This window comes from Simochromis diagramma, unplaced genomic scaffold (assembly GCF_900408965.1).
Source record: "Simochromis diagramma unplaced genomic scaffold, fSimDia1.1 OVJJ01000365.1, whole genome shotgun sequence".
NCBI classification, from domain to species: Eukaryota; Metazoa; Chordata; class Actinopteri; order Cichliformes; family Cichlidae; genus Simochromis; species Simochromis diagramma.
The window spans coordinates 91,331-224,134 of record NW_024387230.1 but is presented as its reverse complement, the minus strand read 5'-3'; the positions used below and the strand labels follow the sequence as shown (position 1 = coordinate 224,134).

The 132,804-nt window shown below is 40.0% G+C and overlaps 13 protein-coding genes across 19 annotated transcripts in view; 9 read left to right on the top strand and 4 right to left on the bottom strand.

Annotated features, from left to right (window-relative positions):
* LOC120746822 (ladderlectin-like) overlaps nt 1-31,663 on the top strand; it is a 34,487-nt gene extending 2,824 nt beyond the window's left edge. Inside the window, exons 3-5 of the mRNA XM_040052321.1 lie at nt 30,836-30,970; nt 31,156-31,267; nt 31,341-31,663. Coding sequence (XP_039908255.1) covers nt 30,836-30,970; nt 31,156-31,267; nt 31,341-31,408 — 315 coding nt within the window. The 3' untranslated portion in view covers nt 31,409-31,663. The remainder of the gene's footprint in view (nt 1-30,835; nt 30,971-31,155; nt 31,268-31,340) is intronic.
* LOC120746816 lies at nt 15,095-20,530 on the bottom strand. The gene is made up of 2 exons (XM_040052311.1): nt 18,869-20,530; nt 15,095-18,705 (listed from the first exon to the last, which is right to left on the bottom strand). The coding sequence occupies exon 2, from the start codon at nt 18,644-18,646 to the stop codon at nt 16,298-16,300; it is 2,349 nt and encodes a 782-aa protein (XP_039908245.1). The 5' UTR covers nt 18,647-18,705; nt 18,869-20,530; the 3' UTR covers nt 15,095-16,297.
* Nucleotides 31,664-40,308: 8,645 nt separating the features above from the next.
* LOC120746820 lies at nt 40,309-42,546 on the top strand. Its single transcript, XM_040052318.1, has 2 exons — nt 40,309-40,704; nt 41,194-42,546. The coding sequence occupies exons 1-2, from the start codon at nt 40,533-40,535 to the stop codon at nt 41,844-41,846; spliced, it is 825 nt and encodes a 274-aa protein (XP_039908252.1). The 5' UTR covers nt 40,309-40,532; the 3' UTR covers nt 41,847-42,546.
* A 120-nt stretch (nt 42,547-42,666) lies between these two features.
* Nucleotides 42,667-45,337, bottom strand: LOC120746819. Of its 3 annotated transcripts, none has more exons than XM_040052316.1 (5): nt 45,294-45,337; nt 44,551-44,671; nt 43,756-44,303; nt 43,323-43,506; nt 42,667-43,058 (listed from the first exon to the last, which is right to left on the bottom strand). In XM_040052316.1, the coding sequence occupies exons 1-5, from the start codon at nt 45,317-45,319 to the stop codon at nt 42,744-42,746; spliced, it is 1,194 nt and encodes a 397-aa protein (XP_039908250.1). In that variant the 5' UTR covers nt 45,320-45,337; the 3' UTR covers nt 42,667-42,743. The 3 variants fall into 3 exon arrangements, with proteins under 3 accessions (XP_039908250.1, XP_039908251.1, XP_039908249.1); XM_040052317.1 differs by lacking the exon at nt 45,294-45,337 and adding an exon at nt 45,070-45,263; XM_040052315.1 differs by lacking the exon at nt 45,294-45,337 and having other exon boundaries at nt 44,551-45,054.
* A 2,149-nt stretch (nt 45,338-47,486) lies between these two features.
* Nucleotides 47,487-54,005, top strand: LOC120746818 (carcinoembryonic antigen-related cell adhesion molecule 5-like). Its single transcript, XM_040052314.1, has 9 exons — nt 47,487-49,962; nt 50,077-50,301; nt 50,496-50,849; nt 50,975-51,205; nt 51,328-51,576; nt 52,088-52,345; nt 52,527-52,614; nt 52,704-52,761; nt 53,076-54,005. Exons 1-9 carry the CDS (start codon nt 49,761-49,763, stop codon nt 53,121-53,123), a joined length of 1,713 nt encoding a protein of 570 aa, XP_039908248.1. The 5' UTR covers nt 47,487-49,760; the 3' UTR covers nt 53,124-54,005.
* A 7,348-nt stretch (nt 54,006-61,353) lies between these two features.
* LOC120746817 (B-cell receptor CD22-like) lies at nt 61,354-67,371 on the top strand. 2 transcript variants are annotated; one of them, XM_040052313.1, is made up of 11 exons: nt 61,354-61,740; nt 62,602-62,955; nt 63,078-63,302; nt 63,497-63,850; nt 63,976-64,206; nt 64,329-64,577; nt 64,695-64,958; nt 65,237-65,318; nt 66,216-66,270; nt 66,593-66,735; nt 66,831-67,371. In XM_040052313.1, the coding sequence occupies exons 1-11, from the start codon at nt 61,689-61,691 to the stop codon at nt 66,901-66,903; spliced, it is 2,082 nt and encodes a 693-aa protein (XP_039908247.1). In that variant the 5' UTR covers nt 61,354-61,688; the 3' UTR covers nt 66,904-67,371. The 2 variants fall into 2 exon arrangements, with proteins under 2 accessions (XP_039908247.1, XP_039908246.1); XM_040052312.1 differs by having other exon boundaries at nt 62,599-62,955.
* Nucleotides 67,372-68,114: 743 nt separating this feature from the next.
* On the top strand, nt 68,115-69,211 carry LOC120746825 (ladderlectin-like). Its single transcript, XM_040052324.1, has 4 exons — nt 68,115-68,224; nt 68,311-68,439; nt 68,612-68,720; nt 68,869-69,211. The coding sequence occupies exons 1-4, from the start codon at nt 68,204-68,206 to the stop codon at nt 68,949-68,951; spliced, it is 342 nt and encodes a 113-aa protein (XP_039908258.1). The 5' UTR covers nt 68,115-68,203; the 3' UTR covers nt 68,952-69,211.
* Nucleotides 69,212-72,819: 3,608 nt separating this feature from the next.
* On the bottom strand, nt 72,820-74,933 carry LOC120746821 (galactose-specific lectin nattectin-like). Its single transcript, XM_040052320.1, has 6 exons — nt 74,807-74,933; nt 74,636-74,712; nt 74,135-74,244; nt 73,900-74,034; nt 73,502-73,613; nt 72,820-73,162 (listed from the first exon to the last, which is right to left on the bottom strand). Exons 1-6 carry the CDS (start codon nt 74,827-74,829, stop codon nt 73,092-73,094), a joined length of 528 nt encoding a protein of 175 aa, XP_039908254.1. The 5' UTR covers nt 74,830-74,933; the 3' UTR covers nt 72,820-73,091.
* Nucleotides 74,934-83,800: 8,867 nt separating this feature from the next.
* Nucleotides 83,801-89,499, bottom strand: LOC120746863 (butyrophilin subfamily 2 member A2-like). The gene is made up of 6 exons (XM_040052361.1): nt 89,341-89,499; nt 88,347-88,446; nt 87,313-87,648; nt 86,030-86,311; nt 85,859-85,949; nt 83,801-85,543 (listed from the first exon to the last, which is right to left on the bottom strand). Exons 2-5 carry the CDS (start codon nt 88,435-88,437, stop codon nt 85,867-85,869), a joined length of 792 nt encoding a protein of 263 aa, XP_039908295.1. The 5' UTR covers nt 88,438-88,446; nt 89,341-89,499; the 3' UTR covers nt 83,801-85,543; nt 85,859-85,866.
* A 721-nt stretch (nt 89,500-90,220) lies between these two features.
* LOC120746862 (selection and upkeep of intraepithelial T-cells protein 1-like) lies at nt 90,221-99,993 on the top strand. 2 transcript variants are annotated; one of them, XM_040052360.1, is made up of 6 exons: nt 90,222-90,432; nt 92,544-92,894; nt 95,726-95,939; nt 96,525-96,589; nt 97,587-97,703; nt 98,850-99,993. In XM_040052360.1, the coding sequence occupies exons 1-6, from the start codon at nt 90,384-90,386 to the stop codon at nt 99,512-99,514; spliced, it is 1,461 nt and encodes a 486-aa protein (XP_039908294.1). In that variant the 5' UTR covers nt 90,222-90,383; the 3' UTR covers nt 99,515-99,993. The 2 variants fall into 2 exon arrangements, 1 of the variants encoding a protein (XP_039908294.1); XR_005698957.1 differs by lacking the exon at nt 98,850-99,993 and having other exon boundaries at nt 90,221-90,432; nt 96,099-96,589; nt 97,587-97,645.
* Nucleotides 99,994-100,091: 98 nt separating this feature from the next.
* Nucleotides 100,092-112,351, top strand: LOC120746867 (butyrophilin subfamily 3 member A2-like). Of its 2 annotated transcripts, none has more exons than XM_040052369.1 (6): nt 100,092-101,548; nt 105,789-106,139; nt 107,196-107,409; nt 108,838-108,902; nt 109,500-109,610; nt 110,873-112,351. In XM_040052369.1, the coding sequence occupies exons 1-6, from the start codon at nt 101,500-101,502 to the stop codon at nt 111,535-111,537; spliced, it is 1,455 nt and encodes a 484-aa protein (XP_039908303.1). In that variant the 5' UTR covers nt 100,092-101,499; the 3' UTR covers nt 111,538-112,351. The 2 variants fall into 2 exon arrangements, with proteins under 2 accessions (XP_039908303.1, XP_039908304.1); XM_040052370.1 differs by lacking the exon at nt 100,092-101,548 and adding an exon at nt 103,746-104,502.
* Nucleotides 112,352-115,336: 2,985 nt separating this feature from the next.
* Nucleotides 115,337-121,588, top strand: LOC120746868. Its single transcript, XM_040052371.1, has 5 exons — nt 115,337-115,681; nt 118,453-118,666; nt 119,010-119,074; nt 119,232-119,348; nt 120,606-121,588. Exons 1-5 carry the CDS (start codon nt 115,510-115,512, stop codon nt 121,283-121,285), a joined length of 1,248 nt encoding a protein of 415 aa, XP_039908305.1. The 5' UTR covers nt 115,337-115,509; the 3' UTR covers nt 121,286-121,588.
* Nucleotides 121,589-126,390: 4,802 nt separating this feature from the next.
* LOC120746866 (Fc receptor-like protein 5) lies at nt 126,391-131,243 on the top strand. 2 transcript variants are annotated; one of them, XM_040052368.1, is made up of 6 exons: nt 126,391-126,493; nt 126,726-126,992; nt 127,129-127,374; nt 127,624-127,779; nt 130,013-130,115; nt 130,476-131,243. In XM_040052368.1, the coding sequence occupies exons 1-5, from the start codon at nt 126,463-126,465 to the stop codon at nt 130,072-130,074; spliced, it is 762 nt and encodes a 253-aa protein (XP_039908302.1). In that variant the 5' UTR covers nt 126,391-126,462; the 3' UTR covers nt 130,075-130,115; nt 130,476-131,243. The 2 variants fall into 2 exon arrangements, with proteins under 2 accessions (XP_039908302.1, XP_039908301.1); XM_040052367.1 differs by lacking the exon at nt 130,476-131,243 and having other exon boundaries at nt 130,013-130,213.
* Nucleotides 131,244-132,804: the final 1,561 nt, after the last annotated feature.

The following is a 132,804-nucleotide window of genomic DNA, read 5'->3' as shown; positions in this document are numbered from 1 at the left end:
TCACCTTTATGGGAAAATAGTTAGTTGTAGATGGCAAGTTGTCATGAGAGAAGTATCATTATAATATTTGCTGTAATGTGAGAGTGTTTACAAAGTCACTGTATCAGCCACAGACTCACTTCCTCATGTGCTACTGTACCAACTCCCATTAAAAAAACACTGTTGGCACCATCAGTCACACATGAAACTGTTGTTTCTTTAGAGATGGGTGGATGTTCAGTCAACACCCTCATCAAATACCACTAAAATTCAACAGGGTTTTTTTTTTTTTTTCAGTTTTCTTATGCTTATTGTTGTTTGTAGCATTTTCAAGTTTTTATTTGATTTGTCTCTTTTTTGTTTTGTCTGCAATAATGAATGAAGTGATGCTTCCATAAATAATGGAGAGCAGAAAAAAGTTTCACTAGGTAGCTACAGCTTCTGTCCTTTTGTGATAGGTTTCACTCTCTCAAAACAAGTGTAATGTTTGTGAAATGCTGACTGTTCCTTATTGAAATATCAGATTTTTTTTTCTGTTACTAGGTCATACTTTGTATTTATTGAGGGTGTAAAATCATATTGGATATATATGGACTACGTAATGTTAGGAAATAATGGATGTCACGTAGTTTGAAGAAAACCGACGATTTTTGGGAAAAGCCTAAAAATCATTGTCAAAAAATGATGCAACAGGAAAGTCCATTTTGGAAAATTTCCATTTTATCTTATCCCTTAGCATTTAATTACTTCAGTTATACCAAATAATAAATGACCATCTTATTGGTCTCTTTTTAAGGTTAGTGTTGGAATACAAACATTCTGGGTTAACTGTAATGAAAACACATTTAATGCATAAACCTAAATTGAATTTATTATGAATATAGGACTATAGATATGTCGAAATAAGTACACAATAGTTAGTTGAATTTTCAAGTCAAGAAATGAAATCAAAAAGATCATGACATTTCTAAACGTATTATTTTTTAAAGAATATTCATGTATTAGTGCATTGAACAAGAAAAAATAAAACAAGTAATCATTGTTCTAATTATGATTTTTACGGTAATTCCTACTTTCTACTGCAATCATATATTCTTACAGAATTTATCATGAAAGAAAGCACTAAGCATTCATTTGAGAGTTAATCTTGGACAGCCAGAGCACACTTAGATTTTGGCATGGATGGACATGTCAAATAGTGCACAGTTAGTGAATAAGGCCAATTTCAAATGTCTGCTGTAATCCACTAGGCTAATGCTCTTACACTGAAGATTTATAATGTGATGTTTACAGGACCCATAATTCTCTCCTTCTTCTCTTTTCAAGGAAATCCCAGACACCCTTCCAGAAGACAGAACTCTGCTGATGACTGATGAAGAGTGCACTGCAGGTCCTGTTCAGATAGAGGTCCCAGTGGATTCAGGTCAAACTAAAGAGCAAAACCAACTACTATTTCTGGCACTCGAGCTCAAACACAGTTTTGACCAATGACTGTCTTGAAGATATCATGAAAATCCTTAATGTTGTTGGTGGCAGTGATTCAGCATGCAGGACAAATATTCATTTTACAAAGCTTTTGATGATACAAAAGACATCATGAAAATCTGTTATGTGTGTGAACAGGGTAGTAATATAATGTCAGCTGAGCTGGACCAAGTTCATTGTGTTCAATGCAACATCACCTATGACAAAGCAAGTAGGTTTACCAATAACTTTTTCATATAACTCTCCTTGGAAGATCAAATCCAAAATGTCTTGAGAATGCCAGGAATTACAGATGAATTAATAGGAAGGCAAACAGAAACATCTACTTCTCTCAGTGACATTTGTGATGGTTTTTTGTATCAGAAAGCTTTAAGTGGTTCAGAAACGGCCCTTCAAACCCTCAGCTTAACATTTAGCTGTTATGGTGTGCCAATTTTTTTTTTTTTAAATCCCTTTTATGCACCATTAATGAATTGCCATTGAAAACAAGACAGGATAATGTACTCCTTTGTGGACTATGGTTTGGGGATGAGAAGCCTCACATGAGAAGTTTCTTAAAACCTTCCACTGATGAGTGTGTGGACCTACAGGACAGTGGTTTCACATGGGAAATGACAAAGGAGTTTCTGTCAATACAAAAGTAATCCCTCTAATTCTAATGAGTGACTCAGTTGCCAGACCTCTGATCCAGATTTTAAACAGTTTAATGGTGAACATGGATGCTCCTACTGCTTCATGAAGGAAAGGAAGTTGAAAAAGGCAGAGGATCCACTCGTGTAGATCCTTTTCAGAAGGACATTCAGCTCCGCAATCAGGAACAAACTAATGAATTTGTAGAAGCTGCGCTACAGTCTGGTAAAGCTGTTATGGGTGTTAAAGGGCCACGTATGTTGTGTAGACTTCCCAGTTTTGATATTATCGAAGGGCCTGTCCCAGATTATATGCATTCAGTACTTTTGGGTGTGACAAGAACTGTAACAGGGCTGTGGTTAAACAGTGAAAACCATAAAAAACACTGGTATATAGGTAGGTCTACAAAACTGTTAGATGAAATGCTTTTAAAGATTAAACCGCCATGTAATGTACCTCGTGTGCCAAGGTCTGTCACATAAATGAATTTTTGAAAGCCCACAAGTGGTATATGTGGCTATTTTATTATAGCTTACCTGCTACTAAAAGGTGTCTTGCCAGAACCACTACTGAATCACTGGTCTAAACTAGTCAAGGGAGTATCCCTTCTGTTGGGCGAAAATATAACTAGAAAGCAGATTACTGAGTCTGAGGCACTTCTAACAGATTTTGTGAAAGACATGGAGGTATTCTATGGGGAAGCTAATCCGTTTTATAATGTCCATCTTTGCCTCCATTTACCAAGAAGTGTAGTTAACTGGGGGCCATTGTGGGGCTCGTTTCCGCCTTTGTGTTTGAGTCTTACAATGCTAAACTACTAGACATGATCAAAAGCACTCAAGGGGTTGCGCTACAGATTGTAAAAATGTTCTGGCTACAGAAGGCCTTACCATTTTATGGCCAGACTTTACTGAAAGATGCCTCAAATGAATGCAAGGAGATATTTGAATCTCTAACAAGACCTAAACAGTAAAAGATGTAACTCACACACATGGTATCACTGCACTTAATCATCCTAAAGTGCGATTAATTAGGAGGGATGACTATATGGCACTGAGTCATTATGGGGTACAAAGGAGCAGAGTAAAGTACTTTCAACGAATCATTACAGATGGTGAGGTGTTTCACTCAGAAGATTTACAGTCGTGTACTCAAACGTCATTCATTCACTGTTATGTTGAATGATAATGATCAAAATTTCTTTAACTGTAAACGATTTGTAATATGTCAAAATGAAAGTGGAGAGACGTGTTATGCCATTGGAAGATTCTATGAACGAGCAAAGCATAGTCGCTGTGCCTCAAATCCAAGTTATTTTGAACCAGTATCAAAACGTCTTGGACATCTTACAGGTATTCTTGCTGCAGAGATCAAATGCAAATGTCTGCTCATTCACACTGAAAAACTAAAAGTTAATTACATTTTTAGAAGCATTAATCAGTGTTTATTCTTTAAATGAGGTTAAACCATGAGAAAACATGATTTTCTTCAGTGCCATGTGGTATTTTTCTGAAGTGATTTTAAACCAGTTCATTAAAAAAACATACATAATTAAACATTTAAATGGCAAAAGATCAGATATACATTACATTAAGTCATTAAGTGCAATATTATATTGCATCATTAAAGGAACACTGACCATTTTGGAATCCATACAGCCGATTTGTATGGTGATAACACTTTTAACATAGCTTAGCATACAGCATTGAATCCGAAGGGACCGTGAGCATCGCGTTGAAAAATGACCAAAGACTTAATGGTCAAACTCAACTTTTTAACTCTGAGCGAGATGGAGAATGAGCCTATTCCAAAAAAAGTGGACTGTTTCTTTAAGTACTATATTGTATATATTGTCAAAAACTAAAGTGTACATAGCAGTTGTTGTATTTTGTGTACTATATCACTGAGAGTAATTTCAAAGTCAAGTGAATGCTAATATTGTGTAATGTGAAATACTGTAAGCAAATGAATAAATAACCTAATTCTTGCCAGACCTTGACGCTGTTTTGTTTGAATCCAGCTGTTTTTGCAGATGCGATGAGATGCAGATGTTGATTACTTTTATTATTATATTGCACTAAATACATTTTAAATAAGGGATACTTTGATATACATTCAAATGTAAGGTTGGAAATGTATTTTCTTCAACGTAAATATCTTTTGAAATGTATTTTGGTTTGAAAGAAATATATTTTAATTTAATTTAATTAAATTTTTTTGAGCATCACAAATACAAAATATATTTACCATATATTTGAAATATATTTTGGCCAGGAAAAATGTATTTCTTTTTACCGTATGGGTCCACTCTTGTAATACCACCTGGTAGATGTATAGGACCATGAGTCTCTTCTGCTTGGTTATTTTTTTCTCCCCACTATCACAATGTGCTGATCAACAGGAATCATTGGGGGGTCCTATTGTCAGGGTCTTCATCCAACATACTGGCCTGATATTACTCATGTTGTTTTAACTTTAATGGAATTCAAGACTCATGGATGCTCAGTTTCTTTCAGTTCATTTTTCAGACTTTTTATTTTACTTCAAAAGGTAGCTACACTTTAACCTACCTACAAAATAAAGATGAGCAAATGAGCCTAATTGAAAGCCGAGGAAAATCCAGCTCTGGTTTCATTCACATTCTGCTTCTTTCCTCAAGGAGCATTCCAGAAAGAGAACACAAATATATAAGTTAGGGGTGGGGCTCGATTAAAAAAAAAAACAATCTTATTAATTGGAGGCTTTGTAATTTATTAATTGTGATGAATTGTATTTAATGGCACAAGAAAATTTTTCCCCAGAGCACAAATGTTTTTTTTTTTATTTAAATAGCCATGAAATTCAAGCTGGGTGGAGAAAATTATGCAAGGTTGGTAAACACTGGGACAGTGAAGCATGGAATCAAAACATGCTTCAGTGTATTTTCAGTGTGTCTGTAATAAGATGTAAATACAATAAAGTGTATATAATCATTGATCTCCACTCTGGAAGTCAGAAGCTACAAGTTGATGCTTAAAAGAGGAGACAATATTCTACGACAGGTGTGTTACACATACAGGGAGTGCAGAATTATTAGGCAAATGAGTATTTTGTCCACATCATCCTATTCATGCATGTTGTCTTACTCCAAGCTGTATAGGCTCGAAAGCCTACTACCAATTAAGCATATTAGGTGATGTGCATCTCTGTAATGAGAAGGGGTGTGGTCTAATGACATCAACACCCTATATCAGGTGTGCATAATTATTAGGCAACGTCCTTTCCTTTGGCAAAATGGGTCAAAAGAAGGACTTGACAGGCTCAGAAAAGTCAAAAATAGTGAGATATCTTGCAGAGAGATGCAGCAGTCTCCAAATTGCAAAGCTTCTGAAGCGTGATCATCGAACAATCAAGCGTTTCATTCAAAATAGTCAACAGGGTCGCAAGAAGCGTGTGGAAAAACCAAGGCGCAAAATAACTGCCCATGAACTGAGAAAAGTCAAGCGTGCAGCTGCCAAGATGCCACTTGCCACCAGTTTGGCCATATTTCAGAGCTGCAACATCACTGGAGTGCCCAAAAGCACAAGGTGTGCAATACTCAGAGACATGGCCAAGGTAAGAAAGGCTGAAAGACGACCACCACTGAACAAGACACACAAGCTGAAACGTCAAGACTGGGCCAAGAAATATCTCAAGACTGGTTTTTCTAAGGTTTTATGGACTGATGAAATGAGAGTGAGTCTTGATGGGCCAGATGGATGGGCCCGTGGCTGGATTGGTAAAGGGCAGAGAACTCCAGTCCGACTCAGACGCCAGCAAGGTGGAGGTGGAGTACTGGTTTGGGCTGGTATCATCAAAGATGAGCTTGTGGGGCCTTTTCGGGTTGAGGATGGAGTCAAGCTCAACTCCCAGTCCTACTGCCAGTTTCTGGAAGACACCTTCTTCAAGCAGTGGTACAGGAGGAAGTCTGCATCCTTCAAGAAAAACATGATTTTCATGCAGGACAATGCTCCATCACACGCGTCCAAGTACTCCACAGCGTGGCTGGCAAGAAAGGGTATAAAAGAAGAAAAACTAATGACATGGCCACCTTGTTCACCTGATCTGAACCCCATTGAGAACCTGTGGTCCATCATCAAATGTGAGATTTACAAGGAGGGAAAACAATACACCTCTCTGAACAGTGTCTGGGAGGCTGTGGTTGCTGCTGCACGCAATGTTGATGGTGAACAGATCAAAACACTGACAGAATCCATGGATGGCAGGCTTTTGAGTGTCCTTGCAAAGAAAGGTGGCTATATTGGTCGCTGATTTGTTTTTGTTTTGTTTTTGAATGTCAGAAATGTATATTTGTGAATGTGGAGATGTTATATTGGTGTCACTGGCGAAAATAAATAATTGAAATGGGTATATATCAGAGGTGGGACCAAGTCATTGTTTTGCAAGTCTCAAGTAAGTCTCAAATCTTTATCCTCAAGTCTCAAGTCAAGTCTCAAGTAATGTCAGGCAAGTCAGAGTCGAGTCTCAAGTCACTGGTGTAAAAGTCCGAGTAAAGTCACAAGTCTGAAATTTTGAATTTCAAGTCCTTTCGAGTCTTTAAAAAAAAACAAAAAACGAAAAAAGCATGTTGCAGTTATGCTAAATGTAAATATTAGACCATGTAATTTTTAAATCTGTGTTTTTCTCAACACATGACAAAATAGTGAACTTAGAAAATATACACAAATTGTGAAATTGCACCTCTTTAAAATGCAGCTCAATTAAACCTAGCTCCAAGAATAATTTTCACCGACAGTTCTGAGATAAGCTGCATGTTATTCTTGGATGCGGTTGTAGGACCGGCTTTAAAATCGCATGACAAAAATATCATACATATTAAAAAAAACTGCATCACCAACGTAGCCTGGAAAACATTTGCTAGTTAGATGAAGTCAGCTATCTCATTGTAGCATATTTATATGCATATTTATAATCATACGGTTCTTGGAGTGAGTGCATACACTCATGAAGTTTAGTAACTTCCGGTCACTGCAACAAGCCCAGGTACAGTTTACCGACGGATGGGTACAGGACCTTGAAATGCACCGTGTAGAACGAAAGACCATCGTACGTATCATAAGTTTACCAGTCTCACAAATCGTCGTCATAAATACACATTCGTTAACCGTTTATTAATAGGACCTTTGAGCTCAATGGTAATTAATTAGTAGTGGAAATAATTTCTGGTACGCGTTACAGAAATGTAGCAGTGACAATAATATTGTATGCTGTAATCGTACTGGGCAATTAGTGATACAAAAAACCTGTTTTATCCTGTGAATAAAAGTATATGTTTTTGTCAATGTACCATAATAACAGAAGCGAAACACAATATTGTGTCAGGACAATTCACTATTTATGCACAATAAATAAAGGAGCATAGCGCGACAATTTCTGTTCAGCGCCAGACTTGCTTGTAACCTATATCACCAATTATGTTATGAAAATGACGCATTAACTACTAAAAAACACTGACCTTCGTGTAAATGCTTGGAGCAGACTAACCTGTGAGCTGGAGTGTTCTGGGACGTTATATTTGGTCTTTGAATGGCTGCAATCCAGGCCATCCGTCGCCTCTTTGTTACTTCGGAAACATGGCTTGAACAATTTCTCTTCAACGACGTAATCCGATAACAACCGATCTCTTTACCCGTCGGCTTCCCGTGGCTGTCATGCGACCGGCTATTGCCGTTAATAATACAACAGCTTCTTGACATTTTTGTGTTTCTTTTTATCGCTGTGTGACTGATTTCAATTGAAAGCCTGCGTGCGCTAGTACCTCTTGCCACGAGTTCCCAGAATCCGTTGCGGTTTTACCCCTGAATGACGTCACATTTTCAATCTCTATATAATATGCATGTTAAATTTTATATTTGGGGTAAAATATCAAGTCTTTTCAAGTAAACCGGTTCAAGTCCAATTCAAGTCCCAAGTCATTGGTGTAAAAGTCCAAGTCAAGTCACAAGTCTTAGAACATTTTTTCAAGTCAAGTCTAAAGTCATAAAATTAATGACTCGAGTCTGACTCGAGTCCAAGTCATGTGACTCGAGTCCACACCTCTGGTATATATATATTTTTTTTGTTAAGTTGCCTAATAATTATGCACAGTAATAGTCACCTGCACACACAGATATCCCCCTAAAATAGCTAAAGCTAAAAACAAACTAAAAACTACTTCCAAAAACATTCAGCTTTGATATTAATGAGTTTTTTGGGTTCATTGAGAACATGGTTGTTGTTCAATAATAAAATTATTCCTCAAAAATACAACTTGCCTAATAATTCTGCACTCCCTGTATGCTGAAGATCTTCTATTCTTTCAGCCAGTAACTGCCAGTTACCTATTTCATCTGTTTCTTACAGAGATACTAAATATCATCATGAAGCTGCTGACTGCGTCTTCCTTGCTCTGTGCAATGATGGCACAGAGGGTGGTATTTGATGCCACTAAAGCAAGTGAGCGAACATGGATTGGCAGATATTTTAGTTTTTACTGTACAAAGTCTGACAGTTAAAAAGAATCTTCCCATGAATATTTACTTTGAGAACATAGTTTGGACATACATCTATTTATGATCTGGGAGTAAAAATCCATTTATTGTATTATTCTGTTTTTAAGGAGGGTTACTGGTTTTGGATCGAGCTGGTATCAGAAGGAGCCTAACAACTACAGGGACAATGAGCAATGCATGGGGATGAAGTTTTCAGGTACATTTTCTAATACATTCTTTAGCCCTCAGCTGAATGTCTCTATCCCGCTTATGCAGAGAGCTAAATATTAAATGACTTGAGTAAACACTCAGGAGACTGTGTCGTATTCTTCAGAGCCTTACTGATTGGCATTTGTAAATACTTTCATTCTTTAGTAAAACTGTAATTACAGAAACAGAGTAAGGTGTGTTTAGTCTCCATGCAAATACACAAATGTTATATTCAATATTGTTGCCATGTGTAAACAACCAGTACAAGATCTCAACATCTCAATGAACTAATAAGTGAGATCAATCAATCATTTCGCCACACTTACAGATTATGTCTTTTCAAGTGCAACAGATGCAGGAATTGTTAGAGAGACGGAGAAAAAAACCTTCCCTGTCGAGCGCTGGGAGAAAACCCCTGCTTGTGCTCTTGAGTGGCGCTTCCTCTGTCTACCCACTAGGCAGGCTTTGCCATGAGAAGATCATTGAAATGTGTATCCCATTACTTAGAGAAGAAATGACTATGACCCGTCATATAACAAACTTATAAAAAACATACCTCAGAAATAACTAGTTGCTAGTATTCTTAAAGAAAACAATGTAAAATTAAAATGGTAGAATTTGCCGCTGTATTTTTAGTGCAACAAATACTATTAAAAAACAGAAATTAATAAGGAATAACTAGTATTCTGATTATGTAGTATAAATGCTATAATATTGGTATTACAGTTTTTTTGTCATATTATGTTTTTGTCATATTATGTTAATTCTTGTCAAAATTGAGAAAAATATGTCCCTCAGGTCAGGGCTGGACTGGGGCAAAAAAATCGGCCCCTAACCCTAACCCATTAGGTATTAAAGGAAAAGCCATAAAGCATTTGAATGAAAACAAACGCTGCTGTCACAGTGATGTACACTGTCTTGTTGGTATATATGTATCAGTCTAATAAACTTAAACCTAAACCATCCTCCCAATTCTGGTATTCTAAACAAAAGACTGCTTGGTCGAGTTAACCTCCTGAACTATCTACAACACATGGTGGAAACCTGAAATTAAGACAGAGAAGACTAGAAGTGAGAGATGATCATTAATGAATGTTGTGGTGTATTGGGGAGCAGCTAGTTCTCTCCCATCATGCCTTGGCACATGTGCTGCTGTTTAAATGTTCTTGTTTTATTGTTTATGGTTAAGTTACTTTTAACTGTTGTGTTTATAATGCGGTAATAATAATAATAATGGACTGCATTTTATATAGCGCTTTTCGGGGCCCTCAAAGCGCTGTACAAGTCCACTATTCATTCACTCTCACATTCACACACAAGTGGAAGCAAACTACAAGCTGCCCTGGGGCAGACTAACAGAAGCGAGGCTGCCATATTGCGCCATCGGCCGATCTGGCCTTCACCACTAGGCGGTAGGTGAAGTGTCTTGCCCAAGGACACAACGACCAAGACTGTCCAAGCCGGGGCTCGAACCGGCAACCTTCTGATTACAAGGTGAACTCCCAACTCTTGAGCCACGTTCGCCCCGAGAAAAAAAATAAATATTCTGACTTTCTTGCTAAGGAGTGTTGTCCATATTTCTTCCATGGACTGCATTTCTCACCCTAGTATGAATTATACATGTGTCTCCAAACTACTAGACCTGTCCAATATACTCATTGCTAATCCTGTGCCTTTTGGTCACTTTGATTGAATATCTTGGCATCTTTAACTCTGCTACTTCCAGCTCAGCCTCCTGTCTTTTTGCCAGTCCCACCCTATCCTAACCATGCATCGCAGCAGGACTCACTACCATCTTGTAAACCTTCCCTTTCAACTCTGCCTCACTGGCTTGTGCAAATATCAGTTACATTACATAATGAGCCACAAGACTGAGCACTTTGGAGTTGTGGTGTTTAACAACGGAGGTATGTGCTGTAATTGTGTCTAACTCCTGCCTCCTTGTGGTTACCACTATGTATCACAAATAAATTAGTGTTTAGTTTTTTTGCAAAATAATTAAATAAGATCCTTAAATTAAAATCTATTTAAAAAGTTTAAAGTTTTCTCAAAATAGTTACTGATTCAATTAAATCACATTGGACAGTAACAGTTGTGTTCAAAAATGGGAGTCATTGTTTCAGGAAAAAAAAATAAAAGACACAGTGTTTGTAGTTTTAAGATAATTTATTTTTTTACTCTTGATTCTCTCTCTCTCTCTCTCTCTCTCTCTCTCTCTCTCTCTCTCTCACACACACACACACACACACACGGTTTGTGCACGTGTGTGTGTGTGTGTGTGTGTGTGTGTGTGTGTGTGACAAAGACAAAGAAAGAGGTTCTGGGTTCACTAATATCCTTTCTAGCAGATAAAGACATTATTAATTACATAAAGAGTAATGAGTCCCTTCAGTAGCCCGATGGACTCCACCAGGTGCTCTGGTGAGAGAGTGGAGAATGATGTGATGTATACAGAGGTCAGATGGCACCAACCTCACTAAAATAAAGAGAAAAAAGGACTCCCACCTGTAAGCTATCAGGCGTGCATTGTGAAGGTATTTACAAAATGTACTAAGTTCTTCTGGGCATCAAAACATGGCAGTACGCACACGGTCTGTTTGACAGGTGGAAAGAAGGTGGAGCCAAAACACAGAGTCGACTCCTAAATCCGTGGAGACATAATCAGTCTTTATCCAATTTAAGAAGGAAAACACAAGGTAGCATTAACACCATCGTCCTCGTGGAGGGAGGAACACAAATTATATTCCCACAATGCAAATTATGACCAAGGTCATACCACCGTTTTAATAAAGTACAAGCAAGTCTTCTGCCTCGAGAAATATGTGACCAAAGAGCCTACACAGGATAAACAATCTGGCAGTCGCTTCTGAAATGTTTAATCCAGCAAAAAAAAACAAAAAACATCAGTCCCAAAAAATAAGAAAGAACTTCCTGTACACAGTTTGTCACTGTTTCACATGTAGCTGCTGTTTGGTCACAGCAATAATACCAAAAACAGATATTTCCATAGGGAACAACAAACATTTCAGAAAGTTTAGACCTGATTTTAGACACAGAAAGAAATCACAAAGTGATGTCAGCTACACTCAGTGTGACCTACTAATGGCATCCATTGCTTATGGGATCATAATTATTATTTAACACTGCAGACAATTACAAAAGAAGTATTAAAACTGATCTTTGTCTTCATAAACACAGAAATCAGGGATCTAGGCATCAGTGTCACATGAAATAAATGATGAAGACAACACTTCAGACTTTAAACTATTCTTTAATATCAGTTTTTAGTTTTATTTATTTAGGCTGTTGGTTGAGCACATAACCTTAGAGCAACATCCTGATTCAGTTTCATGTGTGGCTGATGATGCAAACACAGTTTGTTTCTTTAACAAGAGTTGGTAACACATGTGATACTTTAGCTGATACAGTGGATCTGAAAACATTCTCATATTACAGTAAATATACTAACTGCAATTCTCCCACAATAGTTTTAATGTCTAAAGGGAAGGAAGGATGTAGATTTTAAAATTCACCACAGTTTACTCTGTGAACAACCTTTGAAACCTGACAGTGTACACTTCCACCCTCAGCCTCATGCCGTCCCAAAGATCTTTACAACAGAAACACTTTTTTGAGGTTACAGAATCTACAGCTTGCAGCACAATAATGTCAGACATTATTTCACCTGTAGCTGCAGTTTCCATGTTCAATAATATTACTCAATCAAAGATCCATCATTATCAAAGAATGACTTGAAAATACTGATGAAGTGAATAACTATAATAACAAGCTTCAAACCATTGTTTAATTTCTCTGATATTTATTCAGTGTGTTGACTGAGCACCCAACATCCTTATTCAGTATCATGTGAGACTGATGGTGCCAAAAACATGTTTCTTTAATGGGAGTTGGAAGAACATTCTCATATTACAGAACAGAGTAAACATGTGTGTCTCATGCACGCCAAGCATCTTGTGAAGTGATGTGACATAAATAAAACTGAACTGAACTGAAAATTATAATGAATCATTAGTCTGTACTGTAGTTGTGTTTAACTCCTGCATCTCTGTGGTCAGTATGAAAAGCACATAAATCACTGATCAGAATATCATTAACTTCCTTTTCTCTTCAAATCTTTAGAGATACTGGTTTCCTAAAATACTTTTGTTCTGGTTTCAATCATGGTCATGATTTTTTCATTACTGTTAATCCAGACTGTCTCTCACAAATTTTTAATTTTATTAAATTTAAAGAACATCGTAAATCATCTCAGGACAATTGGTTGCGTAGCAATAGCAATTGTATTCATATATTATATTTCCTTACGTGTAAGCTTAACGTGCTTAACACAGAAGACAAAAATATAAAAATGTGTATCTTTTGTTACATTTAATTTTGTAAGGTGCTGTTTTTAAAATCTGTTTTTAAATCTAAGTGTGGAAGGACAAATATGGATTGGTTACCCAAATGGAGATGACATATAAGATGACACTGCCGCAGACTGCCATTACTTCAACCTCTGCTCATCCCAACCAGCCACACCATTACCTGTGAAGCACCTCTGTAAATACCTTTAATGGTAGTTGCTACATCAAGGGGTTTGTAGGAGTATACTGCCTTTTATTTGATCCTAGTTTCCTCCCATTTATCTTAGTTAGGAAGGTAAGTTATTGTCATCTGGTTCATTTTGAATCCAGTCTTTAAGTGATGATGTGATGAATCCTGCTTCCGGGCCCAAACTACCCTGTGTTTAATAAGGCTGTTGTGTTTTGATTTAATGCTTTGTATCCGTTTCTATTTAATCTCAACAAGCCCCTAAAAACAGTCAGTGATCACTGTCGGCCTCTCTTAGGTTTTATTACCGCTATTCATTTTAAAGCTCAGTTTTTAAAACCTTACAATGTAACTACAGCTCAGCCCATGCAGCAGTATATTAATAACTAACCTCGTATTGTGGATGGATTATCTCAGTTGTTCTCCTGGCTGTAGTTTGGTCCGTTCACCGCATCCTGCCATGCAATTGCATTTGTCGCTGACCTTCGGGAACCCTCACGTGAACTTTTATCGAGTGCAAAAAAGTTCGCGTTCATCCTCCAGCTTCACTGTTTATATTATGCTAACCATAGCTGAGTCGCTAGTGATCACGTAGAACATTTTTATATGCCAGCTACCCAAACTTCAGTAACCCTACAAATGTCACTGCTGTTTACTTTTCTGTCTTCATTTATGTCGGAAGTGATAGCACAGCTGTCCCTTTTAATTTGTTTCAGAAATCTTGATAATCATAACAGCAGGGTGCAAGATGCTAGCAGGCAAGGCATACATGGAACGCCATAACCAAGTGGCCGGTGTTACGAGTTCAAAATATTGGGGATGGACACCAGAGGAAAAACCCACAATAACAACACTGGTCCGGTCGGGTTGAGTCAAACGATGATTTAATGATCACACACGTGGGAGATGGACACTGTATGCAGACAGTCTCAGATCTCATCTCAAAAAACACATCATCATAGTTTTATGAAATCAGGGTATTAGAACGCCCCTTCATGCGTAGTGACAGGTGTAATACAATCAATGTTGACAATTTTATTTAACACAAAGAATAACATTGTCTCCTTCCCGAGGGCAGACACTGACTGCCCCCGTCTCCTGGAACCATCTGTACCCTGCTAAGACACAACATGGCAGCTACAAGGACTCTTTCATTTATTAAGACCATCAGTGTGTATTGTTCTAAATCAAGCATATAATATTAAATGAATATTGCTGGATCAGCTACTTCTACTTAAAACATATTAGAACATGACTAAGCACAAAATCACCAAGAATAACATCTTATAAGTGCTGTGTAAGCGCGTGCGGCCTTCCAAGCTCAAAGCCTTTGCCCTCCATAGATCAGCCAGACATCACGCTGGCTGTAGCTTTTAACCTTTAATTACCTTGAGCACAACTCTAGAATAAGCAACAAACTGCAATGTGTATGGAATGATCATGGTTACATCTGCAATGGAAAATCATGTTATTATTCTGGTACCTGTAAGGAAAAGATCAAACTAAAGTTATCACCATCACTGTAATGCAAAGAATAATGTAAGGTCAAAAACTTCAATTTATGTTTAATGCAAAGCTGGTTATATACTTCTGATGAACTAATAATGCCATATTAAAATATTAAATGATAATGAGAAAAACATCCCCTCCTTATTCTACAAACTTTTGTGACCTCTGGATTCTCCAGAGGTCACAAAAGTTGTTTCCCTCCTTGGCCTACACATTCAGTTCCACATGCATCATTGGCATCATGGACATTGGAGTAATGACTCCAGGGTCCACTGCCCTCACAGACATACTTTCGAACATTCTTCTGGCACAAGGGATGAGACAACAACAAATAACCATAATACCCACCACAACAGACAAAGAAAACATGACCGAAGCGATAACCCCCTTCCACCGTCCGAACACTGAGGTCAGCCAGCCTTCCAACGGACTATCAAAACGCCCCCTTTTTCCGCTAACAACATATCAAGGGCCATTCTATTCTGCACTCCCATTAACGAGGTCGGACCCACCTGCTCCGCCAACCCCTCCAAGCCGTCTCTGATAAGGTTAGAGAGTCTCAGTACATTATAGTGAACATAATTGATCCTATCTACGTTCTTGTTTGGGGTCACTGGAAAGAAAGCAGAAATTAGTGGAATATTTTCAAACCCGGCTGCTATTTGATCAACTAGTTTAAACTCATTTGGAACCCCGCGATGTTTCCACCCCCAGAACCAAATACATAGATTGTTTGCGATGCCAATTCCCCAATGATAAGGTTAACGCGTTTCCAGAGGGGCCAAAATCCCTCTGTAGTTTAAGCTCGTTTTCTGATCCTAGTTCTAACGGTTCCCAATTTTGCCCAGTGTAACCCCTTACCTGGTCCCAGTTACGGCACCAGCTGTCATAAGGACGATTTCCCCTCTCGCAGTGCGTACTCACTGAATAATCCCAACAGACCCACACATTATATCCCCTCCAAGCACTGCCGACGTCCCTGCAATTAACAACATCACACAGATCAAACGTAAAAGAAGTTGTGGAGCCAATAACATAATCTAATTCTAAACCACCATATGTGCTGAGACACTCATCCTTTTTACCAGAGACCTCGCGCTTCACTCTTGCCCGCAGCTTTAAATCACTATAGATCACGCGTGGTGTAATTGGTGTATCAAACAACGCCGGACTGGCATGGCCTCCGTGCTCAGACTGGTTTCCCGGGTCGGTCTGCAACAAACAAATCAAAAAACAAATAGCCATGATTAGCAACATAATTGACATCAAACTCATAATAATTTTGAACATTGTGATGGCTTTTGAAACTCTTCTTTCGTCACCAGTGTCTGATTGTTGTGATGGCATGGTGGCATGTGAATGTTATGGTGTAGCAAAAAGTTCAAAGCCCTTTATCAGAGCCTCTCTCTTGTTCTAGGTGTTCAGTGTGGTACCGCTCCTTTTCGTTGGCGCGGTGATCTCCTCCTCGGCTGCTCTTCTTTCTTCGACCTTCCGGGTAGACCACCGGTCGGCCCGTTGCACAGGTGTGAGGGTTTATTCTGCCTCTGAATTTCACCTGTGTGGGGTGGAGATTGATCCTTCCCCACCAAGCCCTCGTGCGCGGCTGCGCACTGCGTCCAGTGGTACCAGGTGTCGCCTTTCCCCTTCAGTTGGACCGCTGTCGCCGTCCGAGCCGATACCTCATATGGACCAGTCCAGCGGGGCTCCTTCCACTTGCGTTTGATGACTCTCAGCCACACTGTTTTCGCGTCCGGGACCTCTCCTTCTCCTGTGGGCCCTTTACAAGCCGCCTGTTTTGTGAAACTGGACACAAGCGCCTTTAACTCGTTCCAATAGTCTGCGTGGGACCGGTTCCCCTTTTTGTCCCGTTCGACCGAGCCCACCGTCCAAGGTGCCGGAAACTGTCTCCCGGTTTGCAGCTCGTATGGTGTAAAACCCGTGGATTGATTAACAGAACATCTTATGGTCATCAACGCAACCGGCAGGGCTGCGACCCAATTTAGCCCTGTTTGCGCGCAGATTTTTGCCAATTTGTTTTTCAAATTTAGGTTCATTCTTTCTACTTTTCCCTGAGACTGAGGATGATAGACTGTTCCAAATTTATGCTGGACGCCCAACATTTTTTCTATTTTTGCCAAATCTTGATTTTTAAAATGGGTTCCATTATCTGATCTAATTCTTTTGGGGAACCCATGACGGGGAATGTAATGATTGATTAAACACTTAATGACAGTCTTAGCATCCTCCTTTTTTGTAGCCCAGGCCTCTGGCCAGCCAGTCAGAGCATCTACACACACTAACAAATATCTTACACCGCCAGGCCCGGAATCAATCATATCAGTGAAATCAATAACGATCTCCTCTCCCGGCCTCTCAGGGGGCCGAAACTTACCCACTTCCGGTTTTACTGCTGGCTTAGGATTGTGTGCCCCACAGATTAAGCACATCCTGGCCTTTTCTCTTATCATTCCTCGCAGCTCCGGATGCCACCAATGACACAAATTTCTTTCCATCTGGGCAATCCCCACGTGGGCAAGTCCGTGGGCTTCATCCACCTTCTGTTCTGCCATTTTGGCTGTCAGCACGGGGCGCCCGTCTGGCCCCCTCCACAAATGTCCATCCTGCCAGGCTCCTTTGCTTTTCCACACCCCCTTTTCCTCTGGGGATGCCTCCTCCTGGGCCTGTTTGACTTCCTCAATCAGGTCAACAGATATCTCCTCTTCTGAGGTTACCTGTATCATTTGTCTCCGTCCTTTGTAGCCTGCGGCCTCCTTTGCGGCTTCATCTGCTCTCTGGTTTCCTTTTTCCACCATGCTGGTTCCTTGGGAGTGAGCTTTGCATTTTATGATGCTCACCTCCTCTGGGTCAGCCAAGGCCTTTTCCAGTTCCTCCATTTCATGTTTGTGGGAAATAGGTGCATTGGTTGCTGTTCTGAATCCTGCTCTTTTCCACTGAGGCAGCTCCACATGCGCTGCTCCAAACGCATATGCCGAATCGGTGTAGATGTTCACTCTCCTGTTCTTGGCTAGTCTCAAAGCTCGAGCTAAGGCTATCACTTCAGCTCTCTGGGCCGACTGCTTTCCCTCAATCCTTCCTGACTCTCTGACCTGATAATCTCCTTCTACTCTGCAAACCACCGCATAGCCTGCTTTCAGTCCTCCTTCGTCTCGGTGGCAACATCCATCGGTGAACCAGTCCTCAGCTCCCGGTATGGGTTCGGCCTTCAGGTCCTCTCTAATCTTTTCCTCAATCTCTGCTCTTTTAGCGCAGTCATGTGGTTCCCCTACACCCATTAAATCTGCCATGTTAATTCCTTCATGTGTAAATGTCAAATTTGGGGCCTCTAAGACTTTGCTCAGTCTCTGTTGTGCCCGTGGTGACATACAAAATGCTTGTGAATTCACGTATGCCACTATACTATGTGTAGTAAGTATTTTTAGTGGGTGTTCTCTCACTACATGTGCTGTTTTTTTGATAATTCTAGCGACCCCTGCTGCATGTTGTGTGCATGTAGGATGCTTTGCTTCTGTTGGATGTAGTTTTACACTTACATACATGAGTACCTCTCTACCCCCCCCTTTTTTCTGAAACAACACTCCATTTACAATTGAGTTTGTTTCAGAAACATCCAAATAGAATGGCTCATCATAATTGGGTGTGGCTAAATCTGAGGCCCTTGACAAATCCTGTTTTACCCTAATAAATGCGGCTTCGGCTTCAGGCGTCCAAGGCAGCTCAGCCTTAAGGTTTCGAACGCCAACTTGCTTCATTAGGCCCCTTAAAGGGGCAGTTTTGCCTGCATAATCCGGAATGAACTGCCTGCTGTAACCTGTTAAACCAAGAAAAGAAAGCATTTCTCTCACAGTGCGCGGTTTTGGGTGTGTCAGAATTTGGTCTCTGTGTGTGTTCATCAAACCCACTGATTTGTGTGCGATTACCCGGCCCAAAAAGGTCACTTCAGGGCGAACTAACTGCAGCTTGTCTTTACTTACTTTAAAGCCGCATTCTGCCAACCTATTCAACACAACGAGCGACGCCGCTGTACAATCCGCTGCTGACGGGGCTGCAATGAGAAGATCATCAACATATTGTATTAATGTACAATCATCAGGCAAATTACATGACGACAGGGCTTCTTTAAGCACCTGATTGAAAATACCTGGAGAAAGTGCAAAGCCTTGTGGCAAACGTGTGTATCTGAGTTGATGGCCTCTGTATGTGAATGAAAAAATGTCTCTGAGTGACTTATGCAGAGGAAGACAAAAGAATGCATTTGCCAGGTCAATGCACGTGAACCACTTTTGGTCACATGTGATAGCTAATAAAGCTGTGTACGGATTTGGTACTGGTGCAGTAGTAGAGAGCAATATTTCATTAATGGCTCTCAAATCATGTGCCATGCGATATTTTCCTGTTCCATGTTTCTCCACTGGTAGAATTGGTGTGTTCCACAGTGAGTGAGAGGGCTCTAACACCCCGGCCTTTAACAGGCCTTCTATTGTTTCTGTAATTCCTTCCTCTGCTTCAGGTTTGTGTTTATACTGTGGTCTATTGATTGGTGTGTGTGATTTCAGCTGGAACAAAACCGGAGGACACTTAGCTAGGCCAACATCCGTGGGCCCTTTTGACCACAGACTGTCGGGCAGATTTGACAGTCCAGCAACTGCGTGAGGATGGTCTACACACTCCTCACCATGTGTTTTTGAAATTTCTTTATGTTCCAAAATCACTGTATCCTCACAGGCACAAGTTATACGATAGGTTTTACAATTTGGAGCATAAGATAAGTTAGGAATTTGGGTTCTTTGCCACCCTGTGTCGTCCAGTGCTCGCCTGACCATTGGACCTAGATCACCTGCACCATGACCCTGGTGGACCGCCAATGTAATGTGAGGGGTTGAATTTTCTTCCACATTGTACCAAAGCAGTTGTTCATCAGCTAATTTCACAGCCGCGGCTACACCTTCTGGTCCGATGTAAATGTCATGTGTTTGCACATTCCACGTCTGACCCTCAAGATCAGACTGAAACAATTCACGATAGGTGTCGTCACTATCTTTATCATAAAACAAAGACACGTGGTAAGGTTCGTGCGGAGGGAGATAAACTGCCAAGCTCATTATCCAGGGTCTCCACAGCTGAAATTGCCTCAGAACATCCTCTTTCACTAGTCTCCCCCAGTAAATGTCGGCTTTTGCTCTTTCACAGTCTTGAAGCAGATATTGAGTCTTTGAATTTGTTCCCAGGCACGGGAAATGCTGTCCCCCTGGCAGAGTCACAGATAATCCATCTGCTGAACATGTGATTGTGGCGCCCAATTTCACGAGCAGGTCCCTGCCCATGAGATTTACTGGCGCTTGCGATGACACCACATAGTTATGTTTCAAGGTCTGCTTGCCCAGCTTTGTCAAAGCTGGGTCAGTCACTGGCAGAGTGATTGGGATCCCGGAAAAACCCACCACGTTCACTGTGTGGCAGGACAACTTTGCACTGTCTGGTGCTGCTCTCAAGGTTGAATAGGTTGCTCCAGTGTCCACTAAGAAGGGCAATTCTGTCCCTTCTACAGTCATCGACAGCATGGGATCTGCCATTTCCATGCTGTTTGGTCCCTCCGGGTCCCTTCAGTACTGGTCCTCCCTCCAGTCAGCCACTGGATACTGCGTGGCTGGTGCTGCACTCGGGTCTGTGGCCTGATATGCTCCCCTAGAGCCATCTCTTGCTCTCGGAGCTCTGCGTGCCTGGGATTGGTAGCCTCTTCTTTGATAGTTCTGACGACGTTCTGGGCAATTTCTGTTCCAATGACCCTCTGCTCCACACCTCCAACAGACATTCCAAGGCACACTGCTGAGATTCCCCGTGTCACGAGCTCTTTGTACTCCCCCCGCTGAACCACCACGCACTCTGTACGATCCACCGGTTCCCCAATTCCCTGTGGGTTGGTTCTGCCTTGGTGCATTGGCGGGCCATCCGTCATTAGTGCAGGGACGCGGGCCACTATCTGGCCATTCGGGCCCAGGACCAGGCTGGGTCGCAACTATCATTATTTTTTCTGTTTTTTCTTTCTCCTCTTTTTTCTTTTCACAGGCTTTGTTTCTGGCCTCCGCCAACTGTAGTTTGAGTAGAGACGCTTGTGCCTCCTCCAACTCTTTTTTCTGCTTGTTCGCCCTGTCCTGCTCCAGCTGCAAACGATGTGAGACGTGTCTTTCCCACTGCACCGAATCTGCTACGGCAAAATCTGGATTTTTCTGTAGATCTTCTATGACCTGGTTTGGCAGCCCTGCCAGCACCGCTGAACGAAACCACGCTCGATGTTCACCTTCTCTACCCGGATGGGTACCTGTTTCTAACAACCACTGATCTCTGGCTTTTTCTAAAAACTCTCTAGGTGTGTTTTGGGGGTCCCAAGTTATTTTAGGTATGGCACCTGTGTTAGGGGTTGGGTACTTTTCACGGACTGCGTCAGACAAAGCACATTGCACTTCATGATAAGGCAAATCATTTGCATAGCGAGTTGTGCGAGCTATGGCCTCTACATCTGCTAGCCCACCACCGAGCATACACCGCGCAGAAATGGCGCGAAAATCACCAATAGCAAGCTCTTCTCCTTCTGTTAGCCTACCTAATTCTCGCAACCACCTTGCTCCTCCTCCAGTTATAGGTGGAAGCTGTTTAACCAATGCCTCCAAATCTCTTACTTTGTATGCGCGGTACACTGGTTCGTTTTTTGCACCAGCCACTAAAGGCAAATTATAATGAGTGCCGGCAGCTTTTTCTGCTTTGGTCACAGTTTTACGCTGTCCCAATTTTCCCTTGCCTTTTGAACTCTTAAAAATAGGCCTCCTCTGTCCCTGCTCTTTTTTCACCTGTCTCGACCTAAGATTCCTGGCTATACTTGGTTCTGACGCGACTCCTCCTCTGTCGTTGTCTTCGTCATCATCTTCCTCCTCTGAGGTAGATGAATCATTGTCGCTCTCCTCTTCTACCGTACCTTTGGTCATTTTGTCCTTTACGGTCTTCAGCGTATTTAGTACTTCCAATAGCCCTTGCGGGGCCTCAAGCATTCGTCCAAATACTTCTCCTGCCCATGTGTCTGACTTGGCCGTTGCTTTGGAATGTTTTGACCTGCTGGTCTGGGCCTGCTCTTCTCTTGCTGGTGTTGGCAGCTCAATAAAAGCCGGTTGTGCCATCCTTTCCACCAGTGAAATCATTTCTTCGTTTTTTGGGGTCCGATCCACTTCTCCAGTCTGGTCTGGCAGGCTCTCTCTTGTTGGTTCGGCTTCTGGCCTGTCTCCTCTCTCATGTGAACAGGAAGGCAAAGTCAAGCCTTCATCTGCGGCTGATGTTATCACTTTCCCTCCCCCACTTAGGGGCTGACATTTAACTGTCATAGGCCCTTCATTATGAAACACCAGTGGTACCCTGGTGTATTCAACATCAGCTACTCCTCCTACAACCATTGCAGTCTGTCCATCTGGGCCATGAACTTGTCCTCCTCTAAGGGTCATTACAGGCATGACATGTTGTCGTCCTACAGCATTAGATGTTAATGTGGCCCAAGGAAGAATCTCTGCTGTGTGATACTTGTTAGCATCTCCTGGTTTTGGAATCCAGTTCTTCATTTGGTCTTCCAGCTTCTTATTTTGCTTTTTCAGTTGTTTCAAAGCCTCCACTATGCTTTCCATATCTTCTGTTTCAGCTGTGTCATCCTCCTCCATCCAGGAAGATGCTCCGTTCCACAAGAACATCCACTTGCAACACTTTGCATGAGTTTGCTGTAGTTCCTTGATTTGTTGGTTAATTCTCCAGTTAATTGAACGTTTCTCTGTCTCGGTTTGCAGTTGTTCCAGTTGCTGCTCACATCTCTCTCCTTCTATTTTGAGCACAAGACTTAGGGCTATTTTGTCATCCAGCCCTCTCTGTTGGGAAGCAATAAGCTTGCCTAGCTCAGCCTCCATTACTTTGCATTCCTTCTCAGCTAATTTTGATGATCCAGGAGAAGCCAGGCGAATGGCTCTTTTTAGCTGTTCCAGCTGCTCCTTCAGAGGCTTATAGCCTCTGTGCCCAGTAGGTGTCATGCTCGGGCCGTCAGCCATTATCCTAGAACACAGGCTTACCTCCCTTTTTGTGACGTTCTACGGCTCCTCCTCTCGGGTCAGCCCGCAGCGTCTGCCTGTTAACTTTCAGAATTACTTTCACTCCTCCAAGGGTCACTGTCTCCTTGTGATCTGCTTGGTAAGACACACAGCCAACGCAGTGTGTCAAGACTTAACCAAGCCTCTTTCAATATTCACTTTTAATGACCACTTTCCACTCTGTAATATAAATGTTATAGACTCATACACACTGCATTTTAACTTTGGGGCACAAAACAATAACACAGCTCGAATGCATTCATACAGCCTTAAATTTTTTTACAGAAAATTGCCCCAAAGCAATATCATGTTTGCTCACAAACTGACAAATACACCCTGTTATTTACCGAGCGAGGGAGCAATGGATCAATTAAATCCAATCTCCTCAATAATTAGCTGTATAGCTCGCTCTGCTTCAATGTCAAACCATAATACTGTGATTAGCTTTCTTCAAATCAAACCTATGTTTCAAAGCCTTCCAAACACACACCCAAACACACAATTTCAACCACACACTTTCAAGCACACATTTGTCTCCTTTAAATCTACTAATCACTTGGGGACATCTCCACAGATAATTACATTATTTCCCAAGCAAGCATATCAAAATCAAAACCGTCTACTACAGACTCTACCATAGCCTGAGCAAAGTGGGCGGCCTCTGTGGGCTCCCAATTTGGATCATTTTCATTCTCAGTTATCTCCTTTAAGCCTCGAAATAGAAATAGGCAACGTTGTATATAGGCATTTAATTCATGCACCTCAATCTCGGACCACACTGTCATCTCATAAGGTGAAACACCTTCCTCAGTCACTATGTGACATTTACAGGTCACCTCCAGCCGACCCTCTTCCTCTGCAATTTGTATGTTACAGGTTGCAAAATACAGCACAGGCATGTTTGCTTGTATTCTATTTAAACAACGATTTAACAGTATTAAATGGGACCGTTTAGTGCATGGGACACCGTATAATCATTTATTGTTGAAGGGACAAATGTCAAAGGGGGTTCTAACAGGTCCACTTTATTGCGTGCTCATAAATTTTTATCTGGGTCACTCACCCAATGTGCTTTATTTTGATATTATTAATTATGTCACGCTTATTAGTGGCTCATATTTATTTACGGCCTATGTTTGAACTTGACAACAAAGGCAGAGCATCATTTCATCCTTTCAGGGTGAAACACTCCACTTTCTCTGTGTCATGGCAGCTCAGAAAACTTCATGAACTTTACTTACTCAAGGTATGGCTTAAAATCAGTTGTGTTATCAGTATAAAATATTTAAGATTTAATTAAATTGTTTTCAATTGACTTACAGCAGCTTACTCTGATCTAGGAACGCTCTCTTATCCTCCTCAAAAACTGAAGTTACTCAGTCTTAAATGCTTTTTACATTACTTAAATCAACTGTGATTAACTAATAACCTTCTAATGATTCAGACTTAGTTTAAAACATTCAAAAGCCTTCTATGGACCTATTCTAATCATAACCTATGTGTGTGTAAGCTTGTTTGCATTAGCCCTCTGCACTCAAGGCATTTACTACACTTTATCAATCCGGACAGTCACGCCGAATGAAGCTTCTGACCTTCAAAGGCCGAGCGCCAACTCATTATAAGCACAGTTGCAAGGTATGTCTGAAAATTATTGAAACCACTCTTTTTCAATTAGAAGCCATTATATTGTTATAACATCAAAACCAGCAGCTTATTTACAGGATTTCAGCAGTAAAAAGCCTTCTGCTTATAAGGCTCACACACACTCTGGGCAGGAAGTGAAAAGCTCCGTTCTCCTCCCAGCCACCAGCTCATTTGCATATTCACACACCGTCTAAAAATAGCTCGCAGCGCTGCAGCTGCGCTCTCGTCAACACAGAGGGTTACACAAAGCTCAGACAAAATTCTATTATTTTATATTACAAAAGACGTCTTATATTTACAATCACTGACAGGCCTGACAGATTCAGCACCTAACAAATTTCGACAAATTTAATATAACGGGTCTCACCGAAGAAAGTTTCACTTTTTTGTAATCAATCAAACAGTATCTGTTACTTCTGGGAACAGTTTCTGACCTAACTTCTAAAGAGCGCCTACACAATTTCGACAAATTTAAAATAACGGGTCTCACCGAAGAAAGTTTCACTTTTTTGTAATCAATTAAACAGTATCTGTTACTTCTGGGAACAGTTTCTGGTCTAATTTCTAAAGTCCCTAACTCAATTTAACAGTATCCAAAAAAGCACATGACACCATTTAAAACGGTGAGGAGACTCGGTAACTCCTAGCTTGATTCCGGGATGCCCTGTACCCCACAGTTAAGCCAAACTGAACTAACCCTGTTCGCCGACAGGTCAAAGCCGCGCGTCCACGACCAGGAGGGAGCGTAAACTCCGGGCTATGCGCTTCTTAGCAGACTTCTGGGCTGCCGTCCTATAATAATTTTCACCTAACCGATTTTGACAAATTTTACCATAACGGGTCTCACCGAAGAAAGTTAACTTTTTTACGACCAATTAAACAGTCTCTGTTACTTCTGGGAACAGTTTCTGACCTAATTTGTAAAACTATTAACCAGTCTCTGTTACTTCTGGGAACAGTTTCTGTCCTAATTTCCCTACCAAACTACCTGAGCCTTCAGCTCAATATCCAGGGACTCAAACCCAACATTCTCTGTTACTTCTGGGAACAGTTTCATATTTCTTCAACTTCATTAAATACTCTTAAGCAACTTTAACTGCATAACACACGGTGATTCTCATCAAAATCAAAACAGACACCAACCAGCAACGTCAGTGAGTAGACTTTTAATTTAATGCAGCCCAATTTGGCACAATTTGGGAATCAACTCAACAGGCAGTGCCTTACCTTTTAGATGCACCCGGGAAGCTCACTCACATCAGATCCCTGGTCCGTGCCTGTCCGCTCGACCACCTCAGACCGTCCACACTTCACACTTCCACCCCAATATCCCGGACGAGCCCCCAAGCTGTTACGAGTTCAAAATATTGGGGATGGACACCAGAGGAAAAACCCACAATAACAACACTGGTCCGGTCGGGTTGAGTCAAACGATGATTTAATGATCACACACGTGGGAGATGGACACTGTATGCAGACAGTCTCAGATCTCGTCTCAAAAAACACATCATCATAGTTTTATGAAATCAGGGTATTAGAACGCCCCTTCATGCGTAGTGACAGGTGTAATACAATCAATGTTGACAATTTTATTTAACACAAAGAATAACATTGTCTCCTTCCCGAGGGCAGACACTGACTGCCCCCGTCTCCTGGAACCATCTGTACCCTGCTAAGACACAACATGGCAGCTACAAGGACTCTTTCATTTATTAAGACCATCAGTGTGTATTGTTCTAAATCAAGCATATAATATTAAATGAATATTGCTGGATCAGCTACTTCTACTTAAAACATATTAGAACATGACTAAGCACAAAATCACCAAGAATAACATCTTATAAGTGCTGTGTAAGCGCGTGCGGCCTTCCAAGCTCAAAGCCTTTGCCCTCCATAGATCAGCCAGACATCACGCTGGCTGTAGCTTTTAACCTTTAATTACCTTGAGCACAACTCTAGAATGAGCAACAAACTGCAATGTGTATGGAATGATCATGGTTACATCTGCAATGGAAAATCATGTTATTATTCTGGTACCTGTAAGGAAAAGATCTGTCACGGTCTGGCTAGGGCAGACCGTATGTTGCAGGGAAGGACTCAAGCGCAGACCGAAATGAGGTATGAATAACAAAACAAGCCGTTTATTAAGGCAAGAAACGAGGGTACAAAATAATAGGGAATCGATGAAAACTAAACAATGACCTAGACTGGGTGAACTAAAACGAAACATACAAAACTCTAAACATAACAAGCTGACAGGGATACCTGGAGCCGAGACATGGATGAGCAGTACAACAGACGAATACAACGGGTGAATTCAACGGACGACCTGACAAAGAATGGCTGAGAGCACACAGACTAAATGGACACAGGAGGATAATGAGGGAAGTGGCAGCACCTGGGGAACCCAGCTGACACATGAACATAATCACGTCACAGGGGGAGAGTAACTGAACATGATGAACACAGACACACCAGACCTCTTCACAATAAAACAGGAAACACAGACACACCAGACCTCTTCACAATAAAACAGGAAACAGTGAGATATAGACATGACAACCTGAACTGACAACATAAGCCACAGACATGAAATAGACAGACTTGACACTGATCAAAGGCTACTAAACGATAATCATAATCACAACAGTATCAAATCATAAAATAGCAAAAAAACACCAAGATAACTGAAACATCAAGTACCAGAGAAACATAAAGGAAAATCCATGATGCAAAAGTACCAAAACATAATGAACTCAAAATACTGGGTCCAACGGACCCAGAACCGTGACAGTACCCCCCCTCAAAGGGCTGACCCCCGACAGCCCCAAACAAAAAAAAGGCACAAAGCACCAGGCCAGGGCGGGCGGAGGGGGCCCAGGACGGAGGGACAGAGCCCAAACAAAAAAAAAAACAAGGAGCACCAGAGCCCAAAAAACGCGGGAGAGCATACCAAAACCAAGTTAAACCAGAGCTCACCAAGAGTCCACAAAAAGTTCAGGGGACCGACCGTGCACGCAGCGACGGCGGCGACGGGCGAACAGTTCCGGAGGCCGACCGTGCACACGGCAACGGCGGCGACGAAGCAGGTCCGGGGGCCGACCGTGCACACTGCAACGGCGGGCAAACAGTTCTGGAGGCCGACCACTTGGAAGGCAGTGGCAGCCACTGAGCAGGTCCGGAGGGCGGCCGCGATGCCAGCGGCGGCGACAAACCCTTCCCGGAGGCCGTCCCCGAAGGCCATGATGCCACCTAATAGGCCCGGAAAACGGCCAGCAGAGGCGAGGCGGAACGGGTCGAGCTGGCCCCGACGGCGGTGTGGCAACCGCAGGACCAGGCGAGGCCGGACCAGGCGACGGCGTGGATGAAGAAGCGGAGGCCGGACCAGGCGTGGATGAAGAAGCGGAGGCCGGACCAGGCGTGGATGAAGAAGCGGAGGCCGGACCAGGCGTGGATGAAGAAGCGGAGGCCGGACCAGGCGTGGATGAAGAAGCGGAGGCCGGACCAGGCGTGGATGACGGCAGCGGGACGGCTGCGGAACCTGACGGCAGCGGGACGGCTGCGGAACCTGACGGCAGCGGGACGGCTGCGGAACCTGACGGCAGCGGGACGGCTGCGGAACCTGACGGCAGCGACGCTGCAGGCGGTGATGCGAATGGTGTAGGCGGTGGCGTGGAAGTCGCGGGGGATGAGCCAGCAGGTGACGGCTGAACGGACTCCCACGGACTGTCAGCGGAGACAGGAGGCTGAACGGGCCCCTCGGACCCTCCAGCGGAGACAGGAGGCTGAACGGGCCCCTCGGACCCTCCAGCTGACGAGGCATGAGGCTGGTGTGGTTCTCCGGAACCACCAGCTGACGAGGAAGGCTGCTGGACGGGCTCCTCGGGCCCTCCAGCTGACGTGGCATGACCAGTAGGTGCAGAGACCACCGGCTGAACAGAAGGCTGAGTGGGTGATGGAACAGATGACTGAGCTGAACAATGGGGAGCTGGCTGAGCTGCACAGTGGGCTAAGGGCTGAGCTAACGGAAGCACGGGAAAGTGTACTATGGACTGGGTGGCTAACAGCGCTAATGACTGAGCTAAAGACTGAAAGGCATGCAGTAGTGATGGCGGTGTGGATTGTAGACCGAATTCCCCTGAGCCCTCAGTAGAGACAGGAATGGGTGCAGGAGCATGCCGGACACTAGCCACTCCCACCCGAGGAGTAGGTACGGGTGCGGAGACGGGCTGTATCCTGGCTGCCCTCACCCTGGGGACCGGAACAGGTACCGGCAACGGCTGGGCAACTGCCCTTCCCACCCGAGGAGCAGGTACGGGTGCAGAAAGGGTCAGAGCCTCAGCCGGCCTGGAAACCAGAGCGGGAGCCAACCGGGCCTCAGTCTCCCCCACCCGAGGAACAGACACGGGTGCAGAGGTACGCTGGGCCCGAGCTGCCCCGGGAGGAGAAACGCGAGCAGGAACGGCAGGCTCAGGGTCAACATATACGGGGTCGACAAAAACTGATCTATCAAAAATGAACCCGCCGTCCACTTCATGTTTAGCAGTCCTTGTTTTAATAGTTTTTGAAATCTTTGGGTTAACAGTTGTAGCGTGAGCTGACTTGGGGATGACTGAACCAGGCTTAACAAAACCGGAACTGACAGAACCTGAACTGAGTGTTTGAGCCCTGGTGACGTAATCAACAGTCTTTCCTTTAACCGTAAGTGCAGGCTTAGGCGAGCGGGAATTGTCTTTCAGCCCTCCCTGTGTAGAGGGAGTAAAACAAAACGGATTCTCCCAGTCCACGTCGTCATCCATAAGGGACGTTCCCCACGGATCAGAAGTGAGCTGATTACTTTTAATGTCAGACAGGACGTGAGAATAAAAGTCATTGTCACTCACCACCGTGAGTAGCTCAGCATTGTCCAGTTTATGGCGGCGGGCGCGCCGCCTCCCTCGAGCAGAGGAAGCTGGCGGAGCAAGCGACTTAGCCTCCGGTGCACAGAACGGTGACACCGAGGCTGGAGCGTGAGCGCCTGTAGCCACGCGAAAAACTCCCACCTGAAGCGGACGAGGTTTGGAAACAGGCGGGGACTTACGGCAGCTCTTGGGACCTCCGAGAGCCAGCCGAGTCCCGTGGAAAATGCGCTCATAGTCGGGGGCGCGCCACGGCTTCCAGCGGAGCTCCTCCTCCAGCTGGGCGAAGGCTGCCTCCCGACGCTCGTAAAGCTCGCGGTCTGCTGAGTCCATAGTGGTCAGGTCGTACTGTCACGGTCTGGCTAGGGCAGACCGTATGTTGCAGGGAAGGACTCAAGCGCAGACCGAAATGAGGTATGAATAACAAAACAAGCCGTTTATTAAGGCAAGAAACGAGGGTACAAAATAATAGGGAATCGATGAAAACTAAACAATGACCTAGACTGGGTGAACTAAAACGAAACATACAAAACTCTAAACATAACAAGCTGACAGGGATACCTGGAGCCGAGACATGGATGAGCAGTACAACAGACGGGTATAACCTGGAAGTCCCGAGGTCAAAATGGGAGACGCCCCCAAGGGTGGTGGAGAATGACCGAGCTAAGATCCTGTGGGACTTCCAGATACAGACGGACAAAATGGTGGTGGCTAACCAACCGGACATAGTGGTGGTAGACAAACAGAAGAAGACGGCCGTAGTGATCGATGTAGCGGTTCCGAATGACAGCAATATCAGGAAGAAGGAACACGAGAAGCTGGAGAAATACCAAGGGCTCAGAGAAGAGCTCGAGAGGATGTGGAGGGTGAAGGTAACGGTGGTCCCCGTGGTAATCGGAGCACTAGGTGCGGTGACTCCCAAGCTAGGCGAGTGGCTCCAGCAGATCCCGGGAATAACATCGGAGATCTCTGTCCAGAAGAGCGCAGTCCTGGGAACAGCTAAGATACTGCGCAGGACCCTCAAGCTCCCAGGCCTCTGGTAGAGGACCCGAGCTTGAAGGATAAACCGCCCGCAGGGGCGTGCTGGGTGTTTTATATATATATATATATATATATATATATATATATATATATATATATATATATATATATATATGTGGAGTAAAACTAATAACTACATTTTTATTAATTGTGGTTAATATAAAATGCAACATTGATTTATACGTTTACCAATGTAAAGAAAAAAAAATTTTTTTTTGGCAATTCTGCTGTTTCTTCGCTGTAGATAAACTGTCAGTCCATGAATGCAAACCTTGCATCTACGCAAAGCCTTGAGGAGTACCAGATGATTCAGAGGCTGATATCTGATACTACTCAGCAGGATGGACATGCTTGGATTGGCGCTTCGGATGCAATAAAGGTATGCTAACATACACAAAGTTATTTACCAGGAACTTAAGAAAAACAAGAATAAAAAAGAATTCCACATGCACAAAACAAAAAGGGTTTTTTTGGTGCCTAAATAGACAAAAGACGAAAGAAAACGATCAATGTATCAATGTGCCTTTTTTTAGAAAGTATAATTTATTGTTTTGTGTTTCCCAGGAAAAGTTTTGGTTTTGGAGTGACGGGACCCCTCTCAAATACACAAACTGGTGTACTGGACAGCCTGATAACTTTCAGGGCAATCAGAACTGTGCATATGTAAATTTCTCAGGTAAATCACTGTGTGGTCATGATAAAATAATCATGTGTTTACTTAGCACTAACTAGGTTTTTGGTACTTACAGACAAAAAGTGCTGGGATGACGGTGGCTGTGAATCTTTTATTCCATCTGTCTGCGCCAAGAAAATCTGATGAAAGCACAAATACTTCACACAAGATATCACCTGAAGAATCTGTGTGTCATTATACATCTTTTATCTCCTTTATTGCTGTAATGCTACGCAAGGAATGAAGCGACAAGTAACATAAACAAGAGCTGGGTTGTCTCTTAATACAAGAGAAATGAATTTGTTGTGGAAAGAATGCTTTTAGCCCAGTTTCATTTAGATGTAGACTGAACTCTTATCTCTCATCTTCTAAATCAATAAAAAAAGAGCATTGAATGAAGGTGTGTCATTAATCTGTCTTAAATTCATTAAAGCTTTGCAATATGTACTTCAGAATCTGTACAGTTCTGCAACTATCACTGTGTGGTTTAATATTCGCAACATCTGGAGCTACAAAGTCATGGAATATAATAGAAAATCTGGAAATCTTTTTTTAAGTGGCGTTTGTAGGGTTACTGAAGTTGGGCTAGCTGGTAAATAATGATGTGCTATATGGTGGCTAGCTACACAGCTATGGTTAGCATAATATAAACACAGTGAAGCTGGGGGATGAATGCTAACTTTTTTCTACTTGATAAAAGTTAACATGAGGGTTCCCGAAGGGTTAGGAGCAAATGTAACTGCATGTGAGGTTGCTGTAATCGGACCAAAATTGAGTGAGGAGAACAACTGCAATATAAGGTTAGTCATTAATATACTGCTGTATGGGCTGGGCTGTAGTTGCATCATACTCTTTTCTCTCTGCAGAACATTTCAGTGCATGTGCCAAAGAAAAGGAAACAAAATGGCTATTGTTCAAGTCATTACTACTGCAAGAGAGTGCTTGTATAAACAAGAGCTGTGCTACCCTACTATTGCCAATGTAGGGTACCAATGCAATGCTACCCTAGGAAAGACACATACAAACTCACACTTGGCCCTCTCTCTCTCTCTTTCACACACACACACACACACACACACACACACACACACACACACATTGTGCATTTCTATTTATGTTGTATCTTTTTATTACATACCCCTACACCCCTCTCTTTTTTTCTGCCTGTCCTGCCTCAGACATGTCAAACTGTATACCACAAATAATGTAGTAGCACAAAAAGAACACAAATGGAAATGAAGAAATAAACAGATAAAAGAAAAACCTGAACAAGAGGAGCCTATAGAAAATTTATCAAGCAATCTTGGAAAAGAAAAAGAGAGAAGGAACTTTCATGACTTTAGCAACATTTCTAACGGGTTGAGTTCACTTTTTAGACCACACACGTCAGAGAAACATATCTTTGCATGTTTAGATATTTTGGGCTCTGTCAGATTTCAGTGAAACAAAGCAGTGTTTATTGAATTAGGCTCCAAGTTCCATTAAATTGTTTGGTCTTATGTGTTATTTTCCTATAGTTGTTTCTTCTGTTTTTCAGCTTCCTAATAACCTTGAATACTGTTCAGGCCTTGGGGCACAATTCTCTGATCTTCTGTTGTCTTACAAGAAGATATTTTACCATTCCTGTTGGAAACTTCCAATCTGATAAGGTTGAAGTTGCTCAAAGATCAGATTTTAGCCTGCTGGGTGTGTATTTCTGGTCGACTGGTTTGGGGAAACTAAACATTAGAATGCTTGTCTGTCTAAATCGTTACATTCCAAGAAGATTCCATCTATTTAAACATCAGCTAGGGTCAAGTCTGGCGTTTTCAGGAGGAGAGTGTTGTGTACTTCAGTAAACTCAGGGGAGCTTTGAGGTGACAAGCTCTGCACACAGGAGAATTTGTGTTGGTGTGTAATTTAAAAAAAAATATTTAAAAACAACAAAACAATAATTATATGTTTTATTTTTAAGAAAATAATTCCAACTTTATTTGTCACGGCTGGGGCACCAGTCGTGTGATGGAGTGAATGAGGACCCAAGTTGCAGACAGCGATGGAGATGCGAGTGAGGTTTTATTTACAGTGTTGCAAAGTGACAAACAGGAAATGAGGAACAAGCCAAGCAAAACCTAAACTGGGAAAACTAAAAACCAAACCTGAAATCATAACACAAAGGGAGGACACGAGGCAAGGGGCAGAGAAACACCAAAATAACACAGAGTGACACAGACAAACCGACAAGGAACACTGACTGACACCCACTATATATACACACACACAAGGTAATCAGGTAATGGCACACAGGAGAGGAGAACAGCTGATCCTAATTCACAAGATGACAGGAAGACACAAGCTGACACAGTGATAACAGACACCGACCTTCAAAGTAAAACAGGAAATTCACAAAGACAAACTCAGGGACACAAACAGAGCAAAGGAGGGAGAACACTAAAGAGCTACACAGAAGAACCAAACCCTAAGCACTAATACAAAATAAGAATTAACACAAAACATAAGATGAATCCAAAATGAAACACAAAACACTGGGTAAACGACCCAGGATCATGACAGTACCACCACCCGCCGGCTGGCTCCTGACAGCCTCAAAATACACCACCAGATCCAGGTGGTTCAGGACGGAGGGCCAGGAACAGAACAAAACAAGAGCCCCCAGGAGTCCAAACAAAGCGTCCATAATACACTCACAGGAGCAGAGTCCAAAACATAGTTCAGGGGGCCAGCTCGGGGACTGATAGCACAACAGTTCACATAGTTGCTGGCTCAACAACCCAGGATCATGACATCATTGTTTACTTTCAAAAAACAAAAAATCAGCCCAATATGGTGAATGTATCTGCCACATATACCACTGTTAAGATAAATTGCAGAAATATATTTAATATACATATTATAAAAGCCCCTTGATGGAAATTTTGGATTGTTTTTAGGTCATGAGTAGGGATGGGTACTGTTTAGCTTTTATCGGATACCAGTACCAAACCGGTACTTTTGAAACGGTGCCGGTACTTAAACGGTGCTCGAACTGGTGCTTAAAGAATGAAGAACTCAAAATTGGTCCATAAACCTCTCATGTTCAGCTGTTTTTTTGTAAAAAGATAACAATGTTAGCCTTTTCTGCAGCTATGGGGCATATATGGTATCACTCTTGGCTGGAAGCAGTGCTTAAACAATGGAAAAAACACAAACTTTGTCCAAAAACCTCTCATGTTTAACTGTTTTCCACTTTTTCTTTGGTCATTTTAGCCTTTTTGGCCAGGGTGAAGGGAGTATCTGCCATCAAACAAGAAGACAGCCGCGTGTAGCTATGATGATGTTTGCTAGTTCACCTTACCTGCATTAATGTAATAACGTGGTTAGCCTTATCAACGTAAATTACACACGAACAACATTAAGCTACTCACGCAGAGAAGAACGGCTGCTGCTGCCATCATCATCCGTCATCATTTCTGCTACACTGGCAGGGCTAGGGGCCAGGACTCTCCTCTTCGGGTTTTTGGGGGATGTTGCTAACTCCGGGTCTGATAACAGGCAACCCACCCGCAGTAGATGTGCTCGGTGTGAGGTCTCGCAGCAAGCTATCAAATACAGCGCATTTCTCGGCTTTTAACAAAATGCTATACGTCGCCAGGTGTTTCATCAGATTCGAGGTGTTACCTCCTTTGCACAGTATCACGTTAAAGCACTTGTTGCAGGCTGCTGAGTTTGCATATTTTGCTGTGAAGTACAGCCAGACTTTGACCGCTTCGCCTTGGGCATTTTTAATCTGTAGCTCTGCTCTAAAAGAACGTACATACCTGGACCCGCCTACTATGCTTGCAAAGGTAAAATGATTGGCTAGAATCCGAAGTGTATGACATTTTAGGAAAAATGGTCTGGTTACTACCGTTTATGTCAGAACCGCTTCCTCTAAAGTGACAAAGTGAATCCTGTGTGCCTACTAAATAATTTGAAGAAACTTTCCATTTTATGAGTTTATATGTCATCATGACCACTGATTATTAAATGTTTGTATTGTTCCTTGTCTATCCATTAGCATTTTACATTTAAAATTTGCTGTAACACTTAACTGGAAGAGAGAACAAAACTTTCTGACATGTAAGCAACATGATGTAACTTTGGTTACCGGTACCGGTCCGTGGCCGGGGGGTTGGGGACCACTGGCGTAGTGTGTTACTGATGCTGTGGATGACACATTAGCAAATCACATAGTAAGGACAGTCAGCAGCACCATATTCTTTAACCTGTGCAGGTACATAAAGTTTTGTTGGTATGCAGATGTGAATTTAAATGAAATGTTTTTAAACAAATAAGCAAATATTTTATACTTTAAGACAATTTCCCAGGACATAAATATCTTCAACAGAGGGTTAAAGTAGGAGCTTCTCTGGGAGTCAGTCACTCAAGATACTCTTCACAGCAACAGTCTTTGACAGGACATACATCTCCCACTTTATGTCATGTGCCAGGTAATGTCTGTAAAGTCAGTTCACTGTTTGTGCATGTTCTGTGTCAGACTGAAGGTTTTGATCTGCTTTGCTACCCTGTAACCTATTACACATACACACATCTACTACTGTATGCCTCACATACATCCCAGTGTCTCTTTCTGTGTAAATGGTCTAGGTTCTAGTACTCACTGTTTGACTAACATAAACTATTATACTAATAATGTGAATGTGAATCAATGTGATTGTTAGTTTCAAGAGCAGCTGGGTGTTCTCGAACCATAACAAATGACAACCAGTTTACCCTGTTGTCTCTGGTTCAGTACCGCTTCAGTTCTTTTTGGGAGGCATCACAATGCAAAACTAATGGTTTTTCAAAATCAGGATAGCCCAAGAGTGGTGGACTTAACAGATTGTCAATAAGATGGTAGAGCACTGCCTGATGTTGGTCTGTCAATGTGATTGGCTGGCTTGAGGGAATTTGGTCTGATTTCTTCTGTCTCTTCTTGTGCATGCTTCCATTCGATCCTTTGTCTTTGTCTTATGGGCAGACAACAGACTGTAAAGTGGCCTGGGAGTGGGTGAGAAGTTTGGTATATATGGACGGTAGTAGAACAAGGAAAACCAGAATTTTTCTCAAATCTCCCACCGTCTCAGACTTGCAGGTTTTCAGTGCCTAAACGGGTGCTAACTCAGTGTGATCCATGCAGTAGCCTTTAGACACAATTCTTCCCAGAAATGTCACCTTGTCTTTGTCTTTGAATTGTCTTTGAATTTCTTTTACTGATGTATTGGTCACTTGGTTTTAATATGTATGTTTCACACTTTATTGGACACAGTTAGATGGTGGGGCCTGGTGATTGTGTCTTGGGGAGTGGAGGAACATTGAGCTTTAACTTTATTGCAGGCAGGCTGACCCCAGAGTGGGGCAGGATTCCACAGGTAGTGAAGTCTTTTGTTCACCATGTCTTTGAGAATGGGGGAAGTGGCAGAGTGGCAAAGAGCTGGGTTGACCCTGTAAAGAGGTGATTAGGGTAAACTCTTTCCTTGGAGGAAATCATAGGTGTAAACAACAGCTGTGTAATACCTTATGTTCTCTTGACTGTATTTAAACTCAGGGCTGTGCAGGGAAGGACAGAGAGAGACTGCTGTCAGTGCTGCGATGGCTTCTCTCTCACTCAAGCTTGGTTTTTATTAAAAGATGGTGGCTACTGCTCATTGTATCTCTGCAGGCTTTGTTAATTAAATGTCCATAACTTCTTTAAACACCTCGCACTTGTTTGGAGTAAGCTCCACACCATGTGCTTGATAGTTGTACATAATATCACACAGATGGTACTCAAATTATTTGCTGTGGACATAATTGTTATCCACATATGGCTGAGATATTTCATCGGCACTCCTCCATACTGCACTGGAACTCTACTGGAGGCGAGTAAAAGTCAAAGGTGTAATAAAGGATTTGAGTGATCTGCTACTCTCCTCCAGAAAACCCTAATGATACGTCCAACACTGAGAAGCAGTGCACTCCCATGCAGTCGCACACAGACTGTGGTTGATGAGTATGGGGACCATGATTTCTGAATTCATCCTCTTCTTCAGCAGGTCCTCCAAATACTTCTTTATCTCCTTGTGGAGTGGCTTGGGTAATGAGGTGTATGTGCACTTCACTAGGGTTGTGTCACTCCACGTAAACTTCCCTCCGCCTCAACTCTCTGTGATTTTAGTGTAGCTTTATTGTTTGACTGAGTTTGTTTCTTTGTATTGTTACGACCCCACGTAGAGGTCTAGGTGGGTGTGTGGGGACTGGTAACAAATGGGTCAGGAACTGAATGAAAGAAAACCATACAGACTGTTCAGTATATATTACAGCTTTATTACAAATAATCTTTACTGAAAGAGCCGGCAACACCACCAACGTTTTTCCAATAACACTAGAAAAAGAAAAATGTCGCAACAACCAAACAAAAAACTCCACACTACAAAGAGGCACTTCTGGGGGCCCACAAGCCCGCTCTGTCACTAGCAGCAGCAAGCTTCACTGCTGCTGCTGTTGAGGCCCACAAGCCCACACCACTCACATGAAGGCTACTCTTCCTACTGATCCTACAACTCCACACCACAGACAGGACAATCACATAATAGGACCGCTTTCACCACCTTCACACACAACTTGGGGACACCAGAGAAAACCACCCTCCCACATCCAGTTCATCCCCAGCTTATATGACCTCACGGAGGTGATTGCTGACTGGGCCCAGGTGGTAAACGAGGCCAGTGAACAGCAGCTGTGTCCTGGGGAGAGAGAAGACTGAGAGAGAGACAGAGGGGTGGAGCAAGAGTCGAGGAGGCGGTACGAGGGCAGTTTCAGGAGGCCCTGCTAGGGCCTGTTAAGTCATAAAAACAGTTACCTTAATGGGCTTTATATTGTAAGGTAAAGACCCTTTACCTTAAAAGTAAAATGAGGGAATTTCTAATCATATTTTTCTGACATTTAATTTTCAGTCATGATCTGAATTAAAGATGTTTTTTCTACAATTTTACTAATTTTACCAGATTTTTAATCATAACATTTGGCCAAACAAGTACAGTGGAGTATACAGTACCACGAGCTACATTTGAGGTCAGATCAGTGCATTTATTGATGTGATGGACATTATTTCTTGTATTTTATTTGCCTGCTATTGTGGTTGAACTTGTCTGCAGCCACAGCAAAGACAGGAGGACACCAACCATGAAACATGAAATCATTTATCAGCTTAATTCTACAGGAAACAATAAAGTTAATCAAACTTTTACATGTAATGGCTTTAAACACTCGTGTTTTATTCTATATCCCTTCAAGCCAATATAAGAGTGCCATTTATATAACTTTGGTTCTGCTTCGTGTTATGTATGACTTATGTGTTAATGGTCCAGGTAAAAATGTAATGTCGAATACAGACATTTAACAACTTGAAAAAACATGATTACAGCAACGTTTTGTTATCAAAATGCTTTCATCACAGTTCAGTGTTTCACATGTCAGTTCTGCATTTCTCTGCATTTTTCTCACCAAGCATGCTGTGATCTTATCTCACAGTAAATGAAGAATGATGAATGTGTTAAACAGAGGTACTATTTTTTCAGTGACTTCTCTCTCAGAAAGGCTTCTCTTATGTTTATCCTCTACAGTTCCTCTTCAGTTGGCTCTGTGAGGACATCCCGGACAGCGCGCTCAAGCTGGAGGGCTTTCATCTGCTGCGCGCTGACCGGCAGGCCTCTCTCTCTGGTAAGACCAAAGGTGGAGGTGTCTGCTTCTACATTAATAGTGGTTGGTGCACAGATGTAACAGTGATTGCTCAGCACTGCTCTTCCTCTCTGGAATACCTTTTCATTCACTGCAAACCGTTTTATTCTCCGCGGGAGTTTGCTTCATTCATCCTGGCCGCTGTTTACATCCCGCCAGACGCAGATGCGCAGGCAGCTCAGTGCGCACTCGCAGAGCAGATACTGCACATGGAGCGGACATTCCCGGACTCTCTCATCATTGCTCTTGGGGACTTTAACAAAGCCAATCTGAGCCATGAGATTCCCAAATACAAGCAGTATATTAAATGCCCGACCAGAGAGGAGAGGACATTAGACCACTGTTACAGCACGATCAGCGGGACCTATCGTGCGGTGCCCCGCGCTTCACTCGGACTTTCTGATCACGTCATGATCCACCTAATCCCCGCGTACAGACAGAGGCTGAAGCTCTCCAAACCTGTCGTGAGGACTAAAAAACTGTGGAGCAACGAGGCTGTGGAGGAGCTTCGCACGTGTTTGGAGTCTACAGACTGGGACACAATGAAGGCTGCTTCTAACAGCTTGGACGAGTTTATGGACACTGTCACCTCCTATATCCACTTCTGTGAGGACAGCATTGTGCCATCACGCACCAGGGTGAGTTATAACAATGACAAACCCTGGTTTACTCCTAAACTCAAAAAGCTGTGGCTGGAAAAGAGTAAGGCGTTCAGAAGCGGAGACAGGGACTGCTACAGAGAGGCCAAGTACAGGTTCACTAAAGAAGTGGACATTGCTAAACATCAGCACTCTGAGAAGATGCAGCAGCAGATCTCAGAGAATGACTCGGCCTCTGTGTGGAAAGGTTTTAGGAATATCACCAACTACAAGCCTAAAACCCCCCACTCCACTGACGACTTGCTCTTGGCCAACACCCTCAACGACTTCTACTGCCGTTTTGACGAGCCATCAGGCAGCCTTCACACCTCCAACGGCCCCAACAATAGCTGGGTTTCATTTGACGTAGACGTGACGTCGACGTAAAGCGCGAAATTTGACTGGAGGGCGGAAGTGAAAAAGATCAGCGCAAAATCACAGACAGACAGTACGCAAAATGCCTTTGTCCTGTTGTGTTTACGGATGCTCCAGTAGGTCGACCCGAGAAACTGATAAACGGTATTTTAGGGTACCAAAAATAGCCCAACGAAGAGGAGAAAAATGGAAAATTCTAACCGAAAAACGTAGGAAAAAATGGATTTTAAATTTACGTTTACAGTCGGGAGGAGCAGAGTCTGCCAATGCCCGTGTCTGCAGCGACCACTTCGTCAGAGGTAATGTTATGTTTGCAAACGAACTTATTAGCATTATGTTGTCGTTAAATTCTCGTTTACTTAGTGCTTTTAAGTTAGTAGTCTAATATTGACTTGATTGGGACTATAGGCTGCCCAAGTGCTTTGGATGACGAAGAGTCGGAGGACTGGGCTCCGACGGTCAATCTCGGCTACGAACGAAAACCCAGATCGGAATCAGTTCTCAAACGAGATAAAAGAATGAAGCTTAAGGCAGAACAGCATCGATGTGCAGAGGCAATTTTGGATATGCAACAGACGGCTGAGAGCCCGGATTTGAGCCTAGTGACAGTGGAGAACCCCGAACTGCAGCTTCCAGCTGAGAATCCACAACCAGAAGACTTCAGTGTGAATGAGACATTCACTTATCCAGGTAAGATATTGTGCTGAGATGTAAAACAAACAAGAATCATGTCAAAGAGAAAAAGATGCCATTATCTGTAATGATTATGGTCCAAGTTACATATTACATGTTTGTGATTTTTTAATCACAGAGTAAATCCATACCATTTTATTCAGAAAAAAAGAAAAAGTGGCACTTATTACCGTCAGGCACACACCACAGGTTTTTGTACACTGCTGTGGTTCTTATATTGCCAGATTCCAGACAGTCTCCTTTCACAGATAAGTAAAGATATCCGTAATGTAAGGTTTCTGTGGTGAGAAACATATAAATATATTTTTTGTTTAGACGCAACATGTTTTTTTGATTAAAAAAAATAATTACATTAAATTAACATAGTGAATTAAACACATTACACCAGATTCTAATAGCCCACTAAAAAACTCCTACAGTGAAAATGAGTAAAAATTGAGGTTGCCTCTATTATGCTGATTATGCTCCCCCACTGTTATATTGCAGGCTGTGCGGATGCTGGATGCCAGACAGAGCTGACGATGGATGACATCGAGAAGATGGAGGATGTTTTGAGACAGAACACAGCAGAGCTGGTTGATCTTCGGAGCAAGGCTCTGGACACACAGTTCAGCCAGGAGGCTTTTGAAAAAAATGAAGACAAGACAAAGTTCTACACAGGGCTCCCCAACTTCTTAGTTTTAATTCAGATTTTTGAACTGTGCGAGCCCTATATCACCTCGGGACCTATGTCTTTGTTGTCCAAATTTGAACAATTCATACTAGTTTTGCTGAGGCTGAGACTAAATCTGCCCCTGAAAGATTTAGCTTTCAGGTTCAATATTTCTCTGTCCACTGCTTCTAGAGTTTGGCATAAAGTAATTGACATACTTCATAAAAGGTTAGAGTTCCTAATTGAGTGGCCAGAGCGACATGTTCTTCAAGCTACGATGCCACTGAGTTTCAGACAGGCATTTGGATGTAAAGTGGCTGTGATTGTTGATTGCTTTGAAGTCTTTATTGAGAGACCATCTAATCTTCTTGCACAAGCTCAAACTTGGTCCAACTACAAGCACCATCACACTGTAAAATTTTTGATTGGTGTTGCCCCCCCAAGGCTACGTCACTTACATATCTTCTGCCTGGGGAGGGAGAATTAGCGTTAAGCAGATCACAATAGAGAGTGGCCTCCTAAAGAACTTGTTACCTGGAGATATTGTCCTTGCAGATCGTGGGTTCAATATTGGCGATAATGTGGGGTTTTACTGTGCTTCACTACAGACACCGGCATTCACTAAAGGGAGAAAACAGCTGTCAGCCTATGAAGTGGCAGAGACAAGGAAAATAGCCAATTTGCGTATCCATGTTGAGCGAGTCATAGGTTTAGTCAGGAGGAAATATCAAATTCTGCAGAGCAGGGCTATGCCAATAGAGAACATGTCCACAAAGCCAGGTGAGACACATGCATTGATCGACAAGATTGGGGTAATTTGTTGTGCCTTATCAAATCTCTCCGAGTCTGTTGTCCCACTGGAGTAAGGGGGGTGGGTGGTAATCAATCAGTTAAAAAAAATTAAATGTCTTGTCACTGTCACGGCTCACAGAAGGGGGTGGAGAGGAAGAGTAGTGTCCACTATCGGCTGCTTGGCTCTGGTGATAAGTAGAACAGGGTAGAGTAATAGTAGTACCTAAGTCCTGACTCCTGATTAGTCTGTAAATGTTTTCAAATGAAATATTTTTCTCCAACTGTCATATTGTGCTGGCAGTTTGTACAGTATTATACTGTGAGATGGATTGCAATCTATTTTGTTTATTTGTTTAAAAGTCTAATCTTGTAAATAAACCACCAATGTATTATTATGCTGCCTCAATAGCATTTAATCATTGTGTAGTGTTACACAACACTTAAATGACACAATTAAATGTACAATAAAATTAAATGACAATTTGTGCTCTAATGCTACGTCAGAGCAAATACAATAGCCAGAACTCATAATGACTACCATCAGGTCATAACAATATTCAAAATGTCATTATGTTGTCGTCCTTTTATCACATTACACATGTATGTTTGTAACTTGCTGTCCCAGTATTTCTGGGAGTATACTGTTTCTAAAAAAACACTCAACTTTAGGAATCGCATCATCCCAAAACTCAAGGTCAGGCAAAATCCTTTCAACAAATATGTCATTGCGGTTCCACACAACAAAGTCACAGTACTCTGCATTTGCAATGTGAAGCTGTGCCTGAATTTGGTAATAGTAGTCATGAGTTGGGTCCAGTGTGACATTATCCCCGTCACTGATGAGGCAGAAGCCCTTCTCCCCAGCACGCATGCGCAGGTTGACCGCATCTCTCTGAGAGTGTGGGCACTAAAATCACAGTGATGAGAACAACAATCAAGATTTATCTGATGAAACAGTGAAGAAGCAAAGATGATGGGTGTGGTCTGTGTTATCATAATCTCTCATTGCCCAAAACAAATGTCTATTTGAGACAGACAATAAAGCCTCATCTTATCTTAATTGAACAATAGATTAGAAATTAGAAAAGGTATTTCCTGCATTTTTACTCAGTTCACTGATTCTTATGGAAAGATGTCACACCTATGGCCTTGACTACAACAGAGTCAATACCTTAATCTCGCAGATGCCAGTTCCATGACAGTCACAAGTGACTATCCCATCAGGGGAGGACCCCATGTATGGCCACTTGGGGTTCAGCCAGAGACCGCTGTCCATACATGAGAAGCCTGCATGCTCCTGGCTCATAAGCTTCTCATATGCTCCTCTGGCTTGTGCTTCATGTTTGCATCCATAACTATAAACAGTACACATGCCAAACATGAAAAGGAAATTATTACTTAGTATTGGATGTGTAAAACAGTAAAGTGATGTATTATACAATATGCCATTACCCTAAACTATACTTAGTTCTTACCCTGTATAACCCTAGCCGTATAAGCCTATAACTAACCTCCATCTTCATAACACTTTTTTAGTTACAGTTATGGACAGTTTCATACCCCAAATCTTAACTCTGCCTTACCCTACATCAAACCCTAAATACCTTGTAGCAGCTGTGGTGAACCTATATGCCTCTGGATAGCATATGGCCTTGATCAAGCTCTTTGATGGTTGCTGGGGGTTGGTCTTAAGAACTTGTTTCAGCTTAGAGGCAGTTACGCGTCCAGCTCTTTGCCTAAACCAAATACTGCTTGCACTCTGACTTCGAGTCGCCCTCTCTACAGCCTGGACTTGGGACAGGGTGAGCTCTTCAAGCTGGAAGTCCAGGCATAGCTCTTCAAGGTCTTTGGGGGGGAGCTGCAGTGTCTCTGGTGTTCTGTACTCAGGCACAGTTTTAGGAAGCATGCTAGACTGGGGGACAAATTCTTTGTGGTAAGGTTCCCTAGACATCAGTGCTGCACTCCTTGGACAGTTTTTGCTTAAACTCTCAAAAAACCTACAGTATGTCTCTGAATCTCTCTGCACTCTTGGGCATGGAAGTGATTTCCCAACCTTTTGTGTACTTGTGCAGCCATCAATGGAACACTCAAGCTTTCGTTTTTTTGACTTTGCTGAAGAGAAGTCAATCAGAGTTACTGGGCAAGCAGGAATCTGGAAAAATTAAGCCAAAGAAGATCATTAAAATTTAAAAAGCTCTTTTCCAAAACGCTATATATGCCCGGCTTGATTAGATCTACCAGGAGCTTGAAGCCCCCGCCGGTATAGCCTACAGGGTCATTGAGGCACTCAAGCTTCCCCACCACGACAAGGTAGCAGTATAGGGGAAGATATTTTATCCTACTGTCACATGAAGTCCCAATATAACATTCTTTATCCTACATTTTGCTTTTTGGCTTACCTTTTTAACATGAGATGGCATCAGCCACTTGCACTGCTCTGATGTGCATGTCGCTCTCATTTTCACCCCAGCTTCAACTGCAAAAAGAACAGCTCCAACGTGCGAGCATGATTCTGATAGTCTGGAAATAGAGCACATAATCTTTTTAACATGAAATGCAATATTTACAGTACATTTTGATGATGCATAGCTTACTAATACTAATGTGCAATGGCACTTTATTTGAAGTAACATGTTTATTCATTAACTCTTTCTCAACAGCCTATAGAGAAATCATTATCTAGGTGATGACATGACTGAATAGTTCTACCCTCTATCTGAAAAATGCATCTGAGTGTCATGAGGGATCTAAGGCAATCACACAAATTCTTAGCTGATGAATTCTTAGCTAAAAGAAAACACTCTCTCCCCACTACTACTGAAGTACACCTGCAAAATGCTAGCAGTGCCCTATGCGTATATGTGTGTGTGTGTGTGTGTGTATGTGTGTGTTCTCATTGCAATAACAAGGCTACTAACCCTGCCATACAATTGCAATGGGCTGCAATCACTTCTCCATCCTCCTTTGCAATTACCCAAGTCTTCAGAGGTGTCTCGTTAGACCTCTGAGAATGGTTTACCTTGAAACAAACAACTGTCACTCTAACGAAGTCCTAAGGATTTGGCATGTTTGTTGACGTTAAAGCCGCTAACGCTAACTGTTAGCGTGTTTAAGATAAAGCAATATAAGAACAAACACTCACCCTTGCAAACACCAAACTGTATCCATCACGGAGACGTTTTGTTCCAAGGTTGTGGACCCACCCGCTGACAAAAAAATTGTACGCCTCCAGACTCTTGAAAGCTTTCATTTGCTGCCTAGTGTAGTAAGAAGTCTGGAGGACCAAGTAGTTGGTGATATCCACAGCGTCGATAGTAGGCAAATCCTTTACTTCTGTGGTGTATTCGGACATTTTCAAAGAATACGGATCACGTCCGATATATTTTTTAACTATCTGTTTATATCTCTCCCGAGAAACGGGGTCTAAAGTTGCACAATAGCTGCTCTCCTGACTCTCCACAGTGTCCTCCATGTTTACTTCCGCCCTCCACTCAAAAATCGCGCTGCCTCCGCACGTCATCAGAACCACGTGACTGCAACCCAAGTATAGAGACACTTTGGACACTCATTCCCCCACCTCTCCCCCCTCCATAGAGCCATCACCACCTTCAATCACTTCACCTGCAACACCCCCCTCCTCACCCCACACAAAAGAGGATTTCACACCACCTCCTCCCACCACAACTCTTCATATTCATGAAGCAGATGTGAGGAAGCAGTTTAAGAATCTGAATGCTCGAAAAGCTCCCGGCCCAGACGGTGTGTCTCCTGCCACCCTCAGACACTGTGCAAACGAGCTGGCCCCAGTGTTTTCTGGCATTTTCAACTCCTCACTGCAGGCATGTCATGTGCCTGCCTGCTTCAAGTCCTCCACCATAATCCCTGTCCCCAAGAAACCTAGGATCACTGGACTAAATGACTACAGACCCGTGGCTCTGACATCTGTGGTCATGAAGTCATTTGAGCGCCTAGTTCTCTCCCATCTCAAGACCCTCACGGCCCCCCTCCTGGACCCCCTGCAGTTTGCATACAGAGCCAACAGGTCTGTAGATGACGCCATCAACATGGCCCTACACTTCATCCTGCAGCATCTGGACTCCCCAGGAACCTACGCCAGGATCCTGTTTGTGGACTTCAGCTCTGCCTTCAACACCATCCTTCCAGACCATCTCCAAGGCAAGCTTTCCCAGATGAATGTGCCTGATCCCATCTGCCGGTGGATCACTGACTTCCTGACGGACAGGAAGCAGCATGTGAGGCTGGGAAAGAACGTCTCGGACTCTCGGACCATCAGCACCGGCTCCCCTCAGGGCTGTGTTCTTTCTCCTCTGCTCTTCTCCCTGTACACCAACTGCTGCACCTCCACCCACCAGTCTGTCAAGCTAATCAAGTTTGCAGATGACACCACCGTTATCGGACTCATCTCGGACGGGGATGAGTCTGCCTACAGGAGGGAGGTTGAACGTCTGGTGTCCTGGTGCAGCCACAACAACCTGGTGCTGAATGCCCAGAAGACAGTGGAGATTATTGTGGACTTCAGGAAGCACACAGCTCCACTCCCCCCCATCATCCTGACTGACACCCCCATCACCTCTGTGGACTCGTTCCGCTTCCTGGGTACCACCATCACCCAGGACCTGAAGTGGGAGCCCACCATCACTTCCGTCATTAAAAAAGCCCAGCAGAGGATGTACTTCCTGAGGCAGCTGAAGAAATTCAACCTGCCAACACGGACGATGATGCAGTTCTACACTGCAATCATCGAGTCCATCCTCACCTCCTCCATCACTGTGTGGTACGCTGGAGCCACTATCAGGGACAAACAGAGACTGCAGCGTGTTGTGCGCTCTGCTGAGAAGGTGATTGGCTGCAGACTCCCATCTCTGCAGGACCTGTACACCTCCAGGACACTGCGGCGTGCAGCTCGGATCTCAGCTGACCCTTCTCACCCTGGACACAGTCTGTTTGACCTGCTCCCCTCAGGCAGGAGGCTCCGGTCCATTCGCACCAGAACCTCTCGCCATAAGAACAGTTTCTTCCCCTCTGCTGTCGGACACATGAACAATAACCATATGACTGTTCCCACCACTAACACATGACCCTACGCTGTGTTCACTGCATCATTCCATGTTTGGCACTGATCACCACCTGCACTCATGTATATATCATGTATATATCTATCCACTTAGCACTTTTAATTCTTATTCTTATTTTTATATTTTTATGACAGTATGTTGCACTGAAGCACCGCAGCAATTTCCTAATGTTGTAAACCTCCTCAACATCTGGCAATAAACCCTTTCTGATTCTGATTCTGATTCTGATTCAGCTACCTCATACTTCAGTCCACCTTCAGTCTAGAGTCTGTGGTTCCCCTGGAGTCTGTCACTGGTTTGCTCTTTATGTTAAAACATTTGAGGTGTTTCTGAAAATTAAAAAGGTCCTCTGATAATTTTACACATCACCATAAATGTCCCATCGCCATTTAAAGGGTTAAATGCTATGTCAGGGTTTTATGGCAGATTTTGTGCATGTACCTTTTTGTACAATAGGTGTTGACTCATTTTTAAGTCAAACTTCTATTAAAGGTCAGATTGTGGAATCTATTCAGTAAATATCTGGGAACAGTTGTTGATACAAAGCTTAATATCACTTTAATTAATTAAATTTTAGGCTGTGTGCAAAAAGGGCCACCGGTGATTCCCATGTTTGTTTCCACAGTGATTAAACCATGATGATTCTCTTTTATTGCATTTTAATGAATCTGTTTCATGTTTTTCTTTATCGTTATGGTTTGGATATCTGTAAAGAACAGAAGTTTAGTCAAATTGTTAAGTGGTCTAACTGGCTGATTGGCAAACCAAGCACCCCTCGAAACGAGTCGGTTACAGCAGTTAGACGATGTTTCTTGAGGATTTATAACCTTTGCAAAGTAAATTTCTGGTCCCACAACATAAAACAACACTGAATTAGCTTTGCTGTAGAAGCAACTTACTTTAATACAGTCATTGGTTGCACATGCAGAAGTAAAATGATGAAATTGCAGCACTTTTAGTTGTCAGAAAGAGGAAGGAAACAGCAGGTTAAACTAAGAAGTTTGTGTCTCGAACACAGTGCGATTGCAAAGCAGAAATTCTGCACTCCGATCACATTTTAGGCATTTACAGTAACTGTGCACACTAACTATAGTGGACAGCACCATCAGATACACATCAGATCAATATGATGGACATCATTTCTTGTATATATCATTTACCTGCTGATGTGTTTGAACTTGTCTGCAGCCACAGCAAAGAGAGGAGGACACCAACCATGAGACTGAAAGGAGCACAAGCTGCAATCATCTGTCTTCTCACTTTGTCAGGTATTTTATATTTACATTTTCATATTTTACAGATAACTGACTCTTGATCAACTATAAGAAAATACACAGAAATATAGAACATTTGCAGTTGATGGTTTTCTAAACATTTTAAACTCCAGCTCTGTTTTTGCAAGACTTGAAGAGAAAATAGTTTCTGTTAAACTTCTTTAACAGTCAATTTCTTTTTCAAGTGTATTTTTTTCTGTTTGACAAGTCTTTCTTTAAGTACATCATAAATAACTGCTCAGATGCAGACATAGGCTGAGCACTATTGTGTCATGGTCCGCGGTCAGTAAACCAGTGTATTGAGTGTTGTGCTTTTAATTTCTTAGGATGGTTGTGTTTCAGGTTTCAGTTTGTGCTTCTAGCTCTTCTGTTCTCCTTGTTTTGAGATTTCTACTGCTTAGCTTTTGGACCCTGTACCCCCATGTTCTGTGTTGGTTTACTTCTGTTCAGTGTCTATTCTGGGTCTGTGTGTCTGTCGTTTACTTCTTGTTTTACTTTAACAGTCTCTCGTCAGTGTACATCATATTGTGTTTGGTCTTTCCCCGTCTCATCATTATTATTAGTGTCAGCTGTGTCCCCTGTGCTGTTCGTTGTTAGCTTTCTGTGTATTTATGTCACAGTCTCACTCAGTTCCGTATCATGTCATCCCTGGTTTTGTGGAATTTTCCATGTGTTTCCTGAGTGGTCAGCTAACTAGCTTTTCCCAGTTTAGGTTTGTATTGTTTATTTCCCCAGTCTGTAAATAAAGCCCTTTTTTGAGTTACGCTCCACTTCCGAGTCTGCATCTGGGTCTTTTCCTGCCTGCACACAGCTGCTCCCCGACATGATGTAAGAAACTTTCTCATCAGCTGTAAAGTTCCACACATCAGTTTCTGCTTTTCTCATTTATTTCTCTCACTTCTCTTTTCTCACAAAAGCCTTTCTCTTCAGTTCAGCCTCCTCGTGGCTCACAGGTGAAATTCCTTCGCTGCACCTTCAGAGTGTGTGTCCTCCTGCCTCAGCTCACATACAGGTTAACTGCAGAGAGCGTGGACACACCTTTAAAAGCAGAATAATTCATTGTTTTGTTTCTGATGTGTTTCAGCAGTTCAGGGTGAGGATAGTTGGTCAGTGACTTACACCTCTACTCAGATTTGTGCCTTAAAAGGATCAACAGTGGACATACGCTGCACCTACACGTACCCATCCAGAGTGAATGGGAAAGTCACTGTAGTTGAAAAAGCTGTGTGGTTTACTAAAATGAAAGGTGATGAACTTGTGGATGTGAGGACAGAGGCAGAGTTTGCAGGTCGTGTTCAGTATCACTGTGATAACAAAGACTGCACTCTGAGAATCACAGACCTGAGAGAGAGCGACTCAGCTGAGTACAAGTTCAAGTTTGTGACAAACCAACCAGGAGGGAAATATACTGGATCACCTGGAGTCACTCTGTCTGTCACAGGTCAGATTTTTATATTTAAATGTTTTCAAAATAAAAATGTTTTGGTGGAACTTTGAGACACTATAAGCTATGAATGTTGTGTATATTTTATATTTTGCTGTGTATAATTTTTAGTTCTCCAGGCACAAGTGATAAAAACTTGGCCAACCTTGTATCCTACTTGGAAAAAGGTGACGTGTCAGAGCAGCTGTCGTCTACCTGATCCTCATTCCTATGTCTGGTACCAGAATGAAGTGAATATTGACAGAAAGGAGTTTTCTTTTGAAAAATACTTTGATGATACAGACAGCATTTCCTGTGCTGTAAAAGGATACGAGAAGCTTCCCTCTCCTTCAGTGTGTGAGTTTACTTCAGTCTTACACTGACAAAACATATCATTAATTTCTGTTTCTAATAAAAAAGATGTTGCTGCATCTTCATGTTTATTTTATATCTCAGTAAAGCCAATAAATCAACAATAAGTCCCAACAGCCTCCTGCTCTGTGGTGCTGCAGTCAAATCTTCCTCTAACAAATCTGTTTCATATATTTTAGGTGTTGGTGATCAAACCTGTAACAGAGTGACTTACACCAACAGAAGCATCTGTGCCCTCAAAGGTTCATCAGTGGACATTTCTTGCATCTACAGTCATACACATCCTGCTGTGTCCAAATTCTGGTTCAGTCCTGAACGTAGTCATCAGTGGCAGCATCGCTCACACCCCGAGGACCTCAGAACAGACTCCCACTATGCAGGTCGTGTTGAGGTCATTGAAACAGGGAGAGGACGCTCCACTCTGAGAATCAGAGACCTGACAGAGAGGGATTCAGCCGAGTATCACTTTAAATTCAAATCACAAAGCTTTGAATGGAAGAGTAGTTTACCTGGAACAACTCTGAGTGTCACAGGTACTGAAGAAAACACAATGTTAGCAGGTTTTTGTTTTTGTGATCTCAGATATCAAAGGTAGACTTACATATCCACACATAAAGCCTCTCTCTACATGATGTCACTGCCGTGCTGTCATATTCAGCTCTGCAGGTGAAGGTGAGCAGAATAATATCAGTCCAGCAGACTCAGACTGAGGCAGAGCTCAAGTGTCAAAGCAGCTGCAGTCCAGCTGGTTGTCTTTCTTACGTCTGGTTCAGGAACGGACAGAAAAAGACGACACAGCAAACTTCTGCCTATACAGACTACTTTAATCCTGGAGACATCATCTCCTGTGCTTTCTCTGGATACGAGGATTACCGCTCTCCATCAGTGTGTGAGTTTTATTCACTTTGTCACCAACAACATATCACAGCTCCAAGCCAGCTACAGTTTATCATGCTGTAATGTTACATGAGTTTAAACGCCAACTTTAATAAAGAAATCTTTTATCTGCAGATCCGTCAAAGCTTCCCTCTGTGTCAGTGAGTCCCTCTGGTGAGATAGTGGAGGGCAGTTCAGTCACTCTGACCTGTCGTACACATGCTAATCCAGCAGCTAAGAACACTTTGTACAAAGGCAACCAAATCTTGCCTCTAACACCAGAAGGTATTTATAATTTCACCTCCATCAGCTCTGAGGACAGAGGAATCTACGACTGCAAGACTGAGGATCAGCTCTCTGTGTCTTTATTCATAGATGTCCAGTGTGAGTAAACAGCAGCAGATCAGTGATCAGCTGGGAGTTGTGTTCAATTTATTTCCATCATATAAACAATACACAGAAGTTCACTGAGCAAAGAATAGAAAAGGCTATACAAATAACGCAACTACATTTCAATATCGCTTCACCTTTTCTGATTCAGCTAAATATCAAAAATGAGTTGGAAGAAGTTCACACTTCTTTAATGCCCCTTTCACCTTAAGTTATCGATCAATATTTGAGCTTCCTTACCGATATAATCTGCACAAATAATATTGAAGGTATTTCTAATATAATATATACAGCACACATAGCACAAATTATGATAATAGTTAATATCATGGTATTATAAGAATTCTTATTTTCATATGAATTATGATCATATCACATCATATGATCATTATATCAGTAATTAACAGTTTCCTGTCATGTTTTTATTCTTGGTGGAGTTTTTCTCACACTGAATATTAAAATGTTGCTGTAAAAATTTCACAATAATTTTTTCGGTTTCCTCCAGATGCTCCAAAGATTCCCTCTGTGTCAGTCAGTCCCTCTGGTGAGTTAGTGGAGGGCAGTTCAGTGACTCTGACCTGTAGCAGTGATGCTAACCCAGCAGCTAACTACACCTGGTACAAGGAGGACTCAGCAAAAGCATCTGGACAGAACTTCATCATCACTGACTTCAGACCTGAACACAGTGGAAGTTATTACTGTGAAGCCCAGAACACAAGAGGACGTCGCAGCTCCACCTCCCATCATCTCACTGTTGTGACAGGTGCTCTTTCTACATTTACAAGTCTGTTTATTGCAACAATTTTCATTGATGCATTACTAAAAAAACAGTTACAAAGAAAATAAGATTCCTCTCCAGGTTTTCAAAAGAAAAGTGTATGCTCTCTCTCTCTCTCTCTCTCTCTCTCTCTCTCAATCACATTAAATTTCTATCTCCTTTTTAGGGGAATCAATAATAATACAGAATATTATCAGATTAACTTTGGTGGTCCTGATGCTGACTCCTCTGCTTCTTGTGATTTTGTGGATGAGGTAAAATAAAACATTGCTCTGTTGCAGAAGTGGTCTTTGACTTTCTAATTTAATAGTTTTACATTTAAAATGTGATTATTTGTTATTAGCAAGAAGAAACCTTGGAGCTCTACAGCTGAATCAAATGAACTTATGGAGACAATGGAGGTGAGAGTGAGATAGAGACAGTGTCAGAATTGAATGGGTGTTGTTGAAACATCTTGTCTAATCTCTTACTCTGTTTAATATACTATCATTATCCATGCTATTGTAAATATTTTAGTAGTTTATTACAAATGGATTTTTAGTAGAAAAGTTAATTTCTGTAAAAACATTTGACCACATTTTATAAAGAAATCTTATTGTATCCATGACAATCTGTTTTGAGTTTGCTGGATGGAAACATCAGGCCAACCTTCAAGCAAAAGTTCACCATCTAATTTTTGAGAAGATCTAATCAGAAACTCTGTTATTTTGTACAGATGCAGTCAAACCATAAACAGGACTCAGCTGATGGAAACAGAAAGTAAAAAACAGCACAGTGGAGAGTGATGCTGATGCATACAGAATTATATTTTTACTTTTAGCTCCAGTTATATAAAGTTTATTTGTCAGCAGCAGAACGTTAGACTAGAATTACAGCTTATTTTTAGCCTTCTCTTACCTGTTCAGATTATGTGTAGTACAGAAGTTCTTATCCAAGGTGTATTTTTAGATTCATTTGTTTGTAAAAGTTAAAGATGCAGTAAAAACTGCTCTCCCAACAAAAACATGCTGATCTAGAAGAAAATATTTTACAGCACTTGCGGCTTGTTTTTTGTTAACAAAAGAGAAAAACCTGCAGCTACAACAGCTCTGTATATTGAAGATCAGTTCCCTGTGAATGCTACAGAGGTCATCATTATGCAACAAGTTTTTCAAATTGAAATAAACTCTTTATTTTTTCAGAATAGACGTTTCATGTACTTCTCTTTCAGAGGTTGATGCTTGTCATTGCAACACATTATTACAAAGGTAGAACACACCATAAAGCAAAAATAACTGCTTCATGAATTCAGACATCGCTAGATTTGATATGAAAATAAATGCCAAGATTATAAACTCTGCCAGTTATCAGCAGCTGGATAGATTTACAAGCACAATCCCAAGACCTGACACAGCATGCTATATGTGACCTGCATTAGAGTGGTCATTGGATGCATATGCAAGGATAAAAATAATGATGAGCTTGACCTCATAATGATCTTTACCTGCACCAAACAATTTAGCTAGAGTCTACCTTTATGTAGTACACTGTGACAAGGAGCCGACACACTCACAAGCAGTGATTCAGGACAAGAGTCCATTTATTCACCTTCACGGTGTCAGGGCTCTGGGTCTTGGACCCAGCTTTTGAGTTACAGCAATACATCACGTGTCTGAATTTAAAGGGATTGTTTTTTTATTTTGACATACTCTATTAGCACAATTAATCTAAATTTAGACAAAAAACATACAAGTACTACAGGCGAAGGTTGACAGGCTCGTGATTAATTTCATTTGTGAAGGTCATTTTCTGTGGCTGAACAACCTTCTTTTAGATAACTTTCATTGACACTGAATCCACAATGAAAAGTCATTTGCAGGCATACTCGACCATAATAGAGGGAGCTGCCAATAAGAAGAAAAAAACTTTGATTTTGCACCTCAGTAAAGTCAGCCATGTTGCCACCATTACAGATTGTTGGACAGCACACCAGCAGTTTCATAGGGTCACAGCTCTTTGGATAGATGAGGAAACCTTGGAGAGCTGATCTACTGCCCATTCAATTCAATTCAATTTTATTTATATAGCGCCAAATCACAACAATAGTTGCCTCAAGGCGCTTTATATTGTACAGATCGTACAATAATAGATACAGAGAAAAACCCAACAATCATATGACCCCCTATGAGCAAGCACTTTGGCGACAGCGGGAAGGAAAAATTCCCTTTTAACAGGAAGAAACCTCTGGCAGAACCAGGCTCAGGGAGGGGCTAATAAACTAATAACTGAGGTAGCTTCAGCCATTGTTTTCCATTTGTCTTTTGCTTCATAGTTTAGAAACAAATAACTTTTCACTATGAATTCTTCACAGACATTCCTGATAGCATCCTCCCCCTTCTCTTGTATGATCCGTGTGATTCTTTCCAGAGCTATGTATGTTTGATTAGTCGGATAAGTTGGAAAATTCATTTACTTTCCACAATTTCTGCTACGTAGGACCGACCCAACTTATTCCAGATTTCCTGGCATTTCTGAAGGCGGCTTGTGATAGCCATTTGTATGCATCATGCATCTTTTGCAGCATCTGTTGTGGCCCCTTTGGTCTGTTCAGAAGTCTTGATCCGACTCTGATGCCGCTTTCTCAGGCCAACGTTGTTCGCCAAACACAAGGAATGCTTTTATAAAGTTTGAGCCACTGTCTGGTGTAGTTCTTACCACTTCCCACCTTATTCTGTATTGACAATGAATGTCATCAAGGGCACCAGCTAGGACATCAAAGGTGTGGGACCCTTTCAACCCCTGGCAAGCAAGGCCAGCTGTCAGTATTTTTTTTTTGCATTGTTTTGTAGAGACATGATAATTCCTTCAAGGCAAGTTAAAATGTATCCTAACAATAAACCTTGGGTGACTAAATCTGTGAAGTCCAGCATACAGAAAAGGAATCATATCTTTAAACATGGTACACCTTCTGACCTCCAGATGGCCAGTAAGGAGCTGAAAATTGAAAGTCTGACGGAAATATAAAGCAGGCCTTCCACTCCATAATAAATAAGTCTTAAGGACCCGTTAACCTACATTTATAGTCATTTACTTAAACCTTGCACTCAAAAAAAGTAAGTTTATGTAGCACTAAATCACAGCAGCTGCCTGAAGATATTGTTAAGCAAAGACACTACAATAAAATAACTTATACACACAAAATCATTTCTCTTAGACTTCAGTTAAAGCTCACATTGTGAAATATGTTGAATGTTATAAATATCTTAGAACAGTGTTGATTCAAAGCTTTATTATGATGTATTTAAGCTGTGTGCAAAAAGGGGCACCAGCAATATTCATATTTGTTTCTCATTTTCACAGCGATTAAACCATGATGATTCTCCTTTGTCATGCATGTTGAATCTGTTTTTCTTTTTCTTTAGTGTTGTGTTTTGGATATCTGTAAGAAACAGAAACTTAGTCAAACTCTTAAGTGGCCCAATTGGCTAAATGGTGAATCACCAGCTGAACCAAGCACCCATGCAAACAAGTCGGGTACAGCAACGGCAGGTCGATGTTTCTTGAAGATTCACATCCTTTGTAAAATAGCCAGCCATTATTTTTAGCCATTTATTCTTTTTTTTTTTCTTTTCTTTCAGTGAGTCTTTGTTTTTCAGTATCTTGTACTGTGGGCAATGTCGGAATTGATATTTTTTGTATTGTCATTTATGCTTAGAAATATATAATCATTTGTATGCCGATAAAGTATCTTATCCTTATTAGGTCTGATAAGAGTCTGTGTGCACTTGTGCACCATGAGATGAGTGGAAGCAGACTTGACGTTATAATTTCCATTAGCTGTAGAAAGCAGACTGTCTTGTTCATTATCTTAAAGTGTAAGACTTCACACCTTTAAATGTCCTACTGCAAGTTCATGTTTTTATATTTTAGCAAGACGCTTACTTCTGCTTTTCTTCATACCTCATACACACAGTTTAAGTTAATTGAAAGGTCGTATGTGGCCCTGCGACAGACTGGCGACCTGTCCAGGGTGTACCCCGCCTCTCACCCTATGACAGCTGGGATAGGCTCCAGCGCCCCCCGCGTCCCTGAAAAGGATAAGCGGAAGCAAATGGATGGATGGAAAGGTTGTATGTCTATGTATGGTATAGCTGGAAATATACACACGCACACACACACACAGAATATAGACACTGATGTTGCTTAAGAATGTCACCCAATGTTCCCTCTAAGCTGGGTGCGTGCGCAATAGCGCACTGTTGGCACGGTCTCTGCGCAGAAAAAATCTGCATTGCGCACAGATTCTAACCTGAATTGAAATGAAAGTAAATATGTGCCACCGGTGACACCGGTGTTTTAGCTAGCAAAGGGGCTGACGTGGACTGAAGTCACGTTAATGACAACGTGTACAACCACTGGAGATGTGAGCAGGACAGACGGAACAATTGATGGAAAACTTGTGGACTTTACACCAGTTTTTAAATTGTTTTGACAGGCCACGAAAAACCAGAGTTGTGATAAAAAAAAAAAAAATGCAATGTTTGGTTTTCCTGGATACTACCGTTGTTCATATTTACTGTGGGAAGAAAACGCTGAAAACTGTTTTTTTTTTAAGGAAAACGCTCGAACTCACTCTCCGCCTGTGAGTAAAGACAAAACCAATACACCCCCAACCTTTCCCATTGGTTGAAAAATGTACCATGTCGACCAATCAAAACATGGCATTTAGTTGTTAAGATACGGGAGGAAGTTTTAGGAGTGACGGCGGTGTTTTGAGATGTGAGACATTTGCAACGTTTAGCGCAAATGTTGTGTAGTTAGTGTGTAGTGTAGTCAATAGTTTTGTTGTGTGTGTCAGAACAATGACGCGACTGCTGAATGTTACAGGTGTTACAGGAGTGATACATCTCCTGTTGCCAGGCCTGCAGGTATCAGGCTGTTGTTCTCCTTTATCTCATAGTGGACAGAAATAATTTTTTGGAGTGGCACAAATAGTTTGTGTGGCATTAAATTTGTTTGTTTGTTTAAAAAACGCCTTGGCTGTATTTTTAGATAAACAGGTGCAAAAAAAATTGTTGTTTGCAAAACTCAGTTACTTTTTTGAAGAAGTAACTATATAATTAAACGCCAAACATTGGTCTTTATTTACTGTATTTTGCAGACAGGGAGTTACAGGACTCTCTCCCAGACCACAGACTCATAATCAGTGTAGGGTAAGTTACTTGAAATTAGTAACTTAGTTACATTACTAGTTACTTCCATCAAAAGTAACTCAGTTACTTCATGTTACTCGTTACTTTCAAAGTAACTAGTTAATAGGGAAAGTAACTTTGGTTTTACTCAGACTTCTCTTGTTAGTGTGTTGCTTCCATAACTGGATACCCAGCAAGACTGCCAGTCTTCTAGCTTGCTTACTTGCCACGAGTGCACTGTGCCACCTACCAGTAGAAAGGGAAAAATAATGTGCATATTTCCACGAGAGAAATCCCACACCTGGACCGTCATTTACCGGCACCATGATTCTAGCCTACGTCACTGGGACAAAATATCGGCCTTTTGACTAGAGACCGGCCCACCATTATAAGAAAAATCATAAAGCCTTTGAATGAAAACAAACACTGTTGTGACAGTGATGTTCACTGTCTTGATGGTGTATATGTATCAATCTATCAATCGTTTGTTGTAAGACTCAGTTAATTATTTATTAAAAGCGAGACATTTTAAATGAGAATAAGAAAGAAAAGTATTTCTTTGTGCCCCCCTCTCCCTGTTAATGCCCTACCTGGCCCCCTGGCAACACTTTGCTAGACCCGCCCCTGCACAGTAACCAGCTGTCAGCTACTTAGAAAAGGATCCTGGTGTTATTTGTCTCTCAGAAACAGTTCAAAACTTCCCTTCAACTCATTCATGTCACCTAAAAGGTAAACCTGTTTCTCCATCACCTGTTCAGCTCTGATGATTCAGTAAGGACATCTCCTGGTTTCATCTTCATGTTTCCCTCTCATCACATAACCAAACCGATATCATGACCAGCAGCTTTTACAGCTGTGGCTCCAGCAAACATCAGCTGATACTAGAAATTAATATTAAATAAATTCTAACAACAGGTGATCAAACGTGCTGCTGTTGCTTAATGCGACATCTGCTGGTTTCCTCTTTCTGGTGCGAAGCGGGTGATAAACAAACAAGGGAGAAACGCCGATCAGCTGATCATTGATCAGTTTCATGATTGAAGTAGAAATAGGCAACACGTTCTCACTCCCAAAGCGTAACATTTTACGCTAGGTGACAACTCGTCAACATATTACGTTTTCGGCTACCCACCACGTTCCTAAATGACGACCTCGGAAAAAAGAGGAAATATGAGAACCGTCTGGACTCAATCTACACATGTTCGCTCTTTTTTTTCAAATCGCTTAGAAACACGCTATTTAACATCATTAAAGTTAAGGCCAGGAATAAGGTTATGGTCAGGAATAAGGTTATGGTCAGGGCTAGGGATAAGGTTAGGTTTAGGGCTGGAATACAGGGGTGGAACGTCTATTACCGCGGGAGCGTCATTGCACTGGATTCCAGCCATAACCCGTCGCGTACCATAAGAACGCCGAAGGTCTCCTTTCGCGTTCCTCAGGAACGCCGCGGGACGTGACAAAACGTCAACATGTTACGCCTCGGGAGTGAGAACGGGCTGAAACAGGAGAGGGAGGGCAGAGAATGAGAGAAGAAGAGGCAGCTGACAGCTTAAAGGCGCAGAATAACTCCAGCTTTGTGTCTTTTTCATTGTAGCTGAAGTCCGGGACAAAGTGCGTTCCTTTTCACCTCAATACGAAACGCATAATATTTTCTCTGAATATGAGAGGATTCCATTTTTTAGGGGATGGTTGGAAACTCTAATAATTAACCTTATGAACAAAATAAAGTTCAACATCAGTAACATCGTAGCCCCCACCCAGCTGTATAGAAACCCTGTCATGCTAGCTAGCACGCAGTACGAAAAAGTCAGCATAACGAAAATAAACTCCACCTAAACTTGGTTTATATCTGACCCAGATAGACTGCAGGTCATAACTTCTTACCTGAAGTTCAGTTCACCTGACACTCGGACGGGCGGCCACTTCGGGTCTCTCCTCTTGCCTCCCCTTTCCCTCATCCAGCTGCAGGCCTCCACCACTTGCTAATGTTACTGAATCTGTGGAAGCTCCGCGATAGCCACCACACGAAGTAACGAATAACGATCTAAATCCCAGTAACGAGTAACGCGTTCCTGATTTTGGCATAATAACTAGTTACCGTGCTCGTTACCACAATAATAACGTACTTACTGTAACACGTTACTTAATAACGCGTTAGTCCCAACACTGCTCAAAATACAAGTCAGAGCTTTATAAAAAAAAAAATGTTTTCAAAATTGGAGTTCAAGTTATTTTTACTTCCAAGAATGTTAGCATACTACACAGGTCATGAACAAGATTTTTTTTTTAAATTTTCATTGTAAGTATGCTAAAGCAGTTAATTAAAAGTAGTCTAACATAAATGTAAATACTGTAAATTAACTTGTAACTTGGATGGATTCGATGCTGGCGTGACCACAGCGCACATGTCTGCTGTTGCTCACAGTGGTCCAAGAGATCGCTCAGGGAGTTTGTGCATTCGCTCAGTCACATAAAAAATTAGAGGGAATATTGGTCACATGTATTTGTAATGGCATATTCATGAATGATTGCTTGCTGACAATAAAAAGTGCTGTAGCGAAGGAATTAGTTGAAGTTGGCTAAGGACAGGTGAAGGCCTGGGTTGGCTTCCCTTGTGAGCCACAAAGACAAAAAACTCTGTCTTATCTTGTTTTGTCGTGCAGTTTGTTGGTCTTGTGTTCCACTGGCCTAAATAAACCCTACAGTCAATAGTTGTCTGACGTGGCTGTATTGATATATATATATATATATATATATATATATATATATATATATATATATATATATATATTAGGGGTGCAACAATACACAAAATTCACGGTTCGGTTCAGTTCGATACTTTGGTGTCACGGTTCGATATTTTATCGATACAAAAAAATGTTCATGCTTTTTCAATTTGTCATTTATTAAAATTATAAATGTATATTTTAACTGAAAAGCACAGTTTTTAAATTTAATGTTGCTGAAACAGCAAAAATAATTTTTTAAAAAAGTATATCTGATCGAGAAATCACTCATCTTTGGAAAACAGAGTTTATTACAGAGAAATGTCTCTTTCCAAAATAAAAGCTATACTATACGCTTCTTCTGGGCTATATTCTCAGCAGCATATTAAACATATCAGGTCCCCATAAGGAGAATCATGTGCTAACGGCTGTCTAAATGACTCGGGTAAAGTTTGTAGCATGCGTGCTTGTTGTTTTAGTCTGCTTCCACTTGTCTTTGCACTAGGATGATGTCGGCGTAAATGTGCAGTCATATTCGTTGTGCTCCCACTAGTGCTTTCAGGTTAATCTCGTTGAAATGACATTAACGCTATAACGCGGGAAATCTCGTTAACGAGTTAGGGCGGATCGCCCCGTGCATGGGGCTGGACGGCCAACACTTTAACGAGCTAACTGCGCTAACGCACTAGCTCCCACCAATTGAGCATTGCGTGGCACATCCAACATACTGTTTTACTTTTGTCCATGACGCTTTCCTTCAGGGTCATACTTCACATGAAGACCGAAATAGTTCCAAACACCAGATCTGAATGAGGGTGGGGGAGGTTCAATTTCGGGTAGCGCTCAGTGGATCTGCACTTGACAGTGCAGCCTAGGCGGAGTAGTCGCATGCAGATCCACTGAGCGCTCAACACAGACAGCATCATTAGAAGAAAAGTTGATAAAAATTTTTAAAAAAAATTGTATTGTTCGATACATATGCGTGCCGAACCTAAAGCACTGTATCGAACCTAAACTTCACGTGTACCCTATAGGGTTTTATTATTTTCACATATGTGTAATAATAGTGTGTGTGAGGTGGTATATTTGTCTCGGCTGTGCGGACCACTTCAGTTTGTCTTTGGCAGTTTATTCTTGTCACTGGATGGATATGCAGAAGTAAAATGATGAAATTGCAGCACTTTTAGTTGTCAGAAAGAGGAAGGAAGCAGCAGGTTAAACTGAGAAGTTTGTATCTCGAACACAGTGAGATTGCAAAGCAGAAATTCTGCACTCCGATCACATTTTAGGCATTTACAGTAACTGTGCACACTAACTATAGTGGACAGCACCATCAGATACACATCAGACATCATTTCTTGTATATATCATTTACCTGCTGATGTGTTTGAACTTGTCTGCAGCCACAGCAAAGAGAGGAGGACACCAACCATGAGACTGAAAGGAGCACAAGCTGCAATCATCTGTCTTCTCACTTTGTCAGGTATTTTATATTTACATTTTCATATTTTACAGATAACTGACTTTTGATCAACTATAAGAAAATACACAGAAATATAGAACATTTGTAGTTTAGTACTTTCTAAATATTTTAAGCTCCAGCTCTGTTTATGCAAAAGTTGAAGAGAAGATAGTTTCTGTTAAACTTTCCTCTGCCTCCATTTTGTCACATTAGCAAGAAAACACACAGACACAACACAAAGAAACAAACTGAGTTAAACAATGAAGCTACACTAAAATCACACAAAGGTCCAAGTGTCATTTTAATGATGTTGATAAACCACCTGAACACAGTCTGTAAAACATTTCTTTAAATATTTTGAACCGTAAATTGTCTCGACCTCTCTTATAGCGAGCTTGTATCCTCAGTTACACAATGAGTACTTTAAATGTATTGAGTTTACAACTGTGAATGCAGTCACGCTGGGACTGCTTGGTCTTATTCTTATTATCACCCGACTCAGCTGTAACCTGCTTTTAGTTAGTTTCAGCATCAGTTTTTTTTTTGAGAGCACTTTTGCTGTTTGACAATTCTTCCCGCAAGTGCATCATAAATAACTGCTCACATGCAGGTTGACCAATGTTTTAAGAAACTTTCCCATCAGCTGTAAAGTTCCACACATCAGTTTCTGCTTTTCTCATTTATTTCTCTCACTTCTCTTTTCTCACAAAAACCTTTCTCTTCAGTTCAGCCTCCTCGTGGCTCACAGGTGAAATTCCTTCGCTGCACCTTCAGAGTGTGTGTCCTCCTGCCTCAGCTCACATACAGGTTAACTGCAGAGAGCGTGGACACACCTTTAAAAGCAGAAGAATTCATTGTTTTGTTTCTGATGTGTTTCAGCAGTTCAGGGTGAGGATGGTTGGTCAGTGACTTACACCTCTACTCAGATTTGTGCCTTAAAAGGATCAACAGTGGACATACGCTGCACCTACACGTACCCATCCAGAGTGAATGGGAACGTGACTGTAGTTGAAAAAGCTGTGTGGTTTACTAAAATGAAAGGTGATGAACTTGTGGATGTGAGGACAGAGGCAGAGTTTGCAGGTCGTGTTCAGTATCACTGTGATAACAAAGACTGCACTCTGAGAATCACAGACCTGAGAGAGAGCGACTCAGCTGAGTACAAGTTCAGATTTATGACAAACCAACCAGGAGGGAAATATACTGGATCACCTGGAGTCACTCTGTCTGTCACAGGTCAGATTTTTATATTTAAATGTATAACATGTTTTCAAAATGAAAAGTTTTGGTGGAACTTTGAGACACTATAAGCTATGAATGTTGTGTATATTTTATATTTTGCTGTGTATAATTTTTAGTTCTCCAGGCACAAGTGATAAAAACTTGGCCAACCTTGTATCCTACTTGGAAAAAGGTGACGTGTCAGAGCAGCTGTCGTCTACCTGATCCTCATTCCTATGTCTGGTACCAGAATGAAGTGAATATTGACAGAAAGGAGTTTTCTTTTGAAAAATACTTTGATGATACAGACAGCATTTCCTGTGCTGTAAAAGGATACGAGAAGCTTCCCTCTCCTTCAGTGTGTGAGTTTACTTCAGTCTTACACTGACAAAACATATCATTAATTTCTGTTTCTAATAAAAAAGATGTTGCTGCATCTTCATGTTTATTTTATATCTCAGTAAAGCCAATAAATCAACAATAAGTCCCAACAGCCTCCTGCTCTGTGGTGCTGCAGTCAAATCTTCCTCTAACAAATCTGTTTCATATATTTTAGGTGTTGGTGATCAAACCTGTAACAGAGTGACTTACACCAGCAGAAGCATCTGTGCCCTCAAAGGTTCATCAGTGGACATTTCTTGCATCTACAGTCATACACATCCTGCTGTGTCCAAATTCTGGTTCAGTCCTGAACGTAGTCATCAGTGGCAGCATCGCTCACACCCCGAGGACCTCAGAACAGACTCCCACTATGCAGGTCGTGTTGAGGTCATTGAAACAGAGAGAGGACGCTCGACTCTGAGAATCAGAGACCTGACAGAGAGGGATTCAGCCGAGTATCACTTTAAATTCAAATCACAAAGCTTTGAATGGAAGAGTAGTTTACCTGGAACAACTCTGAGTGTCACAGGTACTGAAGAAAACACAATGTTAGCAGGTTTTTGTTTTTGTGATCTCAGATATCAAAGGTAGACTTACATATCCACACATAAAGCCTCTCTCTACATGATGTCACTGCCGTGCTGTCATATTCAGCTCTGCAGGTGAAGGTGAGCAGAATAATATCAGTCCAGCAGACTCAGACTGAGGCAGAGCTCAAGTGTCAAAGCAGCTGCAGTCCAGCTGGTCGTCTTTCTTACGTCTGGTTCAGGAACGGACAGAAAAAGACGACACAGCAAACTTCTGCCTATACAGACTACTTTAATCCTGGAGACATCATCTCCTGTGCTTTCTCTGGATACGAGGATTACCGCTCTCCATCAGTGTGTGAGTTTAATTCACTGTGTCACCAACAACATATCACAGCTCCAAGCCAGCTTCAGTTTATCATGCTGTAATGTTACATGAGTTTAAACGCCAACTTTAATAAAGAAATCTTTTATCTGCAGATCCGTCAAAGCTTCCCTCTGTGTCAGTGAGTCCCTCTGGTGAGATAGTGGAGGGCAGTTCAGTCACTCTGACCTGTCGCACACATGCTAATCCAGCAGCTAAGAACACTTTGTACAAAGGCAACCAAATCTTGCCTCTAACACCAGAAGGTATTTATAATTTCACCTCCATCAGCTCTGAGGACAGAGGAATCTACGACTGCAAGACTGAGGATCAGCTCTCTGTGTCTTTATTCATAGATGTCCAGTGTGAGTAAACAGCAGCAGATCAGTGATCTGTCTTGATAACAGTTTCCTGTAATGTTTTCATTCTTGGTGGAAATTTTCTCACACCGAATGTAAATAATTTTTCTTGGTTTCCTCCAGATGCTCCAAAGATTCCCTCTGTGTCAGTCAGTCCCTCTGGTGAGTTAGTGGAGGGCAGTTCAGTGACTCTGACCTGTAGCAGTGATGCTAACCCAGCAGCTAACTACACCTGGTACAAGGAGGATGATGACTCAGCAAAAGCATCTGGACAGAACTTCATCATCGCTGACTTCAGACCTGAACACAGTGGAAGTTATTACTGTGAAGCCCAGAACACAAGAGGACGTCGCAGCTCCACCTCCCATCATCTCACTGTTGTGACAGGTAAGTTACTGATGCACCTGATGTTGAAACTGATAATATTATTGTTTGGTTTTCACCTCACAATAAAAACTACTGTGAGGGGACTGTTGTAATTTTTCACAAATAAAATTTAACTGAAAAAATAAAAAACATCCTGGAATCCTCGATTATCCAATTTTGGTTTTAGTTCACAGCATTAAGTCCTGATATTCTAACATTTTTAGAGAAAATTGTATTATTTAATGATCAATCACTGATTGACCCATCAAGTTCAATGTTTTTGTTTCACTTACTTCCAGGCTCATGGGAACTTCCTGTAATCCTCTCAGTCTCTGTTACTGCTCTGGTCATCATACTCCTCTTTCTCCTGCTCTGGATTAGGTGGGATGTTTTAATAACTAATTTGGATTTTAAAGGTGTTTTTTGTTCAAGTCAATCTTAAGACAATAGTCAGAAATACATTTTCTGTCAGAAATATTCAACTTTGATATGTTAGTCTCATAACCTAGTTTTTGTCAGGTTTGTCTGATTTCATGGCATCTTTAACAAAAACATGTGATGTAATCCTTCAGCGTTGTCGGGGTTTTGCAAAATGTAATCACAATTGTTGCAACCTTGTGGGAATGAACAAAACATTGAAATGACTTCTTCTGACAGATATTAATTCTGTAGATGTACAGGTTCACACTGAGAGCACAGAAAATACCAAAAACTAAGAGATCGTTTTATTAGTCAACTCCAGACACTTAAAGTTCTCTGAGACTTTGTTGACAATGTCATTGACAAGTTTAAAAGTTATGGTACATGGTGTGAAGCTGATCAGTTAGTACAGATTATAAGAACATCGCTAAACAAGCAAGCAAGCAATAAGTGCTGGAAAAACATACAGCAAAGGGTTTGTGTAGCATTAAAACTTATGACTAACCATCTCAGTCCATGGATTTCACTCGTTTTGAAAATTGCAGAATAATCGTGAGCCAAAACCTTTTATACTGGCAAGAATTTTAAAAGAGAGCTGCATAGAGATATGGCCTCATATCTAATGTTGACTTCCTTTGAATGTTTATCCAGACTTTTCTGCACTTTTCTGATATATTTACATTACAACTTATGCTCATAACATCACTTTCCTGCAGGTTCGGTTGGCTGAAGACTGCTTCTGTTAGCTGTGATAATTTATCTTGTTCATAGTTTGGGAATTTATTCCACTGGACATTTGTATCATTAAAACATGAATCCATCCTGTTTGCTGAAATGTGTATTTTATTGTCTTATCAGAAGATCATTGAAACACCAATCAGAGGCTGCAGAGAGGCCAGACAACGGAGCACAGGTGACTGATGAGACTTCAGATATTCCAGTGAAAACATCCTAAAACATAATGTTCAGACTTCAGAGTCACCAATTAGCTCAACCCAGACTGATTACATCCATTGTATCAATGTTCACCCATATTATTCATCTCGTCCTTCCACATTCATGCTTTTCTGCATTAACTTATTAGCAAAATCAAGACACCTTGAGGTAGTAACAGATATTTAACTGTAAGAGGGGAGGAAGGAAGAAAGTGTTATGATATTAACGGTTTTAGTTTATTAGTTCCGTATGCAAAAAGTCAAAAAGCCCTAAAAAATGTTCATCCATGTGTTTGACAGACGGATGAAATTCAATATGCTGCTGTACAATTTAGTACAAACCGGCCAGACTTTGCTAACTCCAACTCCAGCTCAGCTCAGCGTGACAGATACCAGGAAGAGAGTGTTACATACTCCACCATGAATGTCAGAAGTGCTAGAAGGTGAGCAGCTCTTCACACAGGATAACTGCACCTCAAGTTTATTGTTTTAATACTTTGCATACAATAGTAGTATCATTATATTGTTTACTTCACAGATCAAAACACCAAGCTGCTGTGGAGGATGCCTCTGCACTGTACAGCACCGTTAACAAACATCCCAGAGTGTGAACACAGCCTGGAGCTGCTGTGTGTTTCATCAGGCTCCTCTGTTTCTGGGGGTAATAAGTGACTTGCCATGAATATAAATCATCAACACAAACCTCCAAAAGGACCATAAAGTACAACCAGCATCTCTTAAATCTAATGTGAACAAACTTCTCATTTTATGTTTGTGTATTTTTATTTCTTCGTCATCACAGCTCATAACCGAGTACTTTGCTGTATGTATGATCAATTTTGAAATGTCTCTTTCTGTTGTTTTATCTCACCAGTAGTTAGTAGGAACAAAGATGTTATTTCCCACACTAACTGTATCACAGTTTAGGTTAACTGTTGTTTAAATATCTTGTTTAAAGTTCAAAGAGAGAGATTAGTGATTTCTGGTGCCACCTTCTGACCAAAATGCTTTGTGCTCAACAAAAAAAGTAAAGTTGTGGCTGTCTCAGTTTTTCCAGATAATAAAGAAATGGTAATTTATTTAATTGGTACTTTATTGCCCAACCTGTCCTCTATTTATAAAATTTCTGTTTACAGTAATGTTGGCAAAAAATTGCTTTTTTTATGAACCCATTGTAAAGGCTTTATTTTTTATGGTCAGGAATTTTTTCTATTATTTAATATTTTATATATTATTTAATAACTACTTAGTTGTAGTATGAATAGTAATGAAGTGGTATTTATCAATAGGGAAAAAAGAGGGCATGTCATGATGTGCATGAATAGTTGTTGCAGTTCATGTGGAAGCCAGAGGGGGGAGGTGTTATGCAAATAATAAAAGTTATGGCAGAAACCTGAGAACACGGGGTCACGTCTGCTCCATAAAGCCATATTGTAACATCAGTAAAGAGTGACTTGCACTTTTGGCCCATGTGTAATAAACCAAATGCTGGGGTTGTTGATTTTGCACTTTAGGGAAACACTCAAGCAAATGACCAACGACTCTCAGAATTGCTGCTTCCAACAGGTTTTACTGGCAGCAAGGACTGAACCATGCAAATTCTTTGCCTCCTGAGTTACACAATCAGAGTTGGAATATCCCAGTGCATGTGTATTCACACTGGACACTACATGGTCTTGTTTTTATTAGCCCTCAACGCAGCAGTGACCTGCTTTCAATAAGTTACAGGGTCGGTTTCCTTTTCATCAAGTCTTCTTACAAGTATTACAAAATAAGATATCAACTGGAGACACAACACGTACAACTTTTTATTGACCCCCAGCAAAGCGTGACCTAATCAAGACATCCGGTGGTTGTCCTCATGGCTGGACTGAGTTTAGAGATCGCTGCTTTGTTTACGTTCCAACATCCATGACTTGGCCTAGAGCTGAGGTGGGTTAACTTATTTGTATTGTCTTCAACACTTGATTAAAATACATAAAATACATACATGAATAAAACTCCACTCTCCATTGAAGAGAAACTGCTTGTCCATGGGCGCAAACCTTGCATCTGTGCACAGCAGCAGCGAATACCATATGATTCAGAAGATGACTGCTCCTCATGGCTACCAAACAACTTGGGTTGGAGGAACCAATGCACCAGGGGTACTTTTTTTTTATCTTTACACAGTATTTCTCTTTTTGTATTAATGATAGAAGATGTTACATTTTGTCAAAAAAATATGTGAATAGAGGATCTAGGGTGGAGATGGGTTGCACTGATACAGGGACTGTGACAACGCTTGACCTTTTGAACTAATGCTGTGTTTAATTTCAGGAGCATATTTGGTTTTGGAGTGATGGGAGGCCTTTCCAGTACACAAACTGGTGCCCAGGAGAGCCCATTAGTGGTTCCCGTCCATTTTGCCTACAGATTAATTATAGTGGTAATTCAGAACATGGTTGCTTAATTTGTGAATAATTTAAGTGCTTTAAATAAAATACTACATAAATCAAAACTTACAATCTTGCTTTGGATTGCATCTTTAACACTTTGTGTGACATTTTACTGATTTCTGCTTTTGAACCTCGCAGATGGCAAATGCTGGGATGATGTGTGGTGTGATAATCTCCGTCCTTCTGTCTGTGCCAAGAAGAGATCAGGACTCCTGGACTGACACGCATGAAATCTGAATCAAAACAGCAGACTGAAATACAATGTTTCTGTTTTGCTCCTATATCTTTATGTGCAGCATTCTATTTTCCTCTCTGTTTAACACTTAAACAACAAAATCACAAGTCAACAGAAGTGTGATTGTGTCATCAGTAGACTGATTTTACCATGTTTCTTTGTATTGTCTTCCAAGAAAACTATTCTGTTTTAATTCTTTGTTTTTAAGTTTCCTTCTTGCTACATTAAAGCTTTTGGGCAAGCATCTACCTGTGTCTGTTGTGTAGCTACATATAAATTCAATAGTCATAACATGCATTAATTTGGGGTACTTATTGAGTGGGTAATATTTACCTGCACTTACTGTTTTTTATTGTCTAGCTCAGTTACATTTTGTTTTTCTGCCAACAGTAATGCTGATTTGGAAATCACGTCTTTGTGAGTCTTTCTGTAACAGTTAAACTTGGTATGATAAAAAAAAAGAAATGTGGTACTTAAGTTGCAATAGATTTGCAAGAAACAATTTTGAAAATAGTAAGTTATAACAAAATCTGTATTTTCATGTAGTTACTGTCACGGCTAGTGAAGTGAGCTGTGTGGAGGAAATATATGGGGACCCAAGAGCAGGCACTCGCTGAGATGTGAAGAAGGTTTATTGCAAAATAAAGCACAAGGTGAAAATGGCAAAATGGAACTAAAGATAATCTATACTGGGGAAAACTAAACAGTAGTGATGGCCCGCTTGAAGCTGACGCTCCGGTGCGTGTGTCAAAAAAATCAACACACTGTTTCAGAAGCACTGCGTCGAAGCTTGATTCGTTTGGCCAGAGTCACGTGATCAGTGACGTCCGAAGCTTCATTTAGAGCCTAACTGCTTCGATGTCCGATTCAATGGTTCATAAGGAAGCGAATCATTCACGGGATTTGTGGAGTGTTTTGATGGTGACAGATAGCGAACCACTGATCATTCCACTGAGAGATTTGAAGCCAGCCAGGAATAGAGGAGGTTCTGTTGTGTGGGAGAATTTTGAGTTGATTTTTGTCAATCGGGTGGGTTTTCCAGCTTTGTGTTCTGGCCGTTTGCTTTTGTTTTGTGCGTGTTTATTTTATCTAAAAACGGGAAAAAGATAAAATGTCAAAAATCTGCTTCCATAATATAAATATCATTAAATAACTTTAGAAAGACTTCCACTTGATTCTTTACATGTAATGTTATAAAAATATATATTTTATTGTTTAATTAATCTGAAAATGTTAGTCTGCCAAATGTGCAGCAATTTAATCTATTTATTCTCTTTAGCTGATAGTTTGTGGGGCCCAGGTAGACTGTATAACTGCATCTCTACCAGTTTCTGTGCACTCCAGCCTCCTCTGTGCCATGTGATGGGATTTTCCTTAAGGCAGGAGAAATGATCTCCACGAAAAGGAACAGGTTCGGCCATCGCACAGTGGAACAAATTTTATTCTTAAATACAAATGAAAAAGGGTTACCTAAAATGCATCATGTTTTTCATTTGCAAGTTCATAAGCATTTTCCTTTTCCATTTCACAATCAATTCTACCCCCATGTCAAAAATATGTATAGGAAAATTTCCCTAATATAACATTATTTATAAATATACCCGTCTAGCACTTGCACAAGTGCATGGAGGCAGGACCTCACAGCAGAAACATACTCCATAATGTGTTCTACATTATTATATGTATATTATATGTAATGTGGTAGTTTTCAATTATTGTATTTACCAACATCAAGAAGTCACAAGCAAAGAAAGACCACACCATGGTGCATGTTTAAACAAGGAGAGTTTACTGGTCAAGATTATTTATTAAACAAATAAAACACATTTTTTTTAACCCCCCAAAAATACACCTTCAAAGCAACACAACGGCGGCCCAATATCAGACAGAACTCCACTCTGTAGAATGAGCAATCGTAATGAAGCAGTTGGTTTTATTTTGTGGATTCAAGCTGCTCTTTGTATTTTTGGCCACCAGATGTCACCAGAGAGGACTGTGTTGAAAAGCTTCGAGTTATGAACCGTTTTTCAATACAAGCTTCAGTGCTTCAGAAAGCTTCATTTGGCCATCACTACTAAACAGCAAACCTGAACACAAAGGAAGGTGGGCGATGGCACATGAAGGCTGACAGCAGGGAGAACACACGGTTGATACACAGACAGACCAGCAATCAGCACAAAAGTAGACACGACTTAAATACACACAGAAGAACACAGGGAGATTACACACAGGTGGGGAACAGAGCAGTCAGAAAAATCAAGTTATCTTAATATCATGTACTCATAATGAACAACTTGCCCTAACTTAGTCTGAACCAAATCTGATGAGACAAGACAGCGAGGGCTTAAAACTGAATACACTCACACATGACTGTTAAAGTAAAACAGGAAATTCAAGACAGACATGGAAACGCAGACATGACACTGAGACATGACTGACTGGAAAAAACACACAGAACACAGGAAAGGCAAGGTAAGAAGAACCAAGGGCTCTCCAGAGCCGCCAGCGGAAGCAGCAGGTGGTGAAGCTGCAGGCGATGGCTGGACCGGCTCTCCACAGCCTCCAACAACATTTCCATGAGGACTATGATATTTGCCACAGTGTGGCTTGCGAGTTGTTCACATCCAAGTATCAGAGTGGATATTTCTTGTGAGGGGGAATGTGGGCAGGAATTTTCAGCAAGGACATTGACAGCTAAAGCCAAATAAGGGAGCCTTCTATCTAAATCATTACTCTTGGTGCACTGTGTACTTTGCAATCTGTATGCTCTCTAAAAAAATGTCCTCTGGGAAAATCTTTACTGTCAGCGAGGTTTTGGCACAACTCTTTGACAGTCAAAGTGACACAGAGGAGAATGTGTCAGAGACAGAGGGTTGTGTGTTCAGAAGGACCCTGATTTTGATTCATTCTCATGTGATAAGAATAACAGTGGTGGCCCTGCTGTTGCCTCTCAAGCACCAGCAGGCACAGGTCCTTTCAGAATGGAAAGATAACATGGTCCCTTGCCCAACTCCAACAACAGGGTAGACTTAGTGCTGCTAATATTGTGAAAATGGTTCCTGGCCCCACCAGATACACAGTCAAGCCAATATTTGTGTACTAAAACCAACTATGGTCAGTTGACAGCTTATCATTTCTTTAATTTTTCCACTCAATAACTTTTTTTTTTAGCATTCTGCAGTGTCGAGGGACCCTGAGCTAGTGCATGAATGTGAGAAATACTTTAAAGTTTTTTAAAGTTTTAAATTGTGTAACAAAAGATATGCAAATGCCAATTTAATAATTTTTTAGGTATTATTAAATAGCACAAGCTACAATAGTAGGAATATACTTGTTTGTTATTCAGCAGAACAAAGTCCAGGATGTTTACTGATATACTTTTTTGCATTTGAAAATCACAGTTGGACTGAGTTTAACTGCATTACAAGAAGTGCTGTTCATTTTTCTGAGCTATACTTATCGTGTTTATAGTGTTTAAGTGTTCTACTACAAATCTCAAGTTCAAGGATGATAAAACATAAGCAAAATTGAAACTAGTAAGCTACCACAAAATATATTTTTTAAATTTAGTTAAATTTGAAATCTTTTTCAGTGGTTAAACAATTAGTATTTCTCACTCAGAAAAAAATAAGTCATCTCTGGTCCTTTGTACTCACAATGATTAAGTTGTCCTAACTTAGTCATCTTAAGTAAGTGTTCTTAGTTTTTTTTTTTTTTTCTAGGCAACACGTTTGCATATGTTTTGGGGTTTTTTTTTAGCTCAGAGAACTAGTTAGATTTTACAGTGCAGATGTATGTGAAATTTAAGAGTACACTCATGAGTATTAAGCATTTAAATGCACAGACCAGTTTGATTCAATGCTTAAGATTTTAATGATGAAGAAGATGAGAAACAACAATTCATTCTGGGAAACAAAGTTTTGCTAAAAGCATTCTTTCATGTACACATGCAATTTGCTCCTGTTAAAAGAGCTCCTCCAGTTTATGTCACGTGTCGTTTCATTCCTTATGCAGCATTACAGTAAAAGAAAAAAAGTAAATCAAATCAGAACCAGATTCTTATTGTGATATATTAGAGTATTTGCTTTGTCGTCAGGTGGGCCACACCTTCATGACAGCCCAGGAATCACCAGATGGCCCTGACACAAATAAATGGGAATCGGCTGTCACATGTCCCATCATTCCAACACTTGCTTCCTGTAAGTAGATAAAATCAGAATGAACTGAAATCATAATCACATGGAGAAATGATTACTAATCTAAATATTTTGTTCTGTATAACAGTAGCACCTGATGCATACATGTGTTTACTGCTGCATCAAAACACTATGTAAATATTCAATATGATAAAAAATTGAACTGCTGTCTTTGTTAAAAATAAATGACACTACTTGTTTTACATTTCTGTCACACATTACTGTTTGTCACATTAAATGCATAAAAATTATTTGGGGAATTGTGGGTATTGTTTCTTTTTTTCTTTAACATTTACAGTGCTCATACATTGTACTTTTAGGGATTTCACAGAAGGTTTACCTGAAAAATTCACCAGCAAGCAATGCTCGTTTCCCCTATGGTTGTTAGGTTCTCCCTGACACCACTGCGTAAATGTGAAAGAGGTTCCATCGATCCAAAACCAGTAACCCTCCTAGAAAACAGAAAAAGCAGACAAGAATACACTTAAAATTAAGCTACAGTTCCAAGTTCTAAATGTGCAGTTATAGACAATACTATCAAGAATGAATTTAAAAGTCTTGAAAAATCAGATCCCATCTGATCTTAAAGACCTCTTTATCTACTGCAGATGTGTGCTAATCCCTGAGCCTGGTTCTGCCTCAGGTTTCTTTCTGTTAAAAAATGTTTTTCTTCCCCTCTGTCACCAAGTGTTTGCTAATGGGGAAGGGTCATCTGAATAATGATAAGTGAAATTATACCTGTTGACCATCTGAGCCACCAATCCATGTTAGTCCACTTTCATGAGTGGCACTAGATATGACGCGTCGAATGAACTGATACTCGTCGTAGCTGTGTACAGATGCCAGGTTTGCATTCATGTTTCGGCAGATTCTCTACAATGGAAATCAACAGAGTTCATAGAAATGACAACGTAAACAGAAAGATTTAAGATTTCACAAAGAATAAATGATAAATTTAGACCACTGCCTTTACCTGCGCCTGAGCCCAAGTCATTTGATCGTGATTGTAGAGAAAGCATCGATTCCCATACTGAGTCCAGCCACCTGGACAAGATGCTGCTCTCTTCTCAACATGATGTCTTCCTGAAGGCAATCAAAGATTATTGAGTTACTTTACTGTATAAGAAAAAAAAATGTTAAAATATAAATTCATGAAAAATATGTTTAAGTGTTAAAGATTAACTTTTTTTTTTTTTTTTTTAGCTATAAATGTACTTGTCCATCATACATGAAAAATAATTTATGTAAAACTGACAGAGGAAAGCTGATGTACTCTTCTTCTGTTCAGAATGATAAAAATGTGATTAGTTTGGGTGACCTGCTGGAATTAATGCCTCTGTCCCATTACTGGCCACTTTACCCCGACGTGCTAAACAAATTACATCAGCAAATGTTGATTTTGGTCATTCATTTTCAGTTTAATATATTCATGCATAAGATGTATAGATGATGCACAGCATACTGGAATACTCACTAGCAGCAGTGCCCAGAGCCACCATTGCGCACAGAAGTGTAGACACAGTCAGCAGCTTCATGGTGATGTTAGTATCTCTACACAAATCAGAAAATTTAAAGTGGCTGGTAGTTTATTAAAGAAAAGATAGACAGTAATTTGACAGTTTCCAGCAAGCCTTTGATATAATACCTTATCTTCCTTCTTATCAGCATCAGCTTGTAACTTCAGCCTTCAAGTGTGGAGGTGCTAATCAAACCTGACACCAGCACTTATATACTGTTTCTGTATCTTGACTCAAAACCAGGAACAAACACACTAAAAATACACTGTTATTTATTTTAGCTCCATGCTTTCTTGTATTTCACTTTATAACAACCTGTCTACCTCCACCCAGATAAAATTTCACTGCTGTTTAATTTGGCACATTGACTCAACAAAGAGATACATCACCTGATCTTTGTGTCACAGTTTTGTTTCGTTTTTGCATGGTGAATGTATTTGTCCTTTACTCATCATTATCCACACATACTGTTGGCAAAACATGCCAACAGTATGTTTCTTTTTTCTTCCCTGTTCTGACTGGGAACACACCTGAAACTGAGGAGCAACCTGAAGAGCAATTCGGCGAACAGCCAATTGGAAAATGAGACGGGAAAGGACAGTTAGGAATGACTTCCATGTAAAATAAAAGTCATTAGATTGTCTATTAGTACACCAATGAACAATGATTTTCATCTAGGAAGGAGAAGTGTATAAAAGAGTGACAGACTTCCCCAATTCAGGTTTCTGCATAGACTCTGAATGCTGTTAGTCCTCTTGCAAGATAAAATGAAGCTTTACGTCTCTGCTGGGTCTATGTTTGTCATTTGATATTTCTCCTACAGTACCTTGGGAACTCTAGGGGTTCTGAATACTCTGACAGCTCTGGATGCATAGTCAGGGGTTGAACTCAGCTGCTTCCTCTGGTGACTGGAGGATTGCCCTTACCCTGGGAGAGTGTGGGTGCAGAGGTTAGATGGATAATAGTCATTCTCACCTGAGGAACAGGTACGGATGCAACAATAGACTGCGTCCTGACCACCCTGACCATTGGAGCAAGGATGAGTGCAGGGTTAGGCACAGGCTCTGGTGTAACCCCACATGGGGTAGGACAGCTAACTGACTGAGTTCAAAACTGAAACAATAAAAGGCTGAGAAAAGGCAGACTCAGGAGTTGAGACAAAAGTTCCTTGGGAAAGTGACTAATAAAAATAATCAGTCTTTGGGCAGTTTATAGTCTCTGAATGAATCTAATGTTTGTATGCCATAAAAGTGTTGGAGGCAATTCAGAAAAGGATACGGAATCACTCGCTCAGGAAAACAAGACTTTAACTATGTCCTTATTGCGACATTAATAAGGACAATGAAGCCAGCTTGCTGACAAACATATAGCCTGTCTAACAGTTGATTTGTTGATTTCAGTTGATTTCTTGATCTTGGCTGCCTAGCTGGCCCTCTCGCCTTGGCCTCAGAAACATTTCAAGTCAGAGAGTACGCCTGTCACGTATACGCCTTTTACTAACACTCAACAATAACCTTAAGTCACTCTATATATCTGAAGCTCTCAAATGTACCCAAGGTTTGTAGTGCTCATTTCATGTGTGTACTCAGCCTGTGTCCACAGTGTGCGCTGTGTGTGTCTGTGCCTGTGTGAGGTTGTCTGTGTATTGCACAGAGGGTGAAAGGAATTTATCCCAATAATTTGTTTAATGAAGCTCTTTATTTCTCTCATCACTCTCACCTCATCCCCAACTTGTGAAGGAAGATGTTTGAATTTCTCAGAGTTCGTTCGGTTCGAGATTTATTTCCTTCCTAAATAGTGCTTCTGTTTGCAGCTCAGAGATAATGTGAAAATCAATAAAGGCCTAAACCAACTAGCTTTGCCAATGGGGACATTATTTTCAACAGAATTAAACCGAGTATAAGAGAAAAAATATTTGTATTTACTTCTACAATTAGAAGTAAAGCTCACATTGCAAAACAAAGTTGTATAGAAAGCTTTCTTTTAATTATACAGACTTTCCATGTAGAAAATTATTGCCTAATAGCAAAACTCATATGTACAGATAATACACCGGAATTTGAAACTGCAGTGCTCTCACAGTCTCCAGTGTTGCACTAAAACAACATAAAAACAACATAAAATATAAAAAGATAGTAGCATTAGCTCCTCTTCTCTAAGCATTTCCACCCAGCTGTTCAACAAGAGCGGGAGAAAATATTATATGAGGCCCTGCTGTTTGCATGGTTGTTTACAAAGAAATGAACAGTCTCTAATGTTTACTGTAATTATTCTGGCTGTCAACAGAATTTGACTTTTCATGCTGTCACCAGCTCCTCCCATTCCCTATGTTCAGTCGTACTCATTGCCCATTATCCCAACTACTGAGGCAATAAAAAATAATTCCTTGTAATTAGAATGATATGATCTCATAGGGTGGCTGTGGTTCAGAAGGTAAATGGCCTGTATTTGTATAGCGCTTTACTTAGTCCCTAAGGACCCCAAAGCACTTTACACTACATTCAGTCGTCCACACATTCACACACTGTTGATGGCAGCTACATTGTTGCCACAGCCACCCTGGGGCGCTCTGACAGAGACGAGGCTGCCAGACACTCATACCACCCTCTGACCACCACCAGTAAGCAACGGGTGAAGTATCTTGCCCAAGGACACAAAGACCAAGACTGTCGAAGCCAGGGCTCGAACTGGCAACCTTCTGATTATAAGATGAACTGCCAACTCTTGAGCTACGAAGGTAGCACATCTATTAATCAGAAGGTTGGGGTTTGATTCCTGTGCACTCCAGTCTGCATGCCAAATATCCTTGGGCAAGATACTAACCCCAAGTTGTTCTCCAGTGTTTCCACTGTAGTGTGAATGTGGGATAGAAAAAAATATAGAAAAAAAGCTTTTGTGATTAATGAGGCATGTTGTATAAAGTGGTGTGAGTGATCAGGTAGAGCAAAAACAAGCTATATAAGAAATACTCAATGTCCACCAAGTTACTACTTCCAGAATTAATTCTTTTTTTTTTTTATTTCTTTTCTTTTTATTTCAGGCAGAAACTCAAGTTCAACTTGTAAGTACAACTTGTTTTACTTTGATATACAGTTTATGTATTTTATAAAGAATACCAGTGATTTTTCTTCTTTGGAAATAACAGTGCCTGGCAGCACTGCTGAACTGTTGGAGAAACTGAAACAAGATCCACACATACAAACACAGGACCCAGAAAACAATGTTCAAATCTCCAGTTAAACGAACACATAGAAGGTGTTTTTTTAATAGTTTATGTGAACTTTACTTTTTGCGGAAAAACGTTTTTTTCTTTTTGTTTTTTAATCCAAAGGATTGTTCAGTCATTCAAGTCCAACAGTTTTCATGCTTCACTATATTTTCACTGTTCTGTCTATAAATAATTTACTTGCACCATTTTGGTTATTCATTTATTTAAGGTCAATAACGTAACCGCCTCCTTCATCACATTGGTTTCTTTCATCATATTTTTTACAACTGAAGACATGGCTTATATATATATATATTTTTATTTTAAAATTCTGAATTAATTCTGAAGTTCAGAAGCGATATTTGAATTCTGCACTTATTTATCCATCTAAACATCCAAGCTTTCAAAAATCTGTGATAACCTTTGTTGTTTTAATAATATATGTTGATTAGCTCTCCATTGTGTAGCCCCTTTAAAATACAGCTTATTTCAAACTGTCAATCCTTCCTCTTAGATGCATGATTACATGTATAATGTAGAAAAGCTGAACAGATGTGGAAAAATACAAACCTTATTAACCTTGCTCAACTGACTAAATGCTGTAAGAACATCTTGCTTTACTGGCTTGATTGGCAATAATAAACACTATAAGCACATCCTTGACAGGTCACTATTGCATCAGATGAAGGACTGCTTTGTCATTGAGTCAGTGACAAAGCAGTCCTTCGGTGTAACCCTACCTCAGAAAAAAATCTCCACAAATATTTGCGTACTCATACTCATGCTTGATTTATAAGTCACTGTCTAGTGAAGGTGTCTGATGATCAGTGCGTCAACGTTTTAAATTTCTTTATATAAATGGTAAGATTTTGGTTTGTACATACAAGCAAAATAGAGTGGAGTACAAAGCATTGTTTTTATTCAGGCTTATTAAAAGCAGAAGAAAACCCAAATCTCTGGTGTAATGCACACACTACCTCATTCCTTAAGCTGCAGAACAAAGGAGAGAATAAAAATGCAGAAAAATTAGCCGTCTGAGCCAATCACGTTCATCTGTAATTCAGACATATGGATTACAAACTAACTGAATTACAGGTGAACTGTTAGTTTGTTTCAGTGCTGGAATGATAACATATTATGATAACACATGACAGCAGTGCCAAAGACAGATGGGAGATTGGCGTCATTCACATAAAAACAGAATCCAGATTTCCTCACACACAGACAGTGAGAGCAATGGTGATCATGACAATCGAAACAAAAGTAGTTTATCAAAGCAGCTGCTCAAAAGACACGAAGAGAAAAAGAGGTTAATCATCGTTTCTGTCAGTTTCTCACATACAGCAATAGCATGACTTCTGAACTTCATGAATTCTGAACATTGATTTATGTGTCATTAGAAGTGATCACAGAGATGCAGGAGTTAAACACAACTACAGCACAGAATGATTCCTTTCAATTTTTAATTCAGTTTTATTTATATCGCGCCACTTCACATAATAATATATGATTCACTCTGTGTACTGTAACATGAGAATGTTTACAAAGCCACTGTATCAGTTAAAGAATCACCTCTCCATTTGCTACCAACTCCTATTAAACAAACACAGCTCAATGTCATCACAGCTCATTAATAACTTTGCTGTATGACTGATCTATTTTGAAACGTCTCGTTATATTTCCAATGTTAGTTTCTGTTGCTTTATCTCACAAGTAGTCAGTAGGTATGCAGATTTTATTTCTCAGACTAACTGTGTGACAGTTCAGTGTAATGATGATAAAGTATTTTTAATTTCTTTAATTGGTAGTTCATTGCCCAACCTGTCCTGTATTTATAAAATAGAGAGTGTCTGTTTACAGAAATGTTACCAGAAAATAGTCAATACAGTATAATATAAATACAAATTGACAATATACAATTGTCAACCTGAAAAATATTTCAAAGTATTTCAAAATATTTCTGGTAGGAAAGAAAAGAAAGAAAGGGGAACACATATTTAAAATGTCCAGTACACAAAAATGAGACGCCATCCATGTTTCTATGTTCTCTTGTCCAATTCAGGGTTGTGGAAGGCGCAGCACCACTGTCCTGTGCAGCATTCATCAATAATTGACCTCTAACCATGCAAAGATCCAGCCTCTCCTGCACCACCAAGCCACCTGCTTGCATACTGAAAAATTCAAAGCTTTGAAAGAACTGGTGGAGAAGGAATTTTGACTTTTTCCTTCTCTTTTATTATAGTTTGGAAACTAGAGATCAACACCAAAGACTCAACTTTTTAATGTATTTTTAAATTTTTTTAATCTTTGTTTCCTTTGGGTCTTTTTCTTCTCCACAAATCAAAGATAGCCAATTCTAGCATTCTGCTCTGGTTTGTTTCATTTAAAAACTGCTAAATAAGAATGAAAGCTGAATTTACCTGAAGGGCAACAGCCGAGCATACCTACTCCTCGTGTTGCTTCAAAGTAACATCTGGAGTGGCTCCTCTTTTTTTAAATGCACATGCTACTACTCCGGGAGAAATGCACGTCTGCAGTGATTGATCAAAACTTTTGACTGGTCACAATAAAACTGGCCTAAAGTTCACATTGGGGTGATAGTTTTCATGCTATACTAACCAGTTTTCCTCAACTGGATGAAAGTGCTTTAAAACAGGAAATTGCATGTTTAGCTTAAGAAATACATCAGGAGGTTATCAGATGGTGACTGGTTGTAGTAATACAAGCCATGCTGAAACAAAGTAATGATTACAAATTTTATTCTCCATTATCAATGCTTTTATCTGCCACTTTTATTAAGAAGAGAATGGTATTGTGTTTCACAGACAAAAAAATAAAGTCCTCCTAGATTTTACATGGGTGGTGACTGGTCTATAAAAATATAATAGCCCTGGTGTCTCAAATTCCTTTAACTGGTTAATATATAACTGTTTGCAAGATGCTTAACAAACAAGAAAAATAAAGTTAACACAACATCTTCTACTCCACTCTTTGGCTTGCAGGCAAACGGCAAGAGTTCAAGAACATGCAGAATTATTCTTTATAATTTCTGACCTTACCAGTTTTTCAAGGATTCTCGCTTCATCTTATTTTAGAACAAACAGTGTGAAATCATTTAGAGATTTGAGATAACTAGATGCATATACAAGAACCATACCAGCATCTAAAAGACTTCAAATGAACCTGTAGCTAGCCACGTCTGTGTTATCAGTGCAGCCACAGGTTAGCAACCGCTATCGCTCCCACAGCAGATTGCCCCAAGCAGCCAGCAAACCAGGCCAATTGGTTGACAGTAATGAGGAAGCCTTACACAAATATTTTTATTCTGTGAATTGCTGGAAAACAAGAAAAAAGAAAGCAAGATCAGTTAAATATCTATTTAAAATCTGTGTTTTTAAATTCTTATTAAACTAATCATTGTTACACTCTTAGAAAAGACCAAGTTAATGGAAATCACTGGTTATCAATCTGATACTCTGCTTCCCTCCAGTGGCCTTGCTTGTCACATACACAGTCATCCAGGTGATTGTAGTCTAAGGAGCTTGGAAAGAAAAGCGTCTGGACTTCTTTAAGTTACTTGAAGACGTTTCACCTCTCATCCGAGAAGCTTCTTCAGTTCTAGGGTCAAATGGTGGAGAGTCCCAGATTTAAACCCAGTGGGAGTTTCCCCCCAAAGAGGGACAAAAGGACCCCCTGATGATCCTCTACCTAATCACATGAGCCAAGGTACGGTGTGGGTCACAATCAGCCAGGGTTTCGGATGAGCACATTGTGAAACCTGGCCCCACCCACCATGTGATTTCCTGAGGTCAGATGACCCAGGATGTGAGTGGGCGTTAAGGCGTCTGGGAAGGGATCTCAAAACTGGATTATAGATGGCAGACAGTTGGTGTCGTAAACCCCCGCCTCTGTTCAAAGATGGTCGCTCACAGTGGACATAGGTGGCTTCTTTCACTCCTCTTTCAAACCATCTGTCCTCTCTGTCCAAAATGTGAACATTGGCATCCTCGAAAGAGTGTCCTTTATCCTTAAGATGAACTGCTGAGTCTTGTCCTGTGGAGGTGGCTCTTCTGTGTTGTGCCATGCGCTTGTGAAGTGGCTGTTTGGTCTCTCCAATGTAGAGATTTGGGCATTCCTCGCTGCACTGTACAGCATACACCACATTGTTAAGTTTGTGTTTTGTATGGGCTCAAATTGTGGTTATAAATATTTTGTACTTATAAATCAGGATTTGTATGTGTAAAAAATATTTGTGTGTGGACTTAGCCAAAAAATACAAGATTGTAGTGAATGTAACAAAACACCGATTATTCAGAATACAAAATGCTTTGACTCTTTGAAATTAATTAATTTATTTATTTATTTAATGCTTTTCATACATATTTTAGGGTTAGAGAAAGCATGACCAGACCATGATAAACAAAATTTGCTGGTCAATATATCTAGAGGATAAAAGGCACTGACTGTGCATCAGCTGGCTACCACCATCACAGTGAAGCATAGTGGTAGTGGTGTCATGCCCTACTGCATGATACTATTACCACTATGTGTATCAGCAGCAGGAACTGGAAGATGAGTTTGTTTGTTTTTTTTGTAACACAGACCAAGTGTCATGATCCAAAGGTACGACTTGGTTTTCCCCCAGTGCCCTTCGCCTCGCCACCTTTCTAGCTTTGTTCCAGTTGCACCTGTGAATTCCTAGTTTTCCCTTACTGACCCACGCCCTGCTCTAGTAACAGTTTTCTACAAATTAATCTCTGTTTCCAAACCAAAATTTTAAAGCTGCCAAGATTTCTTTTTAAAAAATGTGCTGCAATTTGGTGGGTAAATATTCTGTTAATGTTGCTGCATTCTTTCATATGGATCAGCAGACACTGTCACTACACAAATACTAATAAACTAACCAGTGAATGTCAATATTTGTGGAGACGTTGTCCTTAGGCAGGTTGGCAAAGGGCACCTCTTTGCTCCTCTTTGCTTTAAGCAACAGTTTGCGACAGTGGGAGGAAAAAGCAGGTTATACAACTGATTGCCTAAATGGGTATACATTTTCTAAAATAAAGAGTTATAGTTATTATATCATGCTGTAATACTATTGAAGGACGTTACCTCCTGGCCTGAGGAAAGACGAGAATAATACAAATATGACTCAGCTGTTTCCAACTTCCTAAAAGGATGAATGTTACAGCCAAACCTAGAGTCCAAAACAGAATTTTGAGTTAATGTTGGGGTCATGAGACACAAAAATGAAGAAGCAAAGAAATAGGCCACTTAGCTTGTTAAATTAAAGAGAAAAAGGCTTCCCACTCTTTACATACCAGTACCGTTTAATAATGGTATTTATATTTTATAAAAGTTGCTAATCTGCCTGTTCTAGGAAAAAATACAAATGTTAGCATAGCACTACACTTTGCATCATAGTACAGTCTGTTTGACAGTCTGGAAGCTGTGATCTAAAGGTTACATAATGGAACAAACAAAACAGGATGAATGGCTCCATAATAATGATACTAATAGCACCCCTCCAACAGCCCTCCCTTGCCTCTGGTCCTCTTGGATGGCCGCCCCATCTGGTGCCTCCCTCCTTCTTCGCAGGATGTCGAAGAAATGTGTGGTCTCAGGTTTTCAGTAGTTTTGGGGGCTGTGGATGGCCTAGATATTTTTTTCTTCCTGTCCCTGATTAGATATTATAATACCATACCATATAAAATTTTATAATGGAAACAACAAATACAAATGAATAAATAAACAGATAAAAGAAACACAAGTGGAGCCTATAGAGAATGTATAGAGCTGATCTTCAAAAAGTAAAATGTGTTTGGCACCGAAGCATTCAGATCAGAGTTCTGATTGCAAAAACTGCCAGACAGGACATAAATTTAAAAAAGGAAAAATGACATTAGTGAAGCAGGGCTTAGCATGTGGTAGACCAAACTGTATTTATTCCAAGAAAAAACGAAACTGGAATAACAAGATGACAAGAGACATGTTGCAACTCGTCCTCTCTCAGAATAAAATAAGAGAGCAGTTTCAGTTGAAGCTGAGCTGCTCATTGCACCACTAAGTAGCACAGCTGTAACATAGCTGCACCTGCTGGAGTTACAAGATACATGCACAGTAAATAAATAGGCTTATATTTAAGAAAAATGAGAAAGAATGTATTATTTACAAAGATTGTATTAACAAGTATTATTTTTCAATAGAAATACATTAATTTGATATCAAAGGAGAGAAACAGAGGTGCATACAGTTAAAAAGGAAGACTGTCACAACAATTAAGAATAGGTCAATACAAAGAGAACCAAAATAAATAAAGCTGTTAACTTATTATTTATCTACAGATTATATATTGTACAGATGTGCTGCCTCATTTGCAAATAAAGTTTTCTTGATTTGGACTGTATATAAATATAGCCTGTTTAGACCTTAAAACTATGTTGTTTAGCTCTTATTAATCTGATCGACTCTGCCATGCATGGCACTTAAATTCATTATAAAATCTCTTTCTAATTCAAGACCTTTATGAATGGTGCCTCACAGAAAAGTGCTGCTTCTGATTTAGCATTGTAGCTATCACAGATTATTAGACTCAGTGCAAAATTAACAGCTGATGAAAGTGACAGTCATCAACTGTAGGTTAGAGGTAAGAAGCCCTTCTTTGGTTGCCTAGATGAAGTTAAAACATTTTGGGTCTTTTGAGGTTTCTACAGTGATTTTAATTTTACTTCCTATATTATGCCCATGGACATGGTCCAATCCTGAGGCTCATCGCTCCTGATTGGCCATTTTAAAGCAAATTAGCTACACTAGGATTGTTAGTCTGTGACTTTGGGTGAGACCCAAAGTAGCTGTTTTTCCTGAAATGGTGCGTCTACAACCAGAAAAGTAGTTACAAAGTTACAATAATGCACTGGAATGGGAAATGGAGCATATTCTCCTTGTTTCCAAGACAATATGTTTTATTCTTGGACTCCAAAGCAGCTTCGGATGGTTCACAGTTCAAAATAATACTTATTTATCTTTGTTTTTAAGCCTCAGTTTGACTCTTCAGTTCATCTTCTGTCTTTTCTTGGCTTCTTTCCCTATAAGCCAACTTTCGTCTGACTGACTGGTTTCCCTCATAAACAGAAGATTTGAATTGTAAGGGGACCTTTTGTGCTAATGGTCAGAACTGCGTGTCTCAGATGAAAATATTGAGGATATCCACTCTCTATAATGCAATAAAAGTGATTACATGACCTCATCACATGAAACTTCAGATACTACAGGTCATCTAACACAGTAAGAAATGTAACAACCAATTTGCACAGATGAACTGAGTTGAGTTATTGCCATTTAGAAATACATACAGAGAGACTAAAGCCACACTGAAGACTGTTTAGGCACAGGTGCTTTGTTCAAGGATATTGACCATGACAGTCACTGTATTCACAGAAACTCTTTCTCAAAGCCTGTTTTCCTGTCATTGAAATGTGTAGCTTCTTCAGCTGCTCTCCCTGCTTCCTCCAGATATTTCAGAAGCTCCACTTCCTGATCTTACTTGATCTGAAGTTCTTGCCCCTCTGGATTTGTGTGGTTTTTTATCAAAGCTGTTCCTTGTGGTGTTTACACATCTGGATTCTTGAGCATCACCTCTTTTTCAGCATGTTCAGTAATCCTAGTTAAAAAAATACAATGTTACCTTATCATTTTGTGTTCTTTGTGATTACATAAAACAATGTATACAATTCACAGAGGAGAGAATTCACTTGTGTTTCTTTAATGGTTCAGTTTATCCCACTTTTTAAAGTATTTGCCCCCTATTTGGAATTGGTTTTATTTTGATTCTTCATAAATGAAAAAAGAAGTTTAGGGTCATGGCACATTGTTGACATGTTTGCGATGGTTTCACAGATATCAGTATAGAAAATTTCATGTTTATGTAATGACAAAAACACTATTTTAAAATGGAAAAAAAGAGAGACATGTTTACCTTAGTCGCTATCTGTGAATGGTCAGTAGAATACTCAGAAACACGGCGAGTAAGCCTGGAACCAAGACCAATTTCAAAGACCAGGACGGGACTGGAAGATATCATGTAACATTATTAAGAACCACAGTAGTTTCACATATAGCATATGAAGCATTTCATCATGAAATCTACCTGGAACATGTATGTGTGTCTCTCTGCTCTGGTTGGTGTTCCTCTGTTGGACTCTGCAGGTGATGTTGTTGCTGTGTCTCTTCTCCACAGTCACTCTGCTGCTGACAGTATAGAGGTCATCAGGACCTCTGAGGGTCTCTGTAGGTCCAGCAGAGAGGAGGTTTCCCTCACCGTCCAACCACAGCAGCTCAGGCTCTGGATACCAGCCTGCAGACTCACACTGTAACACCACTTTACTGCTGGTTTTACTTATTACAGTGACTTTAGGAAAGGAGACAGCACCTAAAAAAAGAAAAGAAAACCAAGACCAGGAGAAATACTTTAAATTCACAGCGCCAACATTGTTGTTATTGGTTGATTATGTTTGTAAAAGGTATCAGTGTGACCATTAATTTAGAAAAGTGAACAGGAAAAGCAAAAGAAAATGAATCGATGGAACAACTTTGCTAAAATAACCAAAGAGACACATATACACTTAAGTTAATTATACAAGTTAGTTATTATGAAAGCAAATTACTATCATAGTGTTGCATTTTGACACGGTACACCCTGGATGGTTTGCTAATCTGTGGAAAGGTTAACACATAAAGTCAAAAAGCATTCACGCCTACAGACAATTTTGAACTGCCAGTTAACCTGACCCCACTAACTGCATGTCTTTGGACTGTGGGAGGAGGTGGGGGTACTGGGAGAGAACCCACACAGTTGTGGGAAAAACATGTAAACGGCACACTGAAAACACCAGTCAAACCCATCAGAGCTAATACCCAAAACACTACTGTGAGGTATCACTGCAACAGCATGCTGAACATAAATGTATTCATTTGTTGACTTATTAAGGGGGCAATAAATAAATTAACCTCTTAAGCCGCACAGAAAGCACAGAAAAAAAAAAGTCTTATTTTAATTTTTGCTTTTTTTGACAAAACTTATGGTTTGGGTTTGAGATCTGGTTGAGGTCATCAGTGGAGAATTAGACCTCTCGAAGTTAATGACATATCCTGAGTCATGCCATACATATTAACAAGAGGATCCCAAGCTTTCTTCCCTCAAAGGCTGAAAAATCCTTCTACTCCATGCAGGGATCCAGTCCCATGACACTAAAGGACAACTTGATCTGAAGTAGTTTGTAATGTTTCCATGAGAACAAGAAGCCAGTGTCTCCATTCTTTTCTTTCAGTTACATGAGATTTTTCAACTCAAATTGAGCACTCAAAGTACTTTAAAACACATTAATACATAAAGAAAGGACATAAAAAATAATATAACGTGCATTTACTTACCAACAATGAGTTTAATGAAGGCCTCTTGTCCCACTTGTGGCACAAGGCATCTGTATATTCCCTCGTCAGAGATGGTCACGTTTGAGATTTTCAGTGAAATGTCTCCATGTTCCAGTTTTTCCTTAACCACTGATGTCCTTCCTCTGTACGACGGCTGTTTGTTCACCACGTGTTCTTTTTCGTCTGCCCACTCGTAAACAAACCCGGGCGTTAGGTCAGGTCTCGCCCACTCCAGCCTCATGCCATTAGCATTCATTTCTGGTTTAATGTGGCACGGCAAAACAACCTCTTCCCCAACTGTGGCCACGACTGCTGGAACGACAATGAGAGGCCGCCCTGAGGAGGAAAAGGAAACAGCGGAGTAAAGTGAGCATTCCTGACAGTGTAAGTCACAGTTACTGTCAAACCTCTTACAGTTTACAAACAAGTTGACATTTATATAAAATTAGACCAAACTGGAAATGCTACTACTACTACTAATAATAATAATAATCTAACCTATTGTGGGGGTTTTTTCTACTCTTAAACTTGTACTTTCTTACATGACCCAAATATTTCCCACGTGTGGGACTAATAAAGGTTTATCTTATCTTAACTTACCAAGCACAACCTTGGTGACGTTGAGCTCAGAGAAGAAAATGAAAAAAATGTACAAACTGTACTGTAAACTGCAGTCAAACCACATGACAGTTGTTTACACCCATACCACTTAAGGCATCTGACCCCAGGATATAATAAAAAAAAAACTACGATATAATATAATATAATATAATATAATATAATATAATATAATATAATATAATATATGACAACAATCATGACCTGTTCAGGCAACCAAAAATGTGGCCTTTGCTTCTGTTTTTTGGTTTAAGGAGGAGAAACACAAAAGGTTGCATAACAAAACATATAGTGCAATTATGCAGTAATAATGTCTAGGAAGTTGCTGATCTCAACCACAAATGTTTTGCACGCAGTTAAGAGCAATGTGCAATCTGATGTGCAAAGACAACACGTTGATAAAACTATGAACTCACCTCTGGGTATCAGGAGAAGGCAGAAAATCATGTGCTGTAAAATCATGGCTCTGTAGCCTCTCAATGATAACTTATATCTCCACAGATGCATCTTGGAAATCTTAAAGAAAAAGAAAAGTTGTAAAATTAACGAGATTAAAGACAATCAAAATAAATCATGCTAATTATGCGATTTTGCTCCAAGAGAAAAAGCATTTTCTGTTTGTTTTGTCCTCTTTTCTTCATCATTGACTGTTTTTTCTCCCTCTTCTGGTCGTGTTTAATTCGTTTTTTATATTTACTTTTAAAACAATGAACTCCCCTTCCAGATCTTTTCATATAAACCGATTGTTAAGTTTCTGCATTGACTTCGGGCTTAGTTTTGTCGCTGTAGTCATGAGCTTCTTTGTTTTGCTTTTGTGTTAAATGACATTAAGTATCAAAGTTAAATCAAAATTTAGACTCACAAGAGAGACGCAACTGTGATTTTATTATGTTATATAATGCGAAAAAAGCTTTTCTATTCTATTCTATTGTTTTAATCTCAAAGCCAGAAAACGACAAAGACATACAAACGATGTTGGACGGTTTTAAAATCCCCTGAACTGCTGTGGAACTGCTGTGACGCTCCCCTTCCGTCAGCTGAGAAAACTCTTTAACATTTAAATCGACTGTACTTGGATGGGTAACGAAATGTTTCTCCCACTGAAAACGCTACATCGGGATGAACAGAATCGACCTTTTGGGAATTGCGACTTACTGCTATTGTGTCCTTGTTTACTTGCATTCATCTTTTATAAGGCATTGATGCCTCTTTTGTTGTTGAACCCTATCTGAAAGTTACGGATACCACGTTCACTTTCACTGTATTATTGTTTGTTTCTTCTTTGTATTATTTGTTACGATATATTTATATAATTACACATAAACGTTAAAACCTTTGACACTGTAAGCTGTTTTACTTCTATAACAGTTCTGATGAGAATAATCAAAAGTATTTAAGAGGAAGACTTACCTCAAAGAGAACAAAAGTCTACGACTTGCTGCGCAAGAGCTCTGTTGTTTGTTTACACTGTCACGTGCGATCAGCCGAGTGAGCTTCCTGTCTAAAACCAGGAAATTGTGACGACGATAATATGGCTCAGTATTTTAAGCTAAACGTTGTTTGCAGATGCCATGTATATGTAAATATATAGCAACAGATATATAAAACCTCGTGTCTCAGCGTTACCGTGCACTTTCACTGATATGGCATTTGTGGTGTCACTTTTCTCTATAACGCTCTCTCTCTCTCTCTCTCTCTCACACACACACACACACACACACACACACACACTGTGGTCTTTGATTTCATCATTTTCATATTTTGACAAATTTGTTTGAAGGCTGTAAAATAAATCGATTTAATAACGTTCTTTTAAAATATATATTTTATTTGGGTTAAATCAACACGTTTTTGTACATAAACGTGAAACTGGACTCGTACAGTCTCTCTCTATAAGAACAGAAACACCCTACAAACACCCTCTTTATCAGTGCAAAATTGCATTGAGGTTTTGCAAAAACGACGTGCTTTACTTGCTCTGTAATTCAGCCTGAAACTGCCTCAGACCTAATAATAACTAAAGTAATACACAGGGCTTCGACAAAGATAAGTAAACTATATACTATGGCAGACTCCACGAATCAAACTATGGAGCTGGAGAGTTGACACGTCGATGAAGCACCATCAGCCCATTTACTGTCTGTGTAAATCGAGTGTAATGTTTCATTTTTAACACCAGATGGCGACCCCTGGAGAGGTCAGGAGCACCACCTTTTTTCTTCTTTTTTTTGTTGGTGTTGAAGCGTCAGTGTGTCAGCAGGTGAGAAACAGCGTAACTGCGGCACCGCCCACAGCCAAACGAAGATCAAAAGTCTGAGGTTGTGAGTGTCAGTCAGTGTTTCTGATCACACTGATCTGAAAGGCTTCTGGTGTCTGCAGAGAGAATGATAACTTCCGAAACATTTAATTTGGTTCTTCAGTAATTGAGGGGGAAAGTCTTTTGTCCTTTAGGGATGTATCGTCGTCTTTTCGTGGTTGCCAGTCTGCTGTCATCCTATATGGGTAAGAAAGAGAGCTGGGTTATGCTGATTTTGTTTAGAGCAACGATTTAATTCACGTTCAGTCAAAGAGAAAAGTAAATCAGAAGTGCCAAAGAACGTTAGGGATTTTCGGTTAACTGCAAAACGCCCTCGTCATGCATCGCTGTTATCAGATAAAGATCACAGGAGCCAACAGGTGTTTTTTTTCAGGATTTCTTTAAATTAACTTTTCCAAGCGGTGAACAGTGACTCCTGGCAACAGGATACTTAACAGCACACGCTCAACATGACCTTTCATTGCACGTGCCGCGGATCCAAGCAATACTGCGATTGTTTGTCTTCCACTAGTGCGAGAAAGTGTTTGTTTAAACTTCACCTGCTGCCGTTACCTCTGCAAATCATGCCAAACCAGTTAGCTGAAAAATAATAACTCGGCGTCCTTAGGTCAAGCTTCAAATCTGCAGTGATCTCAGGACGTTGTTAAGAGATTTTCAGAATAAAAGAATAGTTTCATATTATACATTCTGTAGTAGTGCTGTATAATTACTACAAACACTGTAGTCATAGTATTTTTAACCAGTGCTGAAATTATGGTTATTTAATGTAATTACTCACAAAGTTTGAAAAAACAAAACCATAATGCATTTAAAAGTAATCCCAAATCAATACGAATATAATACATCTATAAATGGATAAGAGAGGAAGAGAAAATAACAGATATGTCAATTAAATATGCCACAGTCTAGTGCAGAGGGAATTTGGGGGACTTGAAAGAGGAAAAAAAACACAAACATAATTGTGAACAGCAATGATGTGCAATCATTTAATCATAATTGTTCTTTAATTGTTAAAGATGCACACACTGCATGCCTGAATCAAAAGAAATGTACGGTTTGTTAACTGGTGCAGAACTGTGCACCATGTTCAAAGTTTCTGATGTTCAGTCTTAACCATGTCTGCATGTCTTAATGAGGAGTTGCTGCCATGTGATTTGTGTGAATAGATATTTGCACTGACATGCAGTTGAACTGGTGTACCAAATAAAGTGTGTTTCTATGCATCTTGCTTACGTAAATGTCACAATTATCTGTGTCCTGACAAAGTGTGGGACATAGATTATGTGTGAGACAGTGTGGGACATTTTCAATTATGTACAAAGTATACATCTTACAGGTTTGGGGACTTCCCCACCTTACCTCATGAACTATTCCTTTCCTCTTCTGTCAAGCAGTGGAAAAGTGTTGTTCACTGATGTGCACGTCTAATTCAGCCTGTGTTATCATCACTGGCCAATATCTTAATCACGCTGAACCAACCAGTGCAAACCTCAATCGATGGACTCGTGCCAATAGTTGTATCATTAACCAAATACTATGCATTTAAAAATAAATGCCATCAGAAATGCAGTGCATTCAGAAGTTCATGATTAATTGGATGAGAGAATATTTGAGTGACTAAGCCGTCATTGTTGCGTCACAGGAAAGTACTGCTGCAATGTTACGCAGGTGAAAAAGATAATAAGTGCAAGCAGCTGATTGTGGCATTCAAAGTCCTCAGAAACAAACGTCCTTGTCAGTCTTGCAGCTTTGTTTTCTGTTGGGCTCTTTGGGTGGCAATTTTCTTTCATTTCAAATAAGATACGATGGCCAAACCTGGATAAGAGAAAAAATAAATCAACAATGCCACCAAAACAAACAAAGAAACAACAAAAAAAAAACCAGTTTACTGTGTCAGAATTTTTTTTCTTTTAAAAAGGGGCTTTCTCTTCTGGATGTCGTACTTTTGTTACAGATGTATGCCCTTATAGCTTTAACGTGGCATTAAAAATATATGGGATAGACTTGATTGTCTCTGTAATGTAACTGTAATCCTGCTGGTCAATACTCAGAGTATTGATCAGGATTTGAAAAAGACGGGTAAACTGCAGAGTTTGCCTTGTAGCTCCGTGCTCTCTTCACCTATAACACATAGAATAACATACAGGAGTCAATCCACCTGGAGGCATTGAATACCTTCTAGTAAAGTTTTACTCACATTGTTTATTGCCTACTTCAATAACTTTAGTTTTTATCATTTTAATATGGTTGTTTATCCTTTTTGTGTTTCTTTTTTTTTTTCTTTTCTTTTTTCTAGGTGGATCCCCTGCTCAGGATCAGCCAGTGCACGTTCTTGCCTTTGCTGGTGGAGATGTTATTCTACCGTGCAGTTTCAATATCTCTGACAAGGAAGACTTTCCGACTGTTGAGTGGTCCAAGGAAGGCTTGAAGCCAGATGTTGCCTTCTTGTACCGGGATGGCTGTGAGGCCTACGAGATGAAGAATCCAGCCTTCGAGTACAGGACAAGCCTCATCATGAAAGAGCTGAAAGATGGAAACATCTCATTACGGATCTCCAATGTGCAGGTGTCTGATGCTGGAAAGTACAAATGCCTCATATTCCAGAAAAATGTCGCCAGGAAGGTTACAACAGTGGAGCTGTTTGTGGGTATGTCCACTCATGTTCATTTCCACACAAAGAGTTCACCATTGAATTGCCTAAGTGTTCTCCACCCACTTAAATGTTGGGTTCTTGTCCAATTCAGCTAAATGAATTTAACATGCGATCAGGATCTGGGTTTTACTTTAGAGTCAGAGCTCGAATGGGCACAATTTTGAATTACAGGAGGATAAACCATGCTCCACAAAGTTCATGCTAGGTTAGATGGTGATCCTTGATATAAGCTGACCCTACCCCTAACAGCACAGAGCTCCTTAACCCTTTAAAACCGGTCAGAGCGGGCACGCTCTGTTTTGCGTAACTATTTTTAAATCCCGGTAGCACTGCAACCACGTAAGCTAGCGCAATAATTTTTTTTGCATATCAAACCAGAGGAGTTGTACTTACATCTTATGCCATCAGCTTGTCCTAGGTCACGGTTTCCTTCCACTTATAGCTTTGCAAAAACTGCATAAAAAGCACTTGCAGCAACAAAAACATAATATTCCAGAAACTCGCTTTGCCGATCCGATCAGCTGTTCATAACACTTCCTACGAGCAAATTTGCACTATAATATTTATTTTCGTTTTTCCTGCAGTGTATAAAAATTGGTGTATTTCAAAAATAAAACTATGAAGACACTCAAAATAAATTTCCTGTGGTGGGAAACTATTTTGTGCAACTTTTTTGTATTTACAGTTTTGAGGGATAAGCCTCTTAAATTTCTCTAACTAGAAATATATGTTAAAAAATCAAAAACGATTTTCAATTTTTTTGTAGTTTATTGCACTTTTTTGCAATTTATGTAATTACTATGCACTTAATGCATGCATAATATTAAAATTTAGGCTGTAATGGTTGTATTGATGTATAGCAACTTGAAATGCTCCCAAAAATGGCTCCACAGCATGTAAAAATATAATATAAGCTCTGGCGGACTTGGTTCTACGGTAGGTCTTAAAGGGTTAAACGTAGACAGTATCTGTGAGCTGCTTCTTTTCTTCATCTGTATCTCATTTCATCTTCTATCTATTTGATTTTCCTTTTGAATAAACAATTGAGCTATTAATTATACCTAAAAATCTGAATCCGTTCTTCGGGTCGTATAGCAACTGAATAAAAATCAATGATACGTCCATAAATCCACACACTTGTAAAACTTCTCACATTTCAGCCTTTAGTTGTCAACAGTCTAAAACTACTTCAAAGTTAAATGAGTATCAAGCTTTATTGGTTGATAAAGTTAGCCACTATCTTGCTAGAGAAAACTTTCCTTCTGTTCAAATGTTCTGTTTATGGAGGTCAACAGAAGAAAGCATAGGAAACAGGGGAAACTGGCTTCTTTTAGACAGTGGAGCTGAACAGAAGAGTCGCACCAACCACCAATAAAAGACGAGTAGGGCATATTTTGACTGTGACATATACAAAGCTGCTCTAGTTGAGTTCAAAGATAAAAACATAGCATAATAGATCCAAAAAAGGAAACTTTAAACAGATTTTCAAATGGAAGGAACAGAACAGAGATTATTTAAACACAGAGCCACTACTTTCAGCTATATATCACACTTTAGTGGCAAGTATCCTGAGTATGGGCTGTAAATATAGTAGCAGTTATGAAAAACACTGAGAATCAATTCCACTTTGCTCTTTAAATAATACATTGTGTACATAACATTTAATCCTCATGGGTTAAAAATATGTGACTGTTTTCTGAGTCGTTTCTGAAGCTTAAAGTACAAACAACAGCTTCATCCACAGGAATGTCCTTTGAGTTCAGTGTGTGTACACATTTGACTCTTTTTTTTAATAGTTGGGTGTTTCATAACTGGTTGATCATTAGCCTCATTGCTCATGTAGCAATCGCCCACCTGTGGGCTGGACCGGAAGAACATATCCGGTGTGTCCTCATTTGGTTTCATGTCTCTCTGTTTAAATGTGATGTAGACCAAATGTGGACATTAAATCAAGCTGCCACTGCCAATAATGAAAAACAGGAAATGAGACTATTGCATTTCTTGAAATTCTTGTTTCATTCGTGTCTCCATTAAATCCCTGAAGTTGAGTCACAGTCATTAGACCTTAAACAAGCAACCATTGCATCACCAAACCTCTGCCAGGGATAGTAGATAAAATTCTGTTATTGCTACAAATTTGGATATATTTTTGTCCCTAATGAATGAAAAATATTAACACAACCATGGTGGTACCTGCATCATTTTTTGGGGGGTGGGGGGTCTGTAAAGTAAATTGTGTGTGCTAAACCTTCAAATGACACCAGCTTTATTTCATTATTTTACTGGGAATATGGCAAGTTGGCCTTGCTCAGAAGTGCATATTATACTATTAATAATATTTGACCAATGTAAGATTTAAACTCCTGTAAAAGTTGCCATGGTTAAGGATTGGTTCACATGAGATAATCTTTCTTTCATCAGAGGAACAGACTTTCAGGAACCAAAGTCTTTTTTTATAGGAGGAGACACTCATCTACTTAAACGCTCAATTTCAAGGAGCTTTAGAAAAGTTGATTACTTTATAAAAAGCACAGCTCCATATAAATATCATAGGGTCGTGACCTTACAGTTTAAATTGCTATGAGGCAACTGCTGTTGTGATTTGATACAGTCTATAAATAGCTGTGTAAAAGCAGTTTGTATTGTCTGTGTATCACTTAGTGTCTTTCATTCTTCTTCAGAAGCCAAGAGTGTTATAAAGTGTGGGTTTGACATCATAGATGTAACTTTAACATAAAAACAATAACAGGTTTATCAGAAATAAGGACAGGTGCGTCGGATGGCAGATTTAATGATCACACCTTCTGGTTTTGTTGTTTTTACAGTGGCTGTTTCTGAGCCAAGGCTTTCAGTGATTTCAGTGGAGGGTGATGCCATAACTCTGCATTGTGAAGCAAACTGCTGGCTGCCAGAGCCTCAGGTAACATTTCTGGATGACAATGGAAAGAACATCTATGGGGAAAACCCCAAAGGACAACAAGATGCCTGTGGATGTTTCACTGTGACACAAAGAGCCACTCTGCAAAGAGCTACCAGCAGGTTATACATATTTTTTTAGACATTAATAATTGGATAAGCATTTTTTAATTTTATTACAGTACTGTGCAAAAGTCTTGAATCTCTCTCTTTATATTCTGATAGGACAACAGGAAAACACAGCGTCAGAACTCATTGTTTCTCTGGCTCTAATCTCATTAGGTAACTGTCAGGAGTAGTTCTCGTGCAGTGTAACCCTATCTGCTGTGGACTCGCCTCCTGAGAGCCAGGGCCCCTATATTCACACTGTGAGATCATCAGGACACAACACAAAATAAACATCCAAAGGAGAATTTCAATGACCTTCAGGAACCCCAATGAGTATTCTTGAAGACTACCTAAAGAAATGACAAGAAACATTGCCTAAGAGAGTTCAGACTGTGTGACCATTTGTGTTTGTACTTTTCAATAAATCACTGCACTTCCCCCCATATAATTCTTTAGGTGGGGAAAAAGTGCAGTGATTTATTGCACGTAGACTGGCTCAAGACTTTTGCACAATACTGCAGATTATGTTTAACCAACTAACTGTGAAATTAGATTTTCACTTATATGATGTGAGGTATAAACTGTGTATTTGTCAAACAGTGTCACCTGCAGAGTTCATCAACCAGAGTTTAACCAGACCAGGGAAACAAAGATCCTCATACCAGGTATGCCAGATCTTCACGTGTGCATTCAAACACCCATATTCACATTTTTTTTTTTAAATGCATTTGCTATCTATTTGGGGTTTATGTGTAGGTTTTATTGGGATTTCTATAAATTACCGTGTGTGGAGTTTTATCAGATGACCACTATGTTAACCATTTGCTCTCTAGTTGCTTTCCACATGTCACTTCACACCAGGATTGACACCCTAACCCACTGTTGTCTTTATTTTAAGCTGTAAGAAATCCACACCAGACCTGGGTGTACTCTCATGCTTCGCGCATCTTTTATTATCTCTGTCACGCTTGCTGTACACGCTTGGCTGCCAGCCATATACATCAACGATGATCCCAAACATAGGACCCTACACAGATTCTAGGCTGATTGCAATGCACAGGTGCGTCTGGCTTCCCTGCAACGGCACCGCAGAACACACCTGTGATTGATAATGTAGTTCTAGCCAAAATATCTATACTTAGAGACCAATCCATCCATCTATCCATTCTCTTCCGCTTATGCATGTCTTTGGATGCTGGGAGAAAGCCGGATTACCTGGGGAGAACCCACGCAAACACAGGGAGAACATGCAAACTCCCCACAGAAAGACCCCGGCCTGATGATGAAATTGAATTCTTGCTGTGAGGCAACAGTGCTTACCACCGTGCCACTGTGCTGCTTAGAGATCATGATAACAAATTATATCTTTACTCCAATACAACCTATGTACGGCCTCTGCACCACATGCTTGCCAGTTTGCATATCGCCTCTATTCTTGACATTGTCTGGAGTCCTGTTGAGTTTGTTGGCAGTACAGTTTAGCACGTGTCACTGTCTCAATCTAGTAGCCTGATTAAGAAACCTGGCAGGGCACTGGGTGTTTATTTCCTACCAATAATGACTCATTAGACTTGAAGAAAAACTTGCAGATATGTGGTATTTTATATTAAGTATAATATGAATTATCTGTTCATATGTCAACACAATGTTATGTCATTTCAGGTGTCTGCATGAAGTCTGATCCTCACACTATCGCCATCACCATTGGAGGAACAGCACTGTTTTTCTTAGTTGCAGCTGGATTCGTTGCCCTTTCATGCATAAAATGCTTCAGATTTGGTGAGTCACAGTTCTGAATTATACAAAAAAATGCAAAGCAAGGGCCATTGATATAGACTGCCAGTGAACAGTTGAGAAACATTTTTAAATGACAGCAAAGTGGTTTTGGTGTTTTATTTTTTATTGTTGTTGTTGTTGTTTTAAGGATGAAGAAAAATGTAGTTGCTCTTTACATAGAGAACACAAAGACAGAATTGCATGTGTGTAAGGTGGAAACTCAGGGGTTTTGCGACTGACTCAATAGTATACACTGATCAGGCATAACATTAATGATAACTGACATGGCACCAGTAAGTGGGTGGGATATATTAGGGAGCCAAGTGAACATTTTGTCCTCAAACTTAATGTCAGAAGCAGGAACAACTGGTATGCATAGGCATTTGAGCAAGTTAATTTGGGCCTAAATTGTGATGGCTAGATGACGAAGTCAGAGCACCAACGAGTTCATGTTGAGCCAAGGCTCACTGATGGATGTGCGGTCCGATCCAACAGACGAGCTACTGGAGCTCAAATTAAAGAATTAATTAAAGTTAATGTTGTTTCTGATAAAAGGTGTATGAATACATACACTGGGAAACACTTGGGAAACACTTGGTACCACAATGTACTTTTGGAAAAAGGCAAGCAGCAGATCCTGTTATACTGTTCTGCTGGAAAATCATTGCTCCTGCTACCCATGTGGGTAATACTTTGATACGTACCACCTACCTAAGAATTGTTTTTGCAGACCATGTACCCCTTTCGTGGAAATGGTTCCCTGAACTTTTTAGCAACATAATACACAACGTAATAAAGCAAAAACGGATCATGAATGGTTTATGAAGCTCAATCCAATCTGTTCGTCTGTGACATGTGTTTGGACAAAGAAGTCCAGTCCATGGAGGACCAACTTCACAACTTCCACGACTTGAAAGACGTTTTTCTAACATCTTGATGTTTTGACAGTGAAAAAGGGACCAAAACAATATTCAATGGGTGATCATATTGTTTTGCCTGATCTGTGTATTTCTTGGAGTTCCTTTGTCTGTACAGTGATCATAGTTTTTGTTGTGTTTTCCTGAAGTCATAAATCAAGTGAAAGGTTGGATAATTTGAATTCTATTTGCCACAAGATGATTCAGCTTTTTATTTTTTTATTTTACACAGCTATTGTAAAGCAGCCAGTGAACAGAAAGACATCAAATCAAAGCCTCATCCACCCGACAAGAGTTAACAGCACAGACAGCTCGGTAAATGGCAGCATTGGACAGATGAAAAGACAGTCTGGGTTTCTTATTGAAGATGAGACCCAAAAACTACAGGACAGCAATGTTGTTTCCTACAACGGTGGAACAACTGTCCAATGTCATTCCACACCCACAGCAGACGTTTCAAAACCCTCCAAACTACTCTTAACTCACGACCCTGACAACAAGAGCTTGACCAGTGTGTACAATCCAAACCCATCTTCAGCTTCAACCAGCTATAAAACCCCAAAATCTGATGACTTACCCAAAAGCAGGGGTTCAAAGCTTATCATCAAAAGGCAAAACAGCTTTCCAGACCCTGGTCACATATCTCAAAGAAACCACCGTATGTACAGCAGTCCAGCTATTTTACAACTACACTTACCAACATCCAACCCTTCTTCTGCTCTCAGTAGCCACCAGATGATCAACTCCAGTGTCTCACCCCATCAAAGCACCCACCATCCTCAGCGTAGACACTCGTTAGGACTTCCACAGTTAGCTGAATTTCATAACCGTCACAGCCTCCTGAGAAATGTACCTGAAGAAGATGAACATAGAAGTTTATTAAGAAATGAAAAGTAAAGGAAATGTAAGCTGTACATTTCAAGCATAAGGCAAGACAATGCTTGCTCTGTTTAAATGACTGAAACTCCTTAACTGAGCAATAACTAGAAACTGAAATTTCAAACCAGTGATGGAAGCACGGAGTAGGGGCTTGACAGTCAGCTGCAGAGTCTCCTGTTCTTTGAATGTTTTTAATATTAAGCATGATTTCTTTCTTTTTCTTTGCATTACCAGTCAAAAAATGGGACCAGACCATGATGTATGGTGCTTGTGATACTTTTGCTTATATATAACAGGCTGTTTCTTTTTACTTTCATATTAAGAGTTGGGGCTAGTTTGTATGTTTTTGTTTGTTTGGAGAAAAAAAACAGTTCTTTGTTAACATTGTTAACACTCTGTGGGGCGATCGTGGCTCAAGAGTTGGGAGTTCGCCTTGTAATTGGAAGGTTGCCGGTTCGAGCCCCGGCTCAGACAGTCTCGGTTGTTGTGTCCTTGGGCAAGACACTTCACCCGTTGTCTACTGGTGGTGGTCAGAGGGCCCGGTGGCGCCAGTGTTCGACAGCCTCGCCTCTGTCAGTGCGCCCCAGGGTGGCTGTGGCTACAATGTAGCTGCCATCACCAGTGTGTGAATGCGTGGATGACTGGATGTGTGAAGCGCTTTGGGGTCCTTAGGGACTAGTAAACCTATACAAATGCAGGCCATTTCACCATCCCTTTGTTAACATATAGGAGTGCTTTTCCAATAGATGAAATAATTTTAGCTAATTTTTTTCTTGCACTTTAAAGCCTTTTTTTACTTGCTATTGTATTTTTTTGTATACTGTTATGTATTAATGTGCTTGAGGGAAAAAAAAATATTTCCAATTATGTTTTTGCATAAACTGTGCAAATGGAAATTGATATGTTTGTATTTTTATAGATGAAACATTGGACATTGAGCTCTGTTTCAGTGGCTCATGTAACAAAAATGTTTTGTTATCCGAAAAAAAGAAAAAGGCTCCCAAATCATTCTTGTTTGCTAATGTTTTGCACAAGGTCATTTGTGCCTTTGTTTGCTGCCCTGGTTATCCCAGTGTACTTTCTGCTGGCATGAATCAGAGCTAATTTCCCTGACTTTACTTTTTACTCAGGAAATGCTTTTATCGCTGCCCCGATTTTAAGTGTCACATGACTCCACCAGGAACACTTAACCCAGGTGTTAAGTGTTTATTTATTTCATTGTATCTTTTCATATCTATAATGTATATTGATGTAAGTCTTTGGTATTACTTTTATGTCTTCAACTGTGTCTATTATTATTATTATTATTATTATTATTATTATTAAAAAGTTGTAGTTTGTAAAGTTTGTAGGGCAAAAACATGTCTCGGTTTGTAAAGTTTGTTGAATTTGCACACACTGACGACAAAGATTAATACATTGAAAAGTACAAACACAAATGGGTACAAAGTCCGAACGCTCTTAGGCAATGTTTCTTGTAATTTCTTTAGGTAGTCTTCAAGAATATGCCTCAGGCTTCCTGAAGTGCATTCACAGTCAAAAATAACCACTTGCACCCGTTCATACATTTTCCCAATGCATTGTCATGTGACTTGTGTTATCCATGTGTATATTCAGGTTGGAACGTCCTTGTGTGCAGGGAGAAAATGTTCTCCCACACTCATAAACGGAAAGAAAGAAAGAAAAAAAGTCAAGTGGCAAGTTTAGTCCATTGTGCTACAGTGAAACTGGTAGCACAAAATGCTTTTATCACTGTATTTTATTTTATATTTTAATGACAGTTTAGGACATTAGGTAGCTATAAACACGGAGTGTACTTGAACGCACCACACACACACCGATAGTGAAACCTCATGAATGAACTCCAGGCAGTGTCTCTGTGCGTCCTGTCTACCGTACTGTCTTTAATGGGCTCGTCCTGTTTTCAGGCCGGTGTACACTTTCTATGAACTTTTACACCATTTCAGTGACTAAAGGGAAACTTCAGCCTTTTCCCCTTGGTGATGTATCAGCGCCTTTTTCTGTGTGCCAGGCTGCTGCTATTTTTTACAGGTAAGGAGGGGAATACTACTTCAGCTGCTATTATTACATTATATTACATGTGTTTATAGCTATATAAATGAGCTGCAAATTTATGTAATCCCAATAGTAATGACAAAAAAGGTTACAAATGAAGTTACACAGAAGAGCAAAGAGGCAAATGTCCATGATTTGTACGTTTAAGTAACACAAAGTTTAAGGCTAAATAACAAATAAGACAAACTTGTTTTACCAGCTTTAAATTCCATGAACATGACAGCAAGAAGATCGTTGTGTTATTGTTAAAATGATAGTCTATGGGCAGAAATCTGTGCCATCAGAAACTGAATTTGAATAAGTTAAATTTGAATTTGAATTTATGGTTTGAAAATGATCATCACTAAATTGAAATTGAATTTTATATTTTGAAAATGAATTGATTTGCTTTGAAACTGAAATGGAGTGATATAAAATTATTCTGCTCATAATGTTTATGGACAGAATTTCTAGGTGCAGCAAGTGGCAGAAGGCTTTCAACTGGGTGGTCTCAGAATCAGTCAGGGACGAGTTTCTGCCCCAATTGGAGGAGTTTAAGTCTCGGGGTCTTGTTCACATGTGACGGGAGAAGGGGAGATCAATAGGCGTATTGGTGCTGCGGCTGCCGGGATGCGGATGCTATGCCGGTCTGTTGTGGTGAAGAGAGAGCTGAGTGTAAAAGCAAACCTCCTGGGTGAGGTCTTAAAGGCATGTCCCACCAGGAGGAGGCCTCGGGGCAGAACCAGGACACGCTGGAGAGATTATCTCTCTCAGATGGCCTCGGTGTCCCAACAAAGTCCCCGATTCTAATTGGATTTTCCTAAATCTTTTTATAAGTGCAAAATGTTTACATGTGAATGCAATTACATTACAAACTGTATGTTGACAGAACCACCTTCGTGTTATTGCTATTATAACAGTAATTACAGGCTCACACAGTGATAAGAGGGAGATATGACTCACACATTCGTGCATTCACAGTGTTGGAATATGAGATAAGTTATTGCATAGTTTCCACTGATGAGTCGGATTAACTTAAGACCTGTTTTCACATTTATACTTTGTGGTAGGATGTATGCAAAAGGTTATGTCAACAATACAAATCATTGTTCTTCTGTAAGAGGTGCAAATATTTTTCCGGGAGCAGAGATTTTGCTTTATGCCTCCGGCTGTTTCATGTGATCATCACTGTAATAATGCAGCTTACAATATTGTTATATTTTAATATTTTACTACTGCGACTATTATTCCTTACTAGTGTTGTTTGAGAGTCCATGCTAGTTTGCTAACTTGGATTAAAGGGCAACAGCCAAATTTTCTGGATCTCATGGGTGGCCCAGAATATTTGGTGCGCCTATGATTTATCAAAGGAACTCCAACCAGGAAACCAGAACGTGTGCAGCACCACAATGTTTGTCCCTTGTCCAGATATTCTGAATAGTTGTATGTTTACAGGGATTCCTGCTATTGCGCCTTATCATACTGCATTATTTTTGTGGCAGTTGTTTGAGTATCTGACTCTGAGGCATAAATGTGACTGTCAAAGTATCGTTTCAGTCACAAAGGCCAAGCTGCCTTTGATTTTATGCAGTTAAAGCAAAGGCACAAGAGCAATCCAGCACTCAAAGCACCCTTAATGGAAATTTATTGGAAATTTTGCAACATCAATCAACATTAATCGGGTCACATTTAGAACTTTTTTAAAGAATGTTTATGGAAAAACCTTTAACAGAAACAACTATACAATCTAAAAAATTGGGGACTCCTGAAATGTAAGATCTTTATTTGAAAACGAATCCACTTTTTTTTTTTTTTTTTTTTTCCTGTCCCTTTTGGCTCTTTTGCCATCAGAATTATTGTCTAAAGGCAAAGAAAGATGCCCAACGGATTTACTTTACCAAATTGACCATCCCAGCCTTGCCATAATGGTCCATTTGATTCACCTTTTATTGTTTATTTTATTTTCACTTACTGAATATGGGACAGACTTGACTGGGGGAAAGAAAGAGGGAAAGAGAAACAGCTGAGAAGAGGGACGGGGGAGAAGGGCAAAAACCAAAAACCAACAGAATGAGCAGGAAAAAAAAAGAAAAAAAATGCATATATCAATCACCTGGATCACCTGCTGAGAAAGAAAGGGTGTAGTTTGTGGGTGTGATCACCCGTGTGTACACCTGTGAGCATGGACGCGCTTGTTTTTTTTTTTTTAAAGGTTCCTTCATGTAATGAAGGAACCCAGGCAAGAAGAGGAAAAAAGAAAAAAAGAAGAAAATTTAAAATGTTAAGTGTTAACATAATGCTCTGTAATTGAAGCAAACAACCCACCCACTCCAGTTATTAGCAACTGTAAGAGGCATAACACTGACTTATTATTGAGTGATTTACCTGCAGTCTGTCAGCTTATCTGTTAGTTTGTGATTCTTTTTCTGCAAGCTGCTAAACTCAAATGTCATCTGTAGAAAAACACAAAGTACACAAGCTGAATAATTAATTAGACCAAAATGTCAAACCTGTTACTGTTAGGTCAAAGTCATCTCTAAGTTATGAAATTAAAATAATTATAGAAGTTAACTGAACTGCTTCCACATCTCCTGTACAAGAACCAGAAAAAAGAGAAAAAAAAAAACAAAACAACTAATCCACTATGAGGAATCAAGTATGAGGAAGCGCTCTCTATCTGCCACGTGAGGTGGTAGAGTTTGTCTTTGGTTTTACAGTTGTTTGTAATTTCTCGATCATTATTAATTAACCATCTCTTTTATCTCATCTGGTTATGCACTGCCATTTGTGACTGATACAGTGTTGCTCAAAGAAAGTCACTCAGCCCTTCTTTATTTTATAGTTTTTACAGTCGGTGGCTGCAAATCATCTCACCTTTGTGCAGCCTGATGAGACAATCATGATGACATGATATCTGCTGCCATATCAAGGAAGGAAAAACACAAAATTGCGTAAGCAAACAACTGTTCTTGCGCAAGAAAGCAAATGCAAGCCACTGAATAATTTAAAGAGCCAAACAGCAATTGGCAAATGCAAATGCTATATCTCAATCTGGTCGCAAGTAGGAAACTGACTAGTATAAAAAACTGAAAAGTATGGCAAAAAAAAAAAAGTTCAATTCCAGTTGCACAAATAAGGTCCAAGGTCTCATTATTACAAGTAAATGCAATACCATCCTATAGGAGTCAGTGGAATAGTAGTGCTATCCAGTGCAGCTTTAAAAAGAAAAAATCATGTCTTTGTTTTATTATTTGTCTGATTGTTAACTGCATAACTGAAATAAATGAAAACAAGCCCAAGTTATAAATATAGTGACTGAAAGAATAAGAATTCTGTCAAGGTCAGCGGGGCGAGCCGTGTGGAATTAGTAAAGGACCCAAGATGCAGGCACTGCTGATGTGAGGTAGCTTTATTTGGGGCGATTGAAAATACAAAAAGGCGACGGTGGCGAAAAAACAGAACTGAGAAAACCTAAACTGGGAAGACTAAGCATAAAACAAGGCTGAAGCCAGAAACAGAGATGCAGGAAGACACAGAGAGAAAACCATAAGATGCTGTAGGGAGATAACGCAGATGAACCAGCAACTAACAGGCAGACACAAGGCTTAAATACACAGAGGGATAACGATGGACTGAGACACAGAAGGAGGGCACAGCTGGGAGTAATCTGACACGACGGGACAGGTGATAATTAAACACACTGCGATCACACACAGACCTTCAAAGTAAAACAGGAAACACACACACATGCAAAGACACAGACTTAGAGACCTGACTACACTAGAGGGGATACACAGGCAGGGATGACACAAAACAGAGGGAGCACAGAATAAACACTGGGAAACCAAAACACAAACAGTCATAATTCATAATAGTATCAAAAGTAAAAGTACAAAAACCAAAAACACTGGGTCACCGACCCAGGACTGTGACAAATTCAGGCCTTCAGAGTCAGAGTAGAACTGCTTCTCCTTCAAAGAAGCCGTTTGAAATAATTATGACTGGATGACTCCTAGGTGGGGTGTTTTGGGTGGATTCGGGTATGAGAATTCCTGAGGACACACCTGAAAATAACTGGAGTAATTACATTATTAAGTTGGTTTGGGAATGCCATGGAGAAGGAGGTCTGGGCAGGTCTGTTTAGACTGCTCGTCCCTCACCCAGAGATGAATAAGTAGTATAAAATGTAGTATTAAATGAATACATTTATTCATATATTTATGTATTTTTTTCCTAGGTGAACATGCTGCACATGGTAAACAGGGGCAGGTTCTAGCATTTGCTGGTGGAGATGTTATTCTACCATGCAACTTCAGGATCTCTGACAGCACTGACTTTCCGACTGTTGAGTGGTCCAAAGAAGGTCTGAACCCAGACGTGGTCTTCCTGTATCGGGATGGCTGTGAGACCTACGAGATAAAGAATCCAATCTTTGAGTACAGGACAAGCTTGATCATGAAAGAACTGAAAGATGGAAACATCTCATTAAGGATCTCCAATGTGAAAATGTCTGATGCAGGGAAGTACAAATGCCTCAAGCTCTGGAAGAAAGCTCCTCGGGAGGTCACAGAAGTGGAGCTTGTTGTTGGTACGTCCTCTCAAGTTCACTTAATAACCAAAGCTAGGAATGCTGCACAGGCCTTGGACCTGGTCTAGTTTATCAAATCGTAGGCTGAACGAACCAAGTAATGTGAATGACTCCTTTTATACATTTCTGTGAATTATTCAGATTCAGTGTCCAAATAGACCCAGCGATGGCATTTTGATGGATTAAGCCAAGTCACGTCTAAATGATGAAAGAGGATAACACGCTTGCTTGAGTGTAATTTTCATAGTATTCGCCTCTCAAAACAGCATCAAAAAGACTTTTTGGCTGATTGTAAGATTGTAACACATGGTTAGATAGACATTTTTGCAGTACAGCTGGCTTCTGTGAGGCAACAGTGCTAAGCAATTTTTGGCCCATAAAAATGACAAAAAAACCCCAGCTAGTTGTTAATACTTCAATAGTAATTTCATGATAGAAAACATTTTTTAGCAGCTCCATTACACTTTGTGGGTAAATCTAGAACCTGTGTTTACTCTGAGTATGAAATGAAGCTTGTGAATGGATAAGAAGTAAGTGACACTTCTAAGCTTGCGTGAAGTACTGTGTCAACAAAGGCTGAGAGTTCAGTCTGTGCACACATGTGCGTCAGAGTGTCTCAGGTTCAACTGGTTTTGTCCTCATTATGTTGTCATTATGTGCTCTCTCCAGTACTTTAAATTGTGTACAGAGTAAACTGTGTACACTATTTGTTCCCCATGTAGTTATTCTAAAAATCATATCTCTTTGAAGTTGTTTACCAAGTTTATGTGATTAATTGCTCAATTTTTCACTCTAATGAAGCTTCTAAAGAAGACTTTTTATAGTGTTTAATTTTATTAAGAAAGATTTTAATCTTTACCTATTTACCTTTTGATAACTTCGTCATCTTTAGCTACTCACAGTAAACTACATTTGGTATAGTTGGTTGCCTGAAGCTTAATTAAGACGATGGCTTGAATTATGCACATAAAAACTAGTCATGAAGCTGGTTATTCAGGATGTGATGACAGATGAAAGATTCAGTTGGCACACCTGATTAGATATTTTTGTTTACAGGTGCAGTCTCGGAGCCAAAGCTCTCAGTGGTTTCGGTTGAAAGATGTGGGGTGACTGTGCAGTGTGAGGTGAACTTCTGGCCAACAGAGCCTCAGGTAACATTTCTGGATCACCAAGGAAACGACATCCCTGCTCAAGGTTCAGAAAGAGATCGAGATGCCAGCGGACGTTTCATCATCAAACAAAGAGTTACTCTGCAGGAAGCGAACAGCAGGTTCAACTGACATCATTGCTCCGTCTTTTAAAACTCACTGATAATTTATTTTGTGTAACATAAACAAAATGTTTTCCTTATCCCTCAAAACATTTCTCAGACACATCAGAAGTTGCTCTCTCATATGCGAGAGGTTGCGATGCGGTACATCATGTATCATGAAACAGACTTGTTGTTGAGTTAAGACATCATTAGTGCAATGTGAACAGGAATAGTTTTAAATCTTATGACCTTATTTTGACTGGTCATTGGCATTTATGATTTCTTTAAAGCTAAAACTCTTGTGTATGAACGTATTTCTCTCTGTGAAGTCTTAAACGTCCAAAGCAATAGACACAAGAGATGTGAAGAAAAGAGCGAGGGCAGAGGGTGAGATGTGCATGGATGACTTGCTGCAGTCACCCTTAAAGGGAACACCCAAAAAAACAACATTTAAATTTGGTTCTATTAAATTGATCCTGTTTTCTTAAAAGATTTAACCAGTGATATACCATGTTTGGTAAGTAAATCAGACACAAGCAGCCAGTTTTTTTCCCAACTCATCATTATATTTAATTTCTTAAAAAACATCTATCCATCCTATTTATCTTCTTCTAATTATCCGGGGCCGGAAGTCTAAGCAGAGAAGCCCAGACCTGTCTCTCCCCAGCCACCTCCTCCAGTTTGCCTGGAGCAACACCAAGGCATTCCCAAGCAGCTGAGTGTTCCACTGGGAGGAGGCCCGGGTGGTTCAGGCATTTGACACTGTCAGATGCCTGAACCACCTCAACTGGCTCTTTTCGATGTGGAGGAGCAGCGGCTCTACTCTGAGCCCCTCCCGAATGGCCCGACTCTCTAAGGGAGAGGCCAGTCACTCTTCGGAGGAAGCCCAATTCTGTCGCTTTTATGTGCGATCTTGTCTTTTCAGTCACTACCCACAGCTCATGACCATAATTGAGGGTAGGGAGGTAGATTGATCGGCTAACAGAGCGCTTCACTTTGACACTCATCTCTCCCTTCATCATGATGGACCAGTTTGGCGTCTGCATCACTGCAATCACTCATGGTGCAGGAACTCGTCCCTGAGTGGGCACTCCACCCTTTTCCAGCTGACGACCATGGCCTCCGGAATGAGAATCATGTGCTGATTCTCATTTCCACCGCTTCACACTTGGCTGCGAACCGTTCCAGTGCGAGCTGGAGGCCATTACCCGATGATGCCAACAGAACCAAAACATCTGTATAAAGCAGACATGAGATTCTCTGTGAAAGCCTTCCACCACTTGGCTACGCTTAGAAATTCTGTCCATAAAAATTCTAAACAGAATCGGTGACAAAGGGCACTTATTGTTAAAAATCTTTTGAAAACAAAACACCTTTGTCCACATAAAATGTTACTAATTTACTCTAAAACTAACCAACTTGCATGTGCTTTATTTGTTCTCACAGCATCACCTGCAGGGTTCACCAGCCAGAGATCAACCAGACCAGAGAGACAAAGATCCTCATATCAGGTACACGGGGACTTGAACATCACACATGTACCTGCTGGCTAACAGAATAAGAGAAATGCAGCCTGTTGTAGGAAGTTCACTTACTTTTAAAAACTCCAATCTGCTCATGAACTGCAGATGCAAATTAGTGTTAAACTCTGGAACAGTGCATCAAATGACAACAATCATGTTTATATAATACATTGTCCCTTTTTAACTAAAACAAATAAAAAAAGAACTACCACCACACATATCCAACCTCAAATCAAATCATATGCAATTTGATTAATCTGTTCATTAAATAAACAGTTTTCTTGCATTATCTCACATCTGAGTTGTAGGAAGTTGAAGGTGATTCAATTATTTTCAGGTATAGTCTGAAAAGTCTTCCGATAATTAGCTCGGGAAACATCTTGTTGTAATAAAATAAAAACATGTGTTTTATTTTGTATACATGGAGCCATTTACGTGATTATGCAACACTTCTTAAGAAAGGAAGCTGCTTAGTTTGCCATAGTTCCTAGATATTGGAAAACCAGTTCTATGTTGCAGACATCATGTTTGTGATTTAGCAGATAATGTGATCAGATGTTAACATCATGCATGTTGTTATTTCAGCCACCTGCAGCTCTGACATTTGCACCGCTGCCTTTGCTGCTGGAGGGTTGGCTTCTGTCTTATTTTCAGCTATATTAGCTCTACTGATATATAAGGAACACAATAAATCAAGTAAGTCACTGTCTTCATTTAACAAAGATGATACAGCTAAAAAGTGAAGACATGAGCGAAGTGGTGAGCATCTAAGTGTTTTCTCTGCCTTGAAAAGGTTCACGTCTGTAGTGTCGTCCAACTGCCACAGGATAGCAGACATGCACCTCTCAAACAAGAACCACATGCTCAAAGAGACCACAGACCTCAAAGTGCTGTTGCTGAGTACTTACTCGTACTTAAAGACAGCTTGTTTCAGTAGAAAAAACAATAGCAACAGCTTTGCTTTTAGTGCTATCAAAAACTCATCAACCCACTCTTCAAAAGAAAAAAAAATACAATGTCCTGTAAGACTTGTGAAAGTCTATTAATGTCACATATTATAAAACAAAAGTTAGAAATATAGTTGCAGTGCTCTTAATGGCCAAAGGTGCACACATAGTGGCAGCTGTGGCTCAGGTGTTAGAGCGAGTCATCTGCCAATCGTAAGCCTGGTGGATTCGTCTGACTGACTACGCGCTGAGGTATCCGTGTTCAGATACCGAACCCCATTTTGACCCCAGTGCATTCATGTAAATGCTATAAAGTACTTAAGCGCTGCATGAACACATGTGATTGGGTGAAAGAGACTTAGATGTCTGCTCAACTGAGTAGAAAGGTGATATACAAGTACCAGTCCATAACATTTACTTCTCCATAATCACCAAAATATCTTTATTTAGTATCTCTACTTGTTTCATGTCTATTCAGGGACACCTCTAGAAATCTTTCATATGGGGGCCAAAAAAATATCGGGGTGGCACACCAAAGACAGAACAGTGAGGGACATCTAAAGTGACAAAAATGATATATGCAGGAATAAATAACAAGTTAATGTTTCAACTCATTGTAGGGTGTCTTGCCCTCTCTTGTGTTCACTTGTGTTCTTGGTGCTGGGGGTCACTTGGGGGGCCAGCCAATTTTGGTGGGTGCCCAGTGCCTCCCTTGGTGGTGGTCCTGTAACTGTCACCAATCGAAAAAAAGAAAGTACAACTATGGAGTGAAGTTAAGGACGGGCAACAATCTTGTGAAAAGTTGCCTATAAGTGTTTTAATGTTTTTATTACCTTCAGATTCAAATGTTTGGTGGGAAAAATCTTCATTTTGTTGCTTCACAGCTAAAGTCACTTTAAAATTATGTCTTCTTTTACAAAAATAGTTTGGGTTGCTTTTACTTTCCCTTCTTGTTAATCCGTAAATTAATGTCACATTATTAATGACACATTTTTTTTTCTGTCTACACAGCCCAAAAAAAGAAGCGTCTTCACAGGAAGTCATCAGACCAAAGAAAGAATAGCAGCACTGAAAATATGTTAAATAGTTTAACTGAGCAGCTAAAAGAAAGATTGGCTGGACTCAAGTCAGAGCTTCAGGAGAAAGAAGAGATCATTCGCCAGCTGAAAAGAAATGATCAGCCGTCTCGTGCTGTTGCTACCCAGCATGAACAACCAATTTGGGGCCTTTTCACGTCCAAACCAGACATCCCCAAAAAACCTTTCAATCATTATTCTGACCTTGACTCCAACGCTAGTTACTGTGCTGATGACTATAATCCAAAATTCACAGCTTCAACCAAAACTTACCCTCCAAAATCTGGCAGCTTACACCACAAAGGTTCACATTTAGGAGTCAAGAGGCAAAACAGCAATCCAGCACCGGGCCAACCAATCCAAAGAAAACATCGCAACAGAAGTAGTCCTGCTATTATGTCTTTAGCGTTACCTAGCTTGTCTTTAACCAGCAATGCAGAGAAAATGCTGGACCACATTAGCAGCTCAAAGAGTGAGGCTGAAGCCCTCCTAGATCAAGATGCATTCTCGCCACTGCATAGAAGTTATTCAGCAGGTTCTCATTTAGCTTGCAATAATAACCGCTTTTATGTACTGGAAGATTTAACTGAAGAGTCATGAGCTGCCAATTCACAAAAGGAGAACAAAAACTGGAAAACTTTCAGTTAACATCTACTAATGACTGCATCTTAGCCAGATGTTTTACAAGCTTGGCTTCAGAAACTAGAAGATATCAACTTTGAAATTACTTTGGCCTTATAGTTCTTCTTTTATAAGATTTTCATTTGGGTGTGCTATGGGGAAAAATCCATATAAAGCATGGCTGGCATGCTGATGGATAACACTTAGACAGACATTCATGAACCGACTGTTTTAATTCCTGTTTGCTCTTTGTATTTTTGTTTATGGATGGTTATTTTTTTTTACACCAACAGTTATTTAAAAGGTAAGAGCTGAAATGAAATGAAGTCTTGGGTTTTAAGCTAATGAGCATTAAACATAGACTATTTGAATGTATTATTAATTTGTATGTATTATATAACCAACATATTGTGTGTGTGTGTGTGTTTGTGTGTGTGTGTGTGTGTGTGTGTGTTGTTTTATTGAATCTTAGTACCTTAATTTTGATTTCTGTTTTACTGTAATGTAAATGTTGCTTTATGTTACCAAAACATTTGATGTCAAAGGTTGTATTGAGGGTTTACATTACTTAAAACTGCTTTGTAATACAAATTTAAAATGTTCTATTTGGCTTAATGTTTCAGGTTTCAAAAGCTAAATACTTAATGAAATATTTGTATGTGTTATATAAACAAAAATGATCATTTTCTCAAGCTTATGCTTTGTATGTCTTCCACACTCCAGTTCATTGTTTATTTCTTCAGACAATATTAGTCTGAAACCTGAAAGAAAATAAAGTGTGAACACTACTGAAGTACAGGAAACCTCCAAAATTCACAGGGATTACATTCATAGAGCACCTGCGAATTGTGAAAAACTGCAAAAAATTCCTATTTTTTATAGTTCAACCCTTAAATGTGTATTTGGGTGGCATCTTTGGGCTTTAATAGGGAAAAAGAACACAAAAGCATTCAGTGCAACACTTAAAATCCGGAACTGCATCTGCCAGAGATGCAACAACATGTTGTTGCAGCTGAAAAGACATATCAGAATCAGAGAAACTTCATTAATCCCAAAGGGAAATTGAGCATGTGAAAATGATCCAGAAATACCACCTTCTCTGGGCAGGTTAGACATTTCCTGAATATAAGAAGCTAATGAAGTGCGATACTCTGACTTCAAACATGAATTAACTTGATGCTATGTGAAGAAAGTTTCTGTAACTACTCAGTTACTCACTTACATGCATGCACGTGAGCACACACACAGACCTTGCACAGTTTAAGAGTTTGTTGGATTTTCTAATCTTTATATTTTGACATACCTGTTAACAGTTGAGATGATTTTTAAGTTCTACTGAGTCTTTATAGTTAAGAGCAATTTGAAAGGTAAAAAGAATAATACATTTAATATTCATCCGTTTTTCCTGATCTTATTTGGCATAAATCAATTGTTTGTTTGTTTTAATGTGAAACTGAGGAACATTTAAATGATCACCTTAAGGCAGAATAAAGAAGAAGAGCACCCTCTTGTGGCGGAACTGAAACATTCCACTGTAAATGACGCTGTCAAACTCGTGACTGATGTCATTAATCTAATCATGTTCCTGCCTGCCTTCTCCAAGCCAACCAGGCTCTACTTTGCTTGCTTTAGTTCTTAATGTTCTTCTGTCTTTCATTCTCCAATTCGTGCAATAAGCCTCCTGGACCCATCCAAGCTGCAATCTTCATCTTCACTCCCATGTAGAGTCTGGGGATCCTGTCCTAAATCATGTCACCACTGGAATTATTTCTGCTTTGATGGGTCGTTGGAGTCAAATTACCAAATAGCTTAATATAGTTCAGTATCTGAAAAAATTGTTAAGTGTTAAGTTTTTCTATTGAAGTATTATTGTGGATATATTGCTGGATTGTCTAATTAAACGTAGAAAAAAAAAGAATCACTATATTTTAAGATAATTTTTAATCAGATTTTTCAGGTAGCTGTCACACCACCTTTGATGGCACGTCTCATTCTAACCTGTTAGAATAAATGAATTCTCGTTTTGCAGTATAGTCAGGGTTACACAAAAAGTCTTCTAATAATTAATGAAAGGAAAAAAATCCAACACGGATCTGTCAGTGAAAGCGTGTCTAATACTATCATAGTTATGATAAATCTGTATTTTCTCCTTTTTGTAGCTGAGGTCTTTTAATTATTATTTGTGAACCTGCTACATTAAATATTCATAAATATTTGTGTGTGTGTGTTTTAGCTCATCTCAGGAAATACCGCTCTAAATAGAAGAGCGGAACCACCACCCACCCACTTGACTTGCAAATTCAATATTATGGACCTCCAGCCATCGTTTAAACGTCTTGGAGTTCAAGTTAGTGTTTTCATTTTTTGTTTTGTTGTTGTTGTTGTTGTATTTTACAGGGAAGTTAGAGCTGGTGTTGGCGTGTCATGTGTAAGCGAATGAGAAGTAAAAGTGTAGCAATCTTTAACACACCCACCCATAGCACACACCCAAGCCCAGGTCCAAAGTCTGAAGTTGACAATTCAGTTCTCATTCAGTGTGACTGTTTTCGCAAGTCTGATCTTAAAGAGTCGCTTGTGTCTGAGGAGAGAATGATTACTTTCGAAACATTTAACTGGTTTTATTAATAACTGTGTACTGATGATGTATCATCGTCTTCTCGTGATTGCCGGTCTGTTGTCAGCTTATATAGGTAAGAAAGAGAGCCGGGTTGCTTTAAATTAACGTTGCGCATGTCAAAGTTAAATTACAGTTATTCAAATGGAAACGTGACTTGAGAAACAAATTGACATGACATGTTTATCTTAATTGAATGTCACAGTTTTCTGAGTCCTAACAAAGTGAACATACAGTATGTTTGTGTGGGACAGTGTGGGACATCTTCATATAAAAACTATACATCTTACAGGTTTGGGGTCTTCCCCAGCTTACCTCATGAACTATACCTTTCCTTTTCTGTCAAGAAGTGGAAAAGTGTTGTTCACTGATGTGCACCCCTAGTTCAACCTGTGTTTTTTTTTTATTGGTGAACAATATCTTAATCATCCTAAACCAATCAGGAACACTGTGCAAACTTCACCACATTGACTCGTCCCAATAGTTGAACCATTAACCAAATACTATGCATTTCGTGTGAACCCCAACAGAAAAGTCAGTGCATATCAAATGTTTATGAGGAAATCGATGAGAAATGCATTAGAGTGACTAAGCCTCCAATGTACTTGCATCACAGAAAACTACAGCTGCAATTTATGCAGCTGAGAAGATCATTAGAAATGCAGCTGATTGTAGCGTTTAAAGTGCTATGAAAAAAAAAACAGCTTTGCCAGTCTTGGTGCTTTTTTTCAGTTGGGCTCTCATTAGGGTGGTAATTTTCAAATATTACCTAAATTAACTTCAATTTCAGGAGCCTTGAGGAGTCAAAAAGAATTTTCAAAATTTTTAAAAGGTTTTTTTCTCCTGTTGAAGTCAAAGGTTTACCTCTATCTTTGCTGTGACAGATTTATGCCCTTACAGATTTAACATGGGGATAAAAACATATAGGTTATACTATACATTTTCTCTGTAATGTAATTGTAATCCTACTGGTCAATACGCAGAGTATTGACCAGTATTTTAAAAAGACTGGTAAATTGCAGAGTTTGCCTTGTAGCTCTCGGCTCTCTTCACCTATAACACATAGAATAATGTAAAGGAGGCAATCCAGATGGAGTTTGCACACAGCTTTATTAGTATAAATATGGTTGATTATTCCTCTTGTGGGTTTTTTTCTAGGTGGATCCCGTGCTCATGGTCAGCCACTGCACGTTCTTGCCTTTGCTGGTGGAGATGTTATTCTACCGTGCAGTTTTAATATCTCTGACAACACTGACTTTCCGACTGTTGAGTGGTCCAAGGAAGGCTTGAAGCCAGATGTTGTCTTCTTGTACCGGGATGGTTGTGAGGCCTACGAGATGAAGAATCCAGCCTTTGAGTACAGGACAAGCCTCATCGTGAAAGAGCTGAAAGATGGAAACATCTCATTACGGATCTCCAATGTGCAGGTGTCTGATACTGGAAAGTACCAGTGCCTCATATTCCAGAAAAATGCCATCAGGAAGGTTACAAAAGTGGAGCTGGTTGTGGGTATGTCTACTAATGTTCATTTCCACATTGGTAATTCGGCTGTGAACTGTGTGGTCCACCAGCCTGAGAGTTGAATCCTTGCCCATTTATTATATGTATATTAGAGTCAGAGCTCTTAGCAGCATGTAGTTTAATTATGAAGTAAAGCTATGCACCAAGTCTTATAATAGAGGATGTGTAAGGCTATAAAAGACCCCTTTTTTTTATAACTTACCTGTACTACATTTTTAGTTGATGCTGGGTTAGGGTTTAGAAACCAAAACTGTTCAATTAGGCTTACAATAAGACAACCGACTTTGGTTTTCCATGGTGACATAATGTAGATATTACAATCCTTTTTTTATTTTATATAACATTTTGCTTGCCATGAGTTTGGAGAGCTGTTTTATCCGATATATTTTTACCAGGATAAGCTATTCACATCATCATCATTCAGAGGACTCGTTCTTAAGCAGGACCAGGTTCAAATACGTCCTATTGACTTGATTGAAGTTGGGATTCTTTTTCATGAACTGATCATGTTTCTCTTTCATTGCAAGGAAAAGGCTTGTTAATGCCACTTTTTTACCCTTCCTGGATTACATTGGTATCATTTACATGAATGCCTCTGCTCACTATCTTCATCTGTTGGATTCTGTCTATCATGGGGTGTTAAGATTTATAACTGGCTGTAAACTTTTAGCTCACCACTGTGCTTTATGTTCACTGGTTGACTGGTCCTCATTGGCAGGATGGGTCATTGGTATCATTTTATCTATCAATCTGTTTCTCCTTTACTGACCTTTTATTTATCAGAGTACATATTTAGTCATAGACTGCAGTGTTGGGACATCATTACATTTACTGTTCCAATAAGTTCATACGGAGCTGGGAAAGAGGGCATTCTCCTTTTCTGCCCCATCTTCATGGAATACATTACAGAGTGATTTGAAGATCTCTTAATTGATTTCAATTGCAGACTTCAAAAGATGTAGAAATGTTTTTTTGTGAAATCATCAGTGGGAACTTGTTCTTGTTTTTGATATGACTGTGCACATTAAATAAATTTAGCTATTTTATTGTTTTCATTTTAATACTATCGTTATACGGTGCATGTTAAAAAGCAAACAAAGAGTATTATATTAGCGGTTAATGTGGAAATCAGAGGCATTAGGTGTGGAGGACAGTCATGAACTACATTCAGAATCACCTTGTTTTTTTGGTTAATTAGTACATTCATATGTCGCATTTGATCTTAATGGGCCACAAAATATTATCTTTTTGTGAGTCATTTTTTAAGCTTGAAGTATAGCAACAGATTCATATCTTCTACCAAGCCTCTTAGTTCAAAGTATAGATATAGATCTGACTATATGGTCAGGTGTGGCATTGCAGAGAGAACTGGTTTGTTATTAACCTCATGACAATTGCCCAACAGTGAATTGGTCTGCAAAAACATATCCAGTATTTCCCCACCTTGTTTAATCTTTGCCGGTGTTGAATGAAGTGTTTCCTCAATGACTAAAAATGTCAACACAACCAAAACCATGATAATACCTCTACCATGTTTATCAGTTAAATTTTGGTCTTGGTGTGTTATGAAACATCCAAGTATTTTGTTAGTTGAATTTGAAATTAAAACGTGCGTGCTGACCTTTAAACAGCACCAGCCATATCTAGTGTTTAGTCTTAAAGATGGTCATATAACCAGCTATATTTAGTTTCTTGCTGTTGCTTTTTACTACTTGACAGAATTGCATATTTTATGATATTAATGATATTTGATAAATATGGGATCTAAGGTCCTGCAAAAGTTGGCATAATTAAAGATTAGTTCACACAAAATACATTTCCTTTCCACAGGGCACAGAATTCGTTTTTTCAGATGAAGGGACACCTTGACAAACCACAGTCATCTACTTTGGCTTGGCTCCATGTAGCTTTTGAAAAAAAGTAGTTTACTTAATGAAAAGCACAGCTTCTTAAAATTATTGTACGGTTAAAGACCCTTTCAACAATAATAACCTTGAGACAACTGTTACTGTGATTTGTCACCATATACAGTGGCTTGCAAAAGTATTCGGCCCCATTGAACTTTCCCATATTTTGTCACATTACAGCCACAAACATGAATCAATTTTATTGGAATTCCACATGAAAGACCGATACAAAGTGGTGTACACGTGAGAAGTGGAACGAAAATCATACATGATTCCAAAATTTTTTTACAAATAAATAACTGCAAAGTGGGGTGTGCGTAATTATTCAGCCCCCTGAGTCAATACTTTGTAGAACCATCTTTTGCTGCAATTACAGCTGCCAGGCTTTTAGGGTCTGTCTCTACCAGCTTTGCACACCTACAGACTGAAATTCTTGCCCATTCTTCTTTGCAAAACACCTCCAGCTCAGTCAGATTAGATGGACAGCGTTTGTGAACAACAGTTTTAAGATCTTGCCACAGATTCTTGATTGGATTTAGATCTGGACTTTGACTGGGCCATTCTAACACATGGATATGTTTTGTTTTAAACCATTCCATTGTTGCCCTGGCTTTATGTTTAGGGTCGTTGTCCTGCTTTTGCAAGCCACTGCAAATAATTGAATTGTTTAACAGCAGTTTTTATGGGATATGTGTCACTTAGAGTGCCTTTCGTTCTTCTTCAGAAGCAAGTTCTATAAAAAGATTTAGGATTAGACATCATATATTTTAGTATAAAAACAAGAGTAGAACAAGCAAGAAATTAGGATACATGTGTGGCAGAAACATAAATCTGTTTTTGGTGTTTTTACAGTGGCTGTTTCGGAGCCAAAGCTTTCGGTGATTTCAGTGGAGGGCGGTGACATAGCTCTGCATTGCGAAGGAAACTGCTGGCTGCCAGAGCCTCAGATAACATTTCTGGATGACAAAGGAAAAAAGATCTCTGAGGAAAATCCAAAAAGAGAACAAGATGCCCGTGGATGTTTCACTGTGACACGAAGAGCCACTCTGCAAAGAGCTACCAGCAGGTTATACATATATACTTATACTTTCTAAAACATCTATAAAGTGGTTTAGAAATGAGGAAACAAAATATTCATCTTGGCATTAATTTTTTTACAGTACTCTGCAAAACATTTGAACCTCTCTCTTTCTATTCTGCCAGGAAGATGGTAAAACACAGCTTTAAAAAAATAATTCTTTTGCAGGACACTTCACACAATGAAAAGGTCACGGTCCACGAGGACACTTTTTCCCATATAAATGAAGACTCGCTCAAGACTTTTGCACAATACTACAGATGATGTTTTTACTAACCACCTAACAGTAAAATGAGCTTTTCACTAATATAACACTAATTATGTCATTTAGTGTCACCTGCAGAGTTCATCAACCAGAGTTTAACCTGACAAGGGAAACAACAATCCTCATACCAGGTATGCAGGGACTTCACTGTGACATGTGTACATCTTACACCTAAAATCATGTTTTATTTGCATTTTTCATCCATGTGAGGTTTATGTTTTAGAGTATTTTATATTTTCAAAATATTCCAAGTTATTTATAAAACCGCACAGTGTTATGTCATTTTAGCTGGCTGTATGAAATCTGATCTTCAAATGGTTGTCATCACCATTGGAGGAACAGCTGGGTTTCTCTTAGCTGCAGCTGGACTGATTGCTCTTTTGTTTAAGCCATGTGGCAAATTTGGTAAGTAACAGTTCTCAACTAAAAGACGAAAACAAAAACAGTGCTACAGCAAGGCAAGCCACGGAGCCATATACTTTTATATATACTGAGCAGCTTAGACATATTTTATAGTGAGGTATGTCCAGTGATCAGTAATCAGTGTTGGGAAGTGCACACACTGATTCTTAATAACATTAGGACCACTTAAAATTTTACTTACTTACTGATTTTGTCTTCATCATAGCACCTGTTAGTGGGTGGGAAACATTATGGAGCAAGTGAACATTTTGCCCTCAGAGTTGATGTTAGAATCAGAGAAAATTGGCAAGTCTAAGAAATTGTAATGGTTAGGCTAGTCAGAGTATTTCCAAAACTGCAGATCTTGTGCGGTGTTTCTAGTCTGGAGTGGTCAAAATCTATGAAAAATGGTCCAAGAAAGGAACAGTGGTGAACCAGCAACACGATCATAGGTGGCCAAGGTTCACTAATTGTTGTGGGAAACACGGGCTGGACTGTCTGGTCCAATCCAACAGACACGCTACTGTAGTTCAAATTGCAAAATAAGTTAATGCCTGTTCTGATAGAAAGGTGTCAGAATACACGGTGCATTGCAGTTGCATAAGGGGCTGCGTAGCCAAAGACCAGTCAGGGTGGCAGTGCTGACCATTGTCCAGCACTGAAAGCACCAACAATGGACGTATGAGCATCAGAACTGCACCACAGAGCAATGGAAGAAATGGCCAGCTGGATGGCCAGCTTTGTTTGTGTTGCTTACCTGGGGAACACCTGGTATCATGGAGAAGAGCAAGCTGTCAGAGGCAATGTGATCCTTTGGACAATGTTCTGTTGGGAAACCTTGGGTCCTGCCATCCATGTAGATGTTATTTCGATGTACCACCTGCCTAAACATTGTTGTAGACAATCACCCTTTCATGTGAAAGGTGTTCCCTGATAACTGTGGAACCTTTTGGCAGGATAATGCACCCTACCACAAAGCAAAAATGGTTCAGGAATGGTTTGAGGAGCCCAACAATAAATTTGGGGTGTTGACTTGCCCTTCAAATTCCCCAGATCTCTTTCCAATCTGTTTGTCTGTTTGACATGCTGGACAAATAAGTCCTGGGAATTCTTTTCCCAAAACAGTGATTGGGAAAGTGTTTCTGAAGTCATAAATAAAGTGAAAAGCAGGGTAATTCTCTTGTAGCTGTATACATTTTGGTTTCTTTCTACAACTAGATTATTCAGCTGATTTTTTTTTTATTTTATTTTATTTTACAGCTATTGTAAAGCAGCTAGAGACCAAGAAGTCATCAGATCGAAGTATAACGTGTGAAAGCTACCACCTACTGACAACGGACAACTTGGTAAATGGCCACAATGGGCAGATGAATGAGTTTCTTATGGACGATGAGACCATAAAAATACAGAACAACAAAGTTACTCAATACGACAGGGCAACAATTGTTCGACGCCATTCCACAACCACAGGAGATGTTCCAAAACCCTCACAATTATTCTTAAATCATAGCCCTGACATTAACAACGTCACCAGTGTGTACAATCGAAACCCATCTTCAGCTTCAACCAGCATTAACACTACAAAATCTGGCAACTTACTCAAAAGCAGGGGTTCGAAAATTGTTATCAAAAGACAAGACAGCTTTCCAGACCCTGGTCACATATCTCAAAGAAACCACCGTATGTACAGCAGTCCAGATATTTTACAACTACATTCACCAACATCCAACCCTTCTTCTGCTCTCAGTAGCCACCAGATGATCAACTCCAGTGTCTCACCCCATCGAAGCACCCGCCTTCCTCAGCGTAGACACTCCTCAGTACTTCCACATTTAGCAGAATTCAATAACCATCACAACCTCCTGAGAAATTTACCTGAAGGAGATGAACAGAAAGGTTTATTAAGAAATGAAAACAAAAGGAAATGTAAATTGTACTAGAATAAGTGCATGGCAAGGTAATGCTCACTTGGTTCAAATGATTGAAACTCCTTAACTGAGCAATAGGTACTGAAATTTAACACCAGTGACTGATGCGTGGAGTAGGAGCTTGACAGTCAGCTGCAGTGACGTGAGTATTGCACTGGCTGTTGTGGTGCCTCGGTGTTGTTGGAAAAGGGGGGATCTTGGCATCACTGCTTAGATTGTTACCTCTAGATAAGAGTTCAAATAAGTAGTAGAAAAATGGAATTTAAAAGAACTGAGCCAGCCCGGTGGTGTATTTCCAGAAAACTAAGCTAGTCCTACAGACAGTGGCGTGTCTAGAAAATTTTTGTTGGGGGGGCCAGGTAGGGGCACAGATTTGGAGAAGGGTGGCAGATGTAATTGGCAGATAATGTTTAAAAAAAAATTCTACCAACCATTAACCATAATTCAATAACCCTATAAACCTAATAACCGAATGCACTTTTAACTCTTATTAGAATGAGATTTTAACCACTACGGTGCAAAGTTTTTAGATACTGCGTTGATAAAGTACAAGAGATACGATCAGTGCTTTGTCAGTGTTTACTCAGCATTCAAGGACAGCAATATTTGCATAGTATTTTTACTGACATATAGTGCACATATGTTTTGGGCAAAAACATTTTTGAATATTAAAATACGAACATTTGTAACAAACAATTGACAAATTAGCCAATGCCAATGTAAAACTTTATCTGCCTGTTAAAAAAAGAAGATAATCTTCTCACAAACTGGTGTTTGATTTTGAAACAGGAAAAAAGTGGGGAAACAACTGAAAAGACTAACATTTGAATAAAACCTGAAAGCAAGTAAATACTTTCTATGCTGCCTTATGGTAAACTTTGGTAATATTGATCAAGAACAACACTGGCTGATGATGAAATACAGTCAGCTGGCATCGTGACACTGCCAGTATTAACCTGCAGGGCTGGACCGGGACAGAAAATCGGGTATTTTGACTAGAGACCGGCCCACCAGGTATTAAAGCCATAAAGCCTTTGAATGAAAACAAACGCTGTTGTGACAGTGATGTACAGTCTTGCTGGTATATGTATGATTTCTATACATTTTACGTCAGATAAAAACTTTGGTTGTAAGATTTAGATAATTATTTATTAAAAGCGAGATATTTTAAATGAGAAAAAGAAAGAAAAGCATTTCTTTGTGCCCCACCTTTCCCTGTTAATGCCCTACCTGCCCCCTGGCAACACTTTCCTAGATCCGCCCCTGCACAGTTACCAGCTGTCAGCTACCTAAAAAAAGGATCCTGGTGTTATTTGTCTCTCAGAAACAATTCATAACTTCCCTTCAACTCATTCATGTCACCTAAAAGGTAAACCTGTTTCTCCATCACCTGTTCAGCTCTGATGATTCAGTAAGGACATCTCCTGGTTTCATCTTCATGTTTCCCTCTCACCAGATATCCAAACCGACATCATGACCAGCAGCTTTACAGCTGTGGCTCCAGCAAACATCAGCTGATATTAGAAATTAATATTAAATAAATTCTAACAACAGCTGATCAAGCTTAAACGTGCTGCTGTTGTTTAGCGCGACATCCGCTGGTTTCCTCTTTCTGGCGCAAAGTGGGCGATAAATAAACGAGAGAGAAAAGCCGATCAGCTGATCAATGATCAGTTTCGTGATTGAAGTAGCAACAGGAGAGGGAGGGGGGAGAGAATGAGAGAAGAAGAGGCAGCTGTGCAGCGTAACTACAGAATAAATCCAGCTTTGTGTCTTTTTTTCATTATAGGGAAAGTCCTGGACAAACTGCGTCTCTTCTCAGCTCAATACGAAACGCGTAATATTTTCTCTGAATGAGGGACCATTCCATTTTTTAAGGAGCCGTTGGCAACTCTACTAACCTTATGAATAAAATAAAGTTCACTATCAGTAACATCATAGCACCCACCCAGCTGTATATAAACTCCGTCAAGCTGGCTAGAACGCAGTACTAGTTATTGCAACTGATGGTAAAAAGTCAGCACAATGAAAATAAACTCCACCTAAACTTGGTTTATATCTGACCCAGATAGACTGCAGGTCATAACTTCTTACCTGAAGTTCAGTTCACCTGACACTCGGACTGGCGGCCGCCTCGGGGCTCTCCTCCTGCCTCCCCTTTCCTCATCCACCTGCTGGCCTCTGTGGAAGCCCCGCCATAGACACCACCAAACAACTGAGTTATTTTTACACATCGACCTGCATCTGGCCAATCCACCACCTGTCATTGTTCATGCCCTTACAAAAAAAATAAAAAATAAGTCACCGGGCATATGCCCGGTATGCCCGATGGCCAGTCCAGCTATGTTAACCTGCAACCAAATCTGCAGCTCCATACAGCAATGACTTAGATTACATCTTATAACTCATAACTCTTATGTTAGCTCCCCTCAGTAGCATACTGTCTGATATATTCGACGGCTGCAATAATTCTTTAAGTGTTATTTTTTCCTTGGGATTCTAATTTCACCAAAGTTTACTAAACTCAACAAACTTAATATTGCTTATCGGGACATTTATTCTGTCCTCATTTTCTTTCACCGAAAAATTGTTTCCTGCAGTGCTGTCTTTCGTGCTTGGCTCTCCTACCTTTGCTAACCTGATGCGCATAGTGCAGAAGCCGATGCTGCATTCACTTACACTCGGATATCTGAGCTTCACCGTGAAAACATAATCGGACATTTGATATTTGATTGAATTTTATTGTTTTGCCTTTGGGGTGGCATCTGGGGTGGCCAGTCTGGTTGGGGGGGTGGCCTATGCCCCCCCAGGCCACCCTGCTGGACACGCCACTGCCTACAGAATCAGAATCAGAATACTTTATTAATCACTAAGGAAAGTATGTAAGAGATACAGGTCTTTGATTTTATTTATTTATTTATCTTTGCATTACCATTTGCAAAATCACAGAGACCATGATGCTTTACCATGATTTGGGGGAAAAAACAAAATGTTCTGTGCTAAAATTAGCATGGATATAGGAGATCTTTTCCAAGAATCTAAATCAAGTAAGCTCACTCTCTTCTTTTTTTTTTTAATTGTTATTGAATTATTGTATATATCATGATGTATTCATCCTGCTCATACATTAACCTTTTTGTTATTTAATTAAAAATATTTCCAGGTTTTTGCATAAAATGTGCAAAAGGGTATCTTTGTATTTCTGTAATTGAAACGTTACATTTGCTAAACTTGGACAGTGAGCTCGGTTTCAGTGGCTCATGTAAAAATGTTTGTCATCTATCATCTGTAATCCCAAATGATATCATTTTTGTTTGGTGATGTTTTTGCACAAGGGCATGCATTCATTTAAGTTATTATTAAAATGTAACTTTCCACCAACTTCACCCAGCTGTGAAAGTACTTTACAAATCTCTCAGCACAATGTCCCAACAAAGTCCTGCATTCTAATATGATTTTCTCAAATATGTTTATAACTCGTGTGTGTGTGTGTGTGTGTGTGTGTGTGTGTGTGTGTGTGTGTGTGTGTGTGTGTGTGTGTGTGTGTGTGTGTGTGTGCGTGCGTGTGTGCGTGCCCCACAAGCCCATCTTTGATGATACCAGCCCAAACCAGTACTCCACCTCCACCTTGCTGGCGTCTGAGTGGGACTGGAGCTCTCTGCCCTTTACCAATCCAGCCACGGGCCCATCCATCTGGCCCATCAAGACTCACTCTCATTTCATCAGTCCATAAAACCTTAGAAAAACCAGTCTTGAGATATTTCTTGGCCCAGTCTTGACGTTTCAGCTTGTGTGTCTTGTTCAGTGGTGGTCGTCTTTCAGCCTTTCTTACCTTGGCCATGTCTCTGAGTATTGCACACCTTGTGCTTTTGGGCACTCCAGTGATGTTGCAGCTCTGAAATATGGCCAAACTGGTGGCAAGTGGCATCTTGGCAGCTGCACGCTTGACTTTTCTCAGTTAATGGGCAGTTATTTTGCGCCTTGGTTTTTCCACACGCTTCTTGCGACCCTGTTGACTATTTTGAATGAAACGCTTGATTGTTCGATGATCACGCTTCAGAAGCTTTGCAATTTTGAGACTGCTGCATCCCTCTGCAAGATATCTCACTATTTTTGACTTTTCTGAGCCTGTCAAGTCCTTCTTTTGACCCATAGAAAGGACGTTGCCTAATAATTATGCACACCTGATATAGGGTGTTGACGTCATTAGACCACACCCCTTCTCATTACAGAGATGCACATCACCTAATATGCTTAATTGGTAGTAGGCTTTCGAGCCTATACAGCTTGGAGTAAGACAACATGCATGAAGAGGATGATGTGGACAAAATACTCATTTGCCTAATCATTCTGCACTCCCTGTATTTATATATAAACTTATATAAATAAAACCACTTTTTTTTACATTAGTAATTCCTTTTGTGCATAATTTTGTATTGTTGTTAATAATAAATTAATTAAAGCAACAAAACAACCTGGAGAGCTGGTTGGGAGCCGAAAGAGCCGGTTCTCTAAAAAGAGCCAGAAATCCCATCACTAGTAGCTCATAAATCAGCCCACAAATCAGCAGCTGATATTAACTCTTAGATCCACGAGTGACTGGACTCTACATTCTTAAGTAAGTTAGTCAAACATTGCTGTTTTCTTGCCTTATCTGCTCGCTGTTTTAAATTGTGACAAACTACCTGTTTCGAGCTACAATCGCTACACACATACTGTTTACTTTATTTTACAACTTTACGACCTTTGTTTCTAGGAAACTTATGATACCTATCAGAGCATCATTTTTGACCCACTTACACATTTAAGGGTTAAGGTGGCTGCTCGCATCTTGTAAAAAAGATAAATTGGTGTAAGGGAGATCAAATCAAGTAATGGATATCAAACCAGCATTTATATGCATTAAAACAGATGATACTGTTGATATATGATTGCATTACTTGCATAGGCAACTTCTTGGTTTGTTTTATAGTTTGGTGTACTTTCCCCGAAATAAAATCGATGCATTTAGTAAGCAGGTCAGTTGCATTAATCAAATCAGTCGCATGCCATGATAACTGTTGATGAGCAAACACATTTCGATGTGTTTCCCGTAGCAGCTGCCATCAAACACAACAACCACGCCTACCAAAATCTTCAGGAAGTGAGAGATCAGCGTCTGTTTTTCTGTTAGTTGGTGTTGACACAGGATGCAGTTAACACCATTCTGCCTGATGCTGAGTGAGTACAAAATTCAACATTTAAGGATATTTTAAACAATTTTGTACAATTTTTTTTTCTTATAATCCATCATTATCCCTGCTTACACTTTTATTTCTTAAACACTGCTTTTATTCGGTCCTTAATAAATTATTTTCGTTCTGTTTTTTTTTTTTGGTTGTTGTTTTTTTGTTTGTTTTTTTTAATTTTCACCCTTTTCTTGTCTCTTTCTCTCTCCCTTCCTTCCCTACAGCCTGTCTTCAGGTCAACCCTGACAGGTCTCAGTTCTTCAGGTATGACAACATCTCTTTGAGCTGTGGCGAACAGTTGAACAACACTGGTTGGAAAGTGAAGAGGAAAACGCTCGCAGGGGGGACCAGACCCTGCTCCTCTGGCTGGGGCTATGCCTCCTCGGGTTCGACTTGCATCATCGGACAAACCTACCCACCAGACAGCGGCGTGTACTGGTGTGAATCTGTCAGTGGGGAGCAGAGCAATGTGGTCAACATTACCATTACTGGTATGAATAACACTACGTTAAGTTCTGCTATGCAATATTTAAACTTAAAGTCACACTTATTAAGGCAGATCATTTAGAAACGAAGCAAAGAAAACCTATAAAAATGACAAATCTTGATTTTCTGCATTTTCTAAAGATCAGCCTGTGATTCTGGAGAGTCCTGCCCTTCCCGTGTCCGAGGGAGCCACTGTAACACTGCATTGTACACCTGAGACAAAGTCCTTCAACCAGTTTTTTGATTTCTATAAAGATGGCCACTGCATCAAAAGGAACTCCACAGGAGAAATCACCATTAAAAGGGTTTCTAAATCTGATGAAGGACTCTATAAATGCAGCATTTCAGGAGGTGAAGAATCACTAGGCAGCTGGCTGGCAGTTGATGGTGAGCAACAAAAAACCCATCACATACACAATGTTGAGCAATTTAAAATTTTTAAGCATTTTAAGAAAAAAGAAATTAAAAAAAATGGCTGCTATAAACTCCAAAATTTGCACATTTGTCTATGTGTTTTGTACATCTGCAAATGATGAAGAGAGAAAAACATTCTACCCCTAAAAAAGACACAATTAAAGAAAACATGTATTTAATAAAGCATTTAAATGTATAATTTCCATGTTCATCTCTTTACAGCTTCATCTCAGGAGTTTCCTTCATCTACATCTGCAGCTGAACCGGCCGCTCCCTGCTCTTTTTCTGTCTTAAGACTAGTATTTCACCTGTTGGTGGGAACGCCTTACCTGGTGTCCACTGTTCTACTGGGGCTTATATACCGAGACAGGAGGAGAGGTAAAGTAAACCCTGCAAGTGTGTAAGAGGTATTTCTTATCAGATTGGGTTATAACAACAACAACAACAACAACATGTGCTATCAGCTAGTAAACTATTTTCTGGAGGCTTTTGTTTGTTGTCAGTGACAATTTCTGTTAATCAAAACTGTTGTCTGAAAATAGAATGTTACATAAAATAGATATGTCATCTATTGTTGATTATTTTGTTGTCTTCATTTTTTTTTGCATATTTGGCACAGTGACATGCATCAAATCATTAAGAAAATAATAGTCCAATGTATCCAAACCTGTTCATTTTAAGAATTTCCTTAAACAGAACCTTTGTGACAAAGTGAATCAGCCTAAAGATTACAAAAAGCAACAGATCATGCCACAATCTACAGGAACACCGCAAGCGAGGTCACAAAACACCATCTAAAGAACTGCAGCCTTCACTTGGTTCAGTAAAAGTCAGAATTCATGATTCAACAATAAGAGAATGGATACAAATTGTATTCATGGGAGAGTTCTAAGTAAATCACTGCTGACCAAAAAGAAAGGCTCATCTCACAGTGTCAAAAACATCTCGATGATCCCCAAAACTTTTGGCAAAATAATGTCTGGACTCACAAGACAAAAGTTTTTGGAAGGTTTTCTCATCTCACCTTTTCTCAGCATGAGAAGATCATCATGCCATCAGTCAAACAAGGTGGTGGTAGTGTGATAACTTTGCTGCTTCAAGACCCGGACATCTTACCATAATTGATGGAACCATGAATTCTCCTCTCTACCAGAAGGCCCAGCCATCAGATCAAGCTTATATATATATATATATATATATATATATATATATATATATATATATATATATATATATATATATATATATATATATATACGCAAAATTTCTCCACAGCAATGTCACAGGCTCACTGCCAAATGTTTGATTTCGCCCTTGCTGCCAAGTAACTATTAGCTCTGAAACATTTAAGTGTGACAAATATCAATAAAAGAAGGAAAAACATTGAAAATGGAATGCAAATCCTTTTTTTTCACTGTACTGTACGTAAAATTTGGCCACTAATTCAAATTCAATTCATAAAAGTCTTCATAAAAGTGGCTGTAGCGGTAGAGCTGGTCATCTACTGATTGGAAGGTTCGTGGTTTGATTCTTGGCTTCCCCCAAGTCTGCATGCCAAATATCCTTGAGCAAGATGCTAACCCCATGTTGCTCTCCGATGCATCCATCGAGTGTGACTGTGTATGAATGCTAGATAGGCTAACAGCTTGGAAAAAGTGATTGGGTGAATGAATTAGTTGTATAAAGCACTTTGAGTGCTCAATTAGACTAGAAAAGCACTATATAAGAACCAGTCCGTTTACGTTAATGCACAATTTTAGAATTCATAAAAGGGAGGCTTTTGGAAACTGTTTGGTTTCAGCGCTTACATCAAATAATCAAATCATCCATGCCTAACTGTGTAATGTCATTCTCCTTTTGTTGATATGATGGCAATGGATAATCTGCTCACCTAATGCCGTATTTGTAGTTCACTCTACGATATATTGACTATATATGTGTGTGTGTGGGTGTTGGTGTGTGTGAGGTTGGAAATAGAGATAAAGGAAAATAGATATGTTCATTTTCTTATGTCAAATATAACATTTGTATGTTCGTTTTCACATTACACATGTTTTAATGGTTGCCAGAGGGCTTTAACTTTTAATTTTTAAAGTTTTAAAGTTTTAAATTTTATTTCCTGTCTGGCTTTATCATTTTACAGTATTAACTGAAGGTGGACGGCCTCCACAACATAATTCTTGGTTATAAGAACTAATAATCTGGTTTCAAATGGTGCTACAAAAGTGTGAATTTGAGCTTTCATAATGAGACTTTATAAATCATTGGTTGATCTCACGGTGGTCATGTCCATTTTTTTATACTGTGCTCATGACCAATAGATGTTATTGGTAGAAAAAAGTCTGTTCTTTAGGTGCCACGTTATTATAAAGCAGCCATGTTTTTTCTGGTGAACTGTGTTTTGACACCAGCTGCTGAGGTTATTGAGGTTTGCAGGTAAATTCCAAAGTTACAATGTGGTATTGCAGGTGACCTTTGACAAACAAGTTACTTCTAGAAAAATGAGGCAATCTTGATCTGATTAAAAACCTTTTACTGCTGTTTGCTGACGACTGTTAAGACAAAAGCTGCAAGAATTCATGTTGCTGTTCTGTTTGTTTTTTCTTCACAGCAGCTCAGAATGCTGCAAAGAGAATGAGCACGGATCATGTCATCATGGAAATAGTTGTTTAACCAAACAAGCTGATGAACATGTACCACGGGGTGTCCTGAACGTGGGTATTCATTTTTCACCAGCTTTCAGTTGACATTTTCCAGCATTTATCTGTGCAGGGCCAACGGGGACCGTAGTGTCATTCAAAAAAAAAAAAAAGAGCTGAGGCCTGCGTAAGTGGTCTGTTTGTAACACTTCTACAAACTGAGTCTTCTAATAACTAATGTTATTGTCTTGCTGTATTCTGCCACAGTATTTCATGTTTTGCATTGTTATTGTGTGTGTGTGCAAGCCCATCACCATGTTGTTTACTTTGTTTATCAGGAAAACAGTAGTTACTATCTGAATATCAGGATAATGTTTTAATAGGACTTCATGTTCACTAACACTCGAGTATAAACCTTGGTTTTTTATCTCAAAGGGTTTTTCCTGTCCTGATGCCACTGCGTGTGCCTGCTGCGCAATCTTTCTTCATATCTTACCACTTATAGCCCTTTCAACAGTATCTCAGGTCGACCTGATGTGGCTCTAATCGACTTTAATCATTTTCCATTAAAAGGACCACTTAATGTGCGTGAGGTCATCATACCAATGTGGACAAAAGACCCATGACATCATTTGTATGTGACGCCAACACCACGACAGGTTGAGGCGATGGTTCACCTGCTTCGATGTATGACACCCGGTCATTGGGGGCTATTGATGAGTTAGGCTCAGAGAGAAAGGTTTGAATTCAGTTAACATCCACTCATTTGAATGGAATTTTTATCTGTTTGGAAAACCAAAATTGAATAACCAGAGTGCAAAACGATGCATACTTAATTTACTTTTTTAGCATCTAGCTAAAACAAACCGTGGGTTAATAACCCTAGATGGGTCACCAGAGACCTGTTGAATGTTAGGAGATTAAAAACAGAAAGAGCAAGTGTGTGTGTGTGTGTTTAGAGGAGACCACATGGTGGTGTCAAAGATGTGTCTTAGTTTTTATTCCTGTAATGAGATTTTTTTAATCAAATTTTTGTTTTTGGTTTATTTTAAAACAGCGGTAAGGTTTTGAATTAATATTTGATATGTTAGGTTCTTGTCAATAGTTTTTCACCTATTATGATCTTTTTGTACAGATTTAACCGATTTTTAAAAAATTGTTTTAGTTGAATTCTTAATTTCATAGCAAGAATAAATATATTTTAAAAATAAATACTTCATCTCTGGAGATGAAGAGATGCCTCTCATTCATTCTTGTGTTGTTGGTTCGTCCGGAGTGGTTCTTTTGTTTTTTGTGGACTCACTATTAAGGTTTTCATGACCAGTTTCTCCGATCACATTATCAACCCTGCCGAGTGACTTTTCTTAAAATCACAGAAATCTTAGGACTGAATAAATGTTAGTAAGCTTTCCCGGGTTCTGTGTTTTGTTGCTCAACAAAGGCTGTTCACTTTGCTCAGTTCCTTCCTGTTGTGGTGTGGGAGGGGACAGTAGGAGAGCAGAAATATGAAGAGAAACATAAGAGCAAAACTGGCCAGTTCTTTTATTGGCCACAGGTGGCTTTAGTCAAGTTTCCACTCAGTCATAAATCAGTAATAAGCAGTGAAGGTGTAAAGCATGCTGTGACATTTCTGTTGACATGGAGCCCATAGTAAAAGTCCCAGACATGGCTGCTATCTGCTATTTTTGACGTGTGACACTTTTGACCTTTTGTGACAATTTTCCTCTGTTTTCATAAGAGCAAGAACGTTTGTTGAAAAATATCAAACTGTTAGATTACAGAGGATGTGAAATGCATAATCGCTGTGTGTGAAAAGGAAGTGTAGGGGCCTTCAGTGCTCGGCGAAGTGTTTGTGGTTTTATTGTCATCAGCTTTTGTACGGCTGTCTCTTGTTGTTTTTGTCCACACTTTCATCTCCGTACAGCATGGGCTCAAAACTTTACTCAAAATTAATAATATTTCTTTAAATTGCAAACAGAGAAATGCAATGATTATTGCTCCATCAGCTCTTTCAGCCAATATGGGTCAGCTGTGGTTAAATTGAGTGTATTCAATCTAGGGGAGTGTAATTTCTGAGAAGACACAGGACACTGTGCCAGTTTAAAAACCCACAACACAAACAGCTCAGCAGTTATATTGAAAGCATGTGCAGTTTAAAATGGCAAAAACGATTTAAAAAATGGAACAAAAAAAAAATGGAAACGAGTATAAGTGCTTGTTTTGACAGGTAAACTTGTTTGACCTATATTTAGTTTTCTGCTGTGTGGCTGGAAAATCCTGTGGTCTGGTTTCTGAGTAAAGCTGCTCTCTGTTGTGTTCTGTGGTGGGAACAATAGGACCTATCTCAAACACTGAACCAGAGGTTTCTGACCCTGAATAAGTACTGATGTCACTATCATGGAGTGCACTGCTGTGTAAATCATAGTGAATCTTTACAAAGTCTTCACATTACAAATTATTTAAATATTCTCCTACATTTTGTACATAAGAAGGGAAAGAGGAGGGGGAATTGACGATGAATGAAGTAAAGACAGAAAAATAGAGGTAATTTAGTTCTTTTTTTTTTTGTTATTTTATATAACAATATGTCTTGGTCAACACAATCACAGCTGCATTGTGCCGAATACAAATGTAAACCACGGGCAAGTCTGTCTGACTGAAACCACTTCCTGTGGAAAAATTTGGCCAGATTTGCAAAAACGCTAATATGAAACACTGTTAGGTTTCTGTTGTGTGATACACTTTTAATCTACATTCTCATATT

Coding starts and splice junctions, on each gene's coding strand:
- LOC120746867 (XM_040052369.1), top strand. CDS start 101,500: ATGTATCAGCGCCTTTTTCTGTGTGCCAGGCTGCTGCTATTTTTTACA. Junction 106,140..107,195: donor AGAAGTGGAGCTTGTTGTTG/GTACGTCCTCTC, acceptor TTTTGTTTACAG/GTGCAGTCTCGGAGCCAAAG. Junction 108,903..109,499: donor GACAAAGATCCTCATATCAG/GTACACGGGGAC, acceptor TTGTTATTTCAG/CCACCTGCAGCTCTGACATT.
- LOC120746817 (XM_040052312.1), top strand. CDS start 61,689: ATGAGACTGAAAGGAGCACAAGCTGCAATCATCTGTCTTCTCACTTTG. Junction 64,959..65,236: donor TCATCTCACTGTTGTGACAG/GTAAGTTACTGA, acceptor ACTTACTTCCAG/GCTCATGGGAACTTCCTGTA. Junction 66,736..66,830: donor AATGTCAGAAGTGCTAGAAG/GTGAGCAGCTCT, acceptor TTTACTTCACAG/ATCAAAACACCAAGCTGCTG.
- LOC120746816 (XM_040052311.1), bottom strand. CDS start 18,646: ATGAAGCAAGTTGGCGTTCGAAACCTTAAGGCTGAGCTGCCTTGGACG.
- LOC120746866 (XM_040052368.1), top strand. CDS start 126,463: ATGCAGTTAACACCATTCTGCCTGATGCTGA. Junction 127,375..127,623: donor CAGCTGGCTGGCAGTTGATG/GTGAGCAACAAA, acceptor ATCTCTTTACAG/CTTCATCTCAGGAGTTTCCT. Junction 127,780..130,012: donor ATACCGAGACAGGAGGAGAG/GTAAAGTAAACC, acceptor TTTTCTTCACAG/CAGCTCAGAATGCTGCAAAG.
- LOC120746818 (XM_040052314.1), top strand. CDS start 49,761: ATGAAAGGTGATGAACTTGTGGATGTGAGGACAGAGGCAGAGTTTGCA. Junction 51,577..52,087: donor TTTATTCATAGATGTCCAGT/GTGAGTAAACAG, acceptor GGTTTCCTCCAG/ATGCTCCAAAGATTCCCTCT. Junction 52,762..53,075: donor AACTTATGGAGACAATGGAG/GTGAGAGTGAGA, acceptor TATTTTGTACAG/ATGCAGTCAAACCATAAACA.
- LOC120746868 (XM_040052371.1), top strand. CDS start 115,510: ATGAAGAATCCAGCCTTTGAGTACAGGACAAGCCTCATCGTGAAAGAG. Junction 119,075..119,231: donor AACAACAATCCTCATACCAG/GTATGCAGGGAC, acceptor ATGTCATTTTAG/CTGGCTGTATGAAATCTGAT. Junction 119,349..120,605: donor TAAGCCATGTGGCAAATTTG/GTAAGTAACAGT, acceptor TTTATTTTACAG/CTATTGTAAAGCAGCTAGAG.
- LOC120746863 (XM_040052361.1), bottom strand. CDS start 88,437: ATGCATCTGTGGAGATATAAGTTATCATTGAGAGGCTACAGAGCCATG. Junction 86,312..87,312: donor CTTCATTAAACTCATTGTTG/GTAAGTAAATGC, acceptor TTCTTTTTTTAG/GTGCTGTCTCCTTTCCTAAA. Junction 85,950..86,029: donor GACACACATACATGTTCCAG/GTAGATTTCATG, acceptor GATATCTTCCAG/TCCCGTCCTGGTCTTTGAAA.
- LOC120746825 (XM_040052324.1), top strand. CDS start 68,204: ATGACTTGGCCTAGAGCTGAG. Junction 68,225..68,310: donor TGACTTGGCCTAGAGCTGAG/GTGGGTTAACTT, acceptor TCTCCATTGAAG/AGAAACTGCTTGTCCATGGG. Junction 68,721..68,868: donor CCTACAGATTAATTATAGTG/GTAATTCAGAAC, acceptor TGAACCTCGCAG/ATGGCAAATGCTGGGATGAT.
- LOC120746862 (XM_040052360.1), top strand. CDS start 90,384: ATGTATCGTCGTCTTTTCGTGGTTGCCAGTCTGCTGTCATCCTATATG. Junction 90,433..92,543: donor TCTGCTGTCATCCTATATGG/GTAAGAAAGAGA, acceptor TCTTTTTTCTAG/GTGGATCCCCTGCTCAGGAT. Junction 92,895..95,725: donor AACAGTGGAGCTGTTTGTGG/GTATGTCCACTC, acceptor TTGTTTTTACAG/TGGCTGTTTCTGAGCCAAGG.
- LOC120746821 (XM_040052320.1), bottom strand. CDS start 74,829: ATGCTGATAAGAAGGAAGATAAG. Junction 74,245..74,635: donor GGCTCTGGGCACTGCTGCTA/GTGAGTATTCCA, acceptor GATTGCCTTCAG/GAAGACATCATGTTGAGAAG. Junction 74,035..74,134: donor TGACTTGGGCTCAGGCGCAG/GTAAAGGCAGTG, acceptor TTTCCATTGTAG/AGAATCTGCCGAAACATGAA.
- LOC120746819 (XM_040052315.1), bottom strand. CDS start 44,784: ATGTTACTTCAAATAAAGTGCCATTGCACATTAGTATTAGTAAGCTAT. Junction 44,304..44,550: donor TGCCATCTCATGTTAAAAAG/GTAAGCCAAAAA, acceptor TAATTTTTCCAG/ATTCCTGCTTGCCCAGTAAC. Junction 43,507..43,755: donor TTCACCACAGCTGCTACAAG/GTATTTAGGGTT, acceptor TACTGTTTATAG/TTATGGATGCAAACATGAAG.
- LOC120746820 (XM_040052318.1), top strand. CDS start 40,533: ATGAAGCTTAAGGCAGAACAGCATCGATGTGCAGAGGCAATTTTGGAT. Junction 40,705..41,193: donor TGAGACATTCACTTATCCAG/GTAAGATATTGT, acceptor GTTATATTGCAG/GCTGTGCGGATGCTGGATGC.